The following is a 144179-nucleotide window of genomic DNA, read 5'->3' on the forward strand; positions in this document are numbered from 1 at the left end:
TGTTCTTCCAGGGTTGCCTATTCATCTTTTCCTGGCAGAGACCATGTGTCTCCCCATTCCTCTCCCCTATAAAAAAAGTACTTGTAGTGGCCAAATGCTTTGCACAGGCCTGTTTTCTTTATGACTGTTTTCCTCTGACTGAAACCCCATGGGGAAGGGGGGTGTGTGTGGAGGTGTGTGTGTGTGTTGACACCTTCTCCTTCCCTCCTCTAATTTACCTGCTTCATGTCAGAGGTTGTTTGCTATTATTCTTCCCTGGCTTTTTCTTCCTCCCTTTGAAGGGTTTTCCCCCTTTGAAGCGCTTTCCCAAGCAAGTTGCGTGTGTTCACCAAAGGGGAGAAACCGGAACAGCAAAAGGGGTGGATGGATAGAGAAGAGAATGGAAGGCAGAGCTTTCCACCTAGTTTACCCCCTTCCCCAGCTATGTGTCATTCTCCTGAGGGACTCTGACTCCTGCTCACACAGCTGGGTCCTGCCAAATCAATACAGAAAATGGAGAAAATACAGGGAAGGTATGTGGTACAAGGGGAAGGAAAGTACTTTGGAGGGAAGGTGAAGAAATGCCTCTCATAAGGGTTGAGGAGGAATAGGTGGTTGGGAGGTCCCTCTCCAAGAGGTATGGTGCTAATGGATGGAGGGGGAGAATGGGTCAAACTGGATATGCAAGGAGGAAAGGGGATGGGGTAGCAGGAGCAGGCTGGGAGGGGTTTTCTGCAGACACTGAAGTGGAGAGGAGATGGTGTGTGGGTAGTGACACACAGGCAGCTCATGTGCAGCTGGGTGCAGAGGGTTCAAAGGCTGAGCATTCAGAGTGACTGCCAGTGTTTGGCATCCTGCATCCCACCCAAGCTGGTGCTGGTTTTAAATAAGCAAAATGTAGGAGTTAAAAACTCCTCCATGACAGGTAGCAGGGGCTGCATGACTTGTTGCCAGCAGGGCCTTATGTGGAGGTGAGAAGGGACTGCCTTGGGCTGCACCAAGCCTGATGTGTTGGGAGTTGAAATGAATGGAACTCAAATGGAACCATTAGCTTCTGACATCTACGTCTGAAGCACCACCTCCAGAAACAAATGAAAATAGTATAAGTAAAATTATTGTCCCATATCAAGGCAGGAGATCAGTCTCCTGCTACCTGGACTTACCATCCGATGTCTTCCTTTTGTGTAAATGGACACTGAGTTAATTCCAGTAAAGTGTAGGGAGATTATTCACATTTCACACCTGTATAAGAAGAGTATGGATTCAGGCTTGCTATAAATTACTGAAACAACTTTTTTTTTCTAAAAATTAATAATATTAAAAACTGCTGATTCATGGAAACCTAAACTTCCTTGGAGCTTCCTTCTGACAAAAGTCATGACAAGTTGGGCACTAACCCACTTTGAAACTAGAAATTAACATTTGAAAATGAAAAAAAAAACCCCAAAACCTGTGAGTGTTGAGAGTTCTGAAACTTAGGCTCACATTGGTAGCCCAGAGGTACCAGTCCCTTTAATCTGTTGCGAAGATTTCCTGTTTGTAGGAGCAGCCTGTTAATACCACTTAATGCTTTGAGGTTAAATCAATGAGCTGGAAGCCTTCTCGATCCTCAGATGAAAGATGTCATTATGTATGCAGAATATCCACAAAAGGGATCACAGAGAATAGTGTAACTGTGGGGCAAATCTGCCTGCAGTACTGCTCAAGGACAGCATGGGTGGCTGGAGAGCACTAATACTTCTGTGATGTGTCTGCTTAAAAGTGATGTCAACACCTTCCTCTGTAATGGGCAGTGAAAGAGCTGCCAAAGGTCGAGCTGGTAAATTCTTGCTCGTTTTTTCACAAATATTTCTTAAGTCTCCTAGCTTGCTTTTGAGACTCAATGTGATTGAGAGTAACTCAGTCCTTCCTTACTTTCGTCTTGTTTTGGTTTTTTTCAAATCAAACCTTGTTAACTCTAATGTGTGTCTTAGCTGTCAAGTCCATTCCCTTGTGATTTGTGATGGCTTCCAGAGCTCCTGGTGGAAAAGAGTATACAAGTCTTGTTATTTCAACTGCGTGACCAAAGGTATGCCCTCTCTTAGCTGATGGCATGCATTTTCCTTTTGAACTCTCTTTCCTTCTCAGGCACATTACGGTGTGCCAGTTCTGCTAAACGGCACTCTTGCATAGCAGGTGAAGAGGGCGGTGTGTGTCTGGCTACGATGCCACACGAAATACAGAACAGCACAGTTTTGCAGATCTGAGAAATGGTATGCTGCTGCCTACTGTCAAAACCTCTTTCTCTTTTTAAATCCCCCAGAGATGCTGCTAATTAAAGGAGCTATTCCCTGCCCCTCCCTCCCCCCTTGATTCATATCAGAGCCCTGAGTATAATTTGGATCTCATAAGTTTTAGGAGTTCTCAAAATGCCCTATCTAAAGAGAGAATAAGCCTCATTTATCCACTTCGCTGTACTAGGGTTGAAGGTGCAGCATGAGACCGTGTTGATCTGTCACTCTTCTGCAGCCAAGCCATCACTGCCCTTCCTGTGGGCAATTCCTCCTCTGGAAAAGAGCAAGTTCAGCTGCTTCTGGTCCCCCAGAGAAGCAAATGAGCAGTGCCTCTGAGCACGGTGATGCAGCAGTCTCAAACCCAATAGCCACTCCTATGTGTGTAGAGTGGAGAAGTAGTTTTGTGCTCTAAGAGAAGCTATGTATTTACCACATTGGAATGGTGTAAGTAGGATTAATCCCCTCCCAAACTGCTTTTGTATGCACTACAAATTTTTGATGCTTTCTGACATGTGGCATGTTGTGGTCTGTACTGGAGTGCAAACTTGAAAATTATCTTCAGTTTTACATTATCCCTTTTGGACCAGGAGCTGATGTGTGACAGGACCTATATATATTTTTTTTTTCATGTTTTCGCAATGTTGTTGAAGGAAATATGGTTTGTATTTTAAGAACATGTAGTTTGTCAGTGAAAACTAAATTTGAAAAGGCTGGTACCTTCTCTCCCCCCCATCAAAACCTCCACGTGTAATTCAAAGCCAGATCTTGCCAGCTCTCAGCTTGCTGCTTTTAAGTTGACGGGGAGCTTCTCCATCGCGGGGGTTTGCCTGCAACTGCAGCAGCTAAACTCGACTCTTTAAATAGATGGATTCATTTAACTGAGCCAAAAAACGGCCGGATCCCTCCGGACACAGGTGGGGATCCCTGTGCTGGGCGGAGGTGGAGGGGGGCTTCCTACCGCGCCCGGGGAGCAGCCCTCGGTGGCCCAGGGAGGAAGGCAGGCGGGAGGGCTGCCTCCGCAAACCTGCCGGCATCCAGCTTTTGCCTCCCGCCCCGGCGTGCGCTTTTTATTTTTTTCCCTTTTTTTTTTTTTTTTTTTTTTTTCCCCCTTTCCTTTTTCCCTCCCTCTCTCCGGAGCAGCCTCGGCAGCCCTGATTTGCTGGGGAGCGGCGGAGGCTCGCTCTGGGCAGAGCCGGGCTGCGCTGCCTGTGCTGACGCGTGGCCGCCGCCGCGCCGGGAGCAGCCCCGCGCCCGCCACCGCCGCCCCCGCCGCTCCGCGCCGCCGCCGAGGAACCTCCGCGCCGCTCCGGCCCCGCTGCCTGCGGTGCCCTCCCGCAGCGGGGAGCTGAGGGTATGCCCGGGGGGGCGGGGGCAGATTGCATCTCCCCCCTTTTGTAATGTATACGTGTTTATTTATATATATGTGCGTGTATATATAGACACACATATATAAATATGTGTGTATATATATTTACATCATTCTTAGGAGCCATTTTTAAGTAGGGGGGGCGGCGTGTGCGTGCGGCCAGGCTGCCCGGGGGGGCCGGGGCAGGCAGCGAGCGGTGTCCCCCGCAGAGCGGGGAGGGCGGCGGGGGCTCTGCGGGGACACACACACATACACACAGGCTCGGCTGCTCCCGCCGCAGCTCTGCCGGGGGGCGGAGGCTGGGAGGGGGACTGCAATTTTAATTTTTTTAGGACGATACGCATTTCTGTGGGAAACTTCTGTAGGCGGCGGAGGGGGGCGGGGGAGGCGTGTGGCGTGGTAGGGCGCACCCCGAGCCCCCCTAGGGCCGTGCCACCCCCACTGCCCGGTGTCCCGCTCACCTGGGGGACACAACACCTGGGCGGTGCAGGGGCCCGGCCGGGGCTGCGCTACTCGCGATGGGGGGGGGGTTACCCCCTACCCCCCCGCCCCGGGCCGTGGCTTCTGCAATGCGGTGGGTGTGGTTATGCACGGAGCACATCGCAGCCCCGGACCGCTGCAGTGGCAGCACCGCGCCGGCCCCCTCCTGGCCGGCAGCGAGGGGCCCCACCGGGGCGGGCTGCCCCGCTCCGCTCCGCTCCGCCCCGCGCTGGAGGGATCGCGCGTCCCTGCCTGCCTGACCCGGCGCGGGCTCCCAGGTGCTCGGGAGCGCGGCCCGGACGCTGGAACCCCTCACTCTCCCCCATCCCCACTCCTGGCCCCGCGGAGCGCGGCGTGGAAGTGTCGGTGCTCGGCCAGGTCTGTGGGGAAAGGGGAACAGAGAAGCCGTGGGTGCGACCAGCGTGCGGGCTGAGCGGGTCCGTCGGTACGCCCGCATCCTGGGTGCGGTCCCTCGCCCTTGGGCTGCCAGAGAGGGACCGGGGCGGGTGGGTGGAATAGGATTTTGTCTTTTTCAGTTGCCCCATTTTTCATTCAAAGGCGAAACTTCATCACATATACCGAGAAGCTTAAAAACTCTCACTCCTATGGTGATCGCAATAGCAAAGCATCCCTGTCTGGCCTTGCGCTGTCTTGATTTAATTTCTCTTGGGGCTGTGCTGGAAGAGAAAGGTGCTGGGTCAAGGCAGTTGTTACTCTTACCACAGTTCTGCAGCGTGTGCTCCTGTTTGAGGCAGAGATGGAAAATATTTCCTCCACTGAACATGCACATTGCTTCGAAGTTGAAAGGAAACTACTTACAACGTTTGAGGTCTTTTCTGTCAACGTGATTGCAAGTCAGAGGCCCACTTGCCAAAAAAAAAAAAAAAAAAAGCTCTGGGTTAGGTGTGTCCCATGTGCATCCGTCCTTTTACAGCCTGGTGAGCTGAGGGATACCTTCTTTTTTTACTTTTAGCAGTTGTCAGCAATTGTCTCTGTCCATAGAAAGCTTTGTAAAAAGGTTTGTATAAAGAAAGCAACTATAACTAAATCTCATAAAAAATAAGAATTGTAAGCAAGCTTCATAAGGCTTTGACCAGTAAAGGTCAGATGTGACTAAATGTATGTTTTTTCTCTAAATCTATGGAGAAGAGTCCTTTCACAGAGTATTAAAAGGTCAAGATCATCATGCTGCATCACTGATGTTGTTAAATTCACTGGTCTTGCTGCACCTCTGAGTGTGTACATGCATAGTCGGGTATAGGCAAATACTGCTGTGCTGGTCTCCTTGGGTTGGAAAGTTTCAGCTCTAGTGTGAGGATGAGATCTGCATGGCAATCAGGGGAGGAGAAGAGAGCCTGAGAGCACCGCATTGGGGTAAGAGCTGCTGGAAGTTTATTCCTTACAGCACTGCATGAACAGGAAGGCTCCTTGAGCTGCTGGCATGCTGCAGACCTGCTTGCTGCAGCAGAGAACACGAAACACATCGGGAAACATTTAAAATACACTGGTTCTATTTAATCAGACCAGTACAGCCCCGGCATCTCCCCACACTAATTGCCTGCAGTCGCATCCCTCCGTTAATGGTGCAGCTGATGGCCTTTTCTCCCGAAAGGCTGCCCTGTATGACGAGGAGCTGGTCGGATGCGCATCAGGAGGTCATCCCATGGGAGCCCCGCTGCTGCGGTGGGCAGGTTTAGCCTTGGGGAGGAGCAGCGGGGGAGGGGGGGCACAGGGTGTGGCACCCATCCCCAGCCTCCCCCTGCGCCTCAGCCTTGGCGGCTCCTCACTGGGTAGGGCTGTGTCTGACTGCTGGAGAGCTGCACCAAAACTGGAGAGGGCTGGTTTGGGTTGGGGTTTTGTTCTCTCTTCTGGGAAGGAGCAAGTGAAGGTGAAGCTGCAACTTATGTAATTTTTCATTTAATCAGGGTGAAATCTGTTCTTGTCTGTAGTGGAAACCTGCTGAATATTTAGTCTTTGATGAGAAAGAATTGCTATTCAGAGATTTTTCTTTGAAATCCGGGGAGGGGTAGGTGATAGTAGATTTGTCCCACGGCAACGTGGTCGTACCTATGTTTGTTATATTTGTTGTTTGATGCATGGTTGTGAGTTCCATGGGGGTTATGCATAGTTGTTTTCTTAAAATATGTAAAATGTCACTTCTTTGTATTTCAGGCATGATCTTGAGTTAACAGAAAGTTCTTGAAATGTGTTAAATGTGTTATTCACGGTGGGTGACATTCAGACTTGTTTCATGGAAATCTCATGTACCAGTAAATGACTGCTTGTTGTCTGAGGGAAAACGTCAAACCATTTATAAGTGGTTATAAAAGACTTCTTGTCTCTCATGAGATGAAGCATCAGCTTTATTTCTTGTGCTACGGCATTTTCAACACAGAAGTGTGAAACTGTGTGACTTTGTCACATCAAAATACATCCTCGGGTGAGAATCTGTGTGTGTTCAGTGCATGTTCAATATATGTTGGGCTTTGGAAATGAAGGGTTGGTCCATGCAGGGAGGGCTGTTGTGGGTGTGTAGGACTGTGGTTTTTTTGATGTGTACAGCATGGCCCTAGGATTTGTGGTTTAGCATCCTATTTATCACATTTTTACTGGAAATATTTTATGACTGCAGTGTTTGAATGTTCAAAGTGTTTTGTTTGAATGAAATTTCTCTCTAATCAAGTGAGTATAAATGCATGCATATAACTGAAAAATATGATTGCTGTCAACTAAGTTGAAAATTAGGCTGAGAAAGTGTTTATTCTGGAGAATCGTGAGGGATTGTTTTTATTTGGTACAAAAGTTGTAGAGTATAAGAATGTTACCCAGAACTAGACTTAAATAAGTATCACTAAGCAGTTTGAGTCAGCAGCATAAAGGAAGTCTTCAAAAGAGGTGAACCACTGCGAGAATCATAGATTAGCTAGCTTTTATAGCGTGTTTCTCTACATTTTCAATCTCCAGTGTTAGCCATTTATAATGGCTGGAGAATGGTCCAAGTCTAAATGAGTATGTGGACACATAACGCTTACTCAATAGCTGGCTAGAAACACCCAAAGAGAAAGGCTTGTTTTCTTTGGGAAGAGCTCCATTTCTTAAAGTGCACAGCCCAGGTAGTGGAGAAGAGGAGCATAAGCACTTTTCTTGGCTTCGGTAAGAGAAAACCTACAGACCCTTTACTCCCTCCCCTGCCATTCTCAATTCTTGTCACCATCACCATCAGTGCAGACAAAGCTTGGGAGGATTGCTGAGGACTGAGGACCTCCGGAGAAGCAGAAATGGGTCAGTATTTGGGACAACTGAGTTAATCTGAGACAGTGTGCTGTATAGACAGCAAAATCAGTATGTCCTGCACCTTTCCTGAGTAATTTATATAATGCAATTTGAGTAATTGTCAGCTTTTTGTCTCTGGAGGAAAATGAAATCTTTAAATTTACTTGGCCTTTGTATCAGCGGAGATGGCTGTTCTTGAATAAAGTGGATAAAAGCAAAAAGGAAATTATAATCTATAAAATCGTGAATCTATTTGTATCCTATGGGATGCAGTATATGAAAGGGTATTACATAGTTGAAAATTTAAAAAGTACACAGAAATTAAAAAAAAAAAAAACTGGAGGGGGTGAGCTTTTGTACATAGACCTCTTCAATTTTTACCCTTTCCTTTTAGATCTTGGAAATACTTTGTGTGCCACAGACAGAGAATCCTTTTCAGTGGCTTCATTATCTTATCAAAACTGATCTGGTGGCAAGCTGAGAAACAAAAGAAGTACTGAAATCTGCATGAGGATCACCCACCAGGTGTTTGATCCCACTGAGAAAAGTCTTTCAGTTTAGAAGGTTAAAGAAGAATGTGGAAACTGGGGACTCGGAACATGTGTCGGGGATAAAGGGCTAGAATAAATGGAAAGCATATGTGAATATAAAAAAGTATTTTCAGGAAGGGGAAGGGAATGTGAAAAGAAAAAAGCAGGATACAGTTTTGGATACCTGCTCACGTGCATGTATTTGTATGAAACAGATGTTTATTGGCGAATGGGACAGGAGGAAGCAGTCACGGCATTGCTGTGTTAGGTGAGACTTGGGAGAAGAAAGCTCCTGTGTGCCATAGAGAATGGTTGATGATTTTAGTTTTGGGCTGTGTTAAAATTGCGACTACCATGTCGCATGTGCCCATTCCCTGGCTTTTACTGCAGCCTTTTTCTTAAAACAGGGGTTGGGTTTCCCAGATGGGCTGCAAGTAGCAAGTGAGGGAATAATTTGAAGTGGCAACAGCTGACCCTGGTGGGCTTTTGTTCGGAACCCTGTTGATGAACGGTGGGATGTTCATGGGAGAGAGGTAGGGAAAACACCTGTCCCTCACCCCTGTCAGACTAGGGCAAGCTGCACACTTATGCCTGTGGGTTTGTTCTGCTCTGTAATTGTGTCCTGTTCTTCCAGTCAGGCTCTTGCCTATCACTCCCCCTGTATGTCCCCTTTCCCTGGCTGCACTCACTGACTGGGTGCCCCTTCCTTTGGGCTCCTTGGTGGAATCCCTGCTGGAACCGGATCCTCTGGCACTGTCCATTCTTCCCATCGCCCAAGAAAGTGGCCAAGTACCTGCCCTGCTTCTCCTCCTCCTCATTTGGGATTATTCCTTCATATTCCTCACCCTCAGAGCTTCATCCCTTGCAGTGGCTCAGTCACAGTACTCTCAACCTCCCTGGAGGAGGTAAATCCTGGGAGACAACCATGATCTTGGGTGCTCCTGCTGCCCCTTTCCCTGGTGGCAGGAGGTGACACCGCTCATGGCAGCCAGGAAATCTGACACTGCTGGTAACAATGGAGCAGCAGGACTCCCTGGTGGTGGAGGTTAACTTGTTCAGTCCTTATGAATCTGAGGGCAATTATGTGTAACACCTCCAGTTTCCTAGGACATACTGGCTGCAAATAAAATTGTGTTTAATAAGCCAGCAAATGTAAACAAGCTGTGAAGAACAGAAGAAAGAAAAAAACAACCCACCTCTTCCAGACCTAGGAAACATATGTTTATACTAACTGAGAGACCTGTTCTTGCACCCTGACTCACATCGGGGAGTATCTTAATCTGCCTGTCTTCCCACAGAAATCGGTAAGCCTGGCTGTGAAGCAAGGCTCAGTTTGCTTTAGAGGGAGGTATCAAAATCTGACCCAACCAAATCATAGCTTAGGTCAGGAAGCTGTAATCTTTCTAAGGACCTTGGAAATGATTGCTTCACCAGGTGCACTGTATTTATCGCTGTTTTCTTTCAATTAAATTACTGATGTTGCAGAGCAACTCTTGGGGCAGACAGAGCTTAGCCCCTCTGCTCCCAGCACAGTGTGATAGCTGAAGGTGCCCCACAGATGCACTGGAGTCCATACATGGACATATGCATTATACAAACAGAAACATCACTACTTGCCTGTGAGAATTATTTGTAGCAAGAAATCTGGTACCTCTAGTTTGTTCCTAGTTTGCATATTAGTAAATTGGAGGCAAAGGTAAAGATAAAGGTAAAGACAGTGGGTGATGTATAAAACTGTGTGCTCAGGAAAGCAGGGTCTTTTAGTCTGGCCAGATGGTGTTGATAGTCCAGGGACTGGTGGCACAGAGCCCTTTGTATGGGGCATCTGGCATCGGCACTGCCATGGGAGGTTGGGGAATGATGGGCAGCTGCCTTTTTGGAGGTCAGCATGTCACTTTGTCTTGAAGCAGGCGTAAAACACAGGTCTCACTTGCACCTGCGGGGCTGGCCCAAGGCACAGTGGCTTCTTGTAAGCAGGTTTCTTAATTGATCATTTTGTAACAATCGCACAGTTTGCTGACACCACCAAGCGGTTCGGTGTGGCTGACATGCTGGAAGGAAGGGATGGCATTCAGGGGGACCTTGACAGGCTTGAGAGGTGGGCCCAAGTGAAGCTCAACAAGGTCAAGGTCCTGCACATAGGTCAGGACAATCCCAAGCTCAAATACAGACTGTGAGATGGATTGAGAGCAGCTCTGAGGAGAAAGACTTGGGGGTGTTTGTGGAAGAGAAGCTCAACATGACTCAGCAAGGCATGCTCACAGCCCAGAAAGCCAACAGCATCCTGGGCTCCATCAAAAGCAGTGTGGCCAGGAGGCTGAGGGATGTGGTTCTCATTACTCTGCTCTCATGAGACCTCGCCTGAAATATTGCTTCCAGATGTGGGTCCCCAGCACAGGAAAGGTTGTTGAAGCAGGTACAGAGGAGGGCCACAAATGTGATCAGAGGGCTGGAGCACCTGTGAAGACAGGCTGAGAGAGTTGGAATTGTTCAGCCTGGACAAGAGAAGGCTCTGGGGAGACCGCAGTGGGACATGTCAGTTAAAGGGGGCTTACAGAAGAGACGGAGAGACTTGATAGGACAAGGTGGGGAGAGGAGGGTGTCCAGAGAAGTTGTGGATGCCCCATTCCTGAAAGTCGTAGAATCGTAAAATACACTGAGTTGGAAGGGGCCCATCAAAGATCATAAAGTCCAGCTCCTGGCCCTGTGCAGAGCACATGTGCCTGAAAGCATTGTCAAAGGCCAGGTGTTCAAGGCCAGGTTGGATGGGGCTCTAAGCAGCCTGGTCTAGTGGAAGGTGTCCCTGTCCATGGCAGGGATTTTGGAACTAGATGAGTTTTAAGGTCCCTTCCAATCCAAACTCTTCTAGAATAATGGCAGTACGTGGCTACTTTAACCATCTCACCGTGTCTCACTAGGCAAGTGCTGTAAAAGCTCAAGAACAGCCCTGGAAGGAGGAGTACAGCTGTAGGGTTGAAAGGTGAAGTGAGAGGACAAGGGGTTTTTTTAACCTTGGAATTTGTCTTTTCCATTTCTTCTGTCTTTCCCATTTAGATCATTCCAGAAGACTAAGGTTTTGGTCAATTATATGTGCTTAAAGAGAAACACTGTAATGTAGTTTCCACTGTACTGAAGCATTATTCTTGTACAGCTGGAGCTGGCAGCCTTTCATTCCCTTACCACCTCCTTTTTTCTCCTAAAAATAGCAGCACACTACAGCAGTATTACAGGAGAGGCAGAAGAACGTTTCCTGAGCAACAATTTTTGCCGGATAGTGGTTGAGGTAGCATCAGGAGCAGATTTGGGGGGAGTTGGAGGAAGATATAAATAGAAACAGAACAAAATGGGACAGAGGCAAAATTGGTACGGAGAGGATGAGGCTGGTCAGTGAAAAGCCTGTGGGTGGTGACGTTCACTGAGCTGTGTACCAGCCTGCCTGGGGAACTGGGAGAAACCTCAGCACTTGAATCATTTAGGAGTTGTCGAGACAGAGCACTCAGCAGCGCTGTATGGGTAACAAACTCACGGTGCAGATAGGAGGCATGGGTGACATGACCTAATTTTCATCTCTGATTTCTATGATTTATTAAAGACTTTTGTAGACTTTCTCTTAGCAGACGTAGAGCCGGAATTTGAGGCATGGCAATTAGGAGGATCCTTTAATACTGTGCCAGCACACTGTTGGGGTTTCATCAGTTATTTGCAGGGGCAGTGTGCTAAGCGCAGCAAACAGAGGTTGGGGGCAGGCTCTGTTCCAGTTTAGATCTGGTATTGACACTAGTTTGCTTTCTGTGTTCAGTCCTGCCCTCAGTGCCACTACTCATATTTGTGGATTATAATAATCTATTTATGGGCTATAGTAGATATTTTGGAAAAAAATTTAAAAAATAACCACCACCCACAGCTGCTTCTCATGCCACCCTATTTAATGACACTCTCAAGAAACAGAGAATAGCTGATTTGTCTCACTTTATCCTGATCTTGGGAATCCCTTCATGCCTGGGTCGGAGAAGTAGAGCCAGCAGACAGTGCTTCTGCCCTCACTGGTTTTCCAAGACAGGGAGAAAAGACAGCACCCCACCTTGTTCATCAATATATTTAAATATATTCAGCCAGGCTTTCTGTCTGCATAAACAGTGTACCGACTTTTATTTGCACATAATTAAATATGCCACAAAATTATTGTGATGGTGAAATGCTGATGTAACTAAATTACTTGAAAGCTAAACTAAACTAAACTTACTTGAACAGCCGACTTTACTCTCTAAGTGTTGGTGTTAAGGTTGTTATTTCTGATCTGGTTCCCGTTCACCGCAGTTCTTGTGAAGCCCAACCACATGGAATTTCACACTTAAGGTTTGAAAGTGTTCTGTCCTCATCTGCTACTTCTGTGACTTAGATTTCTTGACTTATTCTTCATTGTGTGAACCCAAAACTGTTTTTCTTACACTTGCATCATATATAAACCATGAATATTTTTCTGTGTGGCTTCTCTGTCAACATGATAATGCAGGGCAGTAAAGCCAGTCATTTTCTCAGCCCTAGGGGACAGTGACTGAATTAAGGATGCAGACCTGAAGAATAAAAAAAGTAACTTCTTTTAAATTTTTTACCAACTTCCCATTGCTGTGCTGTAGGAACAGACATAAAATGTCTCTTGCCAGTGTAGGGCAAACTGCATGGTTGTGGGGCTACCCATGGAGGCAAGATGGTTACACTGACCAGGATTCCAGCAGCTTCTGTAACAGGAGTGTCTGTGTTGAAACAAACTCTTTACCTGGCTTTGGACTCCCTTGCTCTTCAGCTCCAATTTTGTTTTTATCTACCTGCTGTGCAGACATGATCACTGTATTTTCCCCATCCCTTGTTGTCCTGAATCACCTTGCCTCACCCCAGTAGGTTTGGTTATTGCAATTTATTTTCCTGTTTCGCTGTGTCCTGCATTTTCCATCATCTGAAGCACCCCTTTCTAAGTCTAGCCAGTGTTTCTTCTATATGAAAGCAAAATAGCTGGTATGAAAAAAAGATGCCCCCCATGACCTTCTGATCCTGTGATGTTGCTTTAAAGAACACCATCAGTGTAGTTATGCCTCCTTCTTTTAGCCAGTCTGTGGAAATCGATACAAGTGTTTGATACCTCCACAGGTTTGGAAGAAATCCTGCTGTGCTTTTTTTTTCCTGAGTAAAAAAGTGCTGGCATGCACCAGAAGATGCGGCAACAAAGCATCATGTTATAAATTTTCTGATTGCATAAGAAGATACCCGTCGCTCTCTGGCTTCCAAGCAGTTCTAAAGGGATAAAACAGATACGTTAATTACATACTGCATTAGGTACTTCACTGAACATGCTTTGCTACCTTTCTTTTAAGGCACACCAAAGTTATCATTGTTCCTAACCTACAGAACTGTGAGTGTGCTTCCTTGATAGTGTCCTCTGCTCCTGGAATGTTGTTGTAAGAAGAAAAAGCTTTGCAGGACTGGATTTGGCGAACAGATCAAGGTCTCAGCCAAGGAAATACATTGTCTGTTCATTCTCTAAACAAAACTAGCATAGCTGAAGGCATGTGTTTTGTATCTGGTTTCCACTGGCTTTATTTTGATTTTGTAAAGTAGATGTGATATGCAATTATTTCTGCAAACGTGACATTGTTTAAAAAACACTAGTTGTTAAATATTTCTTAATTAAATGTTGGCTGCTGAGCCTGAAAGAAACTGTCCACAAATTCAGAAGGGATAGCACAAACATTAACAAGAGTCTGAATAAGAGTTTGCATAATGAATGGAATTATTTCCTACTTAAAAACACACTGGAGATGTGGGCTGAGCAGAATTCACTCTTTGACTAAAGAGTGTGGACTAAAGAAAAGGAGAGCGCTGACTATACTATGGAAAAGTGTGGGACATTCAATGAGGGGATTAAAAGACCTTTTCCTCCTCCCATTTGGTTTTTCGAAATCTCATGTTTAAGCCCAACATCCTTACATTTCCAGGCAAGGCATCCTGCTTTCTGGTGGCATTTAGTCTTCATTTTAAGACCATGGATAACCCACTCTTAACCCGCTATTCTGAACTTGTGATGTATGGAAACCCCATTTTAATTAACTCTGTGGAAATTTTTAGGACTTTATTTCTTTCTCAACTCTGGTTAGCTACGCAGTGAGGAAACTATTGATCATTAATACTAGGGAGGTACAAAATTAGGACGTAAGGGTAATATATAACATTGCTTAAGATAACAGTTCTGCAAAATCCATGGTATCTTCCAGAACTGCAGTGACAAGGCACGATGACAAATGCATTCCATTAGAAGAAGGCTATTCCTTGAAAACTTAGTGTGAGCTTGGAGTATTTCACTGACTCACCGAATAAGCTGGACTGGAAGGGACTTTCAAGGATCATCAAGTCCAACTCCTGGCCCTGCACAGGACACCCCAATAATCACGCCATGTGCCTGAGAGTATTGTCCAAACACTCCTTGAACTCTGCCAGGCTTAGTGCTGTGGCCACTTCCCTGGTGAGCCTGTTCCAGCGCCCAACCACCCTCTGGGTGAGCCCTTTTCTAATATCAAACCTAAATTACCTCCCCTGACACAACTACAGGCCATTCCATCAGGTCCTACCACTGGCAAATGATGTAATGACTGGCAATAAGTAAAGTTTGCATTCAGTTTCAAGTAAGAAGCTTCTCAGACTCCTTAGTCCTCCCTTTCAGAGCTACAAGTAGAGAACACACAGCTCTTTCCAGGTGCAGATAAAGCCCTCAGCTTTGTTTCTGTCACCTTCCTTGCAGACTGTGGCATTTCTTATCAGTGGGCATGCCCAGGGTCCTCTGCTGCTTTGGAAAACAAAAGGTAGGAGGTAGCAGTGGGGACAAGGATGAGATCCTGGGCCCTCCTGGCTGCTGTGCCTGCAAGGAGCAGGACTTCACCCCATGGTGCTGCAAGACGTGGCTTCCACTTCTCAGGGATGTTCTGTAGTAGTTCCTGCAGCTGGTGACTGACTGACTGCTCTGCTTGGTCTTTTGTCACAGGCGCCGCCAAGATGAATAATTCAGTTTGTCAGGTGAAAATTTAAATTGCATCAGTCACACCTCTTCTAGAGTTATCCTGTGATTAAAAATGACAAATGGGTTTCAATGAAACACTGTTTTCATGTTCTCCTAACCTCTCAACACATACGTATTTGAAGCTTAAGAGTGTCACACGCACTCTTCAAAATCCATCTTTAAAATTATATGTTTAATGTAAGGAGGAAGAAAAGTTTCACCTATAGTTTAGATAGAATTGATAGTGTATTCATTTTCACTTAAAATATTGACCTTTCTTGCCTTCCTGCTAGGAGCAAGCCATAGCTGTTTGGGCTTTGAATTTTTGCACCTCTCTGGCATGATCTCTTGGCTGAGAAGTGATGCTTTTAGACTTGACAAAACCTGAATGATTAATCTAGTAGCCTACCAAAATAGTCTTAGTGTAGCTGATAAATCCTGTGCAGTTATTGAAATTCATTAAAACCTTAATGTTAAATTGTTAACCTCAACCAGTAGCATAATGTGGAAAACCAATGCATTCCTTTCCTGAAGGTGACCCCACTTTATTTAAATGGCAGGTAACTTCCAGCAAGGCTGCAGCCTCCATCCCCTATGGAACCAGCCTGCAGTTCCAGAAACATGAAGGCTGCATCTTAGCACTCAATTTTTCCCTGCCATGCGAGGCAAAAGGCAAAACCAAAAAAAAAAACAACCATGCTGTGACTCCTGAACATGTTGAGGGAGACACGGAGGTGGCTGATCCCGAACATTTCTGAGTCTTCCTCAGCAGGCTACCGGCTGTGGGCTGTCAGGATTGCCAGCTGGCACTTGCCAGTCGTACTATGAATGGAGCCTGCTTGCTGTTTTCAGTGATAGTGCTTCAGCAGTCAAGCAGATGTTGCTCTACTCTATAACAGTATTTGGAGATAAAGGCTCCTTGGTGCCTTTGGTGTAGAGCTGCAGAGCTCTAGGATTGAGGATGATGTACATGTCTCTCCAGCCTTCAGGTTTGGGTTGGGGGACCTTTGTAGGCTCAGCAGATGTCCCAGAGATTTGGGGCTCACAAAAATAACGGGATTTTGTGGCTGTTTGCTGGGGTCTTGTAATGGATCTGAAGGGCTTGTGGATGATGAATCTTCTGAACCTCAGACTGTGTCTCCACTGGGTGTTACACTGCCTCCACCTGCTTTGCTCAGCTTCTTCAGGGTCTTGTTATGTCATGTTACCAAAAAATACAGCATTTTCTTCAGACATCTTCTCCCTTTTTCAACTGTGTAGCCAGTAATTTTCGTATAAAATATCAAGTCCTCTTGAACACTGCAAGAATAGTACTAGATGGAAATGTTGTCAACCAGCTCTGCTGTTTAAGTAATCTTTTACATTAATGTGAAAAACTCATTTTCAAGATTGAAATGCTAACCCAAATTTACTGTTTCAATCTAAAGTAAGATATTAGGCCTTTCATTATTTTTATTCAGTCTCCTGTTCAAACTTTGGGCTTGAATCAAAGAGCTTTGTAAGTGCTGTTGGTTATACAGCTCATTCTAGTATATTTTCTGTACAAAATATGTAAACACATGCAGTGTTTATGCATCAGTTTTCAAGCTCTTTGCATTCCAGCTATTGGCACTGTAAAAATGCATTAGTTAAGATAATACTACTTGGCCATTTAATTTCCCTGGTAAAAGACAGTTTGTAAGTGAATGGAAGGTTTTTAGCCTAAAACCTGTAGGGGTAAGAGGCTTTGGTTCTAGTCCATGGTCTTGGAAATTGGAAGAAGAGCTTTTTAAGGACTACTTAGAAATAAATGATGGATATTGGTGCCATCTCTGAGTGTGGCAGCTGGAAAGTTTAATTATAGGCTGGGAAGTCAGTTAGGGATTAAGGAAAGTGTTTGCAGAAGGGGTGAATGTTAATGACAGCTGTTTGCTGTAGGATTCAGTGAGTCAAAGTACATACAGAACATAAGTGTAGGGACAAACACATGCTAGCTTTGAACATTCAAAAACTCCAGGCCTTTGTTCCTTGGCACGTGACCCCAGTTTGTGTGAATTCATTTTAACATCTCACACATGTGGAGGGGGGAAAAATTCCTTCTTTAGTTTCAGAGTCCTCAGCACAGGCGAGCTTGTGTTCGCTGTTGGAAAACAGCACCTAGGCCAGGGATAAATATAAACTGGGAGAGAAGCATGCACCCGTGTCCTCATTAGGAGACTGGCATTGGCCTGAGACAAGGAGATCCATACAATGAAATGTTTGGGCTGAGGCCCTGACATCCACATGCCTTGCACTGGCTTTGCTCTGGTCCCAAACAGCACACTGCTTGTGCCTGCAAAGACCTGTGAACTAAAACAAGTTAGAAAACCCATGACATGGAGTGTAGGGTGTGTAGGCATGTTGCACTTCATGTTACAGACCCACACCAGCAGTCTGAAAGAAACTCCAAATCCTTTTGCCTCTGAAAGGGATGCATTGGGAAATAGTTCTGCATCTGTTCAGGGTACCCATAAATCCTGTTGTACAGGTCAGGCACCACTGCTGCGGTTAGTAACAGTGCAAAGGGCAAGGATGGTTACAGCCACACAGTGTTAGGGCTGAATCAGTCTTCCCTTTCTGTCATTTTCCTAGGTGCTCAGTTTAGTTTTTTTCATTCAAGTACATTCAGTCTGTTCTCAAAATAGCAAAATAGCATTTTTTTCTTCTTCTATGGCACAGGTTCTTCACTGTATAATTTTGTTTGAATGAAGAGGAGTTTGAAGGGATGTGTGCCAGACTTAAGCTTGCTAGGTGCATACATGACTTAACAAGTCTGCTTTCTAACAAAAAACTGCTTTCTGCAGTAACCAGATTTCAGTCATCCTCTGAGAGGACAGAGAATGATAACATAAGCCGTCTATTGAAAAAACAAAACAAAAAAAAGAGACCAAAAAAAATCCCCCAAAACCCAAGAAACAAATCCCTAAATGCAACCAAAAAAACCCAACCAGCCCACAAAACCCAAACCAAAAATCCAGCCTTTTTGTTATGAAGAGTGTTTGAAACAGATGTGCAATCATGGCTTGTTGGTGTTTCTATTCTAAGAGAAGTTTGGATTTATCCCTCTTGTATGGGAGTTTTAAAATTGCCTTTTATTCAGCTGTAGTAGTAGACCTGCTGTACCTTACAGACATGTATGGTATGGCCAGAATATTAGAGGAATAAACTCAGAGAGTCATCTTCTCTATCAAAATTAAACTAATGTGAACATGTGCATTATTTATAATACATTTCGTAGATTGAGATCTGTACATGATCTTTGTTGACAATTAAAACTGTCATTGCCCAAAAATGTATTTAGTTTAATTAAGTTGCAAAACTGTCTCCTATGAGATTTCTGGGTGTTACAACACTGAGGTTGTTGCAAAAAGCTAATAATTCAGCCTTTCTGCACTTAATTCCATGTGACCAGCCATAATGAATGTATGGCTGTGGTGTATACAGTGGTACAGTCAACTGCTTGAAAAGTAACTCAATGATCTTCATAAAACATTGGTAGCTTTTGGGTGCTTGCCAGTTTTAGTTACAGCTGGACCCAGGTGGTCAAGTGAAGTGGCTTGTTATCTGCTGATGGTGTTTTCTGTCCTTGCTGGCTTGAGTGGGTGCTGGGTGGGTGCAGTGGCATGTAGGGGCTGTAGGCTCTCTCTCTGGCCCAGCTACTTCCCACTCACTGAGGAGGGAGAAAGGTATTTACACCTCTTGTTCTTGGAGAGCTTATAGTCCATGGGAAGCTGTCTGGCATTGGACAGAAAGCACTTTGTGTGCTATTTAAAATGCTGGACAAGAATTCACAGCAGGCATTTCCTGTCATCTGAAGCGTGAGCAGAGGAAGAGGAAAAAGAAAAAAACCCTAATAAAATGCATCTCGCTTTAGGGATGGGGAAGCTGCATACTTGAACCTGTGTCACCTAAGGTTGTGTCAGGGCAGGTCAAGCAATGTGCTGAACTGCAGATGAAATAATAAGAAATAAAAAGAATCCTCATCTCTTTGAAGGCAGCACACTTTTACAGGACTGTTAAAGATTATAAATGGGGTCAAACAGGGAAGAACATTGAATGTGTGTGTTTTGGAAGTTGTGCCCTTGATTGTGTGCTTGTGTGTGAGCAAGAGAAGAAATCTCTAACTTGCTCAGTCTGCAGGCTGCTGTGGCTTTCAGGGTGGTTTCAATTTTGCTTTTTTTTCTCCAGTTGATTCTTCTCCCCTCTTCCCCCTGCCCCTTCCTCCCCCCACTCGGAAAACCCATTAATTACAGCTGTAATTCTGAGGCTTAGATGCAGTTCTGGGCACACGTGACCCTGCCATGTTCCTGGTTTTATTTAGTCCTAATGGATTAGACAAAAAAGAAAATCTCAGAACCCCACCCTGAAATATTACAAGCTGCTTTTCTTCTTAAGAACTCCTAAATATCCAAGTCCACACTTGCATCCACTTAAGCCAGCTTGAACTAGCTTCTCTGCAAGTTTTCAGTTGTCTGAATGCCAGCCATTGTCTATCACTTGGTTGGAATGAAGCAGTATCCTACGTTGGCCTGTCGGCCCTCTCTTGGCTTCATGTCCCCATGGCACATTTACTGTCAGTACCAAGAAGAGAGGGTCTCCTTGGTGGTGTAATGTAGGCTGGGATTTTGTTCCCTCTTGAGAAACCCGTATCGAAATTGTTCTTAAAATACATGTTAAAGGAATCAGTCTCAATCTCTCTTTTGATTTTTCCATTTTTTCATTGGTGAGGCAGAGCATGTAGTTCATTTTGTGAGCATATTACAATGCCCAGATTATCCTGAAATTGGAGTCTTTCCTCACCATTTAACTTTTGGTTCAGGCAAACATTTGCCAGCATACTGAGAGGAACCTGACACTTCTGTTGCAAATAACTTTTCCCCAAAAGCACTGCTTGTGTTGGAACAGTTTGGGCTCTGGCTTGCAGCCATGGGTTCACCTAAGCATGTTACATGAAGTGACAGGTAGACAGAGGTAATACATATTTTAATGTGCTTGACTCAGCTAGAGACCATAAAATGAGGTAGACTAGACTTTCTTTTCCTAGCAGATGTGAGCTTACTCTCAATTTATTAATGTTACAACACTGCCAGCAATGCCACTCAGGTTGCCTAAATGGCCCTGTGGCTCTTGAAAGTGGACAAGAATGTTGAGTTCCTGCCTTCTTTGGAAGATATTCTAAGCTCCTGTGAAACCATTGCAGCAAACATGCTGGGGGTCAGCCTGGCCAAATTTCTAGTGGCCCTAAGACCTGACAAGGAACTGAAGTGTGTGTGTCAGCAGTGAATGGAAGCTATAGGTGAAGTTGGAAATGTTTCCAATTGAAACTCACTAATATTTTAATAAATAAGAATGTCATGGCATGAATGTACTTTGGATACAGGGAGCTGCAGTTGTTCTAACACAAATCATGTGCACTCTTGTCACTGAAACTAGATCTATAATGGTAATAAATGCTTGAATTTTTTGAATTATACCCAACAAAAGAGAAGGGACTTTGTAAGTATAAATTTAAGAAAAAAAATCAAATAATGTCTAGTTAGTAAGTGGGTTTTTTCCTCACTTTTTGTTGAACATCGTGTATCTAAAACAGTTTTTATCCACTAGGGAGATCCTTAGGCAGGAGTGTGGAGAAAACAATGTGGGATTATGAATGGATCAAAGGTTAAAACTAAATTGATAATTGTCATAATATGATGAAAATATTAAAATCTTTTCTAGCTGCAGGTATGAAGAGAGGTCTGGTTTTCAGACATAAAGCTGTCCTTGCAAGCTGTTCAGCATCAGTAAGCACAATTAATCTTCAGCTGAAAGTAGGGTTTGGATGCTCTTGCTCTGGAAAGAGGTGAACTGATGGCAAAGAGAACAGAGGAGAGGAAAAAGCCTGAGAGAGGACTAAAAATAGGACTTGCCAGAAGAGGCAGAGGAGAGAGTGGTCTGAGGGGCAAACAGGAGCCGTCTGCAGGCTGCAGAGCTGAGCTGTGCATCCACTGTCGTCAGGGTGAGGAGAACTCAGCACATTTCAAGTAGGAAGAATTAGGTCAGCAAGGCTAGGTAATCAATGCAATAAATGGCCTATGGGGAACATGTAAACATCAGCATTGTGGGATTTTAGTAACAGGTGACATAAATATATGTCAGGTAGAGTTTAGACCAGTGGGACTGAGAAGGGGACCATGGAGTGTTGAAGTCAGTATGCAAGATGAGCTCCCTAATTAAGATCCAACATGTATCTGATGTGCTTGTTTTGTGGTGGTGCTTTTGGCATGTTTGCATGTCTGTATCTCTCAAGAAAATGGGGTGGCTGCTGCTGTAGGGATAATTAATGCCATTGTGGAGCTGGGGGAAGGGTTAGTTGGTTTCTTGCTTCTTTGCAAACCTTTAAAGCAATGATTTCTTGAGGGTAAAATTTCTGTGGCCCCAGCTGTAGTAAAACACATGCATATGGTGAAGGTGACAGGGAGCAGAATGGGTTGGAGCCCAGCTGCAGGGTTACCACTTCCCTGGAGCATTCATGACATCAAGGGAGGGGGTGGATTACCTCATTCATTTTGTAGTCCAGACGTAATGGCCCTGTGAATATTGGCATGGAGTTTTGTGTACCCACAAAAATTAGACTGCAGAGTGAGCAGAAGAGGGGAAGGAGAGGTGAAGAGTGCCTCTGTTGTTAATCTAGCATCAGACATAGCTCTGGAAGAAGCTTGTGGTTGTTGAGTCACCATTTATGATGCTCTAGGGAGTAAATGTATTTCCTACACATTTTTTAGCTCCTGAGAAGGCTGAATTGTGCACTAAGGTATCAAACTTGTTTGACGTGTTAAACTTTGAAATCATAAATGCCTTCTTGAGCAAATCTTTCCAGTAAGGAGTGAGACAGTTACCCTGATGCCTTTTCCTGGTCTTAAAATCAAGAGTCAAACACGGTTAGAAGGGAAAAAGGGATTTTACTTCAGATTTATTTTAAGGATCCTTGGGTGCACCATGTCCAGGTGGAATGCACCCCAATGCACACCGCAATGCCCGCCCCCAAAAGATCAGGTATAACATTATAGGTGTTACTAATTAGCATATCTATCAAAGATTCCCCAATGAGAGGCTCAAGTGAGCCCCCCTCCCCAAGGAACCTTCCCCTGGATGGTTCTATCTTGGTTTACAGAATGTGTTCTGGAGAGGACCTTGGGGTCTGGGGCACACTGATCCCTAACTATGACGCTTCTAAAATGTTTAGTCTCCTAGCTTGACAAACAACTCCAAGAATGTAGGCTAAAAAATTCTAAGAATACAAAAGCTATGAAAAGGTATATAAAAGGGGTATAAAAGAAAAGGCAAAAAATCATCATGGCATCAACCCAATTACCTTTTTTTTCCCTACCCAAACTACCACATAATGTGGAATATAAATAAGTTGAATTTTACATGCTGTGACCTGAAGGGTACTGAAGAAAATGGATTGGCATAAAATAATCATTAGGTACAATGCACAGCAGTCCTTTTTCACTTGCCCAGAGAGTCTTGCATAGGGTCCTGCACAACATCAGGAAGAAAGATGGCAAAATCCACTGTTCATGGACTTGTTTCACTGATTTAGGCACTTACCTCTTTAGCACATGCTACAAGTTTGAAACTCAACACAATTAATAGGGTCCGGTATCAAAGTCTTTCACTTCGTTTCTGAATTGTAGCATTCTCCCTTAAATTAAGGTAGATTTTAGTGACAGAATTAGTGGTTTGTAGCCTTAAAAACACACCATCAAACATTTAGCAAAGGTATGTTTAAAGAAAAGTATGTAGGGAAGGAAATAATTCAGATTGTAAAGTTATTCATTCCAGAGTTTGGGAAATGCAGCATCTAGCTTAATTACCTTCACTTCTCCTTTCAAATTATCAACTTGATACAGAATACATTTTTTTATTACCATTTTAAATGCTCTGTTTCTGTTGAGTAACCTAGATTTATGTGACTTACTTTTTTGAAAGCCTAGTGATTTAAAAGCTGCAAAGAGCTTTTCTTCCTCTTTCTGCTGCAAGAATTTGTCCATTCCCTCTTACTCCTTTTTCTTTTTTTCTTTTGATTAAGCTGCATTACTGCAAATTTCTGCTTTCTTGTTTTCCCCTCCTCCCCCATTTTTTTTTTCTGACCACTGTCTTGTGGGGACACTTTAGGCCACCTGTCTGTCCCAATTGCCTCAACCCCTTCTGTCCTCTCTCTGAGCTGCTGTCGTTTCTATGTGTCTGAACTCCAAGAAGGTCATACACATTGCAGAGGAATTGCCAGATCTGGTAACATCCATCTTCAGAGACAGCATAATCCAGTATAACACTGGGTCAGGAGTATATAATGTAATTACTATGGAGCTGTATGTAGAGCATTTCAGGCTTTAATAGGTAAAAAGGGTTAGAGCCTTTTTAAAGATAGCTATTTTCTTTGTCAGGCTGTATTGGATGCTGGTCTGCAAATCCTTGTAGTTTAGTGTAGCTGCACAGATGGTGAAAAATTTTGGCTTTACTGGGATGTTACGTGAAGACACCAAAAGCTTGGTCTTAGTTCTTTATAGAGCTGATTATGCAAAGGACCCTCAGGACTTAACTAGTTTGCATTGGGAGGTGTGAATGAGCTTCCCGTGCTTTGGAAACATGTAACTAAAACAGTTCTAAAACATGTAATCAAAGTGTAACTGACTCTGGAAGAGAATCCCTCTTTCTGGCTGATTTTAAGTGAGATCACTCCACAGATGCCTGGATCCACCATAAATATTCTTGTTGTTTGTGTGTTTCCACTCTGACCAATTCGTTCCTAGAAGTCCCTACTCCCAGACCATCCTCAGATCTTGGTTTGCATCCAACACATGATTTTACAGCTGCTGTCTTTGAGGCGTTGGGGCTGACTGCTGGTATGTGCTTTTGAGTTTCAGCGGGGGAAATGTTGAACTGCGTTTTCAGAGGATGCTGGGAGAATGTTTTTGCAGTGACAGTGTAACCTGGAGCACACGTGTCATGGGCTAGCTGCCAACTGAACAGTATTTTTTTAATCCATAGCAGGTAATTAAGGCTCTGGGGAGCATGGGGATCCCAGAAGAGTTTAAGTATAAAAACCTCGCTGTCTGATGCCGTGGGTTGGGTTGTTTAGGCTCACAAGATTTTAATTTGTTTGAGGAGCCAGTGGTTTCCTGATGCAGTGCTCCAAACTGGAAAGTCTATTACTTGATATTGCAGGATGTGTTTTATGCTCAAAATTGACATGAATGCCCAGGACATTAAAATCTAAATATTAAATGAATAATTCATTTAAGAAAAACATAGCTATTATGACTAAAAACACTGTGATGCCTCACCATCAAGTAGTCTTACTGCATCAGACCCATTTAGCACCTTCAAAAGTTGAAAAATGGGATGTAAAATTAGTGTTAGTATAGGAAGGAACAAAAGGAAAGGAGGAGTATGAAGTAGGAGCACTTTTGTCCCCAGGCCTCAGTACGATGGCTGTCCTCACACAGAGCTGCCTTTATTTAACTAGGACCCAGCATGCATTCAGGGTGGTTCCTCTGGGTTCTTTTGCTGCCTGTGACTTCTTCTTTCCTTTTGCATCTGCTTGAATGTTTGAAGTTTTCTCAGTTTTTTTAATCCAGCGTTGAGGAACACCTGGAGCTCTCAGTGATGGAGAGCAAGCACTGCTTGAGGATGTGGTGGGGCAAGCCATTGCTCAAGCACCCTGCCTTACATGACCCATGTCGGACGTCTGCCTACAAGAAGAAATGATTCATGACCCCCTTAAAAATTGCTTTTAAAATGCTCAGTTCTGGGGAGGTTTATGGAAAACCTGCTGAAGCTGAGCATGCTGCAGGGCAGCAGTGCCTGGGAGCCTGTGCCAGGGTTGGGAGCAGGGTTTGCAGCCACACTGCGGATCTGTGTCTCGCTGGGAAGAAGCAGTGGTAGACACTGGAAATGGCTGTGGCCAGCTGAAAGAGGCATTAGACAACTGGCTGCAAAATGTCTGTCTTCCTTTCTTCCATCTCTGAACCACACTGGATTGGAAAAAAGGCCACAAAAACGTAAAAGTGAATTCCCTCCAAACCATAAAAATGGGGGGAAAATATCCAGTCACTGAAAAAAAAACCCCAAACCTAAACAAAAAAATTACACTGCTACACTGCTTTTGCAAGTAATAAGCTGGAGAGGGTTTAATTTATCAGTGAGCAGTCCTTTGTGACTTTTTCAAGCATTTTTCAGTAAAATAAAAAACAAGTGGTTTTTTTTCTGGATTCTAATTGATAAGAAAAATCGGAAAAGTTGAGTTGATATTTTAAATTGCAGTTCAAATTTTCTTTTATTTCATAGGCTCTTCCATCACCTGAGCTGGAATGATAAATGTGTGGTCAGAGGGAGTCAGAAGCCCTTGGAGATGCTCTGATTTGTACCTTGTCCATCTGGTTCTCTTGTTTCTGTGAGGTTAGGCAGGTCACCGGCTTAGGAGCACTGGAGCACAGTCTATTTAGGTACCGCATGAAACAAAGAATATTGTTCACAGGTGTTACAGTACTTTGGCCTGAGGGTAGTGTGATAATGTAGCACACCTGCCATGTGTCAGCAACCCATGCAACTCTTTTTTTTTTTTTTAAAGTTTGAATTGATTCTATTTTCTGCTCAATATAAGAGAATATGAACTTTAATGATGTGATGCCTGAAGCACACTCAGCTTCTGTGACATTAAATACAACTTTTAAATAGTGAATGGTGCACAGGGAGCCCCATGTGAACATTTGGCTCCAGAGCAATTTAGAAAGGTCAAAACCTCATGTAAATGTAACCCAAGTAATCAAAGCCACTTGTTTGCAGAAAATCAGCCTGTGCCATTGAGGGCTGTTTCTTGCCTTTTTAGTTTCTGAAAAAAATATTTATCAATTGGTTGTAATCACACTACAAGGAGTTTTGCTGTGGGTTTTGTTTTTTGCCAATATTTTTTCAATGAAAGAGGGGTGAAGTTGGGTGTGTTTCTATGCAATTCTCTCATGACCAACATCTGTGGGATGTTGCTGTATTCTCCATTATGGATTTCTTCATTTCCTTCTCCTCCTCCTCCTCACATCTGCCTCCTCCCTGTAATTCCCTGTTGTTTCTCACTATACAGATTTATGAAATTATTTGTGTATAATTTCTGCTTCCCCTTACCTTCCTGCAGTGCAGTATTTGTGTATTTGTGAGCAGACAGTTTGCTGAAATTTGTTATAAGCAGTAGTTTATTGTGTTTCTCAGGAGTTCTGCTTTGATCTTTTGGGTGTTCTTTGTGGTGGTGCTTGAGGTTTTTTTTAAAGAATGAAATAAGTGTTAGGTTTGGGTTAAATTGTGCATTTCTCTAGTTATACCCAGCACTCCCAGAAAGGTGTGTGCTTGCCAGGTTGTGTACGTGGGCTCTTCCAGATAGGAGCCGTCTGCAGGAACTGGTGTGAGTGGTGGGCAATGGCTGTAATCAATCTTCCTTTCGGAGCTGGTGGATGAATCCTGGCAGTGGGGGATGAGGGGGCAAAGCCAGCCCCCACTCTGGATGCAGGGAAGGGTGCAGCAGCAGCTGCACCCCATGCCTGGAGACCTGAACAGAGAGACTGGTAGAAAAATGCAGTTCCCTTCTTCCGCTGGTAAATCCATGTTTGCCCTGGGGAAAACTGCTTGGATCAGCAGGACAGGAAAAAATGAGCCAAAAGATGTTGTGGTGGCCTGATTTTTCTTCTGCTGTTGAGAAATTAGGGTAGCCTTGGGGTGCTCTAGGGGTTATAGCCTCCAAAAGATGATCTGGTGTTTTCAGGGAGCCCAGTCAGTCGGATTCTTCATAAACCTTGTGTGCAAGTAGGGCAGCAGAAATGGCAGTGATTCTTGGTTTTATTGCTGTGTGAAGCCTCCCATTCTGAGAGCAAAACAGGCCCAGGTGATTTCATTGACTCATAGAAATGAAAGGTAAACAGGAGACAAAAATGTCACCCTGTGCATCCAGGTGCTCTGAAACGGAAGCAAATATATGCATTTTGTGAATTTAGAGTTGCCAACCCAAGTGGAAGGGGTAGCAAAATAGACAAAATTTTAGTATCTTATGCTTTATAAAGTTGCAAACAGAGAATTTTGTTGCTGCTTTTTTAACAGTACGTGTCCCGTGATGACTCCACACAGCTATAGACAACCTCTTCTTGACTGTCATTATAGTTGATAAGCTGTCTACTCCAAATCCCACTTGATGCCAATCAAGTTCTTGCTTGACTGTTAGCAAATGCTTGATTACTTTCTGTCTGCAAGAAGCTTGAATGTAGTGCAAGGCTCTTACCAGTTCCTCTTTCTATTCCCTTTCCCAAAGTTAACAAATCCAGCTCCTTAAATGTTTTCCACTGGTCACATTTTCTAAAGCTGCTATTGTTCTTCCTACTCCCTTCTTGACACTCTTTAATGCATATTTTTCAAAAAAAAAAAGGATCCCAAACATAAATACAGCATGCTGTATACCTCTCCCTGGTGCTGCAGAAGGCAGAACAGCTCCAGGCTTATGTCCCACAGAAATTTGTCAGACCCTCATGCTGCTTCATTCCTGCTGCTTAACCCATATCTTCCTCATCACTTTTCACTTCTGAGGTCCCCACCCCTGCTGCCATTATCCTTACAGGAATGTAGTCAGATTCAGCACATATATGGTTTTCTTTCAGACTGCTTTGCTCTTCTTTAAGTCAGGTGAGGATTCCAGTGGGTGTGTTCCAACTTCATCAGTGTGATACTGAGCATGGATCAGGCACTCTCCTATCTTCCACTGTTCCTCAAATGGCTGTGATTCCCTAAATCAATAAGTTTTGACAGGTTCTCGTCATGGTGCTGATAACTTTGTTGGCTAGGTAGGCTAGAGTTTGGGGTTTTTTTATTACTTGTACACCTTACCCCCCTGCCCTTTATTTTTTTCTTGTGATAACATAAGCTATTTCTGTAGTTCACTCATGAAAATACGTCATGTGGGGCTGCTTTCAAAGCCTTTCTAAAGATAGGCTCTGTCATCTGTACTACTCTACTTCCTTTTTATCGGCTGGGACAAATGCCCTGTCAGAGAGAGTGAGAGAGACATTACTCTAGTCTGACATGACTTTGTGATACATTCATGTTGGCCATTTGTTGTGTTTTGTTCCTAATCTCATTATTTTTACAGGATTAAAAATCCTTTAGCAGTGTGCTCCAGTAACTTTGATATTAGAATTGCTCTGGCTTTCTGTTCCAGCTTTCCCTTGTAAGACTGGGTGCTGTGTTTGGTCTATTCTTTTCTTTTAGACCTTACCTGGCATCTCTGGCATCTGCATAGCAGTGGTTAATGGCTTAAAAATTATTGATGGTGGCTCCCCAAGCACTGTAGGGACATTTCCAGTGGCTCCTGACGACTTGAAACCACTTGACTGACTGATGCATTTTCTCTGTTCTTCCCTTACTCCATCCAACCTGCACTTGCATATCCTGTGTGTCAAGTGAAATATGCCCCCATTATCTAGTTCCAGCTAGCTGCTGGGAAATGAATTCAGCCTTTCTCATGTTTTGTAACAGGCCTGGTTTTCCTTCTAATGTATTTATAGACTCTCTGCTTATTATTTGCCACATCTCTTGGTTAATTCTAAGTCACTTTGCATCCTGGTGTTCATTTCTCCTTTTATGTTCATCCCTGAGTCATGTGTCTCTGGTTCTGCTTTGGTGTACAATTCCTTTTTGATATATTCCTCCCCTTCCCAGGCCCTTTCAAAGCTTCTGACAGTTTCTGTCCCCAGGCTTGCTAGGTGAAGTTTCTCCAGAAACACTCCAGCTGCATTTTCATTTTGTGGTGGTGCTGCCAAGGGATGCGTGTGTGCCTGGGATGAGGGAGCTTTGGGTCCTGACAGGTAACTCATGTCTGCAGTCCCCTTTTTGTCCCCTTTGAAAGGTGTGTCTGGTGGTTTTAAGGTGACTTCGCCATCTCCTCCAGAGTACATTATGTTGCCTCTGGTTTTCGTCTTCATCAAGAAACTTTAAAGAAATCTGTATCATCCACCTTCCTAGAAGGCCAAACAAATATTTTAACTTATGCTACGTCTTGCAACACCTCCAAGCAGCTTTTTTTATTGTTGCTGATTGACACCTCCCTGCCCCCCCTGCAGTCTCCCTCCTGCATCTGTGCTTGGGCCTGTGTCCTGTGCCACCACATCTGTTAAGTCATTTAACCTGGAGCACACTCTGCTGGCACGATGGCAGCTCATCTGGATGTTTAGCACCTTTCTCCACTGATTTTCCTCTTGTCCCTTCTTACTTTTTTGACCTTCTTTTCATGTTTTTTTTTTGTTTTTTAATGTGCTGACTCTAACGGCTTTGTGCTTATATGTGTACATTTAGGATGCCACTGTGAACTCTCAGAACATGCCAGTGTGTTTGTGCATTGAAGTATATGGGTTGCACTTGCTGGGCTGGAGCCTCGTGGCCCTGTCACCCATCAATGCCCAAAGGAGGGCTGCTGCTTCCCCCTCCCCATCCTGGGGAGGTCCAGCCCTCCCAGCTGAGCCACCAGGCCCCCAAAGTTCTGGCATGAGAAAGGTAACAGGAGCGTGAGGTTGGGAGAGGGCATCCAGTGGCCCATTTTGGGGTCATTCCCACCCATATCCATTCAGGACACATCTCTGCAGTCACTTTGGCTTGTCAATATCCACTGAAGTAACTGTAATGCCAGGGAGGTGCCTCCACTGTGAGGCTTCCAGCTGATGCTGGCCCTGGTGATGGGTCAAGAAAGAGCTGGTTTTAACTCTTGGGGACCCTGTGCCGGGCGTTTGTGGCTTGGGTGCCTCCTGCTTGTCAGGGTGAAACTCATCCACATTAAAGAGGATCAACAGAAAATAATCATTTTCCTAAAAAGGAACCCAACTGGAATGAAGTGAGCTGAGATTCAGGCAGTTTGATGAAAACAGTTTATATTTCAAGCTTAGAAGTCGGCGTTCTGGTGTGTATTCTTTTCTTGAAACATATATTGGCATTTCTGTCACTGCTCATTGCAGCAATATTGTTCTCCATATGCTCTTCTCATCAGCATCTCATCGTTATTGGATAAATATGTCTCTCATTATGCAGAACATTATTTTTGAAGTATGGAATCATTATTTTGTTACATAACTTCCAAATTTGGACCTTTGCAAAGATTTATAACAATCTTCAAGAATTACTGTAATTAAAGGAGAACTTTCCACAAAGAGAATTAATTAGATCAAAGAAGCATTTAAATGTAAATCATTAATCCATGCATTGCAGGAAATAGTTAGTGGATATGTATAGCTCATTTAATTATACTTGGTTCAATTTTGTTTTCTTATTACATCACAATTTATTCAGAATTAATTTGCGATTTCTTGTCTAATGTGACTTCTGTTTGCTTAATATAGCAGATATTTTCAGTAGCATGTATTTATATATAAATAAACATTTATTAATGACTGTGGCATTAATTAAACTGTGGGCTCTGCTGTTAATTAGCTGTGAATTTTGTTGCTCTGTGGATGCAACCCAGAAGGTTTGTGCTCTGAAAACGGGAGGTAGAGTGTCAAGTAAGTTTTTGAATGTATGAATTTATACAGTAGATTGGCACTGTCACTTGCTGCAGGGGACCAGGTGACACAGAGGACAACATGGTTTGGGTTCCCTTATGGAGAAAAGGGAATTATGTGCTCTAAGTCTATAACAACCAATTGATAATGGGAATGGGAGTCTCCCAATCTGCAACAGATTGGTAGCTGAAGGGAACAAGGTCTAGGTGTGCTGTAAGGTTTTAGGATGTAGGGGTTTTGTGAAAGTGGTTTGCAGGTTTTGTAATCCTTATGTAATGTCTTTGTGTAGTGTAAGGGTATGAAAAGATTTATTTTCTGTGATTTGGTCTAATAAAAATTATTATAAAATGCCATGTTGTTGGTTTTTTGAAGTTGTGTTTTAATACTTTGACAGTATATTAATATTTATATTCCATTACTTGTTCATCAGCATCACTAACACACTGATCTTTTAAAACGTACATACATTTTTAACTTAAGTTTTTTTAAGTTTTTAGTAGTAGATTAAAATAAGCTAGTTTGGGGCTTCCCCCCCCCCTGCCCCCCAACCCCACCCCTCCCTTTAATCCAAAGACTTAATTTTCATTCTGATTTTCAATCTGCAAGCAAATGTACTTTTGCCTCAGACTATCCAGTATTAGCAGCATCTGTGTCAAGTTTGGACTCTGCTAATCTTTTGGAATCTTTGAATACTGGCTTGTAAGCCAAAGTGTAGCTATCCAAGAGCACATCTGGCTTGCATAGTATTACCTCATTTGTGTAAGGTAGTGCTCCCAGTTTCTCTTCATTGGTTTGTTTTCTGTTTGTTGGAAAGGGGAATTTGATACAGAGGCTATGCTGGCAACAGAAAAAGTTTAAGGAACTTGAGTGATTTCTTTCTTCCTGTACTGAAATTCACATTAGAAGTCATGGTTTTGGTACGTAGCCAGTTGTAGTAAATAAACTAATCAAATAAGAATAAGAAATTCTCAGCCAGCTGCATGTTTAATAAATGTTTAGGCACTACTAGCTATTCTGTCAGATTGCTCCAAGAAAACAGAGGTAGAGTAATATTTATGTTGGTAAATTTCTTAAGATTACTGTTATTTCTTTCAATAAGTGAAATTTCCTCTTCCTAGGAGGATTGTTATGCTACTTGTAACAAGTGAAATGCTGTCAGAGTTCATGTGGATGAGCAGCTGTTTGCTGAGGAAGGCAAGACAACTTACTGGTTTGCACTGAGAGAGGAGTGTTGTTTTCTGCCTTGTAATTTAGGTCTTTTCAACCCGCACTAGATGGAAGGAGATAAATCTTAGCAACACTGTCATCTGAGGAGTTTGTAAGAAATTGGATTTGCAATGTGCTTGCTTTGCTTCTATTTACACCTGTAAGATAGCAGTGTGAGAAGACTAGTGTTTTGTTCTTGGTATTTGTTACTAAATATGTTGCATGCATGGGGAAATAAAGACATTTGGAAATGGGCAACCTTGTGTTAATTAAATCCATCTGCTATCTGACTAATGATGGTAATATTGTATCCAGGGAATCTCTTACACTGAAAGATTTGATAAAGCACACAAAGTTTTCTAATAAAGCACTCTTAAAGCCAGCAAGAACTCCTGGAACTGGAGAGAAAGCCAGTCCTAGAGAGTAACTTGGTACTGTAAGGCTACTCTTCATGCAGGAATGTCCCAGAAGAATACAAGAACCACATTTGTTGTTCCCTGAGATTCAAAATTATAGCTGACAGGAAAAGTTAAACTTGTTTACATCTCATGCTACATGAAGTTGTGGTTTATGGGGCTAATTTAAATGGCTGTTTCCATGCTTGCAAACAGCCAGGATACAAATGTTCATTAGAAAAGAAGCTACACAGGGTGAAAAAATGAACTTTCAGAGTCATGGTGATGGCAGCTGAAGGAAGACAGGCTTTTGCTTAGGTATGAGTGGCAATCTGATCCTACAGAGAATAATAATACCTCTTTCTAAACAGCAAGAATGACAGTCACTTTTTATTTACACTGCTCTAAGTAGTATCAAGAGGGGGAAAAAAAGTACTACAACTTAATACATGCATTACTCTTTGTATTGGTCATAGGTGCTCTTTGGTATTGTTTGAGCAATGATTTTTGTAGCTGTAAGTTAGGTTTTGGTAACTTCCTAATTCATAGTTTCTGGAAAAGAAAATTGATTACATAGTTTGAGTTTATTGAAATAATTATTTGATTAATTTGCATTTCATGTCTTCATACACTTGTACAAGACATGGTGGGGGGGAGGGGTAAACTTGAGACATTCATGGCTACTTGGGTGCTTTTAAAGCAAGGCAAATATAATGAGTGTCAGATGAAGAATAGTTTATTCCATGTTGATTTGACAGATGGGCAAAGCAAAACTGAGAGATTAACATTGTTGTGCAATTTAATGTTTAAAGCATGCAAAAAAGAATGGCTTAGGAGAATTGAACATGGAGGATGGGTCTGTGTGATCTACATTGAAGGAACTTGTTTAGGCTTCCTTCATAGCAAGTTGAAGTCACTCTAGTATGTGATTTATCTCAGCTTAAAGCAGGAATTTAAAATAGGTCAGATGAATCCCTCTCTGTTTTTCAGAAAAACGTCTGTTTTTCTGCTCCACATATAAAGTGACCATCTCAGATACGGACAGTTGAAGTTTGATTAAATGAACACCTTTCTTACTGTCACATTTTTAGACCCAAGTTAATTATTACTTTTTGTAGATGCTAAAGACAATTTGTTAAAAAACACATTTCAAAAGATATTTTTATACAGTTGTGCCAGTTTGAGTGTAGAAATTTATGATGTGTTTCTAAACAAGTGTGTCACATGTTAGTACCTTGAAAATGTGGCCTGAAGCATAATTCTGCCATGTATGCTTTCTAGTTCTGCTTCTCTCTCGTGCTATTTTGGCTGGCAGGAGGTGGGAACATGCACCCCCATCCTCACATGCAGTGCAGGAGCTGAGCACAGGCTGAGTGCTGTGACTGGCTTTGCTCTGCAGTATTCACTGGAGAGCTTAGCCTTGAAAGCGCAGAATACACGAGTGAGTTTGAAAATAGTAATTGGCCTCGTTTAAAACATTTTATGTCAAGCAATTTAGCTTATCAAACATTTAAGTGGAAAAAAAAAGGAAAGAAAGGTTTGTACTTATGTTCTATAATAAACTTGCTTCTACTAGTAAACAGTGTAGTGTACGCTAGGAGTTCATAGTGACTTCTTAGCAGATGAATTAGCAGATGTATGTTTTGTGGAATCACCTATAATTACACAGTAGCCATGGTTACCAGGTTAAAGAAGTCGTGTCCTGATGACTAACAGAAATAGATTGCAGCAGACTGGTTTGCCTTCAAGTTGCTTAGTAGCAAAATATTCAAGAATAAGTTTGTGAGGCCTGAGAACATATGAGTAACAAACATAAAAAGCATGCTCCCTTTGCTGAACTGACGTAGAGTCTGCTTTTTCAAATCCTTGTTTTGATACAAAATCACAGTATTATTTTTAAAGTTGGGGTTTGCTTGTATTTAGTTTGAGAATTGGGTGCCAGCCACATATTTGCAACAAAACTATTTAATTGAACTAGTTAAAACTTTGAATTAATATTGCTAATATTTTCATTTTGATTTAGTACTGGACAAAGTACAAACAGACTTTTCACATTTAAGGAAAGTTGTATTCCCTTCATTTTAAATCTAACACTTAGAATGACTTAATGGAAGTCTTTATGTTTTCTTTTGGATGCTCTAGCACTTAGAAAGAAATGACAGAAGTGCAGATGAATTCAAGTGGGAAGGACAGAACTCGGTTTAAGGGCAATTGTATGTTTGCACTGTTTTTGGTGGAGCTATTTCAGAGTTTCTTGTATGTATAGAATCATATAATCATTTTGGTTGGAAAAGACCTCTAACATTTTCTAGTTCAACCATTAATATATTGCTTAAAAGCATCAAAAGTACTTGAGTACATTTCCAAAAGGGAGTGCAGGTGCTGAGGAGCTCAAGCCCTGTTGACTTCAAAGTAAAGAACAAAAGATTTAGTGTTTCAAGTTTCCACATGGTTTAGAAACCCAAACTCCACTGGGTTTTGTTAGATTTAAGGCCCAATGTGTTACTCTCCTTTTAGGAATTATGAACTATGTAATCTGTATTTAACTTGAACATAAGTCCTATGACTGTGTATTACTATGTAGAAAAAGATTTTTTGGCAATGTGTTTTTTGAGAGTATGGATGCATTTAGACCTGGTCTTTTGCATGAGGGAAGCTTTCCTAGGGATCCTGGTTGGGACAGTGTGATAGATACGTAAGTTTTAAAGTCTGAGGATATTAAGACTAAAACTTTCTGATCTTTCTTCATTTTGTATGCCTACCTTACAAATTCCCAGCTATGAGATTGTACTCAGTAGGTCTGCTCACCCTCTTTTACAGAATAATCAACCATGACTACAGAATCGGGATCAGACTCTGAGTCCAAGGATAAAGAGCAGGATCAGGAGGAGAGCCCTGCTCAGGAAGGGGCGGCGGAGACCCAGCCACAGGACCAGCAGCAGCCGCAGCAGCCGCAGCAGCAGCCGAGTGAAGAACATCAAACCGCGCTCGAGCAGTTCTCGGCTGTGGCAGCGCACAGCACGCCAGTGAGGAAGGAGCAGGTAAGGGAGCCCAAGCACACACGCTCACTGCACGCCACTGGCTGCGTACCCACCTACTGCTCCTGGGAAATAACGAGCCTGGCACCTTAGGAGTGGAGATTCATATTTGGATATGCATGGAAGGGTGTTCAGTGGGATGCTGTAGATCTGGGCTGGTTGGTCTTTGGTGTTTAAAGAAAAACAGTTCTTGCGCAGAATGTTTTTAAATTCATGGCAGGTATTTCTGCCCCCAGTGCTTAAACAGGAGGGCAGTCTCATTAACTAAGCAGGAAACATCTTCGACCTTGCGTTTGCATTAGACAGCAAACAGTGTCAATTTTTATGAAGCTGAAAATGTTTTCAGAGTTCATTTCTTTTGACACCTGCTGAACACTGATTTCATGCTTGCTTGTCTGATGTGTGAGCCGTGAAGAATCTGTGGTCCCTTAAGTTTCTCGTGGTTCTGAAATGACTGCATTATAATTACTTGAGCTATTCATGTAATAGGTTTCAGAAGAGCTATTGCATGCTTTTCCATTTAGTTCATTGTTGCACTTATTAAATTTGCGGAAGCTGCTTTCTTCTTTCCATTAATAATTTCCAGTCAATAGGATTAACAGGAATTGTTCTTCATGGGTAAGTGACACACAATTAATGAGGTACCTGCAAATCACTTCCCTTAGCTCTGTGAGGTTATGACCCTCATCTGATCACATTTACCTTTGGAGAGTGGAATAAGCCAGTCTAGCTCCTCCTCTCCTCCATCATTTAATAAATTCTGGCTGTTTGAAGCGGGCTCCTGTTGTTTTACCTGGTTGGAGTAGGAAGTACTGGTGAAACAATTCTGATCTCTCAAATAGATCAGAAATTTCCTGTAATTAGTTTGGGGAAAAGAAGCAAGGCTGCTTGTCCAAAAGAGAAAAGGTGTTGAATAAACTGGTCATTAATTAAAAGGGTAATTACATCAGTTTTAGGCATAAGTATTAGTTTTTATAGAGATTTTCCAGACATCTTCAGTAATCTTTCCACTTCAAGTTTCTTTTCATGTGAAAAAATAAAACAAATAAACAGCAACAAAAAAAAACCCCAAACCACAAAAGAAACCCAACCCCAAAATAACCACACACACACAAAAACCCCCAGTTTAGACACCAAGCCTGTCCACATGTGTTTAGAGGTGTGAGGTGCTCTCATGTGCTGCGTGATCCTTTTCTTTCCCAGAGATCACCGGTGAGCTGGTTTCTGTGGAAGGCAGGATAGAAGAACTGGGTTAGTGAAAGGGATCCGTGACACCTTCCTGCCGAGATTACCAGGCTGAATCCAAACGTCCGTGCTGTAAGCAGACTGCCAAATCCAGCTGCACGGATAGGCCCAGCGTATTTCAGAGTGGCTTAAGTGTCTGTAGCTCAGGAAAGGAACATTAAATGCGGCACTAAGAGACAAAGCTGTTTGCAACGGTGTCATTAAAAAGCCAAAAACTGAAGGAGCTCATTCTCTCTCTTGCTGCCTGTAATTGCAGTGAGGAAGTTGATTTTTGCTCTTGCTCATATGAGAGAACCTTGGGAAGGAAGATTTAAGTTACCAATCCATGACAGTGACTTTTCTTTGTCATCCTATACACATAAAACCCCCCAACATTCTAATGTAGGTGAAGAACTTGTTCACATTGAGATTAACAGGTATTGTAGAAATGAGTCCTTCCTTTCAGGTGTAATAAGGCAGCCTTGCTTTCTGCCTGCCTTCCTGTCTCTTTGAAAAAGAGAAGGAGGCATCACACAAGGTTGGGCACCAATGTTTCTGAGAAACTACCATAAGTAGATGGGATTAATGTGTTTTACAAATGTGGCTATATCACTTTGTATCACTTCAGTGAGAAGCTGAAAAGTATCCAAGATCATTATTGCTGAATCCTATTACTCCAGAGGCTTCCTTTGAGAGGGGGCCCAGCTTCAGAAAGGCTTGAATGTACTCTGTCATACATGAGAGAGATTATGCTCAAAAAACGCAAACCCTGAAGCAACTTCTGCTGCATTAGAATTTAGTTCACGGCACTTAGAAAATAGAGCAAAAAGAGAGTACAGAAACTACAAAAAATACAGTGCAGAAATATCTTGGAGAAGAATTTAGGAGAAAATGAAGCTATGCTAGCAGAGAACAAAATAATTCACTCTGTACATGGGTCTTTCACTGGCCATTTGTTTTTACCTAGATTCCAGGATGTCAAGTTTCTTTAGGAAGGAGAGACTTAATACAGTCTGAAAGTACCTCAATGCCTGAACGTATCAGCATAGTTTGGAGGAATCTTCTCTAATGGTTCTTGGCAGGCTTTGTTTGCCAGACAAATGAGAGGAAAACCTTTTGTATGATTTTAACCTAGACACATTCCCCTGATCTTAATATAGATGGGAACCTTAACAAACAAAATAACCTCAGTAATATTTTTTAATGTTTATAAATAAGCAAACCTCTGCTGTAGTCTTAAGATACTGAGTGTCTTTATGAAGGAAAATAATGACTAGTCCATTGAGATTCACAGAAATTGCTTGTAGGCTGAGTATGGTTCTAAGGTTTAAATGGATGATGGGTGTCTTTGTGGATTTTTTTCTCAAGCAGCTTTTCTGTTTTCTTGAAAGAGATTAGTTCCATGCTGGGGTATTTTGTTGGTTGTTTTTTGTTGAAGCACAGTGCTCACTCTCACATGAGAAATGTAATGAGCCGCTGGGTAAGGCAGTGCATTTTTTCCCCGTTTTTTTACCCACGTATGTGCACATGCACCTTTCCTGGCAGATTTCTTTTGACAAAACATATAGAAATCATCAGAGCCCCTCTGCCCACCAGCAGCAGTGCAGCTCTGCACAGAGGCCCAGGCAGGAGGCATCTTCAGTTTTGTTTATTTCTCATTGCACGAGGCTGGACCACTTGCCAGCTGGCTGCAGGTGTGGTAGAAGGGTAGCTGGCCTCCAGCCTTGCTGTGAGCCCAGGGGGGCTGTCCCTCCTCATCACAGCTGCTGTGAGTGTTAAATGCTCAGCGAACAGCTGATCCACTTACATACACTGTGCCTTCATCTCCTGTCAGTTTTCAAGGTATGCAAGGACCTTGACATTCAGGCACAGAGCTGGTGTCCAGCTGCTGGAAGGAGAAATTCTTTTTGTGCTGGAGCTAGGTAGGGGAAGAGACGGCTGGCGCTGGGCTGCTCCTGAGGAAGAGCACTCATGGCCTGGAAGATGCAATAGATTTTGAAAACAGCCCTTGTTTTTTTACCTTTTAAGCCCCACTTTCTTCCAGTTTCCCCATCCAGGGAAGCCCAGGAGGCCATTGCTGTGCCCTCCTTGCAGGGAAAGGAGGACTGTGGGGTCTTGCCTCACCTCTTAGTAATTTGCTGGGGCCTTGGTGGAAGCTGACACTGTAGGTATCACAGCCAACTCCAAATTGTCCTTCCCCCCATTCACTGGAAGGCAGAGGGGAAACTTAAAGCTTGTTTTTATGAAATCACTCAGGGACAGTACCCCGTGATTTAGTACACTGTTGTTTCAGGTTACATGATGCAACATTGTTCTGGTCTCAAAGCAGCTTAAAGCCTTTGGATGGATTTGCTTCATTTTCACAAAGGTTTATTATATACAATAAATGGAAACAGACTTGAAGGATTAATTTACAATATTTTTCCACTAATGCTTGTTGCTTATTACACTGAAATAATTCAGAGCCAGAGCAGGTTGGGTTTTTTTTGCCTTGTAGTGAGATAACAGAAAGATGTTTTTATTTCATTTAAGCTTTAGCTGAGGTATTACTGCACTCCTGTTGAGGTTTTGTTTGGAGTCTGTCAGGGATCTAACTGATGAGAAGGGTAATGACTGCAGCACAGTGCTGTTGCTAGGAAGGGTGAAATGCTGTAGAACTGTTCTGGCTTTCATCTAGTGCTGTGGAGAGGACTGTGGGCTGTGCTGCATCACAGTAACTTCAAATGGCCTGACCCTCAGATAAACCCAAGTAAAAGCAGCCATGGTTGTTACTTCTTGCCCCTCTTCCCTGCCATACCTGCCTACTTCTCTCCATCTTGAGGGGCTTACTGGGCATCAGCAGAGAGCAAAATTCATCCTCTCAACCTGTACTTACTGTCCATTTAGGCAGCCAGCTGCACATTGAAGTTGTTTGGCCCCTCACTTCTGTCCTGTTTTCTTAACCCTTTGTTTGGGTTGTTGGGGAGTCTTCCTCTCCCAGGCACGTCAGCATCCCCTTATGAATTCACACTGTTCACGGGGGATCCGTGACCTCATTCAGGGGCTGTTGCCTCACTGACAGCAAAATTAGTGCAAACCTGATGGTGTTTTTCTATTCCGTATGACACCATGGTAACATTGTATGATTTAACAGGTACGGGATTTCAAAGTAATCTCAAGAAATCATAGGAGTATCTGTTCATCAACAATGTTTACTGATTACTCAGAATTTCCAAAACACAAAAAAAAAAAAAAAAAAATCAGGAAGTCCAAGTGGGATTTCGTACCTATGGAAAAAGTAAAGGTCTTAAAATATTTTCATGAATGCCCCTCCTTCTTGGGTATTCTGTACATTTTGGAGGGAGAGGGAGAAGGCAGGGCTGGGAGAAATATGGGAAATCTTTTCAGTAAAGACTCTGTCCTGCATCAGGGATTTTCTTGTCCAAGCCGCAAAAAAGGCTCACTTAAATGCTTGGGTGCTGCAAGCACAGTGAACTGCAGGGCATGATTGGTTTATCTTACTTCAAAAAGTATCTTTCTTTCTCTTTATAGGCCACAGAGAAAGAAGAGGAGTTTGCTGCTGCTAGTGCAAAACAGCTGGAATATCAGCAGCTAGAGGACGACAAGCTCTCTCAAAAATCTTCATCTAGCAAACTTTCCAAGTCTCCTTTAAAGATCGCCAAGAAACCAAAAAATATGCAATGCAAAGTGACGCTCCTGGATGGATCGGAATATGCGTGTGAAGTAGAGGTAAAAGGCTTTTTTTCATCCTTTTTTTCATCCTTTCAGGAGGTAAATGGTGAAAATTGTATTTCTAATGTAAGGAAAAGGATGAATGGCCTGATATTTCACCACTGCCAAGCACAGAGATAGTTTCATTGTTTTCTCTGGAGGCTTTCGAAGATGGTGCACAGATTTTAGCTAGGTGAGGGATTCTGAGCACTCCCTGAAACAACCAGAGACTCTGGATTAATTTTCTGTTGACATATGCCACATCAGAAAACAAAGTATAGACAACAAAGCCCATAAACAAAGAAGGATTTTGATCCCACTGGGTTTTTCATTTCCTTGGTATTTTACTGAGTTGAGACTTCCATTGAGTCATTGTCCATACAGTAATTCTGACTTGTGAGATTAGTGCGGGCATGAGAGACACCCTGGGTAAGCGGGGGAAATGTCAGGCACAAATAGCAGTGAGAATGGAGAGTTTTGTGTGCTTTTCCATGATGTCTGTGAATCATAACTGTGTCTGAATGTTACTGGTAGAAAGATGCTGTGATTTTTCTGTAAGAAAAGGTCAGAAAGTCACGCACACAAGACAAGGCTGAGCCTGGCCAAGCAGTGGCTGCAGAGGAAGGATGTGTGTTGGAGGGCCTGACTAGGCCAGCCATCCTTTGGGTGACTGTGGGTTGCCATGGAGAAGAAAAGCCACCTGGGGAGAACAGGGGAGTATAAATGCAGAGCTTAAATAGTCTTCAGGCTTGAAAGGGAAATCTGCAGGAGCATGGAGAAGGAGAGAGGATGGAGAAAAGGAGTACCTGACTGGGAGCCAAATCATGGCATCTTTACAATCACATAGCATTCAGCCCATTTGTCCTTCAGCTGCTCTCATTTTAAGTGCTTTGGAGAGTGGCAGGTGAGCAAAAGCCATATTGATTTTTATTCAACCCTGGCATTACAGTTTGGGTCAAATTTTGCCATGCCAGGAGTGAACTGGGAACAGAAGCTGGTATTTTACTACTCTTACAGCAACTTAGCAGTCCATGTTGTTGAGTATCTTATAATTTCACTGGTTAAGTCCCATGTTGTTTCCTTCAGTCTAGCACTGTCTCTCTGGACACATCCTTTGTGACTATTAAATGGTCATTTCTTGACCTGTAGTCTCAGTTTGGTCACTCAGGGATAGTGTGGGAGCCATTAAAGCTGGAGGAATGACTCATACTGGCTGTGATGGAAAGAGTCAACTCATTTCAGCTTTTGACGCTTGCTTGTAAAACGTGAGTCACTTTTTGGAATATAATCAAGTGAATCTTACCAAATAAGATTTCTATGGAAATCTTGTCTAGCAGGCTGAGCTTTATCAGAATCTAAGATGGAGCAGAAAGGGAGAATTGTTATGTTAGATGTCCACTTATGCAAATAAATGCTGTGAATAATACTTTTTATAGGAAGTTTCACTCTTTCACTAAACTTGAGTTCTTCTGAAGTGTCAAAATGCTGGCATATGGAAGCCATCATGTTTTATTGCTTGTCAGATTTCTATGCTTTGCAAGTTCTGAATAGCTCTTGAATAATGTCCAATATAAGTTTTGTGTGCATTTTTTCTATTTACATTGCTGAAATATTTTCAAGTTGTATTGACTGTCATCAGTAATCATTTTATCTGCTTCTAAGATGATCAGGCTTCCCAGGCAGAATGTAATATTGATGAGAATAGAGCTCCTAAAAGAGTGAATTTTCAAATGAAAAAGCTGTAAGGCTATGATGATGAGCAGACCGTGGGGTGCATTGAAACAAAGTTGGTTAGGAGGAACAAATATTTCAGGGAAGAAGTGCAGCTGGAGTGATGCATAAATTTACATACTTTAAACGGTGTGATTCAGACTTTGCATCCTTCCTAGGTGGTTGTATCAGTGTTTTTGTATGTATTGATGATACAGCTGCAGGTACCTCTCTGGCACAGCCCACTCCAGCCCATGGGAACTCTTGGTAGATCCCAAGGGAGTCCACTTCCTTGTGTGTAAAGTTTAGCTACAGCAAAAGGGTGCTGAGTCCAGCCAAGAGAAATGATGCGACTTTCACTGTGCTTTTTCTCCCAAGGAGTAAAAAGTATGCACAAAGGGAGTTACAAGGGCAGGGAAAATGAGGGTCTGTGTCAGGAGACATCTCAGGAAATCATGTAGGGGGCTGAAGGTGAAGTTCTACAGAAATTTTTGGGGAATAACAAAGTTCTGTGTTGGTTTCACAGAAACCGAGTGCTGCAGCATGAGAAACAATCTATCACATTTCAGAAGAATGCTATCATATTTTAAGGATCACATTCAAGTGAACTCACTATATCAATTTAAATGGGGGAAAATATAGATACATACATACATATATATGTACACAAATATATATATTCATTCTTCTCTGTCAGCAGCACACAAAGTCATTCAGAACATTTTCACAGAAAATTTCATTTTCACAGAATCACAGAATATTCTGAGTTGGAAGGGACCCACAACGACCATTAAGTCCAACTCTTAAGTGAATGGCCAATACAGGGATTGAACCCACTACCTTGGCCTTGTTAACACTATGCTGTAAACAAGTGAGCTAATCTCAGTTCTTTTATATATATATATGTAATAGAAAGTATACTGAGGCACCTAGCATATTATGGAGGCCAGTAAATTCCCCAGTATTAATTCTTTAAAAGAAAAGGGAGAGGGACAGACAACATGGCAATCAAATATTTAATATTTCCATTCCTTGTGTTCAACCCACATAACTGCATCTTTCAGAGTGGACAGTGACCCAGCGTGGGATGTGACAGTTGTTACATGTGAGTCAGAAATGTCATCCTGTGTTGTCAGCTCCTGTCTTTCAGGTCCATGTGTATCATGCTTCTACCTACTGAAGGCTACAAAGCAATGTAATCTAGAAGGACCAGAAACTTAGAAACCTAATTTGAGCTAGAGCAATAGCTCTGTCCGTTAATCTTGATTTGGATGCAGGCCAGGTATTTATCTCTCCAGAATTTCATTCCCTAGTCTGGGAGTTGGGGATCATTATAGAATCCATCAGTTACTCTATAAAGTGCTTTGCAAATGACAAATGCTTTTAATATATGTTAAATATTAATGTAATTTAAAGGAGCTTATTGCTCTCCAGTAGAGCACAACCTGCAGCTTATCAATTATGTGTTCATCCCGTTAATGACCTGGCAGGCGACGTGGCACATACTCACAGATTGAGACACTTCTGAGGCAAGTTTGGTTAATCCATTTATGCCCTTGCTATCCTTTGTTTCAGAAGCCACTCTTTCGTACTCCATATTTAATGCTGAGCATCTTCACTGTCTTCTGCTATATCTTTCAGTCTCATGTTCAGTGCTTTGCATTTGTGACACTGGGACTTTTTCATGTTGTACGAGATGTATGAGGGAAAATGTAGTGGAGCTAACTTCAAAGCTGAGGTTAACAGTGGGTCATCTAATGTAGTCTCCATTCAGTGAAAGGATCTTAAGCAAATTCCAGGTAAAAGCTTTCCCTGGAGGCCCTGCAGTGTTACTGCCTGTGTGCTCTATCTGTCTGACCCAGAAAGTCTTTCATGCAGTAAGACATTACAAGCCAAAGCCAGGCTAAGTAGGTAACCCAACCTGTTCATTCATCCTCCTCCAAAACCATAAACCACCAGTGTTACCATCTGTACCCCCAATGCTGCTCTTGACCAGAAGCCTGCAGATGGTAGTGGCAGCCTTATTTCAGAGGGGGAGTTTCCTTTCCTAATGGATCTTCCCGTCTCCAGGGAAAGCTGTTGGCTTTTGGAGAAGAGGTATTTGTACACTGACATTGTCCCCAGTATTCTGCCAAGAAAAACAGCCTCAGGGCAGCTGCATGTTTCTCCCAGGTCATGAAGAATCTGGAGGCTTCTGAGGGATCACCGGAGTGGATGCAGTCTGTTCAGAGGGATGCAAGGAAGTGGTTTCCACCTAGATGTCTGCCCCTGCTGGCAGTGGCTCTCCTTGGGTTGTCCATTGTGCTTTCCCAGTCAGCATTAGGCTCAGAGATGTTGATTGTCAAAGTGTCCAAGGCCAGGGCTGTGGCCAAAACTGCACTCCAAAGCGGTAGCTGAAGATTTCTCTTTTAAGTAAGCTAGACCTATGCTTTGCATTTGTTGGTTTGGAGAACCAAAGAGAAAGCAAGATGCAAGACTGAAAATTAATTTCAGATAACATTAAAAAAGACAATGAGCACATTAGTTCAAGTTTTTCCTAAGATTCGAGAAAACAAGCAAAAATAACTTATTTCTGGGTTTCTTCAGCTTTAAGTAGGAGTTTTCAAATGCTATAGTACAATTATGTTTTTTCTAGGATTTATTTCCCCTCTTGTCCATCTCTACTCCATCTCAATTTTCTGTTATCTAGAGCTCTGCATTTTAATTAAAAGATGCAAGTGGAGCAAGCTGTCATGCTGTCCATTACACATAGCCTAATTTAAACTGTCTTCCTAAAACAAGTTGGAATTTGTCTTTGTTTCTGCTCTCTAAACATATACATGCTGTTACTCACAACATGAGGTCAGAAAGCTATAACATAATCTGTCTAAATAAATGGTAAAATAATTAGATTTCACTTTGAAAGGCTCGGCTGTCTGAGCCCATTGGTAATTTATACTCTTTTATCATTCCTGTACCACTCAGACTTTCTTATCATACAGGCCACTAGTTAATGAAAACAAATGTTTCCATGGCAGCCTGTCTGTGGCATCTCTGCAGCCCTACATCAAACAGAGCAAGTTGAGGTAGGACCCAGATAAGCTGCGCAGCACATGGAGAAACAACATCTCACAAAGTATTACTGTTAACCCCACTTCTGGGTGAGTGGGGGTCAGCTGAGGTGGAAAGGGACTGGTTAAAACACACTGTGTAAGGATGTTTTGTAACCCCAGTTTTCTCAGTCGTGCTGCCACTGGGACCTGGGCAGTGGTTGGGCGTCCTGTGCTGTAGTCACTGCTTCACCTTTGGAAATGAACCTCATTACAAATGACTTCCTCCCAAAGGAAGGAAGGAAGGGAGAAAGGAAGGAAAGTGGGGAGACCCACTTTCTCAATGGGTTTCCCTGCATCCTCGGGTGACATCAGAGTAGCATGCTTGAGTTGAAATAGCAAGAAGTTTTCTTTTCATACGTTTGAAACCAGAATTTGTAACATGGATGGAAGCAGGCTGGAGTGAACTGGTCCCTTTCTGCCCTAAACAAGTATGGGCTAATACTCCTTTTTGAAGACAAAATGGACATGAAATAAACGGGTTCTCTAATAGTTGAAGTATTGCATTTTGCATGAATTTCTCATTTTTCTGTTAAAGCATGAGAATATGAGGATGCTTCCTTAAAAAATAAGTCATTGAAGATTGTCTTAGGACAGGCTTGAAGAAGAAATGAGAACAAGCGGAATTATTTCTGCACTGCCACCTCTGCTAGAAATGAAAGAGAGTGGTAGCTGCCTGTGCTGCTTTTCCTGACCTGCAAGACTCCATCTGGAGGAAAGATCCTCCTGTGTTTCTGTATGATGGTGGGGGAATGCATGGCCCCGTGGTCCCCCTCCCCACACTGCGTCCAAGCTGACTCTTCCCTGGGAGTTTCCATGTGTGGACCTGCAAGCTGTTTTTGCACAGGGAGTTTAATAACATAAAATTTCTCATCCGTTTTGAGATAGATCTTAAGGTCAGGAAGGAAACCTCTGTAATAAGATGCATTCTGCATTCTGGAGGATAGAGTTTCTGTTACCCCCTGCACATTTTAATTGTTTAATGAATTCCACACAGTCTCTTGCAAATGGCTTTACATGTGAAACTGATTACTGAATGCAAGAGGGACTTTTTTTAATAAGTCTTTTCCTTTTGACCTATTCACTGCTTACATTTCACTTAATTTAATATGAAGACCTTTGTTTTGGGTTTTGTTCCTTCCCCAGGATATGTTTCAGTAAAAGTGACTCGGTTGAGAGGCATCATTGCTGTTACACAGCATGTTTTCTGTCCCAGACCCTCTAATTAGGGCTGACTTGGATTAGCCAGGGGATTCACTTAAGATCTATGTTACCTGACACATGTCAGTAGGAGTCTGAGTATTGTCTGAATATGTTTCAGCTGAATAAAGTTAATATACAGTTCTTCTGACTTGCTTTTTTCTAATACCATAGGCCTCTTTCTATGAGTTAAAATACTTGCCAATTCAAGCAGCACAATGATCTGGAAATCAGCACCAATGTTAATCCAGCACATAATAATCAACTGTGAGGCTGAGCAGAGAAAGAGGTTTTTTTCTTCAGTTTGGTAATTGAAACAAAAATAAAAATGTTTGGGCTCCCTTTTAGTGATGATGATTATTATTCTTATTTCACTGAAGCTAAAGAAATCTAAATTGAAACAAGTCAGGTTGAGCTAAGCCTTTTGGAAATGCCACAAGGCTGAGGGAGCAGGGCTGGAGCATTTCTGCCTTACCAGGGGAGGCTCAGGTCCCCCACAGCTTCTTGTGGCTGGGAGCTTCTGGGCTGTGTGGTATTCAGGGAGAAGGTCTCTTACAACCTCGGTAGGGAGACACCTAAATGATTAGACAGATATTTTCTCCAGTTAATATGCAAGTATTTTAGAGACTGAACAAGGAACCAAGAATTAAAACGAAGTCACTCCTTTAGATGTTGTACCGAGTGAACAGCAGGTTGGGCCTTCAATTACACCTGGCACAGCACAGGACATGGTCACAATCAAATGACAGAAACTTAAAACACACACACACACACACACACACACAAAAGGAAACTAAAAATAAAAATTTGTAGACTTTCTCTCCATATCTATATTTTCTACATCTAGTCCTCTTTATCTGTTGCCTTTTGTTAATAGTTTCTGAAAATGGTCTGTGCAGTGAAATGTTGAGTTTATCAGACAAAAATAATAATTTTGTTACCTTGGGGGTGCCAGCCATAACATTGAAAACTATTGTGAGGAGTCCACCTACATTGAAAAATACTTTCAGCTGTTCTGAAACTACATAATTTTGGGAATAAATGGTTAGCTGAAAACTTCCTACTGAAATATTGCCTCCAGTTCCCTCCCCTTGGAGCACCAGTTGGACACAAGCCAGGCAACAGGAGCTTGTTCTCCATCTGGCAAAGTTTTTAAAAAACTGGGTTTGGTCATGCACACTCAAACTGAGGTACTGCATGGTTCATTGGTGGTTAATCTGTTTGCAAGAGCCCAGGAGAGGATGATCTTCTACCTGCCTTTTGCCCCAGACAGATAGAGGTCTTTTGGCTCCAGGAGTCCTGTCCTTGTCACCATTCTTGCTGATGGCTTCACCAGGATGAGACTGTGTCAGACCCTTCATGTTTGTCTTCTCCAGGCTCATTGCTTGTGGTGGTCTTTGCCCCAGAGAGCTTCCAGCTTCTTACTGGAGTGCCTAGTGCAGGCAGCACCCAACCTCTGCATGTATTTTTTAAGGACTGCTGGTATATAAATCACAAAGAGTAGATGAAAGGCTTTGCCTTTTCCCTTTTCCAAATGGAAACTCAGATTTTAAAGCCTTCTGCTGTTTCTGGACAAGCTGTACATTTCCCCCCTCTACCCCATGCCCAGCCAACACAGAAGTTGCTGATTTTCATGTCACTGCCCAGTCACACTCCTGCCAAGCCTCCTTGTATTTTGTCATGTCTCCTGCTCTGTTTCTGTAGTGCCTGCTACTTGTTCCACACCCAACCAAGCTGTCTTAAATTCATCATCAACTCTGTTGCTAGTTGCTCCAATTTATAGGTGCTGTCCCTATGTTAACACTGACTTGCCATTTCCAGACCCAAACTAAGTAAATCTTCACTTTATTATCATCCTCTAAATATGTTAGCTTGCCATATAAAACCTTAGGTGCCTCATATGGGTGATTTTTTTTTTTTTTTCCAGCTGAGCCCCATGCAGCGCTGGGCTGCTTTTATGTTTTCTTATCCTTGTCTGTTGATACAGTGAACAAAATATCATAGAAAGGACTGGGTGGTGAAATATCTGCTTGCAAAGCAAAGTGTTGATAGGCAGCAAGGTCTGTCTCTCATGATTTATCTCACTCTGGCAGAAATGCTTTTGATCTGAAGTGGATAAAGCTTGGACGTAGCTTGAGAACAGGCTACGTTAGTTTTCTTGAAAACCCCAGTATTGATGGTGTAATACCATCTAAGGTACCCCAAATCTAAAAGCCTGATCATCCTGCTCCCTCTCCTGCCTCAAGAGCATCTCTCTGTGCAGTGTATGTTATTTTTTTTCACTCCAGGCTGGCAATGTAGGTCAGAGAGAGCTCTGTGGCTTTTAAATTCATATGGCAAGATTACTCTGTAAATCGGACTATGTTGACAGTAGAGCTTTTTTCAGCTGAAAATAAACAAAATGTTTATGGTTGTTTTTTGTTGATGTGTGCCAGGGACTATTTATATTACAGGTAGTGATTGGTTCCCCTTGCTGTGTTGGTACTAGGCTTGTGCACAGTTAGTTAGCATGTGAGATGAGGAGAGATGAATGTTTGCTGAGTTTGTCCAAGTATAGGTAGAATAAAGAAAATATTTATAGCCGCCACTGGAAAGCTTCAGCTGCTGTGCTGAATCCCAGGAGACCTGCCTGAGTTACTGCAGAGTGTCTTGCAGGAGGTGGTAGGGCAATCAGGAGGCATTAAGCCAATGGATCAGCTGCACATCTAGCTAAAATCCAAGCCCAAACAATCTGTGCTCTCAAGGAAGCCGAGTGAGGGGGGGTTACTTTCTCTGTTGAAAAGCCTTCAGAAATGGAATACGGTTTATTATTTTATGTCACGATTTAGCAAACGTGTGAAGCTAATGAATGTGCTGGGAACAGAACTTCCAATTGAGAAATTGTGTCCACTGGTTTTGGATTCATTTATTGGACAGTAGTTAGCAGACCTCAGTTTATACAGCATGCATTCTGCTGATGCACTTGGGATGCATTTGATAATCATCACATTTGACAGGTATTTCTGTAGCCATTGTGCACGTGCAGACATGGCTCTCACACTTCCACATATAAAAACATGCTCCAGAGTGTTTATTTTTTCTCAAGTGCCCTCAGCACGGTTGCATTCCCGTGAGCAGAGCGCTCACTATTTTCCCAAGGAAGCAAACTGTGCAGAGCACCCATCAGTACACTTAGAGCTTGTGTGGTGCCAGTGCTGGTGTGATCTCTGCTGCTGTTGTAGAAGGCACAAACCCTAATTTGGTTTGATGCCAGAATCGGGACTAGGTCACCAATCTTCTTACTGGATTTAGCAGTCCTCTGGGTTCTTTAGATTAGTGCTGGCTGTTAAGGATTGAAAGGTCAAATAGCTTTAAAGAAGGTTGCCCCTGATAAAATCTATGTCATATTATACAATGTTATTGACATTTTCTGCAGGTGTGTAGCACGGGAGTGTTGCGTATTTATCTGTTTATCTAAATGCTTGGTTAGTGCTTGACAGAAAAGGTTATTTTCAGAAATGGTAATACATTTCAATATGGTATATTACAATAAATATCAATAAGAGAATGAATTATAGTACTACTGTAATGGGGGAAAAAAAGAAAGCTATCAGTCATCATCATCATCACTGTGTGTTAAAATACCTTCTCATCTACTCTAAGTTTCCTTATGTGGCATCCATTTATATGTGCAGAGCAGTATAAGATAGTGTTCTAAGTTAAAAAGCAGAGATAGATATGCAAAATATTACTGCAGGTTTTATTTCAAACTATTAGTCTGTATTAGTCACCTACTGGGACATTCTGTGAAGGTTCATACATTAAAAAGTTAATAAAGGAATAGAACAGTTGGAGAGTTTATATTGATATGCAGCTTTCAGGAAAAGCATTTCTGTAGCTTCATAATGGAAAAAAAAGTCTTTTTAATATAGCTTTTATACAGCAAAATCTTTCTGAAATTGCCTAATTCTTAGTTCTCCCCACTTCTGGATAAATATTTTATTCAGTAGATAGTATCTAGAATTTTGACTTGGGACATTTCCAAATACGGTTTACCACTGAAGTATGGAAAACTTTTGAGAACCAAAAAATGAATGTATTTTGCTTTGAAAGTTTTCTTTTGTTTGAGTGTGTCTTTTTTCCTTTTGCATCCTGAAAGGCTGGCAGAAATGTCTTGTTCAATATCTCCTACGCATGCTGGCGAACTGCTTACACACTGGATGAGAGCATTCTGTCCATCCTAGGGATACATTTATGAACATTTATTATTAATGATTCTATTTTGAACATTTATGTCTCCTCCTCATCCAGGGGAGGGCGACAAAGATTCTCAGAGGGCTGGAGCACCTCTTCTGTAAAGATAGGACTGAGAGAGTTGGGGTTGTTCAGCCTGGAAAAGTTTCCAGAGAAACTTCACTGTGGCCTTCCAATAGTTAAAAGGGGCTTACAGAAAAGAAGGAAAGAGACTTTTTACACAGGCAGATAGTGATAGGACAAAGGGAAACTGTTTAAACTAAAAGAGGAACTGTTTAGATTGGGTGTTAGGAGGAAATTCTTTACTATGAGGATGCTGAAGACACTGATTTCCCTGAGTAGTTGTGGATGCCTCATCCCTGGAATTGTTCAAGGCCAGGTTGGAAGGGACCTTGAGCAACTTGGTCTAGTGGAAGGTGTCCCTGCACATGGCCGTGGGGTTGGCAGTAGAAGATCCTTAAGGTCCCTTCCAACCCGAACCATTGGTTTATAATACTTTGCATATGCAGATTTTTTCTGTAAGAAACTAAATTTTTGGAATAAAAGGACAATATGAGTGAATTTCTTTTATTTTTAAGCTTTTCTGTGTTGGCCTGTGTGAGAGAAGGGAGTAGGGCGTTTGTTGTTTGCTTTGTCACTGTGTAACTTACCTCTGGTGTTCAGTGTTGCACTGTTAACTTCAGCAAAGGTTTTGTTCCCTAGCAGAAATGACTTGAAAATGTTTTGTGGAATGCCTAGAACATCACTCTCAACACACTGAACTTGCAGATGCATTAACTGTTGTTGATGCTTCTGGAACTGCCAGTGCCATTTTCAGGAAGCAGGGTCAGGGGATTTGGAGGCCTCAATTCTAGTGGTTGTCATGTTATGCTCACAGATGTTTTTATCTTACACATTACGCATGTGAGGTTTACTTCAGTAAACCAGAGGAACACTTGATGATTTTCTGCCAGTTAAGACTCCAGGAGACATTCTCTATCCTGTTTTTCTTTCTGGATTCTCCTCACTTAGCTTCCTGATGGGGACTTCGGTTGAGAAATTAGAGATTTGAAGAAATTCAGGGGGTTTTCCCTCTTCTCTCACCTTTCTGCTTCATCTTCTTTTCCCTGTGGAGAGAAACTCTGGAGAAGTATAAACAGTGAAAAAGTAAATCCTTTGAAAATGCAAATTACCAATGTGTAGAAGTGAAATGAAGTTAAACTTCTTCAGAATTACTTTTTCTATTTAACTTCCTTGGAAAAAAACCATTGCTGTTTCTTTCTTTTGGCTTCGATCAAGACTTGTTCAAAAAACATGCTCTCTGTGTTTGGAAATTTTCTGGCCTAAAGTGCAATGATCAGCTTCTAGAATTTCTCAGTTCAGCTCTTTGTATCTTGAACAGCTACAACTCTTTTTGGGAAAAACATGGGAAATGTCACAGTATGTTGATTATTATTTCATTCACAGATAAAAATGTGCCCCTTACCAGAATGACTGTGAGTTTAGAATCTCTGGTGGACTTTCTATAGATGGAGAAGCAACATGATGTGGCCACAAGCTTCTCTATAATTTGGAACCACAATGAGCATCCACTTAGAAATTCACATATGTTTGTATGCACATATTGTGTGCATTAAATTATATATATATACTTGCCTATGCATATTGATCTATGACATATATGTGATGTTAATATCCACCCCCCCTGGAAATGGGGTTCTCGGTACAAAAAGGATCTTGGAGGCTTGGTCACTTTAGCTTGCAAGTAGTGAGCATTTGCAGAAGTATTGGGGTTTTTTCTGGGATTTGGCATATTTTTTGTGTAAATGGGGTAGTTCATGAGGAAAGAATGAGAAATTGTGTTGTCAGAAGGCTGGAATTCAGCGACTCAGAGACTCAGCTGGGGAATTTTGTGAAGAGAGTGCTCTCTGCGGTGAGTACAAAGTGTTCCTGACAACCAGTTAATCATTTTTACTTGTTGCAAGAATAATTGCAGAAGCTGCAATGTGGGGCTGGAGAAACTTCCCTTGTATATGCTACTTATTTGTTGCCATATACATTTTAACTTTTGCAGGTGTTTTATTTGTGTTTGTACAGAGGAGAGTACCATGCAGCCTATGCGGAGTAGAAAATGAAAGTATCATCCAAATTAAATTGCAAAAAGTAATTTAAATTGAAACAGTCAATGAAATAAAATCAGTGGTCTGGACACAATTGGAATATTTTTCGTCAAAAAAAACATTGAAACATTGGAAATGAAAAAAAAAAAAAAAGTTAGCTAATTCTTCCCCATCAGAAAGAGGAGGGGAAAAGGAAGAGGTTAGTACAGCCACATGCCAAAATACATTACAGCATGCAAGGCTAGAGCCAGCCCACACATTTACACAGTGCATTGTTGAGATCCATTGGAAAGTGCAAATGCTAATTAGGAATGTGAAGCAGATAACCTCAACATCAGTTTGAGTCCAATTATTCATACCAGCATTTCATGATAGTGATCTGTTTGTCCTTATTCCAGCGATCCTGCCTAATTAGAGTTATTACAGTAATTGTGTGGAGTTGGATGCCAGACTAGCGCTAGTGTGACATTGCTCACTGGCAGCTTGGCAGCTTTTCCCAGGAAAGCAGCAAGGTTGTTTGCATATGTATTTGTGCAGAAAGTTACATGCAAACTCCTCCCATTTAAAATCCAGGTCCACAGCTGTGATACTTTTTCGTCTTGCGGTGCTCCTTGACTGATGCGAGAGAGAAGTGAAGTTTCAGTTCATCAGGCTATCCTGACCTTGCGGTTACTGTGCGATGGAGTCAATGGTTATTGGTGGCAAAAATGAATCCTGTTAAAGCTGTTTGGCTGTGGAACTCTGTTCTCACTTTGTGTTTTCCCTAGCACTGCAAGATTTGGTCTGAATGTGATCTCTTGTAATTGATTCCATGCTGCAGGCAGCCCTTGCTCAGCGTTCTGCACCCACATGAGACTGCAGCATCGAATGCCAAAGTAGAACTGCCCCAAAGTGCATCACTTTGGAGGCTGCAATAGTTTTCATTTCTAGGAAGCAGAGAAGGCTGTTTTCTGCTCTTCAGCTCCTTGTCCTCTTTCCCTGTCAGTGAGAGGAATGTAATCTGCTAGTGAGCAAAACTAGAGCCTTAAGAATAGACTAACACTCTACCCTGTAATCAGACACTTAACCCCTTAGCACCTGGGGAGGCGCACAGGGATTTCATTATCATGGCTGTGCTTGTTCAAAGGGACTGGAGAGGCCCCTGATGTGAGCAGGGTGCAGTGAACAGGTGTGACCAGGCCAGATGTGGCATTGCCTGGCCAATGTCTTGAAACCCTCTGAGAACAGAGGCTCCTCAGCTATGTTGAGCTACGAGTCCCAGAGTGGCATTGCCTCTCCAGGGAGAAATCTGTCAGACAGCGAGTTGGATTCTGTCTGAAAGAAGCCTGAGTACTGACAGGTCCTCATCATGGATGGCTGTAGCTGGCATAGAGCTAGGAAAGATGGCTGGTCCTGTAGGTTGGAGGTTACCCAACAAGCAAAAGTGGGTCATTCAGGGTGAGGTGCATCAAAAGACATTCAGGCTGCGTTATCAGGTTGGGTGCCAAAATGACCTGCAGGAAGACTGCAAATTATTGTGTTTCAGGGACAGGCCAGGTTTGCCAAACCAGGAGCCACAGCAGCTTGAAGACCTTTTGGAGAGGTGGTGCCTCCTGGCATGGGGCAGCCAAGCCTACAGCCTTGCACAGAAATAAAATGTGTCCCTTGGAGGTGGCAGATCTGAATCCTGATAAATTTTCCTCTGGCACAACTGGCTTCCAGCCTGGGAAGCACCATCCAGCACATAACATTTGAAATCTTCCTGATCTCTTCCTTGTATTTTACTGACTCCCAAAGGAGTTTTCTGGAGTCTTACTAACACCTGTATGACAAGGAGGTTGGTGTCACATCTTTGTATTAAGTTGTTGGTTGCTCATTTTCTATGTAATTTCCCTCATTGCTTATCACAGTACAATAACATGTGTTTGGTGGCTTGGTTGCTGCGATACAGGGGTTTTATTGCTCAAGGGTCCCGATGGGCAAAAAGGTGAACAAAAGTCAGTGATGTTCCCTGGCAGCACAGAAGGCCAGTGCCATCCTGGGCAATGTTACCAGCAGGTTGAGGGAGGTGATCCTTCCCCTTTACTCAGTCTTGAAGTACTGAGTCTGATCCTGGGGTCCCCAGTACAAGGGAAACATGAACATACTGGACAGGGTCCAGCAAAGGGCCACAGATATGATGAAGGCCCTGGAGCATATCTTTTTTGAGGAAAGGCTTGGAGCTGGAACTGTCCAGCCTGGAGAAGAGAAGGCTCAGGGGGATCTTAGCAGTGTGTACCTGATGGGAGGAGTAAAGAAGACCGAGCCAGAATGTGCTCAGTGGTACACATTTGGCAGAACAAGAGACAAGGGGCAAAAAGTGAAAGACAAGAATTTCCATTTAAACAAAACAAAAAAAAATTACTATGAGGGTGGCCTACACAGGCTGTGGAGTGGAGATATCCAAAACCCAAATGAGCGTGATCCTGACCAATCCACTTTAGGTGGTATGTCTGGAGAAGGGATGATGGACTAGGCAATCTCCAAAGGTACCCTCCAGCCTCAGCCAATCAGTGGTTCTATGATTACCATACAGTACATATTTTGTGGCTGAAGTGATAACAAAGGCTTGCATTTTTTTCACTTTAATAATGTTTGCTTATTGTAAGTACTTTACAGCTTATGGGTTTAATCATAATAAAGGAAAACTTTCTTATTATTGTTCCTCATTAATACCAAACATTGTACTCAAATGTTTGCCAATGAGAATAATTGACTTGATAATAATCTTGTTATCCAGGCAAAACTAAGGTGGAAATACTTTAAGTTTTGAGCTCCTCACTCTGTGTTCACACAATCTTGGTCTGGTGATCTTGTAAGGCGATGGGGATGTGATGGAGGGATATGGGCTGAAGAAGATGTGGAAAGGTTTGAGCATGGTGGAGAAGCCAATTAGGGGACAAGAGAGCCTTTTGTGACCTTCAGCCTCACAAGGAGGGAGAAACTCAGCTTCAAAACTGAGGAGAAGCTGGTGAGAAGAGAGGCTGCTTATCCCTTCCCTTGTGTGTGAGAATTGCTGGCAGGCACAGGCTTGCCAAGTTTGCTGCTGCAGGCTCCTTTCACCGGGAACTTCACCAGGAGGCTGTTTATTCCCATTCCAGCTTCAAGAGAGAGCCCTGGCCTTTATAGAGCTGCAGGGATGAGGCTGTGAAAAAATGTGATGTTTTTGCTCCCGGACCTTTGTGTTCATTTATACTGTTTAATCTGTGTGTTGTATTCCTTCTGTTTACTTGATTTCCCAGAGCTTAAGCAAAGCGTCTTTTTCACATCTGCGCATTTTATTTCATCCCATTCGTGCCTGAAAAATGTCTAAGAATATTTCTAGTGGATAATCTTGCCATATTTACCTTTCAGATTATTTTTTTTTTAATCCACATTTTTTGGACTGCTGAGAATTGACTGTCATTTTTGCCATTAACTTGTGATCCCCAGTAACCAACAGACTGTCAATCTTTCATCATCTTAGACTTGTCACTCCAAAATAATGGAAAGCAAAGGTTTAGGATGGATTGGGGGATGTATGAATTTGTAAGTTGACCTTTCTCTCCTCCTCCCATTCTCTCCCTGCCAAAGCAATGATATCCTTGCCTTTCATGGCATGGTTATTTGGGCATGCAGTAAAATAAAAACAATTAACAAGGGCAAAAGAGGTCTGTTCAATTGCATTAATTATATATTTCTAGCTGAACCTCTTAATTTTCCATGAATTTATGCAGTAGCTTCCCTTCACTGTGCTTCTGTGCAATGATGCTCTAGAAACAGTGTGCCTGCTCCCACCACATGGGTACAAAGTGGCACTGCTGCCTATATGCAGGTGCACGAGGATTTCTCTTGGCCTTGCATTAGGAAAACAGCAGGGGTAGCGCCATTGCCAGGCAGCTGCAGCTCCCCAGATGACCAGAGTCCTCTAAATCCTTCTCCAGGTCATCTCTGACCTGGCAACAGGCATTCAGGGGCAGTGGTGAGGCTGCAACGTGAGACTCGTCTGTTTGGACACTAATGGGTGTTTCTGTGAGAAGTGGTCCTGGTAAGGCTTCCCCTCAACCATCACCAGTTCTTACCTTGTGATGATGAAGAGAAGACCCTGGCCAGGAAGGGCTGTCAGTTACATGTCGTATTTCTCATGTCTTCTTGCACCACCAGCAAGGGTTTTCCTATATCCTGATGCAGCAGGAATTTTGTGGAAAATGACTAAGTACAACTTGGGAATCTTCATAGAGAAGGAAGAGGAGGCTACATTGCCATGAAAGTTGTTCCAGATTGCCATAGATACTCTCACTTGCCTGCAGTGTGTAGCCAAACATGAAAGACTGAGAATTGGGAGTTTTCTGGGCATTTGGTTTTTATTACAGCACAGTCCTGCACAACTGTTTCCTGTAATTCCCTGTTAAAACAGCATACCTTGCAGCTGCTAGCTGCTATTTCTCAAAACAGACATCTGTGTAGCTACATGGATTGGCCACATAAAACAGCTCCTGTGTTGGCCTTAAGTGACTCTTAAAATTAAGAGAGCCCTGAAGTGCCACAAATGCATGCAAATGGTGCACTGGTGCAGACATAGAGTTTTTCAAAGCTGGTGTCCTCTATGCTTGTTTTTCTCCATTCAGTAGAACTACTTAGTTTGTTAACAAGTAGAAGAGCAAGAAATTTGGCAAAATGCAGCATTGCTTGCTTATAGCAGAAATGCGACTATTTTGGCTTGTAGTTTCTGAGTTGGTTCCTCTCCATACACTAGTATTAAGATCTTTTTTATCTGCCTCTTCCTCTACAGGGAACACCAAGCATAAAACCACCAACCTCTTGTTACCTACTTTAAAGTTTGGAGCGTGAAGAATTGACTAAACACTTGTTTGACATTATAAAGGAGCTGGGGCATATTTATGCTTCCTACTTACAGGGTGGAAAGCATGTGACACGCCAAACAAGGCCCTAGAGCTGTTTGCTCAAATAATGCTGGAAGGCACAGTGAATGAAGTTACAGGAATACACTTGTAATGCACTTCTGGGCCTGGGTTTTTTTCCTCGGCTGGAGAACATTTTTTAGGCCACACTTCAGCTTCTCCATTGATAAAAATGTAAAGGATGTTTTCCAGTGTCCTTTCCAATAAACCATTCGAATGCCAGTAAAAAAACCAAATTTAACATAAATTAGATTATGCTGCACAACTCCTTCCATGATCTCTTGTGATGTTTCCACTGGGTGTTAGGGAGCAACCCTCAGTTTTTTCTTTTTTTTTCTCTTGGCTTGCTTATGACTTCTAAAATAGTTTGAGGCCAGTGTTGGGCTCCATGGGTTTGTTGGCATAGCTGTGTCAGCTTGGATTGTGAACTGCCCTCTCCCAGCCAAAGCTGCTGGGCTGGCAGCACAGTCCGGGCACAGCTCGGTCAGCAGAGGCATGTAAATTTGGAGGCAGCATTCTCTCCTCTTGTGTCAACTGCCTGCATTGCCATTGAAGCAAGTAGTGTATTTCCAGTCTGCTTCTAGTCATGTGTATGCTAAAGATAAAGAAAATGCTGTGCTGACATCAGCTAAAATATTTATGTATGCGTGTGGTCAGAATAAAGCAGGGAGATGTTTTCCTTTAGCTGAGCTGCACTTAGGGAAGCAGGCAGTGAAGAAACACAGTGATGAATATGGCCCAAATAATTTTGAACGGTTTATTATAGTTAAGGCATATCAAAGTAGGCATGTGTAGGTTATAAAGGGAATGTTTCTGTCTGTTTGTTTTTTTGGAGATTTTTTTCTCAATTTCACATACAATGCTGAGAACCAGGATGACCTGAATTTTTACTGTCCAGTATGATACGTACTACGAAGCTTCTGCTAAGGGCTCTGGCTGTTGACAGTGAGACGTCTTCTCATCTGACAGTAAAGAAGATGGAACACTGGAAAGCTGTTTTTCTACCCAGCTGCATTCCCAGTCAGATACTAGGCTCTTTCTGTGATTTCCGTAGATGGCGTAATCACATTTTTCTGTGTATTAGACAAAAATGGGTCCTGGAATCAGTCCACACTTTTACAGAAGCAAAAAGTATGTCTATGTGTGGTTTTTCCTCCAGTGGATTGCCCCTCCCAGTCACAACTCTGATAATCCAAGACCAGGAATATTTTGTATTGCTGTTTGTTGCTACTTGCACACAAAGAATTGCTGTGGTTTGCAGAGGTATGACCTCATCATGCTCTTGAAGTTGTAGTTTCTGAAAAACAAGAGATTTTCTTATTGGAAGTTGTAACATGACATGTATGACTTATTTTTAACTCTGCAAGAAGATGAGGTTTTAGGTAAAGAGGATTTGCCCCATTCAGCAGATTCTTATGAAGCTGCAGGTCAATAGGTTGGAAAGATGGATGCATTGAATTGAATCATTCTGAGGTTTCTGGTTTGACAGAAAAGGTGTTATTTTAATGCTTATATTACTTTATTTTGAAAACTTAAGGATCTTTTTGTTTGTTTTCTGTTCATTTCCCACAGAAACGTTCCAGAGGTCAAGTGCTATTCGACAAAGTGTGTGAGCATCTGAACCTTTTGGAAAAAGACTACTTTGGGCTAACATACAGAGACGCAGAAAACCAAAAGGTAATCCACAAAACTGCAGGTGGCCTTTGGCATGTGAACATCAGAACTCCCTGAGACACTCCCCAGACAGCTGCAAACAATCCAGAAGTTGGTTTTCTCTTCCTTGCCAAATTCCATAGACATAGTTTGAGCTATTGTTTTTTGTGACTCTACTTCTCAAGAGCATCTTGTGTGTTTCCCTGGGTTCACTCTCTTTTGGCTATTTATGACATGAAGGATATCAGTCATAGAGCTGGTGCTCTTTCTAGTATGATTTATTCCTTTACTGTCATAGAGGAAAGTCAGATTTACACTCATAGATACACTGCAAAATATATAATACTAAAATATGGCTTAATAATAGTAGTTGGAACATAGATAGGCAGGAGATGATTGACTGCTCCTGCTAACTGCTAAGATAAGGGAAGGCTCTAAGCCTTGACTTTATCATAGCATTATTGTTGATTTGACTAAAGACATTAGTCTTCAGAAGCAGTTGGTAGCAATAGTGAATCATATTCTGCTGTCCTGTGTCCCAGCTTCAGTATGAAATAAGCTGTGTATTACAAGTGTCAAAGGTGATCTAAGGTGCAGGTGATATGTACATATATTGTTTGGGACATGGTATGGTGAAAGAGAGGCTATCAAAGGATAATTTAAAATATGTTGTGTTATTTTTGGCATTTTAAGATAAATATTTTGACAGAAACCAGTACAAAACTTCTTAGCAATATGCGCAATAGCTCAGCAGAGCTCACCAGGTGAAGGTATTTTGTGCTTTGCATGGCCTGAAAGGTCTTCCCTGATGGAGCTGGAGCTATTACTACTTTTTTTAGCTATTTATGTCTTGTGGGAACCACAGTTGTGTTTTCTAGTCTTCCTTTTTTTTCAAATATATATGATATGAAAAAATCAGTCTTTTTGTTTCTTTTTTCCCTTTTCTTTACAGACTTCTTTGTTTCTGATTCAGAAAATCCCTTAAGCAGATACTTGGTCCATGCCAGTGCAAAATAATGCTTTAGCATATGCTTAGTTTTGAATTTTGATAAAAGCTAGGCAGAAATCTAAGTGCATTTCCAGATAGGTATGCTTTCCTACGGGAAAGAGAAGCATGGATTCATTATTAACATGTGGTTTAGAAGCACTAAACATTTATAGGTCACCAGTTACTTTACAGAGCCAAATAGTTAAAAGAAAAACTGCCTGCCACTGCTTTTATTGATCAATAATATGCATATTTTTAATGTCAAAGTACTTAGCAATTCACCTCCATCCTCTGATGCATAACTTCCAGCCAGACAACATATGTGCATACATCCCATGCCATCTTTGTAAACAGAAATCCTAATGCATCTTTAATTTCTTGGTGCATAGTGTGCTTTTGTGCTCAGCAATAGCTGGAGTTCTTCTGGCTCTTGTTTTGCACCATAGAGCAGGTTTGGACAGCTGCAAACTGGTTGTTTTTGTTGGGGAGGGATTGTTGTGTTCTGCTTGTTTGATATTTCTGTAGTGTTTTATTGTCTCTCTGATACATTTGTTTTTATCTTCCTTTGGAGAAAATGGAACTTTCCTGGGGAAAGTGAACTTTTTGTTCTGGGCTGTGACGCATTTTAAATATTAATTTGATTCTCTTAGAGGTCAAGACAGCAGAGGCACTGAGGCCCCAAGCTGCTGTGTGCCTCCTCCAGAGGAATTTCGTCTGCTCCTTGGCATCCATGGAGTACTAACACATCACTGGGATAATTGTCCACCTCCTCAGCAGGGGTTTTGTCTTGCATAGTCACTGGGCTCTGCATGGTGTGGATGAGGGCAGAGGTGCTGTGGTTCTGCCTCTGGTTTTCCCCGGAGAGCCCCTTGTGCCCATGCTGCATTGCAAACAGGGTAGTGCCCTACTCTGCACTTGCTTATCCTCTAGCAAGTCTTCTCAGGCTTTCCAGGATTAGAAAAAAAAAAATCAATCTAAAAAACCTCTTTGTAGCAAGCTTGTAGAAATTTAGTTTCCCCAGGAGATACCCTGGAAAAAGATTTCTGTGGGTTCATTTTACCAATTCCTGTTTTTCATTCTTTTACTTTAAATCATTCAGGCCCTCAAAGTCTGTGAGGGCTATTAAAAATCCTGCTTCTACCCAGGGCCACGTCTTGAAAATTAGTGTCAGCCCTGCCTACTGCTGCTCCAAGGAGAAAGGGGTGGCAGAGCTTCACATGTTCTAACTTTGACTCATAGCACTGTTTTAAAAATAATGTTTATTGTGTTTTCTAATTCAAATTGAAAAAAGGAAACATTTTCTTTGCAGAATTGGTTGGACCCTGCCAAGGAAATCAAGAAGCAGATCCGAAGTAAGTTTGTTATTGTTGCCCCCTTCTACATGTCTCCCCATGGGGACAAAGCCAATTTCACAGATATCTTTTGTATCCTGTCCCAAGTCTTTAGCAAAGGATTTATCTACATCTTTTAAGTATTTTATGCCTTGATGATGGTGAGGCATTACTGATGCTGGTAACACAGGAACTTGCATTGCTGAAAACAACTTGACATTTGCAGAGATGTGAAATCCTGAAGTTTGACATTAAGCAATGTAACCTTAGGGACTAGGCCACATATATGAATTATTTCTTGCATTACTGATATTTTTATCATATCCAGAAACACTGCTCATGCCCCATACTGAAATAATTAACTGGTACAAAGATAGTACTCTATCTAAAATATCTTTCCTTTCTGTGTTTCAGAAGCTTGATGTTTGCTCCTAATATGACCATTCAGTCAATTTTCTGATTCACATGAATCTTTTAAAAAGCTCAATTGTTATAACTAGGCATCTGCTGCATTAAAAATTCAAAAACCCCTCAAAGGAAAGCCTTGTTGAGACTGCTGGGCTCAAAATTTGACTTGCTTTTTTTTACTTCCCCTCACTTTTAAAAATTTGCAAAATTTTTATGTGTATGACTTCTGTGGGCAGAAAAGCCCCAGTAACTTTTTCTTTGCACATTTTTTAAATGACCCCTTCTAGCACTTGGGCTTTCAAAAACAAAAGTATCTGGTAACTCACATTTGTTGGGTCAGGCCTGGCAAATAAATCCCTTCCCCCTCCAAAATTCAAAGGGCTAATTTACCCTGGCAGAAAGAGTTCCCCACTTACTGTGAGCAATCTCCCCTCTCCTCCAGTATTATTTTCATTAGAAGTAAGTGATCTGCAATACAAAGTAATGAACATTTGCCTTTTTTAAATCTCATGAAGGGATGGATCTGAAGAGAAAGGTGCTTTAGACCATGTTGAGTCAGGTTACACAGATGATCAATGCAAGTAAAGCAGCTCAGCTCCCCACCACGTATTTGAAATGCATTTAATATGTAACCAAGTCATGAAATAGACAATGAAAAGTTGTGACAGCGGGATATTAACCAGGGCAGAAGAGTCTCATCCTGGACTTGAGGCAGTGGACAGTTGTATTTGCAGAAAATGACAGTAATAATTTGCTTTCTCTGTACAGTTCATCCCTGAAGTTTGGAACAGCCCAACAGTGGAAAAGTAGTGCTGTTACCCATAATGCTTTCCAAAACATACATATAGTCCTGCTGAACGCTGCTGGGATTTCATCCCAGTGGTTGAGAAAGGCCTTTGGTTCACACCCTGTTAGTTGTAACCCACTAACTTGCACAGTGTTAGATTTTATTCCAACCCCTGTAAATATTAAGTGAAGACTGCTTACTCCTCTACCTTAACCGTTTGTTCTATTATGATGGGTTTTATAATAGGTTTGGTTTATTTTTTTATGCGCCAAGGAATAGGTTTATAGGCAATGGCCCCTGTCCATCTGTTAAGGGACCAGGTGTCACCCCCTGGCTGCTTTCCCACCTTGGGGCTGGTCTACTCCCTGGTGGGTTCATGCCCCATCCTCACTGCCAGCCAAAACTTCCTTTCACCATCTTTTATGGCCCAGGAAAATGGAAAATATTGTAAAATCAGGGACTCCCAAAGTCTTTCCAAGGGCTGAAGTCCTGATGGTGAACGTCAAAACTCTTCTTGCACATTCAGAGAATCATTAAACTGTTTGGATTGTATGGGACCTTAAAGATCACCTAGTTTCAGCCCCTGCCATAGGCAGGGACACTTCCCACTAAACCAGGTTGCTCAAAGCCCCATCCAACATGGCCTTGAACATTTGAGCCTGTTTTCTCAGATATGTGGATGGCCAAAGTGGATGGTGCTTTGCATGGGATGGAATTTCCTTGTTGCTTGTAAGAACAGTGTGGTTTGGGGTTTTGTTATTGCTTTTCATTTGCATTCAAGTCATGTGCTAGTGTAACCAACCTTTTTTTTTTCAAAATAGCTTCTATATTTACATACCACGTTCAACTCTTTTTTTAAATCTTGATATTATTTCTTTACAACATTTAGAGCCAACACTCCAGAAATAATTTTGCCAACTCTGGTGATACAAACCAGTATCCATCCTGTGGGTCAACTAAATTTAGTGAAATAATTAAATAAGAGTTCCCCAGTGCTATGTATTTTTTCAGTCATACTCTCTGTGTTTGTCCTTGCAGTTTTGTCTGCACAGTAATTTATGTCTGCTGAAGAAAGGACCTATGTGCTGAGGCAGCACTCTGAGAGGATTCTGTGAGCTGATTTAGGCAGCTAGGCCTCGGCACATCACCCTGCTCCAGAGCCCATTTGTATTCTGGCTTGTGGTGTTTCCAGCACCTCTGTGTTTTGGGTTATTGGTTTTTAAAGCTTGTACAGACTGTGTGGTGCTTTCTTTCAATAAACCTTGTTCTCAGACGGAGGGGGTTTTTTTAGTATTAGTAATAAATTACTGCTCACTCAGTGTCCTCACTTCAGTGGAAATCCTACTAAATAAGAAAGAAGCTGTAAAATCTGATCTAATACAGTATCTTCAGTATGACATGTGGGAAAAATATTTAAAAACCTGTTCTTATTAATTGCTTGTCTGGGATATTTTTAAGTCTGCTGGTGATTGAATAACATGAGCATCTCTGTTTGCACTTGCAGTGTACTTTCAGTCAATCTGTGTTCTTTTCCAGGTGGTGCTTGGCAGTTTGCATTTAATGTGAAATTCTACCCTCCAGATCCTGCCCAGCTATCTGAAGACATTACCAGGTGTTTTAAACATTAAATACCTTTTTATAAGTGGCTTAAAAGCTGCTCCTGGTAGCACTTACACTCTAATTATCCAAGAAAAGAAACATGTTATATTCTCATTGTCTTTCTTTTTCATATGAGCTTATGGAAAATATGCAAAGCTTTGACAGAAAAGACAGTGTGAACAGTGTCTATCCTCTGTGTTTTGAAGTATTTTGTATAGTTTAACCCTAAACCTCTAAGCTTTTTCAATATGCATATTCCTTAGAGTTGATTTTAATTTTCCCAAAAATGCACGATGCCCATTTTTGCCAGTGGTAACAAGTTATTACTGTAAGTAAAATCGTAACTATGAGAGGAAAGAAGTGAGATAATGTGGTGAGATAATCATGACCATACTGAATCCAAAACAGAGCAAGCAATGAACCAGCTACTTAGGAAAAAATGAACTCTTTCCCAGCTGAAACCAGGACAGATGAGAATAAGCATGCAGGCAAATTTTGTATATCATTTAACAAAGTAGCCAATGTGCATGGAATAGACAATATGGTGGTAATGAATAGCTGCTCCCTGCTCTCAAAGTCACTTAGCTCTCCACTCTACACCTCTGCTCTCTGGTTTTGTATTCAGATTGCAACCACAACAAAAAAAAAGCAAAACCTCACCTGATGTCCTCCTTGGAAGGAGGCACAAAATCTTTGAGCCGTGATGAGTTTTTGTGCCATCAGCAAACTGTTCCCCAGCTTGTTGCAACATTTTGCAACCTTTGAATATTTTTAACCTTCAGTGCTTTATGGACTACTTGTTGCTTTTAAGGTAGCACGAAGCCTTTGGCCTAGATCAGGGTCCCTGTGGTAGGTACTGTGCAGAAAGACAGTGTGCCAAAAGTTCACACTTGAGCAGAGGACTTCCAAAGGAAAGGATTGCTTTATTCCTCTTCTGACTCTTAAATTTCACCTGGGAACTCTGCCTTTTCCACCAAACCAATGCTCTTCACTTTTTTTTCTGTTTTCATTTATCTGGTGAAACCTTTCACTGCATATCTCTGTGGTTTTAACGGCATTTACTGTTTAAATGTATTTTTGAGAAAGCGCAACAGGTTGCTAAAGAGACAGCTGACGTTTCTTAAATGACTTGGAGTTCAGCTATTCTTAAATGAACAGTATATGAGGTTTTAAATTATTTTTTTTGTCCTTAAAGAATTATCCAGTAGTTTTATATCTTAGTGATTTATGATAGAAATCTAGTATGCTTAATGGGTATTTCTTCATCTAGGTCATTAAACAAAGTAATAACCTGTTTTATTAAGAGATCTCCATGCTGCTGTGTAAAGATAAATTAGGTGTTCCTACTGATAAATTAGGCAAGAGCTTGGTGTTTTGGGGTTTTTTGGGTTGTTTTTTACAAAATTATTATTGTCCTTGTAAATGGCTGAAAAGCTCTGGGCTTGGCTGTCTGCAAATTCCTAATGGAACCGAGGCCTCTCTCCAGTGCTCGGGTGGCACATCTTTGGGGGCAGCAGTGGAGGAGCCCTGTCTGAGCTGCTTTGGTGCTCCCTTGCAGGTACTACCTCTGCTTGCAGCTGAGAGATGACATTGTTTCGGGCCGGCTGCCCTGCTCGTTTGTCACGCTGGCCCTGCTGGGCTCTTACACCGTGCAGTCAGAGCTCGGCGATTACGACCCGGATGAGTACGGCAGCGACTACATCAGCGAATTCCGCTTTGCGCCAAACCACACTAAAGAGCTGGAGGACAAAGTGATCGAGCTGCACAAGAGCCACAGGTAAGCAGAGGGAATCGGTGTGAGCTCTAGCCTGCTTCAGGTACTGTCCTGGTGCATCAGGAGAAGTTAAATTCTGCAGTGGTGTACTTAATATTCTTCTGGCAAGACTCTTCTGTGTGTGTCTTTGGATAGGGAAGAGCTTTGTAGCATGAGAGGTAACAGGGTCTGCACTAGAGCTGTGGCTCTGGTAGGTACCCAGCTTCTCAAGGGGTATGGCTGTAGTTCTGACAGGCTGAAAATGTTTTCCAGCTGCTGGATTTTCTTTTTCTTAATTCTGTTTTCTTAATATTTATGCTAGAACTGGTTGCTTTTCCACAGGGGAATGACACCTGCAGAAGCTGAGATGCATTTCCTGGAGAATGCCAAAAAACTATCAATGTATGGAGTAGATCTCCATCATGCCAAGGTATGTACTTTGGTTTTTTCACTGGCCATATTTCCCCTGTGGCATAGTACTTGAATCTGCATGAACTCCCTGATTTATTTTTTCTTGTGCTTTTGATACAGGAATTTTGTGGGATGAATCATGTGTCATTATAAGGAAAGGTGACTCACGGGATAAGTGTAAATATATCTTTTAACCATAACATAATTTAGCCTATAGATTCAAAGATGTTGCACATAAACTTTCGTGTTGATTAAACAATGCTATCTGGAAGGAAAATATTGAATGGATGGAGAGATGAGGAAGGATTTCAGAAACTGTCCAGAGCCTGGTCAATTGTCATTTAATTCAGCTACATTTTCTGGTTTAATAAGGCCAACTATGCTATCTTAACTGGATAGGAGATCATTTCTATGCTGCAAAGGACTTTCAAGCAATTATTTAGGTGTGCTGGAAACCTAATCAGATTGATGGTAATGGGGAGACAGCAGCTTGTCTCTTTCCTGAAGTGTGGTTGTTGCGGTTGACAGGGAGTGCAGTAATTCTCCTGGAAACATTCTCGATGATCAAGTAGTTTCTCTAATCATCAGCAGCCTAAGTTATGAATAAAACATGGTCATTCTTACTGTGGCTTGGGAGAGCCACCTATTAGCCTTGTGTTGGGTGTCTGATTTTTTGTTTTAGGGATTTTTTTCCAAATAAATAATTACTATTGTTTTCTTCACTCTGCAGAGTAAGACTAATGGATTTTAACATTTTTGAGGTTAGCAAGCATCCTTGGGAAATGAATATTGAACCAAGGAATTCTGCCCTGTGGAGAGAACTGTGTTTTCTGTAAAGGTCAAATTATTGTGAGCCTGTTTTTGTGCTGCAGCTTTCAAGCTACATCCTTTCAAGAACTGAGATAAATTTGCAGCTCGGATCTTGAAAGAGCCTGCAACCGTATCCCTGGGGCATTTCATAGGAGCTGTGCATGTGTGTTACAGAATTCAAGGCAGTCTTTTGTGTTCTGTTAATTGCCTTCACTGAAAATGAAGAATCTGTGTACAGCTCAATGGGCAACATCTACTAGGAGGGATGCCACTGCCTTCCCTGTATCCTGGAGATACATAAAAAGTCTTGAGGCACATTTGGAGCAGAGAGAAATGGATTGGCAAATGTCACTCAATAGCTTTTTTTCTGATGCAAAGAAATCCACAAACCAGCAACCAAGTGGATTACTGTTTTAAATAAGTTACAGGCTTTGTTACTGAAGATTTTACATAACATAGCATTAAGGGCTAAGAATTTTTTCAGAACATTGGGGAAAAGCTGTGAGGTTTAAGATGGGATATTATAAGATAACCATTTTATTTATTCTTTCCTAAAAAAGTATTAGTTATCCCGGTTTGCTCTACTTTTTTTCATATGGAAAGACTCAGAGCAAGAGAACTTGGTAGAAAAGTTAATCTCTCTCCAAACTGATGCTCTTAATTTTAAAAGGCTGTGGTGGTGACCATGTTGTGTTTGTTTGTGGGTTAAGAAACCCGACAGTCATCTTGAAAGCTGAGCTGAAGATGGGAAAAGTAGACTCTGCATGAGGAGTCATGTTTAGTTTTAATTAGGTCTGCCAGTGAGATTTGATGGTGTCAGACTAGGGAACAAGTGTCTCTGTGCATCCCTTTTGGAAGTCGTGCCTTGGCAAATGTCTCTATGTAAATGTCAATTCATTAAGGCTGTGCCAATATCTTGGGTGTTGGACACGTTTGACTCACCAGCTCCCATTAAAAGTAGTTCTCAGTTATCCAATGCAAGACTGTGATGAAAAATGTGTTCAAATAGACAGATTTGTCCTCTGGGCTGTCACCATTCTGAGGAAGCCCCCCCATCCATATGCAGAGCTAAAGGGATGTGCCTTGGACATTACAGCTAACAGGTTTCTGTCCCATATAACCACATGGCTCCTGAAAAAAGCCAAATTCTTTTACTCAGATTTCGTTTTACACTAGTAGTATCACATTGGAAAACAGTCTCTGACACTAACAAGTAACAGAAGTCTTGAATAAACCTAGATCTGCGACAATGGTGGAGATGAGGGAAGAAGGCATTTCGCAACAAGTTTTTGAGAAAGTGTATCAAAAAAAGGATGGCACCTGCAGAAATGTGCCATGTATGAGCAAACTTGCATTTCAGGCATTCCCCAGGCAGCGTGATTACTGCAATGAGACTTTGTTTTTCAGAATGTATTCACTGTATTTAGACATTGCTCTTTGCTTAGGAAAGTGAAACTGAAGTACACTGAAAAAAATTAGCTTTGTCTTTTCTGTAGTGCCTGATGGTGATACCACACAAGAGCTGTATTTAGAAAAAGTATCTTTAAGTGATGGTACCATCATTGTTGGAACATATGTCCTCTGTTGGTGTGTTTTCTAACACCGGAGTGACTTTGTGGCACTGTTTCTATGTTGTGATTTTAAAACTTTTTTTCATTTCAAGCTGTGCTGTAGCTGTTTCATCGTGACTGACCATGCATACCATTGCGTTGGTCTTGAAATGTAACCAGTTTTTCAACAAGAGCCTAAAAGATGGCCGGCTGAGAAAACCAGAGGAAAATGATGGATTAATTTCATAATCATCATAGGGTGACATCTTCATAGCTTCTGCTATCATGTTTTTGTGACCTTAGGTTATTTAAAAATGATTTGTGAAGAACTCAGTACTTTAAAGGGGACTCTTTTTTCTCTATCAGTACTAGTACTTAGCTAAATGAACACAACAGTGGTGGAAGATAATGAAGATTGGTTTTAGACTATGTGAAGACTTCTATAGGAAAGACAAATCTATATTTCTTACTTAAAAAAATACATATTTATGTGTATGTTCTGATAAGATTGCGGACAAATGTTTTGTTGTGCTAATGTGTCTGAGCTACATCCTCCTGTCAAACGTAGGTTATAGCACAGGCACAGTCGCACACTTTGAAAAAGAATCTTTTCTGGTCCAAATGCCCAACTTTATGCCCACTGGGCATTTCAAAGTGAAAATACTGAGCAAAGACACAAGAGCATGAAAGAAGCTAGCAAACATACTACAGCCAAGATGAGCAAACTACAGAAGAAAAATCTGTCTAAGGATTCACAAGGCTTAGTCATGGAGATGAGTGATACCAAGAGAAATAAATTTGTATGCTGTCATACTTACTTTCAATCTGGTATTTATGCTAATAAACCTTTTTTATTATGCTAATAAAACTTTGCCGTATGATTGATACAATTCTTTTAACGACGTCTAAAATTTCCCTTCTCCTTTTGGAGTCTTTGTAAAACATAAGGAAACATTGGAAACCCTCAGTTTCCTTCACCCTGCCCAACCTTACTATTATTTGCATGAATGCATTCAGTGAGTAGGGTAGCGCTCAGAAATCAGGTCACTACAGCTGATGCATTAAAAAGATGTAGCTCAGATGGAAACACAGGATACAGGAATCTGTAGTACTGTAGGATGCAAGGATAGAAATACTCAACAAAATGCACTGCTTGCCATTCCAGGATTCTGAAGGAGTGGAAATCATGCTAGGAGTCTGTGCAAGTGGACTCTTGATATATCGAGACAGACTCAGAATAAATAGATTTGCCTGGCCAAAGGTTTTGAAAATTTCCTACAAGAGGAACAACTTCTACATCAAAATCCGACCAGGGGAGGTAAGGGCATCCTGATTCTCTTAAGTGGATGAACCTCTTGAAGAAACATGAGTTTTCACTGATTTGTTGACTTGTTTTGTCTTATAAGCTTTTAACATTCCATTTATATTTCCTAATTTATGCTGATTTTCATATGAAAGGTTAGGTATCTACTTTCTTTAAAATACAGGTAAAAAACTTCTTTGGTATTTTTCTGTTTATATCCATGAACTACTATAAGGAATAAGTATGGTCATCTGCACATAAAAAGCTCATCCATGTTATGAATATTTTGGGCATTTAAGAACAGTATTGCTTATTCATGGAGAGCTTGTTATCCTCCCTCATGTTGCATATTAAATTGGCATTTAGCTCACCCACTGAGAGATGTAGACCGGTCATACCAAACTTTATAAACATACCAGACCAGTATATTTACAGCATTTTGAGTAGCTGCACACATTAGCCCTCCCAAGCCCACAGGAGCTCCTGTTCTGGCTCTAGAGAAGGGGGATGTGAAACCTCGTACAGTGAGTGCCCTCTCGTGGCTCAGCCGGATGTGAAGCAAATACCGACCTCATGGGCTGAGCATGCGCTCACGCTGAAATCATGGATATCATGGCATGGTTTGGGTTGGAAGGGACCTTAATGATCATCTAGATCCAACCCCTCTGCCATGGGCAGGGATGGCATCCACTAAACCAGGTTGTTAAAAGCTCCATCCAACCTGGCCTATAAGGTGATAACTCTTAAGAAAAACTCAGGAGGAATTCAGGATCATCACAGGCAAAGGAGGATTTCCATTTTAAATGATGGTACAATAATTGGTCTGTGATAGATGAGAACCCCATATCCATTTAGAGTGTGTAGCAGGACAGAAATCACTTAGATGAGGACTGGCATTTGTCCCCTGATGCAGCCAGTGTCTCTGGGACTGACTTCATAAATGACCTGGGAAACATGCTGGGGTCCCCCACCACCGAGCCTGAGCCTTTTTTAGAGTCCTAAACTAAAGTCCACAAACCTACATGTCCTGCCTCTCAGCAGACACAGTTTTAATAACCAAATTTCCAGTCTTGAGTTTGATTTTAAAAACCCAAACAAATAGTCACTGGCATTCCCAATGCCTGCACTGAAGCCCTCCACCACTGCTACCCTGTTGAGCTCTGCTGGTCTTGGCACACAGCATCCTGTGACCAGGCCATAATTCTGTGTGTAAAATAATCAATGCAGCCTCTGTCCAAATTACGTTTGATGATAATGTGATTCACTATCCCAAATGTCATCTTTATTTTGTTGTTTCCTGCCTTATTTCCCTGCCAGCTTCCATAGGGATCCAGACTTCCTTACAAGTGCCCTTCTGCCTGCCTTTCCCCCATTACAGCAACTCTATTTTATCTACTCAGCTATCTGCATGTAGCCATCAACATGTTACAGCAGATACAGCTGGCACAGCTTCTGCATCAGAAATGGGTGAATTTGCAGCACTATCTAAAAAGGTCTCTTTGTATCTCCAGACAACTCTTTTCAATTACCTGTCTTGCCTCATCCTCCTCAGATGAATTAGCTCTAACCACTGTGATTTACTAACAGTAGCACTTTCACTGTAAATCTCCTTAATCTAAGGCTGTGTGAGACCAAATCAGTCCCTGAGGACTATTGTTCACCTCCAGCTATTACCAGGCTTCCCACTGTAGTTTAAACTGGTGAAATTTATTCAACAGAGTTAAAACGCTTGAATGATGTTTTCTCAGAAGTCTCCCAAGACTTAACTGGTCTCTTTGTTACTGTAGGGTATAAGACATCACTGTCACCGTAAGAAATCTCTTGCTCATAAACAGTGTTTCCCCCCAGAAATGATCCTCAAAGGTTGCTGTAGATTATCACTCACAGCCTCCTTCCCAGAATTCTTTCTGTAGAATATGTATACATGTGGTTATATACGTGAGCATATACATGCACCCTTGCAATGAGATGATACAGATGGAGGAAATGAAGATGAACCTGTGTACACTGTCTAAAAATAGATGCACAGCATCAAAAACATACTTATTCTTTTTTCCTACCTAGTTTGAGCAGTTTGAAAGCACTATTGGGTTTAAGTTGCCAAATCATCGTGCTGCAAAGCGCTTATGGAAGGTGTGTGTTGAACACCATACATTTTTCAGGTATGTGGATTTCTTTTCCTAAAGGTGTGATGTAAAAAGATCAATTCTGTCAGCAGAGACAAAACCCTTCAAATCAAATTGTCTTTTTAATCATGAGGTACCTCTGAGCAGATAAGATATTGCTTCTTCAAAATTTGAGATGTTGCACCCAAATTATTCATACTATTTCATATAGATACTGCTTAAAATCAGCATATGGTCCTAATTAATCATTTTGCTTTATCTGTGCCATGATATTATCAGCTGCTATAATTAAAGAGATGAAGGACTCTGCTGCACCTACTGCATATAAGCTTGCATAGGGAGAACAACTTATATGGAAGATTGCTGGGGGATGTGAAAAAGAGTTTTAAAAAAAAGGATATTTTATTTAATTATGTATGAAAGTACAGACAGTAGTAGGTGGTGTATTTTTTGCTCACCCAGAATACCCAACCCATAGCTGTAATTTTTGGATTACTAAGGAGTTTTGCAGCTTTTTTTTTTTTTATATTTTGACTTCTAAGAAGAATTGAGAAAACTTTGGGATAGTGAAATAAATGCTGTAATTAGTTTGTGCTAAGATAGCAATTAAAAAGATATGTGACAAGGGAAACCCAAAAGGGTGAGATTTTCAACAGTTTTTAAGGGTGTCCAGTGCTTAAAAACTCCCTTTGGGGTATGTTTGGGAGTACTGAAGAATTTCTCTCCTTTCTTAACTGCTGGTTCAGGCTGTCTGCACATTCATATGAAGTGCAGTCTTCCCAGCAAAAGATCTAAAGAGAAACAGAGTGTGCATTTTTGGGGTATTTTCTGATTTTTAATGACAAATCAATATCTGAGGCATAGACTCCATAGCAGGAGAATGGCTTTTTCAGCCAGCTACCATGTCCAAAACACAGAGGGTGGGAGAGCTCTAACCTGAAAAATGTCTACACCCCTGTGAATGAATGCTGTCTGGCATTCACTGGCAACCAGTTCTGGCCCTGTCTTCAGCATAACATCACCATGTTAAATTTGAAGAGATACATCTGCATTTCAGCCCAGTCGGGGCCTCTGATACAGGGAACACTTATTTTTAGTTTTGGTGATCAGAAAATAGTAAATATGATTTTCAAGCATGAAGGAGCTGAGTGATTCTTGCCCGTTTGGAAGAACTCAGATCTACAAATGCTTTAGCTAAGTGGTTTTGTCATGCTGTATGAGGGGCATCCTTTGACTCCCTTTTAGCCACAGACCGGTGAGGCACAGGTGACCATGGAGAGTGATACCCAGCAGTCGTCTTCTCTCCTCTGCAGAAACAGTAGACTGATTTTGGAGGAGGGGGAATAACAGGTGCACTGCTTGGTGTGTTTTAGGCTCCTGCTGCCAGAAGCACCTCCAAAGAAGTTCCTCACGCTGGGCTCCAAGTTTCGCTACAGCGGCCGGACGCAGGCCCAGACGAGAAGAGCCAGTGCCCTCATAGACCGTCCTGCACCTTACTTTGAGCGCTCTTCCAGTAAACGTTACACCATGTCTCGCAGCCTAGATGGGGGTAAGGTCCTCTCAATTGACTTTGTCCAAAGTTACCATCACTGCTTTAGATTAGGTATAAACCTCATCATCTCATCTCCTTGAGATTCGGCTGAGTGGAGGCTGTGAGTACCTGCATGTTCACTGCAGGGGTAGAGGAGGATGTGGAGAAATTCCATGCTAAATGTACTGATGTGGTCCTTACAAAGTGTTTGCCTGGAGGATGTCCTTTGGAGACCACTCTTCACAGAGCCTCTGTCTTGGCCCTGTATCTGCTTTCCTGCTTTGGGGAAGGATGGGATGGACCTGCCTGCCAAGGAAGTCAGGTTTCAACACTTTTTTGGGGTTTGCATGAGTGACTGTTTGGGTTTTGGTTGAATCTGGGTTTTTTCTCCTGTGTAGGTTTTTCACTTGAGTTTATTACGATCCAGAAATTAATTATTTCCCTTGAGTAATAGCACTTGATACCAATTACCTCACATCCTGGTCTGATGAGAACTAAGAGACTTTTCCATATGTTACTTTTGAAGGTATGAAATGGAGAGTAACATACATAGGTTAATAGTACATCCTTACTCTCTTTATCCTTGGTTCATGGAGGTCATGGTTCTGCTGCTGGCTTTGGTTAAATCAGTGTGTAATTCAGAGTATCAGCTACTTCCCTCAGCTATTACTGATGTCAGCTGTTAAGTAAAAAGAGGTTATAGTTTTGTAGTTTATTTTTGTAGAAAAAAAAGGACTGAAACTAAACTCAGGTTCATTAGAGATTAAACAAAAAGGTGAATTCTCTTGCAGAATATCACAAATTGCAATGAGTATAGTTGGTGGTGGGGACAGGGAGAAGCTTTGATTTAAAAGTACAAGTGACAAGCCTTTTTCTCTCCCTCTAAAGGTGCTGCTTGTCATTAATTATTTTGGAATCTTCTAATTCTGATGTGCTTCTTGCTCGTTACCAAGCAACTGGTGACCTGATTGCTGTGCATGTGTTTCAAAGCAGAAATTATCCTTCTGCATTATTTTTTTTGTAACATCTAAACAAGACGTCTCCCTCCACTCCCTTTGCTTTCTCCTGCTTCCTAAATTTAGTCCCAAGAGACAAGAGACCTGAAACGCTTTACCCAGCATTTGTTAGACCCTGCAAGGTTTATATGATGTTAATTTGCCTAAGTGTAAATGGGGGAAAGAGGTTTTTTTAGGCAATGCTTATGATCTCCTCACTAGTGTTACTATAATGCAGATGTGTCTGTAACATTCTGCATTGTGCTTACATTGTGACCCAGGCTCTGTCATTTGTTACAGATGCGAGTGAGTTTATAAATTTGAATAATCCTATTGGTTTAGAAATTAGTTACCCAATAGTCAAGAGTAGGATCTGGGCATATGTTAAAGTTTTTATTACATTCTATCTGTAAAGGCACTATTTCTTTCAAAATAATTTTTATATATTTAAATTTGGTGAATTATTGAGCACTTGCATCCTAAAATATTCTGGTTGGGTCCACTGAACTGAGTGTCATCACTTTGCAGAATTTTTTAGCATAATGAGCTCACCTAACTGGCAGACTTTAGTACTCAATAATACAAGGATTACATTTCTTTTTTCTCAGGTATTATGCCTGTGTTATATCAATATTGTCATTTTCTGTAATGCAGCACATTACTAAATCTGCATTTGATCTGCATTTTTATATTCTGACAGATTTTAAAAAAAACATCTCTTCCACCCCCATGGCTGATGTCATAGCTGGTTCTCCTTATGTTTCCTGCCTGATAACTGTGGCAACGCGTTGCTTTTTTTTGCCTGGTGTTTTACTACAGTAGTAATTTTAATGGCTTGCTAGCATTTAACAACTGTGTAATGCACACATTAACTACAGTAATGTGTGTATACACATCCAGAATGTATGTGTATGCATATAAAAGCTATGAGCTTCATTTCAAGTAAACAGTTTATTTAATGTATGCACATGCTTCTGGTTTCCTGAAACATGACATAGTTGTGTTTTCAGCATTATCTCAAATGTTTTTCTAAACCAGCTTTTTTAATTTTATGCAGCTTCTCAGCAAAAGCTCTTTCAGATTTTCCCTCTTTAAATATTTGCTTTTAGCATCAGTGAATGAAAACCATGAAATGTACATGAAGGATTCTGTGTCTGCTGCAGAGGTTGGTACTGGCCAGTACGCCACAACAAAGGGCATCTCTCAGACCAACTTGATAACCACTGTGACTCCAGAGAAAAAGACAGAAGAGGAGAAAGATGATGAAGAGGGCAAAAAGAAGAAAGCAGAGGAAGTCACCCCGATTTCAGCAATACGCCATGACACCAAGGTAGAATTTTCAGGTTTTTGTATGAAACAGAGGTGCCTGGAGAGTGCTTGGAGAAACACAGAATTTTTAGGGAGGGAGGGGAAAGAGGAAATAAAACTAGTTCTGTGAAAGAAATATAGTATGTATATATATGTGTCTTGAATCAGTGTTTTTGTAGTCCTTTCAGTTTTTGTATGATGTTGTAAAAGTTAGTTCCTGCCTTGGACTGTTTTTTGAAATATGTTTAAGAGTCAGAATGGTGTTTTTCACACAGCATTCAACAGCTCTTTAGGAAATGCCCAGAAGTAGCCTGGCGGTGCGTGTTTGTTCTTCAGGTTTTCGGTCATGTTTTGACTTTAGAATGGCCATCCTGGTTTTTTATTTTCACAAGGCAACAAAATCGTTCTGTATTCTTGGATGTAGCTCTGTGCTTTAAACTACTGTATTTTCCTCTTATACTTCTCATAACACCAGTTCCTTGCATGAATTTCAGTGGACATTTTTTCTCTATTAACTTCTGGATATTAATCTGCTGTTGTAAGCAATTTTTTTTTCCGGCTTACAAAAGCATTTGCTTCACCTGTGTGAAGTTTGTGTTGAAGAAAGCAGTTTTTATTGATGGCTCCCTTCTCAGTTATTAAATTTGAGTCATCCCTTGTCATCTTCAATCCCACCACTGCCACACACACATGGTGGTGCATAATATCTACTGAGATATTAATACAGGGTAAACCAAACAGGGGGACGGAGAAAATAGTGAATAGAGATTGACAATGAAGAGAAATATGACAGAATAACATTCAAAAAGTGTACTGTGGAATGCACTTGCTAAACAAGTAAGGTTTACCCTCATCTTTTAGAAGGAAAACTTTTACACCCTCAGAACTCTCAAGTATGCTAGTGTTAGAACCTGAACTTCTGGCTTTATCACACAAGGCCACAATGAGCTACATAGCAAAAGGATCAAGTCCTCGAAAAGAGTTGCAGTTAAGGTGCTGAAAACCAGAAACAAATTTAGTTACCAAAGGTTTTCTTTTGAAAGTGTGTGCTGTAATTGTAGCATTTAACAAAATTTAACTGGGGTCTTCTTGAAACTTCATTAGTTTCTGCATGGAGAAAGACTGATGAAAATCAAATATGTAGAAAACACCCAATAGAAGCTAGTTCTGTTCCAAGTGTTTGTTAATTTAAGTCAATGGAGGGATCAGTTGCATTTTGAGGATCATCTATCTATTCCTTATATATGGCTAAAAATACTCAAAGATATTTTAGGACACTGTTTTGATGGAACTCAAAAATGCACAAAAGATTGATTTTTACGCCCACTCAAGAGATGAGTTCTGTTTTAACCAATCATAAGTAGAGCTTCAGTTCTGTAATCCTGTACATATCTCAGTCCTGCTTCCACATGGACCTGCTAACAGATTTGTCTTTCATCATAAAGAGAATAGGCTCTCAAGAAATGCAAGACAAGCTTGAAATCAAATCCCTTTTTAAGGGCATATAAATGTTTTAGGTATGTTTTCAGCTTTTCCATTAAGACATTTTGCCTTTTTTTTATCCATGTGTATTTAAGTACCAGAAGTTATTCTAAATATTAACACTGTAAATATGTCAGTAAGTGAATAGTCTGTATTAGAAAAGAACACATTTACTTTGGACTTTTTCTCTTTACAATATAAAGAGAAGTTGTGTGTATTTAGCTCACATAAAAACCTGTGAGTCCATCAGCATTAAATTTTGACTTGAGCTTACTGCATTAAACCCATAAACATGTTTGTAAGCAGTTTGAGCTAGGCTTGGTTTTGATTGCTCAATTTGGGAATACAGATTCCTTGAACTGATACATTGTTAGAGAAGAGAGAAAAGGAAATATTAAGCGAAAGGAAATGTAATTACTTGGCTTACGCCCCATTCCTACCATTAATATACCTGGTAAAGTTCGGGCTTAGTAGCAATATGTGTCTGAAACTTGGATCTGCTTTTTGCCTCCAGTTCAACACCAGTTTGAACTGGAGGCAAATGCTGTTTTGGCTTTAAAGTCATTTTGCTTTTGGGAGCCTGGAGTGAAAGTGAAATGCCTATTATAGTTCCTTGCGGAGATGCACTGTGGGTGGAGCAGCTCAGGCACTTAGGATTTGGTCATGGATCCAGTGGGCCACGTCAGCTAACTGTGCCTGGTGGACTTTGGCCAAAACATCTCTGATGCATCAGCAATGTGGCAGATATGCATTTTGGTGATGACAGTGGGTTTTGTCCTTCTAAAGAACAGTGGTGGCTGCTTGCAGGGAGCGTGTGAAATGTGAATGATTCTGCTGAATCACCTCCCTCCTCCTACCAATTTTTTGTCCTCAAATGACCTGAAAGGCCAGTTGAATACCGTACAAGTGGCATATCAAAGCAAATCCTGCTTGTTGGTAGCCAGTATTCCTGGCATTGTGGTAAAACTTGTAGCAAAAGCATCGAGGGCATTTTTTCCTCTTCACTATGGGTAAAGGGTCACATTTTCATTATGAGGAGATGTTGCTTTGTGGGGCATGGACCTCTCTCTGGCCAGCCCCCTTCAGATCCCCAGTGAGAGATAATGGGGCCTGCTGAGCCACAAGACTCAGCTCCCTTCTTTCAGTGTACGGCCGAAGAGGTGGGAGCGTGGAGGGGCTGGCAGGGTGCATGGGTGGGAGGGGTGAGCCCCCAGCACTGCCTGCTCGGGCTCACGGCAGGCAGAGGTGAGGGCAAGGCTGTGGGGATGCCCAGCAGAGGCCTGTGGTGGGAGCCATGCTGAGGAACTGGCTGCTGGGGTAGCTGTCGAGCTGTTTTTTTCCATCAGTAGCAGCTGATGAATGGATTTATGGTCCCCCCACCAAACCAGAATGTGTTTTAGTTTGGTTTAGGACCTAGATTTTGTTTTAATACTGCAATGGAGGAATTTAAAGTCCTTAGAGTTGTAATTATTGCTGCTTGGATTGTCCAAGGCATAAATGTGAAGCATCTGGTCCCCACTGGGTCTCCTCCTGACTGCAAGAATGCTGTCCCAAGTAGTGCTGGTATTGGAAATACGTTCCCTTCTTTCGTTTTTGCTCTCCATGTACTTCATGTTTGAAAACTCTTTATGCTCGGAAGCCAGTCTTGCAGTAAGTGGAAATTGGCAGAACCTGAAACTCCCCATGTGGCCATGGAGGCTTTTATGTAAATCTGTGCTGCAGAGGACTAGACAAATGCTGAATCAAGAAGTTGCCTTTTGGAAGCTGGAAGTGTGATTCACTGATACCTATGGTGTGCGGCATGGGAACATGCACTGTTTAATTCAGTGGAAAGCTGTGGTGTTAAAATACTGTTTATAATTTGATATATATAATATATATTATTTATCATCGCGGAAGAAAATTAACTAATTACAGTTTTCTTTTTGTCCTTTTGCTTTTGCGCCTTGTTTGCTGCTCTTTCTCTGTCACCAGCCATCTTTGCTTGGCACTGACTCCCACCACTCCTCACCATCCTCTCAGCCTGGCCCCCATGTATCTTCAGCCAAGCTTCGCAGGAGATGCAAGGAGAGCACTCGGACAAAGTCCTTAGGCTGTGAGGCCCCCAAAGAGAGCACTCCAAAGCACAGCGAGTCGGAGCCAGACTCTGACAGAAAGGGGCGAGTTTGCTCCGCCGAGCAAGACATGGCTTTTGGCTACAAGCAAAAAGCTGGAAAGGGCGGAACACTGTTTTCCTTCTCCTTGCAACTTCCAGAGTCATTTCCTTCCCTCCTGGATGACGATGGCTACCTGTCGCTCCCTAACCTCTCCGAAACCAACCTCCTGCCTGCCAGTGTGCAGCACTACCTCCCCATCCGCTCCCCTTCCCTCGTGCCTTGCTTCCTCTTCATTTTTTTCTTTCTGCTCTCTGCCTCTTTCTCAGTGCCATACGCCCTCACTCTCTCCTTTCCTCTGGCTATGTGCCTCTGCTACCTGGAGCCCAAGGCGGCCTCCTTGAGTGCCTCACTTGCCAATGACCTGAGTGACAGTTCAGAGGAAGAGGTGTGTACCTCGGCATCGAACACACTCTTTTTCGTGTTCAGTGCTTCAGTCCTAACCAGTGTTAGATTGCTGCAATAGTGGTCCTACTTTCAGAGCCTCATTTCTGTCTGTGCTGATTTGTTAGAAGGTTTTTTTTTTGGTTTGGGGGTTGTTGTTTTTTGGTTGTTTTTTTTTTCTCTTCTTTTTTATTTTTTCCTCATGCCGGGAGTATAGCTTGGAGCCCAGGGTTAGGCACAACACTGTGTGGAAGTGGCTTGACTTGAACTGTGTCAGCTGGTGCAAAGTGACTTGCACTGAATAATAAGACCTCTTTGTTCTCTCTATCAGTTTCTACTAGGGTCAGAATAGTTATCTAAACAGTGGGTATTAAGTATCATTTTCTGCATAATTACTGAAGCATGGGAATACATGCATATGTATCTACATTTATTTATCTAACTAGCTACCCAACAATAAAGAGCAGCCTCACCAACTTCAGTATGCTCAAAGTCCAGATGTACTCAGCTTTTTGCAAAAGGCTATCAGCTGTAGCTGAACCCCAGAAAAGGCTTTCTGGTCCAGCGAAACCTGGATCTCGATTTTCAGCCTTGATCCCATCTCTGCTGCAGATTAAATTGTTTTTCCATGGTTAAATCCAGTGTATCAGTGAGGGGTCAGGTTGGGACCGCTGTTCTGCAGCTGTTGCGGGAGCACGCCATGTGGGCTGTCTTGACATTTGCAGTGTTAGATTAGCACAGCCAAAACTGATGCCTCAAGCCACGAGGGTCATCACGAGCAGATGAACCAGCTGCAGTAGGAGTCTGCAATGGTTCTGGGTAATGTGGATGTGATGGTATATCCAGAAGTAGGAGAGGAATCTGCTTAAGTAACAGAGTAACTGGCGTCTCAGTTACTTATGGAGCTGGAGCCTGATTATTCTTTGTTGACAGAATAAAATTAGGAGTTCAGGTTTTCCTTGATTTTCTATTTTTCTCTTCAAATACAAAAGTACCGTTTTGCTTTGCATGTAAAGAAAAAAACCCAGTCAGATAACTGTAGACCAGCTGGCCATGTAAAAAGCCACCTTGGCCACTTGTCGATACCACTGCAGTAGTTCTCTTCAATAAACCAGCTTGAACATCTAAACATTTGTGTCATCTGCTGCTGTTGGTTTTGTAAGACTTGGTGCAGGATTTCATTTCTTTTTTGTGGAAAGCCAAAAGTCACATCAATTTGTCTTGTAAAAACATTGTCTTTAGATGCTTTTGGCTCTGTGATGCCTAACAACTAAAAAATAATGTGCAGTTTCTGATAAAAGGCATCCAAAATGTTGCTGTCTCATTTCTTGTCCTCGTTTTGAGACTGCATTTAGGTCTCAATTTGCATTAGCTCTACACTTGGATTAATCTAATAGCAGTAACAGCATTAATATAGTGCCAGCTCCAGAGGAAATAATGAGGCAGTGTTTATGTAATACATTAGTCTGTTCCTCTTTTAGAAATGAGCACTTCTTTTTGTTAGTGAAGTTAGGAAGTATTGAGCATAAAAACATCTAAAATAGGCATTTTAGTATCGGTTTTTTATGAGGGTGATTACTCTGGCAGTGCTTCCTGGCAGACAACAGACTTGTGCCTAATCCACGGGGTATTTCTTGTTCAGAATATTGCATGAAAGTGAATATGTTTTAAACTCGGGCATGTCTGCATTACATTGGCAAAACAAATCACAGCAATTACGATTGCAAGGTAGGGGAGGTGCAGCTGCAGCACATCAGAAGAAGCTGCCTTCTGTCCTGCTCCAGCCCTCACCCACCTGCCAGCCCCACCTCAGCTGCACCACAGCCTGTCTTGGAGCTGAGCCTGGCCTTTCTTACTCTTCACTCCACAGGAGACCTGCCTTGCTCAGCCTTAATTCACCATTCCCTGTTCTGTGATAACTCCAGATCTTTATTGCAAGTAACTCCGTAATGCTGATTTTGACTCCATGGCTGTTGATTGGCTTATTAGCAGATATGTATGTTGCAATAAAGCAAGTTTTAGGCTTTATTTAGGATTTCATTCCACTTACGGCAAAAGAAATAGGAACGCTTTTTTCCCCTCCCCAATTTACAAAAGACTGCACACAGAGATGCAGAAGACCACGGCCAGGAACCTGAACCAATGTCATACATTGCTGACCTTGTTCTCCCTTGAGCTATGCATCTGGAGACAGTCCGTGCAGTCAAAGACAGAGTCTCACCCCTTAGAATGCATTGGCTTCTGTGTTTGTACTTTAGGAGCTAATTTTCTATTGACTTCAATGAATGACTTAAATGAACCCTATGTGCCAGACTTGTGTTACAGTGCCTTGACACAATTTTTAAATTCATTTTAAATGCCTAGATTCATTAATTTCTCTTTGTTGCTTTTTTTTGTAACTAGGAGTGACAGTGCATACATTTTTTTTCTATTGCCATACCTTTACAATTGCCTATAGTGCTATAAAAATATGGGATCCTTTGCTAATAAAGAAACAATTTTCTAGCACTTTAGTGAAAGCCATTGGACCAGCCTAGTAGACTGCTTTGACATTACACTTTCATTTAAAATCAATTTAGTCTGTCCCATGAGTGGTCATTGCTTGAAAAATTTCATGTAGCTCGCATTCCTTAGCAAGTAGTGCAAAATGCTTGTTTATTCTTCTGCCTGTCATACAAACAGTACAAACCCTTCAAAGGAAGGGATGAATAGAAAACAAAGCAATGAAAAAAAATCAAAACATTCTAGTTGTCAGAAAATGACAGAAGATTGGAGGAAATTCAAAGCTAGGACTGATACTCCATCTACCAGTAGATTGGTTTTTTGTTCATGTTCGTACTGATGTGATTGGAGGATGAGATGTGTTGTCCTGGCTTTAAATTGCCTGCCTGGGTTACTTTAGATTATCTAAGGAGCACAGAAAACCAGTAATGAAAACCAGAGCTTTCACTGCTATGGAAACAACTTGGATGTGCCAGTCTGGGGCAGTAGGGTGCACTTTACTTACTAGTTTTCCATATGCTTGCCTGATATCAGAGTAGTCTGTTGATCTCTCATCTCAGCCTGTACTCCACTCCACTCTCTATTAATCTTGACACTTGCGTTGTCCACTAAAATGTTCTTCATGGTGTCAAGCAAAGCAGGGATAGATCAGTCTGTGCAATGCTGTGCTTTGTTTCATTTTTATCACCCATACCTAGTAAGTGTTCTGGGGGGTGGGGGAGTTACTTTTGTTTTTCTCCTGCTTTCATCCATATTCTTAAATGGAATGAGAAGTATTTTTTTCTTCTTTTAATGGCAGTTTTCTTTCTTTTTACTATAATTAACAATTTTCAGCTGCTCTTTATTGGAACCGAGTGGGATCTGAGCCTTACCATTACTCCACAGACAGACAGTAGATGGGCTGGGGGTACAGTCATTTGAACTCCTTGGTAATGCAGACAGCCTCATGGTGTATAAATGTGGAGACAAGAACAACTTCTGTACAAATGAGGGGCTGAAAGTCAGATGACTGTTAAAGTAGCTTTTTTTGTTGTTATTGGGTTTTTTTAATTATCTTTTTCCCCTCTGGATAAAAAATTTCACCACCACTTGATATTGGCTAGAACAAAAATTTGTTTAATAATTTTCTGTAAAAAATCATTATGGGAGGAGAAGTTTGTTTAGAAAATATTGGCCACTTTTTTCCCCCCCTTTTTTTTTTTAAGCTACCTGGCTTTCTTAAAAAAAAAATCTGATATTCAAATAACACTTTTCCAGTAATGTTTTGTTTGGCTTATAAATTTGTTCCAGTAAAGCCATATAACTGTGTACAGTACGCCTCGAGTCTTCCTCTGAGTCTGTTCTGTTTACTAATATAGCATTTTTATTTTGCTTCTTTGACATGTGCGTTGTTTGAAAAGCAATGCTAATGCAGTTCACAGGGATGTTGACTTTAACAGTTCCCCGTGTGAGCCGCGTGTACTGATGAGCTGGGTTTATTCTTTATTCCTGCCTTCCTCTCGGGACCCGGGTACTTGTCTAACCCAATAGACTGACAGTGAGCAGACGGATACTGCGGCTGATGGTGAGACCACTGCCACCGAGGTTTGTACAGTCGCCGGCACCCAGCTATGGCAGGGGAGAGCGTTTTGCCTCGTCTCTTCCCGAGCCTGGGCCTCGGGGCTAAACCGCATGTCTGCTACGGCAGTTCAGGATCCCTCCCTGCGCGCGTGTGCATGTGCGTGCCTGCAAGTGGGAGAGCTTTGCTAGGAGAGTTGAGTTTCCAGTGCTCCCTAGGGGTTCCTCTTGTTTCTGAGTTTGGTTTGGAAGCTGCAAGGCCTCTGCGGTGTGCGGTTAGTGGGGCAGTGGCGGTGTCTGCCCGCCAGGAGGGTCGTGCTGGCCAGATGGTACCCTGGGGTTTTTTGCTTGCTTGTTTGCTCTTATACTCTTGCAGCCTCAGTGGGAGAGTGGGGAAAAGACAATAAAAAGCAGTTTTTGAATTTACTGAATATCGGTATTCTCACATTTTAAATGTCTAAGGTTTTTCTTTAATGTAATTTCACACGGCATCTTCACATGTTGCCATCAGTAGTCCAGGTATTCTTTAAAGAGGAGAAATGTAAAATGTTTATATTTTCCTTGCACTGAGAAGCCTCATATCCACAACCTGGTACATAGACTGTGCAGGCAAATTCAACCCTATGTGACTTCACTGAAGTGCATATAATGCTTTCATAATTAATATAGTTGCAGCCAAAAACATGAGCTGAATTTCATCTGACATCTGCTAGAAGACAGAGTCTTACCACAAACACTACTCTAGGTTTTCAGAAGGATCTCATTAATGTTTGAGACTGTTAAAATTATCATCAAGGAAAAAATTTCTGTATGACACGTCAGGACAGTTCAGCCTCGGCTGTAAATAGAATAAATTTGAACTGAGTTGTAATCAACAGATTTTCCCATGAGTCATTTGTCTAATTAGGACTATATGAAAAATTAACAATAAAATAGCAGCATGGGCATTAAAAGAATTCAAATGGTGCAACAACATAAAGTCTGTTGAGATGAGTCAGGAGTACAAAATGCTTTGGAGTGCTTCTTCCACTCCATAGCTTCAGGCCTTGAGCCCTCCAGAAAGTAAAATATAATCATAAAATTGTGACATTTCAAATGTTCAGTTTATTACTCAAAAATGCATGTTAATATCCCTAGCTGCCCTCTTTATTTAGAGGAGAAGATACAGCGCATCTCAGTTTTCCTTACAGATACCTGATTTTACAAATGTGTGGTGTATTTGCCACCTGAAAATCACACCCTGGGAAACAGGGCTGCCAGGGCAGTCCTTATGGCATTGCTTTTGAAAATGTGCATTGAAGTGGATGGGATGTGTGTTCCATTCCAGCTGATAGGTCCTGAAAGGATAATATAGGCTATATATGAAATAAAATTGCAGAAATACAGAAAGGGACTAAGGTTAGGGAAATAGCATTTTAAGCAAATAAAATGTGCTTCCTTCTGTAGAAATTGTTGCAGGTTGTTCGCCCATAGTGAGTTTATGCAAAGCTTTGCTTGTGGCCCAGATTATGTCATATGTGTAAACTCTGGGATTACAGAATTCCGTAGAATTTTCTGTTGCTGTTTGGTCCTAGACTAGCCGTGACCTTGGTGAGAAGGTGCAACTGCTGCTCCATAAATAGAGATCTATGAATGTGGACCATAGCAATATTTATAAAAGGAAGATGTTTAATACCCCTTTGTTAACAAAAAACAAATTTGAGAAGAGGAGGTTTGTTCTGCATTAGGAAAACCGTGCAAAGCCAGTGTGTCTACTCCTTCTCCTTAAACCCTTAATGAAGAGAAAATGGGATTTCTACCTAGTGTGTGTACCTCTCACCAATGTTCATAAAGCCTTCATTCATTCAAGTGGGTAAGGTTTTGTTTTCCAATCTTTCTCATGCTGGCAGTCGGATCAAGAGGAGGACGGAGATCTAAAGGCACAGGTACAGAAACAAAAGGTCTAGATGTTGCTCAGGTATCAATGTTGGAGGTGTTCGCCTCTTCCAGCATGTTACTGTCAGTTCTCTGTGAAGAAATGTGTAGAAACAGCATTTTGTATCCTTTCAATACTGTGTCCCTTACCTTTCCCTTTCTTTTTCACTTCTTTCAGAATAGTCTGATTAAGCGAATACAGGGTGAAAATGTGTATGTCAAACATAGTAATCTTATGTTAGAGGTTGGTATTGGTATATACCAGTGCATGTACGTACATGTGTGTTAGTTTTAGTGGTAAACTGTGGATCTGCACTATGATGCATGAACTGTGTACTCCCACCTGCTAATAGATTATTTTTTCTCTCAGATTATGATGACTCCTCTAACTCGTACTATAAATATCGATATATGCGTGTGCGTATATGTGTGTGCCTCCACGCGCATATGTATGTTTGTTTGGAGCCTCTTTATCAGGTGCAAATTAGAGCCATATGGATAAGCTCTTTAAGAGTGTACTTAGACTCACTTGTACAAGATATGCTATGCTGTTCTCTTTCAAAATGCCACATTTTCACAGAGTGTTGTGTTAGTGCTGTGCTCCCTGGCTCCCTGAGCTGTTACTTCCCTCTATACTAACCAAGTTGTGTGTTTTGGCTCTGAAGTTTGGTTGGCTTAGGATGTATCACAAACTGCTCTATTCTTTTAAAACTGTCCAGGATCTAGATAAAACCCAGGAAGATCTGATGAAACATCAGACCAATATAAGCGAGTTGAAACGCACCTTCTTGGAAACCTCCACAGAAACGACTGTGTCTAATGAGTGGGAGAAGAGGCTTTCCACATCTCCCGTTCGGCTTGCAGCAAGGCAGGAGGATGCTCCTATGATTGAACCACTAGTGCCTGAAGAGGTCAGCGTGAGCTGAAAGGCTTCATTATGTATTTGTCTCTTCATTTTTACTTATAGCAGCTCTCACTAGATTAGAGGCCGTAGTTAGAGGCCATTCCCTGCTTGCAGGCACTCCCTTTTCTCAGGACTCAGGCTCTAGCAGCAAAGTTGGGAGGAAGAGCAGATAGCATTAATATATACATATACAAGTATATATGTGTTTAGCGAATGAAATTCACTGGAAGCCGTGTGGCAGAACTGGGTCTCTTTGAGGGTGCAAAATACAGGCGTTGTTACAGGTTCGGTGAGCTTGAGGAAGTCCAGCCATGCATGAAAGAAACCATGAAAGTGATGGAGAGAAAATTTAAGCAATGGTGACTGGTTGGGAGCAGCGGTGTAGTGAGATGGGTGGGGGCTGTGTTGCCAAGCTTGAAAAGAAAATAAAGAATAAAGGGCAGAACTCAGTCTCTGAAGACAGGGAAGAAATAATGATGATAATTAAACCTTCTTGGCCAGTTCCATAAGGGAACTGATGGTTGCTTCAGTCTGCCGGATACCATCATTGAAGACCCAATGCCAATTGCTAAGTGTCTGTGTTTTCATGCAGTGTGCATGTGTGAAAAAATCTTGCTCACTCTGCAGTCTTGAAGTGCTTGTAAGAAACTTGCTGATTTAAAAGCTGGTGTTTACTTGATTTGTAGATAGATAAGGACATGTAGGGGTAGCAAGGCAACATTTGTGTTGCAATAAAATACATAGTGCAGTGTCTTGGCTTAAGTCCAGTGGAGCAAAAAGAAATAAGCTTGTATGGTCTGCCTGAAAGTTAATTTTTTTTATTCTATTATGAATGGTTTCTGTCTCACAGGAATTATCTTTATGGGTACCTCTTGCTTTTAGCATTAAAGACCAATAAATGGTCATGAGACTTGTTTCTCTGCCCACAGCACTGATGTAATGTTGTAAGGAACTCAGTGAAAATTGTCTGGAAAGTGTAAATTGAAAGAATGTTCTGCTTTCTCACCATAGAGACTGGTGTTGCAGACCCACAACTCTGGGGAAGAGAATCCCTGGAGGTGTGCAGGTAGCAAGTGTCAGCTTCTCCTCATAGGGAAAGGGATATTGCCAAGGAAAAAATTGACCTCCTCCTCTCCCACATTATACCCAATGGCTGATGCGGGCACCAGACGTGTGTTAGTGTGGCATTCAAGCTGGATTAAAATACCTAAAAAAGCAGACTCAGTGCTCAAAGCTTCCCTTTTGAGGGGAGCACAGAGGAGTTTTAGTGTTGCTCCTACTGCCTTGTTCAGGAATCATAACAGACCCTACAAACAGGTTAGTTTGGTTGTAGTTGAAAACAGAGGTTTATCCTTCTAAAAAGTAAAATTGTCAGTACAATGAACAGGATACATTTATCATAATAAAGATGTAAGGAACAGTTGGAAAGGGTGGCTAGCTGAGCCTGAATCAGAGGATTGCAGGGAAAGCAAATTTAACACCACCCTGTTTAATATTTTTATTACTTTAAGAGTTTAATAAAAAGTTTAAGCACACGAAGTAGTGTAGCAAAGTATTACACAGTTATGTAGGCTTCACCCTGAGGAAACACATCTGAATTTAACCATTCATTTGGAAAGGAAAAGGGCAAGAATTATTCTTATCTGGTATCTCTCCTCTTGCTAGCAGAAGATGACTTGCTCCAAAGCGATGTCCAGTTACTTAAATGCATGTATATCTTACAGGCATCTAAGTAATCTACATCTGTTTCACAGAACCTCATCTAAGTGAAGGTATTTCTGTGGAAAATTGAGAGCAGACTTGAGCTATCAGAGCCTAACTCTGAGGTGACTTCAGCTGTAGATAACACCTGGTCATCCTTTTGATCGCAATAAGTGGGATGGTTTCAGTTCCCATGTCCTGATGAGAGGGGATTTTTTCAGGAAAAAATTGAAGCCATTCATAGGTCAAAATCAGTACCTTGATGTCTACTAAGAAATGCAGAGGCAGTCAGGATAGTGTAGTGCCTTCTGCTAGTCAAAGAAGTTCTACATTTCGCTTTAAAAACATGTTCAGTGCTGTTACCTGTAGCTCCTTCTTATAATAAAACAAGAACAGAAGAGAAAATATGTCTTTTCAAAATGTGCTCTTCAAGTATGTGGCACCTGAGTGTGTTTGGTCAGTGTGACTTTAAGCCTGTCTAGTCACCACTTGGTTTCTTAGAACAAATGGGGAAATACGTTGGTTTTCCTTAGTGATGAAAAACATGCTTTTAAATATCTTCCATGATGGTGGCCAGATAGCTGCAGAACATGAAAGCCATCATATTGACAAACTCCTTGATAGTGTTTAATCTCACCTGGATTGGATCAAACCAACACTTTAGGAATAAAGGAGTTATGCTTCTCATCACAGTCAGGGAGCTGAGCCATTTATCCTTTTCTCTTTCTAGTATCCTATCTTTCTTTGAACTTCTACCTTTCCTCTTGAGTACATGAACCCTTTTATCATGCTAGTCAGAGGACTTCCATTGGCATGTCTATTGAGTACAGTAGCTACTGAAGTCACTAGAAAGGGTTTGGCAGGAAACCCATTTTGCTCCGCAGGGGCTTACTTTCTTTGGCCAAATGACAACAGTGGCCAGCCCAGAAGGTGGGCTCAAAAGGCCTGGGAAATTGAGTCTTACCAACATTTAAAATTTTCCCAGTTGTCCAAGTTAGAGAGATACTATTCTCACACCACTGGGAAAGCACTGACGGGATAAAAGTGAGGCGATTTTGGTGTCACACTACAGGACAATAGGAAAAGTGCTCCTAAGACTTCTAATACCAGTAGGGAAAAAGGGAGAGCTGAAGTCTTAGCTGGGCACACCTTCTTCCTGCTTCAGCAGAGAGGGCTGCAGACTCAGGAGAGAGCCTTGTCCAGAGTGAAGGTGGAGGGGCGTGTTCTGGGCTATTGGTGGAAGCTGTGTAAGCTGGCATCAGTCCCAGTTAAATGAATAATATGAAACAAAACAAACACAGTGCATCCACACCTGGGTGATACTCAGTTTAGTGGGTTTTGTGCTACACTTGTGCATAGCATTTGTATACTCATGTCTGCTTTGCGTTCACCATAGAGAGACACTGATTTCACTTCTAACTGGAAACCTCTATGCTGTAAAATGTTTCTCTTTAGTTCTGTTTCCTAATTTTCCATGCGATTAATAATTTGTAGAGTAGAGAAATATGATGAGCTACTGTAAAGTATAGTAGACTTTATACCCTCCTTTTACTAAAAATCATTTATTCCCCTGACATTAGACCAAAGAAGAAACAGAAAAATCAGAAAAAATCATATTTTTGCAGAAGGGAGGTACTACATTCCTTGAAATGCAGGTAAAAACAAACAATGCTTCATTGAAATGCAGTCAGAAAGTATGGCAATGATTTATTATTTTATTATCTTTTTCCTTTCCAAGCCTCCCTTTTTATATTTTTTTAATTATTATTATTTCATAAGTTTCAGACAGAGATATAATCTGAGGACCAAATTCTGAGGAATGGGTCCTCTCCAGAGCTTATGGCTTCCTAATGGAGACTGATTTCTCGGCTAGTTAGAAATCTTTTTGCACGGTGCTGTTTGGATGTTGTTTGCAGTTTGCATGCATTTCCAGCATAAACCTCACTGAGAACGGTTACGGTGAATGGGGCACTTCTGTCACGAGAATGAGTTTCCTTTATATTGTCAAGTGAATTTAGATTATGCTGAGTGATGGTGAACTTTATATTTTTATTGGTTTTTCTATTAGCCAAGTGTGATAGAGAAGAAGCTGCAGGAAGGAGAATCTGCTGGCACTTTGGTTACTTCTCATCAAATCATTATCCAGAAAAGTATCCCATCATCCCTAGAGGTTATTTTTAATTCATTTGATTTTAAACTACATCATTTGCTTAGTTAAATACAGAAGTTATGGTCCTAAAGTCAAATAACTAGATGCTGATTGCATATCGAAGCAAATCACATAGCACATTTTGCATGAGGGGGAAAAAAGATGCTACAATTAAGTTCCACTCAGAGTTTTTAGTAGTATGCTTAGTTTATACAGTTTGCTGTGTTGTGCTTCTCCATTTAAACAATCCCCAAAGGGGTTGATGTTATTCTAACAAAAACAAGAAAATTCAGTGCAGGCTACAGCTACATACAAATGCATACTATCCTAAAATATCATTAACAGCATGTTTGTAACAACTGGGGTACAGTTGAATGGGCTTATTTGCCCTATTTTTGTAATTTGTTTTTGATTGTAGCTTTGTGAACCACTGCAGTATGTGATTTTTAACGGCAGGTTGATTCCAATCATCATTTTAAATTATGTGCTGACATGCTATCTCGCTTCAAACAAATACAGAAATAGTTTGGCAAAAGTAATATTTTTGGGTCCACATTAGATGGACCGCTGAAGAAAGAGAATATGCAAAGAAATCATATTTTGCCTAAGGTGATTCTGTTTATTTGCTTGATAACTGCTGTAAGAAGTGCAATGCCAAAAATTATTATATGCTTTCAGAAGCAGCAGCATGATTTCTTAAAAGTCTTCATACTTTGGTGCTCCTGAAGTACAGATAAACCTTAGATATTCTAATTTAGCTTTTATATCTCAAATATAGGGCACTGAGGATTGGGTTATTATAGACAAAATACCCTCTGAGGTAGTTGATGGTGAATCGGAAAAAAATCTGGCATACAAAGTAGTGACTGTGAGCAGTAAAACTGCATTTCCACCTGAGATATTAAAATCCAGTACCATTCTAATGCAGAGCTTTGAGGACTTGGAAAGTGAAATACAATCCAATGAGGAGAATAAGCAGAAAATGTTCACCCTAGGAAAGTCTTATGATACCGTATCTGGGAAAATTGTAACCATGACAAGTAAAGCTAAAGAGGGCGAGAAAGCAGTACAGCCTTCAGTAGAAACTTTGCAAAAAATGGAAAGGGAAGTGCAAGAATCTGTGAAAATCGTTCCAATAGTGGCCAAGTATGAAATCCTCAAGCCTGTCACTGATGACAAAGCCAGGCGGGGATCCGACGTGCAGAGCCCGAGAAGAAAGCTGTCTGACTCTCTGACACCCATAAAGGAAGCAGAATCTCAGTTGCAAAGCCCTGAAGAGAAGATTTTGAAAAAGACACTAAGGATGGACCAGGATTTGCAGTTACTCAGTACACTGGAAAGCTTACAGCTTGGCAAAGCAGAAAAGCATCTTGGCGGAGAAGCTGTAAAAGCAGGGGCGTTTGCCCGGACAGATAAGAGCCTGTCTGAGTGGAGATATTCCAGAGAACAGCCATTTACCATTGCTACTGCTCACTATGTTACTGAGTCGTCTGCATCAAAAGTGGTGGTAACAAGTGGCTTTGACTTCATGCCACAATTTAAAGATAAAAGCATGACTTTTTCTAGGCAATCCCCTCACACCACCCTACCTTTTGGTTCTCTTGCTGCCTGGCTTTATGTTGACAGCAGCCAACCCAGCTTGTTTTTTTTCTCTCATACTTTGAATCCGTCTCACAGTCTGAAGCAGACATTATATAAGGCTTTCAACCTTTCTGGTTTATGTACTGAAATTTAGTATTGCTGCTGTGGCTTGTTAATAAAAGGGAAAAAAATTAAAAAAAGGTTTGCTTGAACCAGCAAAATGCCAATGCTAACAACTATGCTTTTTAACTATTGCTTACTACAGCCATTATGAATTCGCTCTGATTTATTTTCCCATTCTTTTCCTGTTTCCAACCTCTCCGTGCCCCTGCAACCTTCTCTCCTTTTCCGCCGTCTCTGCCTCTGATTTTGGCAATTAATATGTCTGTGCATATGGGTGTGCCTTTCTTCTGTGTATGACTCTACATTTCTTTGTCTGTTTAGACTAAACAGTCCACCAGTGAAAAAACCTTGGATGGTTCAGATATCTTCACTTTAATAGAGTCCGCCAGAAAACCGACTGAGTTCATAGGAGGGGTTACTTCTACTTCCCATAGCTGGGCTCAGGTGGCTGCTTGATTCCCTCCATCGATGTCATAACCACACACCAATTACTTTTGCTTTTCTATTGTTTCGTGGTTTTTTGCACAATTTGGAACTGTATAACTAATGCATGTATTCATGTGTGTTTTCCTTTGTTACAATGGACCACAACAGAAACTTCCCCAAAAAGAAAAAAAAACAAAACAAAACAAAAACCAACAAGCAGGTTTCCTCTCATTTCATTTTATTTTGGTCATTTTGCAGGGTGCTGTATTTTGCCTTTGTAAAACTCACACAAAAATACCGAAGAAGAACACTGACATTGAAATTTCTCTTCACTTTTAAAAATTTTGATTCTTGCTTTGTTTTCCATTTTACTGTACTGCTAACATCGTGAGAACAAAAATCCATGCAATGTGGGAGAAATAACTTGGCAAAATACAATGCCCATTTTTTTTAAATTTATGTTCACAGTACATTAAGCTGGGGAGCTACTGCAAATAGTGTTGTCTGCTTCTGATGCTGAGAGTTTTTTCCTCCTTCCCTGCAGAGAATAGACACAACGACATCTCAGGAGATAACTTCCAGTGACATGAAGCAAGCAGTTCAGCCGGAACAGGATACAGTGCAGAAGGTTGTACAGGAGACTGTAGTTGTCAAGGAGAGACATGGGATGGAGGTGCATGCAGGCGGGGATCCTGCTAAAGTGGCCGGACTTGCACTGGATGCCCAGGCTGAGGCAGCGTCGGCGGTGGCTGCCGGCATGAAAGGGAAGGAGGGCTCTGCTGGGACTGAGGGGGCGAAGGAGGAAAAAAGGGAGGAGGCTGGGAAAGCCCATACCAAACAGGAAGGAGTCGCTGCCGCTGCTTCGTGTGAGCAGGCGGAGGAGCACAGAACAACAGTCCAACTTTCAGAATCTTTGGAAAGAAAACCTCATTTTGAGGTAACTTGTTGTTAAATTGGTCATGTCTGTGCTGAATTGTGAATGTAGGCAATAGTGGGCTAATTCCTGTCATCAAAAGTAAAGTGTGCCCAACTTGTATGATTGCATTTTTACAGCAGGCAGTTTTTGTCTCCTCTTATTTCCTCCTTGTATGTCATCTGCAAGGCTTGCTGCTGGTTTCCATCATTAGCAAAATGCCATGCATTTTTACTTGAAACTGCTTTTCATGCTACAGAGAAATACCAAATTTCATGGCATTTTATGCAACAGATAACAGGATCAGCTGGCATTCTGTTTGGGAAAGTCCATCGAAGTTGGCAAAGTTCACATGTCCTCAAAGACAGGAAACTGTCTTTTCCATGCTTCATGTGATTATAAATAAGTGTACTATGTCTTAAACAGATCAGGTTCCTTATCTTAGCCCCATTAGAAAAATTTCAAGAGCTGTTTTGTGAGGGTTTTTTCCCTCAGAAAGAGCTGAACAGACAACTAAGCCTGGGCAGAATTCATTCTCTTGGCATTTTAAGAAAATGTAGAATCACAGATTCTTAGAACATATGAGGCTGGAAGGGCCCTCTGGAGTTCATCTGCTTCAATCCACTGATCAGGCAAGAACATCCAGAGTGAGTTGCTGCCCAGGACCATGTCCAGAGAGCTTCTTCTGAATATCTTCAAGGAAGGATACTCCACAATCTCTCTGGGCAAACTATGCCAGTGTTCAGTCACTTTCACAGTGAAAAAGTGTTTCCTGACGCTCAGAGGAAACCTCCTGTTTTTTAAGTTGTGACCATTGCCCTTGTAGTGTTTAGAGCATTTTGGACTTTGTTTTCGTAAAATCCAGGGAAGTGCTAAATGTTGCCAGCATTACGTACATGAATGTACCACTGTAATGAAGAGAATTTTCTCCTTTTTTTTTCTTAAATGCAGAGCACTTTTTAGTTGTTCTTTCTTTTCCTCAGGAAAAAAAAATGTTCTGAGAAATCCATAAGCTTTGCTAAACGTTCCAATTCCTTCTCTTTTGTTCACGCAGTCGCCAGTTGTGAAGACTGAGACTATCAGTTTCAGCAGTGTTCCTGCTGGTGGGGAAACCCTTGAAATTTCAACAAAGGAAGTGCCAGTAGTCCATACAGAAACAAAAACCATTACATATGAGTCTTCTCAGGTAAGAAATTCTGCAAAAGACATGGTCTAATTTAATGTGCTCTTAAGGAACCCATTTCTTCACCCATCTTTAAGTGTATGCTTTAGTGTAAGCTTTTCTAAGTTGTTCAAGTATTAAATATTAGCATGAGGAGGATGTATATAAGAATAACTTACCTGAGGATGACTCTCATGTCCTGGTGTAGGGCCTTTTGAGTACACTGATGAAACTGCAGATTTAGAAGCACCGGCTTCTCATCTGTGCTTCCAGAGGCAAAGGAGAGCCTCCAGATGCACAGAGAAATACTGACTCATGGTAACCTAACAGCAGTTACCCCCTACCATAAGATACTCAATTCATAAAGAACTGTAGAAATAGGGATGTTTAACAGTCCAGTTCTTGCCTCCCTGTGCTCAGGAACATTTTTTTCAGTGACTGGTTTTCTCTTCTCGTTTCTAGGTGGATGGCAGTGCTGACTCTGAACCAGGTGTATTGATGAGTGCACAAACGATCACATCTGAAACCACCAGCACTACAACTACTACACATATCACCAAAGTGAGTCCTCAGAAAACAGGGAGCTCTTTTTTTCACCAGGGTGTATGCTATCTTAACTTCAGTTCTATGATATATTTCAAAATGGGGACACATTCTGATACTCTCTTGACAAAATCTTTTGAATTTACCATAAATACGTGTCCTTATTCACCTGTCCTTGGCTATGCTGAGTTGATTAACGCATCATCCAGCGACTTGACAAGATTGTCCTGAACCTTTAGGGTATGTCTAGGCAAGCATAAAACCTTGCTGTTTGATTTAGCTGCAAATACTACGTGGAACAGGAAAGAGTATAACCACATTAGCATCATATGGTAGCCTGGAAGGAATAATTTGTCTGAATGTGAGGCTCCATGGACATGACTGTGCCTTTCAGCCCTGAGATATTAGCCCTGCACGGTGTTGAAAGCACATAGTAAATCTATATCATGTCGCCATAACAGGACATTCAGTCAGCTCAGACACCTTGGCTGTGTTTCTGGGTGGTACCCTGAGGAACCTGCCCACAGCCAGACCAAAATCTCATATCTGCACAGACAAATGGTGTCGTGTGTTCCAGGTTTCAAGGTAGCATTTAAATAAGTTCTTCCCTAAGCAGAAACTCTCTTAGTGCTGTGACAGCTCTCCTACCAATATTCACTGAGAACAGGATTTCATCTTTCTGCAGTGAAGTTCACCCATTAGTAGATGAGCTATACAAAGGCCACACCAACCTGTATGCCATTCTGAAGCAAGCAGTTGGACTTAACTATGTCTGAATATGGGCTGTCTGTATTCCCATTCTGTTCTTCATGGGACAAATTCGCCATTTTTGGCATACAAACATCTCTCTTGATCATGTGCAGATTAACTAGAGTCATAAAATTACCTGTGTTGGAAGGACCTCTTGAGGTCATTAGTCCATTCAGAGCACTCAGGCGAACTCCAGACCTGCTCACTTGCCATCCAGGGTTGTCCTCTCTGCGTGAGCTGTTTGAGCTGTTTTGGTCCAGTCATGAGAGGGTTCCTGCACTGATCATTCTGGGGATGAGTAGCAGCACTCTAAGTTACTGACATGCTGTTGTCCCTCCCATCTAGACTGTGAAAGGAGGCATCTCAGAGACAAGAATTGAAAAACGAATAGTCATCACAGGAGATGCAGATATTGATCATGATCAGGTAAAATCTACAAACTATTAAAAAGGCTACCCTGAAGACTGCCAAAGAGAACACTTCTAAACATTGCTTTGAGATATTATTCATACTGGCATGCCTTAAATTAAGCTGGAATAGTAGTTAAATCAGTGATGGTATATTTCATATTTTAATCATTTTCGTCATTTGTAAATTGTGTAATATGTCATGAATCTCTCCACCTTGCTACTGATCATGCATGTTCCACCTCCTTTTTGTTTTTGCCCTTCTGTGGTTTCCTTGGGATAGGCGCTGGCTCAGGCAATTAAAGAAGCCAAAGAGCAGCACCCTGACATGTCAGTGACCAAAGTAGTGGTACATAAAGAGACAGAAATCACACCAGAAGATGGGGAGGATTGACCACAGGTAAGAGGACCAGATGATTTTCACAGGCATTTACTGGGCTGGCATGTTGCAGATGTTGTTTTCCTACCATATTTCACCTTTAACTCTTCACTTTCTCTCACTGGCATTTTCAAGTTGCTGGTTATCAGTTCCGATATTTGAAAGTAAACTGTATTTGGCTCTAGACATCTGTCTTCGTTAAACAGTGCCAGCTGGAGAAAGATAAACTGCTCATTTGCTTTCCTTGGCTCTCTGAAAAGTCCTCATTGTCCATGCTTTGTTATAGTCTGATTTTCTACTTCTGAAGTCATAAAAAATCTGTTGTCTGCGTTTGTGTCATTTAAGAACAAAAATAATTTGTTCTTAAAGGTGTGCATTTTGGCTTAAAAATGTCAAGGGAAAAACCTACAGCTGCTTTTTAAATGTCCTGTGCAGATATGTTACAAGTTCTGCTTTAATTCCCAACTTGTAAAGGTATGGTCCAACCTGCTTTTAAACGCAGTGAATTAGTTTGTCGGTATTTGGGTGTCTTGGCTTTCCTGTATTCAAAAGAACATTTTATGTTTTAAAGCAGCATTGTTTATCAGGATGAGATGATAATGCAGCTTTTCTTGCGTCAAGCTTTTTCTCAGTTAAGGCATGCTCTCCACTAGTGGCTGGCTTAACAGACGTCTTAATATTTCTATATTTATTCTGTGTGCAGAAACATGTCATGCATACTAACCTGCTATGCAAAAGTTCTTAATGCCAGCACCATTGCACAAATTGCTTTGAATGCTGTATTCAGAAGGGGAAGAAAAAGCTGCTTGTCGGATTTGTTGAATCGATAGCAGCATTTTATTCTTAAAACAATATGTATTCCCTAGCACTTGGTGTAAGTAACAGAGTATAATGCACAGCACCTTTTGAAGCTCTTTTGCTCTCCTGCTTTTGGATATACAGACCCTAAAGAAAACTGAATTTCAGTGTCAGTTATTTATTTGGAAGATGGAACCAGTCACTAAGGAGTGAGTAGCTGTGATTCCTGTGGTATTCTGCTAATTGTTTCAGAGACAGCTCAATGTGCCTTGCTTAAAAGTCTGTTGATGTCACTAATTTGTTCCGTTGGCGTCAGTGGACTTTGGATTTGGTCCAAGTTGCTTATACTGGGATGATGCCATTTTCAAATAGCTTTTCTTATATGAACAAAGTGACAAAAACTCTTTTGCAAGAGAGTAGTTGCTTTGAATAATTAACTCAGTTCTCTTTTCTGCAGGAATAACCTATAATGCATATGAATCCAGACATGCATACGAGTAGGAATACGAGAGCCTATACGGAGTCTCAGTTCCAACCTGACTGACTTGTATCTGTCTATGGAAAATTTCACTACAGAAGAATTGATCTTGACCGTTAATAAAGAAACTGGCAGAGATACCTTCCCATAGAAAGCAATCTGAATCAGCAGCAGTTAAACAATATTGCATGAAGCAACAATAAAATTACAGAAAAGCAGCATTTTTAATTTTCTTAAAATGTCTAAGTTTTCAGCTTTACCTGCACGTTCATAAACAATATAAACAGTGATCTCATGTAACACATAAACAGTTCATGCCTTTCACAGTTTCTGAAAGTATAAACAAATTAAAATTTGTTAGGTGGCCAGCCTTTTGTTTACGGATATTGTAAATGAAGATTACCCCCAAAATGCTAGAAGCTGTATAGGTACTGTGTATAATGTTTTACCACACATTAGATGTGCCAATAACACAGTTTATTCAGTAAACAACTTGAATCTTATATTTGTTTCATCTGGTTTTATTACTGCCCGATAAACGATGATGAATCTTTACTCTTATCAAAACATTTAAATGCTTACAAAGTGTGCTTTGTATACCTGACTGAATACCTTATGAGGTAGTAATGATTTTAGTATATTAACTTTAATGATTTTTGTCAGCATTGTTCAGAGTCAGCTTCCAGTCACCCTTCACAGATCCTAACCTTGTAAATTATATGTAGTTATTTTGAAGGAAAAGAAAAAATCTGTATTTTACTTAGTTTGCAGCTTTAGAAAATTATTAATCTGAAATAACCGTGATGGTTTTCTATTGATTTCCCTTTTGTTCTCAGAGGAAAACAAAAAAAAATCTGTTTTGAGAATCTGGTCAGCATTTACTATCTAGTTCTGAGTCAAGCCTTAACCTGTACAGAACGTCCACTGAAAACTCGTTAGTGTCCAGCTCTAACACCCACGGAAGGGATAGCGTCCATTACACTGTCAGCTGCATCACAACACATGGTGAATGTATGTTTCTGCATAGTGAAATAAAAGTGGTAAATGCATCCAAAATTGTATTGTTCTGTGTCTAAAAGCACCTAGTGGTTTTTAATATTCAAAACATCAAAATGTTATGTTTGTAAGACGCCACAGGTTTTACTTATGTGCACAGTAGATGTGTTTTGTCTTCAGCGGCTGACACTGCACTGTGCAGACAGTGGGAGTTAGCAGAGAATCCAAAGGGATGATGATGTTCACCTTTGGGCATATGGTGTTTGCAAAGGAAAAGGACTGTTTGGTTCCTTCTGTTTTCTCTGGTTGTGTAACATTTCACCGAAGCTGAATGAAGAATTTTGTCGTTGCTTAGAAAGTAAAGGCCAGTAGCACTTGATCCAGATCCACTCTCTTTTTGTATTTTTGCTCTGAAACATGGATAAAATGCTCTTTAAAACAGTTCCTTTTCTTTTTTTTTTTTTTTTTTTTCTCCTTTGCCACATCTCACTGACACTCCCCTGGTAGTTTAAGAAAAATTTGTAACAATTAGTTCACCCTTCAATCTGTGTTTCCTTGCAGGATTGAAAGACAATGGGTACAAGCAGACTTTTCAGGACATAAAGGGCCAAATTTGCCCTTCGTTGTTTACACGGGGCTCCCTCCCACTGAAGTGAATGGATTTGACTTCAGTGGAGAGCAGGATTTGACCCAGTGACTTGTTAATAAATGTTTATTTTCATAATTTAGAAAGAAAAATAGTATATATAGAGAGAATAACCTGTAGATAATAATTAAAAGTAATATCCCAAGGCTTTTAAAGCTTTGCCCTTAGTCTCCAAAACGTCTTCCTTCCACCAGCCATTCTTCATGCCTTTAAATCCAGAGTGCTAACAATGTAACCCCTCCCCGCACCGCCCTCATTGTTACCTCTCGCCTAATGACCGACGCAAAGCTGACGGTCTGTTGTGATCTTTGATGGCCCTCTCCTCCACCTGCTAGTCCAAGACCATCTCTGTTCTCATCCCCCTGAGTGACAGTGGGCTCAGCTCTCTGGTGCTGCTGGTGCCCAGCGGCAGCCGGGAGTGGAGGAGGTGCTCACCCTGTCTTGGCCGATGGCACACCAGGTCCTCGCTACTGCATCAGGAGTTTAAAAACAGACTCCGAAGCCATATTGATCCTCCCTCAGGTGCCCCTCATGTTGTCAGCTAAGAAACAGCATTGTATTACCTCAGAGAGACATGAGGCGATCGCACAGCCTTCTCTCCAGAGTTAGCATTATATTTTAGCATGGCTTGAGGAGATTGTACTCTGGTGATCCTGCACAGTATGTACGCTGTCTAAAGATACTGTATTGTAAGAAGTTAGTCTCCTTGGAAAGGACACTCACCACTAAGATACAGCCTAAGCGCATATAACCTATGAGGAGATGAGAGTGGACAGGCAAGGACATCTCAGTGCCGCTGTTGGTAGTAGACCCTTGTTCGGGGAACGGTTCCTGGAAGTGATAGCTTTGGTTTTTGTTAGAAACTGTTTCTTGGGTTGTCTGCCTAATGCTGTGCCACATGAAATAAAGAGCACCTGCCTGTTTCTACCAACCATCTTTTGTCTCTGTCTCTTCTCATTTATTGTTGGTCTTTGTCTGGATTCTTGACATAAACCAGCCCAGAAAACAAACCATTAGGTAGTGTATTACTTGTGGGCAGCACTGCCAACACAGACACCAGCATGGAGAAAGCCTTACTTGCTACAGCTGCAATCCCAGCTTCAATCCTGAGAGAACTGCCTGCTCTGCACCACTGTGGGAAGGGCTTTGCACACCAGGCAAGAATGGGCATAGGAAGTGATCACACCAATCGTGACCATTACACATACAGAAAGAGTGAATACATCATGCTGACATTTTTTAAGACTGTTTGGAATCCCTTAACATTTATCTCCCCTTAAGTTTTTTAAGGCTGTCTCATCACAAATGGCAAGTAATGCTGTTTCTGTGCTCAAGCAATTATAAAAAAAATTAATGAGCTGCTAAATCCATATACTAGATCAAAGCAAGGGTTTAAGAGCTTAGCCTTATTTCTTCCCAGAGCAGATTTAGGCAGCTGGTAAGATGATGTGCTTCATCTGTACAACAAATTGTATCTGCTAATATGATAGTTCCTCATAAATAGTTCTTTATGGCATATAAATTGGACATTGAGTCCAGGCTTCAGTTTGGCAATCACACTGACGAGTCTTGCTGCAGGTTTCTTGCCTTACACCAAAATAATTCTGTCAGTTAAGATCAGAAAGCCCATTTACAAGCTTCACCTTTACATCCTCCCTCTTCACAGATAATAAGGATGAGATAAAGAAATGCACTCCCCTTTTTTATATTGGAACAATAATGGTTGAGATTCTGCAGAACTAGGAATCAAATCATTATTTTTAATAATGTTTCCTAGTTATTAAAAGTTTGTGACATGCCTGAGGCAATGCTGAGATCTCCTGCAGTCCTATATAGATCCCAAGTGGTGGTTTGAGGTACTACGGATGGACTATGTGTGGACAAGTGGATGGCTATGAGAAACACTAACTCCATTGTTTATGTTATTTTTAAAGAAATAAAATTAAGCACTTTTTTTAAATCTATAGATTCCAAAGGCTGTGTCAGTCCTACACTGCAAATAGTGGGTTGCTGTGTCTTTTGTCACTAATTTTATGCAACATCAGCAAAGAGTCTGTCCGTGGTTGCTCCAATCCCTCAGAGCAACACAAAATACCAGCCTTCCTAATAAAAACTCGGTCATACTTAAAAAGACTTATTACTTATGCATCTTTTATTTCCATCTCGAGGATTTACATATCAATAAACAGTGGGGCATATTGTTGTTAGTTTTTATATAAAAATATTTTCCACAAGTTCCTCTATTCAGTAACTGTAACCAGACTATTCCATTACCTTGGACTACTGTTAGCCCCTGTTCAAACTGTACATTACTCTGGTTTATGCCATTTGTTTCTAACTCCACCCTTTTTTCTGACTCCTGTTCAACATCAGTCCTGCTCCTCAGCTAGAACTAATGCTTCCTGTAAAGACTCCTGGAGCAGAATTTCAAAAATCCTTGTTTAAAGGGAAACATATATGAATCCTTGTTTAATGGGAAACAAATATGCTCAAATTACACGAAAAAGTCAGTCAACTTTCTCCCATCATCTCATGTTCCCAAATTCAGCTATAACCTCCATAAATCAGTGACTTCACCCTTGCAGCTGAAATGACCATCACTCACTGTAAGTAGTATTAATGGCCTGTCTTTGAGCATGACTACAGTGACATAAAGGGGAAAAGAAAAATGAGAGTTCTGACACTAGAAATTGTTTTCATTTTTAAATACACTAGATTTCTGTCTCTACAGTCTACCAACTCTACTTTCTTCAGTACAAAACTTAAATTAAGGACCTTTTTTTCTTGGGTGGGGTGCGTTTTTTTTTGTCCAGAGTTTACTAGTGTAGCGGGTTGAGTTCGAAACCAGGCAGAAACACCAATTAAATGTAGTGGTTTTGGTTCAAAATATTCATCACTTACTTATTTTCCTTCTGTGAGATAAGAATTAGGAGAAAAGCAAAGCAGGCACAAACCTTAAACAGTTGCAGTACAATGAAAGAGTTTTATTACTAATAGAATTAAAAGTAAAGAGACAATAACAAAACAAAATTAAAGCAAATCCCCCCCCCCCCCCCCCCCCCAGCACTTCCCTCCTTTTACCTAGCTCACACAAGGGATAACAAAACATGGGATGTTAGTCAGTGTTCCAGTTCTTGAAAAGTCTCTCTCTTATGCTTAAGGGAAAAAAGGGTTTTTCCTTCAGTTGCACGTGGTTCCCAAACTGCCACCAACAGCAGATCCGCCCGGAAACAAACAATCTGCTGTGTGTAGAACATCTCTCCCATGAAAAATCTCACAGTTCCTTCACACTGCAAAACATGGGCCATCACATGGGGTTATTCATCTTTTTAAGGATAAGTTCTTTTGGCCTGCACACAAAAGCTTTTTTCTTCGCCACAAGTCTCTAGCAGCTTCTTACTACTATATAGCCTGGTATAGGCATTCTTCACAATCTTCACAGGCACACGAAGATACTCCATCCCCCCATGTTCTTCAAATGGATTAAAGAGACAAACAGTTTGTGGTATTACAGTTTCTTACCACGGCATGCAAGAAGGTTTCTTTTAAGCTGCGCGCCAGAATCGCGGCACCGCCCTCTTTTCTCCCGTCGCCATTTCCAGCTCCATCCCATGTGACTCACTTCTCTTTCTCTCTGACTGACACCGCCATGCTGAAGGGTGTTCTTGTTCGGGCTTTACGGTGGGGAAAGCCTCGCTCCCTTTGTGCTGCTGGCTGCGTGGTGTCTTCTTCAGTTCAGCACGAAGTGTGCTGGCTGCAGACAGGAGGCTCTGCCGGCTCCCGTTGACTCCGCCGGCTCCGCATGGAGAGGAGAGGGACCCGCCGGTCCCCAGAAGCCGCGCTGGATGGGTTTAGCTGTGAGCAGTCCATGGCTGGTTTGAGCTGTGAGCAGTCCATGGCTGGTTTGAGCTGCCTGTGGCTCTGAGGCAGTCCCCCCCAGCCACCCAGGGTCCGTGCCGCAGCGTTGGGAAAGGGGGAAAGGGGCAGTGGCCCCGGCCCGGCCTGGCAGGTCCGGGAGGCTCGGAGCCCCCCCCACCTCCCAGCAAGTGAGCTCCGACCAAAAAAGGGGAAGTCCCGCCTTTCTGTGCAGTTTAAATATGTAAATTGTGAGAAGCGTAATTGGTCTTAAAGATTGTCCATCAACTCAGGGTCAACCCAATACAACTAGGAATTTCTTTTTTATTTTTTAGAAGTATCTTTGCTGTCTGCTGTGGTGAGGTGTACCATGACTCTTGGCTTCTGTGCACAATCAAAGCTTGGGCAATGTCAACTAATAGGAACTGCAAAAAAGCAGATCCCAGAACATGAGCAGCTTTTGAGCTGCCTGAATTACTACCCAGAGGGTGTGTTTCCACACAAGCCTTGCCTTACAGTGCACGTGTAAAGTACTGGGCATGTGTTATTCGGTGGATAATCGTGGGTGGCTGTAGTGTAAAAGACACAAGATTAGAAGAAGCACATTAAAGGGCTCAGGGAAGGGTGTATCACAAATTGTACAACAATGCAAAGAAAAAAAAAAGCAATATATCTGAGTATACAAAGCAAATAATTAAGAACTTTCAAAGCCTTTTCCAGTAGGAACAGACCAGCTAATATGATATTTCCTTAAATCAAGAGTGTTACTAGCCCAGATGTCCTTTCTCAGTGGATTTAGAAGGCTGTTTCTTAGACATGTTGGTTTTCTGGCCAAACAGTTGATAGATTTGGCATATGAAGGCTTCTAAAGGCATTTATATTCCTGAAGTCCAATGTCCAATCAATACACATCTTAGATGTGAATCATGTTGTACAGTCACAGAGGTGGTGACAGTTTAACCACTCATCTTTAGACCTCCTAAATCCTAAGTTACCAGACTAACACACACATTTCCAAAGAACATTATTTGTTCTAAAAGTATTTTGATGAAATCATCCTTGAATATACATTAAACAATGGATTTTTATTTTGGTTTGTTTCTTTCCATTCAAAATGCCATGTGGTGATTGACATGCAACAAGATTTTTTTTCCTGCAATCAGATGAGATGTCAGTACAGGTACTTTTTGTAGTATCATTCTATAAAAGGGAACACCATGAAAATACTGCAGTATGTGGCCCGATATCACAGAAATAAAGGACTGTCTTGAATACCTGTGTGATGTGCTTCTTGTGATGAGGAGACTTCTGCAGACTTGGGGAAAACAGTCTGTAATAGTTAGTTATCCCACCACTTCCCAGTTATTTTAAATTCTTTTTGTCCCTTCTGGCTTGCTTTCGTATTTTCCAACTTAACCCATCTGTGTTTGATCTGTCAGGCTTCTCTCTGCATCTTCTCCCCTTCCAACTTTTCTCCCAGCTTTTGGGCAGACTGCATCTGCTGTTTCTCTTTCTATTCATTTTGCTGTTACATCTTATCATACCTATCAACCTTCTTTAAAGTCTTGCTAATTTTCTGTCCTGCAGTCTTCCCCACTCATCCATAACCACTTCAGCTTCCACAATGATGGTACCTCCAACCCTTAAGTGCGTATTTCTTTGCTTTCATATCTCTCTACAAATTTCAGCCTTGGTTCATTTTTCTCTTCACTGGTGTCTTTCCCATGAGTGATTTTATCAAGCAGTACTCTCTTTGATATTTTTTCATAGCCACTTTGTCCCTCTTCAGCCTTCATCTGATCTCTTTCAGCATTTGCCCATTTTCTCTCGCATTGACACTTGGACCTTTCATGTTTTCTGGTCCATTAGCTTTGATGAGTTGTCATCTGCTTTCAGACCTTTGAAACCCCATCCCTACTTTCTCTGCTCCTCTTTCTGACCCATCACTGAAAAGCATGCATGATGGAAATGCTGTAGATAGTTTGCCTTCAGAACAATAAATATTCTTTCCTCTAACAATATTAAACTACTCTCTACTATTTAAATAAATACCCCCAGGCAGATAATCTATCTGCTGCCTGTTGCTTCTACTTCTTTCTGCATGGGGTCCTGCCCATACCTTCCAAGGAGAGCATAAATAAGATGCAGAATTAAAAAGCAGAATGACTATTACCAGCCTCTCTACTTCCTCTTTGTTCTCAACTTGCCCTTTTCACAGACGAAGAGGTATTTTTTCTACTTCAACTCCTGACACCCTAAACACATCTTCACAATTGCATCCCAAGGGATCTTTCTTTTCACAATAGCTTCATTTCCTAAATTTTTAGTTCCTCTCATGGTAAAAATGTCTCTTCTGGTCCCCATCATGTCTCAATTTCACATCTAGGATCATGTTGCCGGCGTTATCTAGAGCTGCTCTGTCCCACTCTGGAGGCCAGCCTGTTTTCCCCCACAAGAGATAGCACAGCAGCTCTTCTCCAGGCTCAGTCTCAGGACCAGTACTTTTTTGTTATCCTCAATAGCTTGCCCTCTCTGTAGACACATACCCCACTTTTCTATGTCAACCCTGTCCTCCTCTCTGTCCTCACTTAAGTCCTTCTGACTCTCTATCCCCTCTTTTAGTAAAGGCCCTACTTCTTTCACTCCACTTTTCTGTGGAAATCTTTGGAGCTCATGCTGTGCATCCAATATTCCTTTCCACTACCTTGCTGTGATCCTCCCCAGGAATGTAGATTCAGCCAGCTCATATTTCTGTCCAACTTATTGAAAGTAATGTTAGCATTGCTTCAAGCAATTTGTGTGTATTTACAGCTGCAGCACTGTTTAGTAGAAACAGCTCTGTCATTTGTGTTACCACATTAGGACTTCTGTGTGAAGGCAAAATGGAGACACTCCCAGGAAATGTGATATTTGTTAGTGCATGAGAATAAAGAGGTAACATCATTGCTGTGTTGACACCTAAACTGTTCTGGAATAAACAGCCAGTTTTATTTCCACTGATAAAAATACCCATGACCAAATGGGCATCTTCACTGTGGCCCAACATTTTAGTCTCTGAACTGGAGCTGGTTTCCACCTGATCTGCTCAGAGCAAGGGCTGAGGAATGGGACTGTCTCCTCCCATTCTAGTACACATGACCCTTACATAAACCTTAGGAATACAGTGAAATGTTCTGATCCATGTGAGGCAGGCTGCTGTGACAAAGGCTGAGCAAGTCAGGCATCAGCTCACTGATTACGCACGTTGGCGCATTTGTACTGAAATGGTGCATTGACAATATTTATTCACTCATGCTACTAAGCTCTCCTTCAGTGCATTTAATGCTGCAGGAGGACGATGACATAGCAGAAGAGAGGCAGGCAAAGCACAGGCTCTGCCATAGCCTTGTGGGTGACAGAAACCTTGGCTGGCACCCTGCATTTTCCATCTGTGTTGTCAAGTACATCAATCACCCCAGCAATTAAAGCTAATGGATGTTGCGACAACAGTAGGTCCAGTTGGCTCCCTACCCAAATTTTATCATTATATGTCCTTGTTTTTCCAGAAATATATGTACAATGTGGGAAGCTGATTCCAGTTTCTCCAGTGAAGTATGTTAATCTCTTATTGACAATTAACCCTGTAGTGTCAAGAAAGACACCTGGTGCTGTGGCAGGCCAAACCCCATTGCTCTAGTGATTTGGAACAAGTTTTTCTTTTTTTTGTCAAAGGAAAACTAATTTGGCCAAAACTAAAAATCTGCCTTTCACAGTGATGTGAAAAGATCCAACCAACAGCCTTAACAAAATTCCACCAAAAGCATCAGTATTATTGATGTGTTACGGTGGCAAAATCAATTCCGTCACTATGTATGATGGAACTTATTTTTGAGCCTTGGGAAGATGATGTGACTGAAAGACAAGGTAGTTGATAATAGTTCAGGATCAAGAAAGCTGCATCTTATGCCTAAGCCTCAGCAAAAAAATCTTTGCTGTCATATCAAACTCTGTGCTTTGTCTGCAGCACTCATTTTGTACTTTAAGGCAAAAACAACGGTGGCAGAGGGGAAGAAAAATCTTGCGGCTTCTCATAAGACAACTACCATGTGGAAAAAAGAAAACCTCCTGGTATGTGTAAGTAAAATAAGGGAGTATTATTGCAGCATATGGTGATACAGAACAACCAATAGCTATGTGGGTTTTGTGAAAATCTTGGGGTTTTTTTATTCAGGAAAATGAGGTAGGGCAGAGAGTGCTAATGCAGGACTTCTGTAGAGGGAACACAGCCTATTTGTCTAAGCAACGCTTGCTAAAAAAATAAATCAGACAAAACGTGCCGCAGGTGTAACAAGAAGTTCAGATATGCAAGGCAACATATCTCTTCTGTTAGCACGTATCCTGTAAAATGTACTCTTAGTGTTCATTGCTGTCATAAATTACTAGCATTGCTGTCTCCAAAAATAGTGTTAAAATAGGAGTAAAAAATAGTGATGGACTAATATCCATCCACCTTCTGAAACAGGCATGTTTCACCTTTACATGCTGTTATTTTAAGATCTTGATGAACAGAGATAAGAATAGAAAAGTCCATCCCCATAATATTGCTAACTTCCACAGCATGTCTTCAGTGTATATAATACTAAACCATATCTCTAATCATGGCTTTAGATACCAACAGCTGTCTTGTTATTTGATGGTAATTTTAATGCACACCAGGGAGAAACTAGGGATAAAAGTCAATATCCAATGCCTGCACAGCTCCAGTTGCTGGTGAAGATACTGCTGATGGCTCATTCATGAGCAAAAATTTCAAGGGATTTCATTATGCAGTAATATTTGCATTTGTATTTTCCCCTTTATAAACAGGCATGAAACTAAAAATTGTGTGAACAAGCTTGAAGTATTTCAACACTAAACCAGTAATATCTCTGTACCTACATGAAATTATGCAAAGCAGCTATTGCTTAGATTCCCAAGTGATCTGATTTCAGCTGTACATAATTTGATAATGATGTTCACCTTAAATTATCTGCTTGGTCAAAGAAGACTTGCATGCTCAGCTACTCTGGCAAATAGATTTGTTATTAGTCAATTGGTAAAGCTTTTGTTGAAGTTGATACACGCTGTGTTGGCACCAGCAATTAAAACTCACCCACCTCTGGCATTTTTTTGCTGCTGGAGAGAGAAATAATGATATTTTGAGACAACAATAATATCTAAGACCTGCTAATATAGATGTCTCTGCATCCATTTCTCTCCCAGAGGAAGAAAAAATAAACAAAGGCAGCAGAATTTCTCTCTTGATTCTCTTGGGAGTATACTGATGGATAGAAGTGATAACCCCATGCAGGCTTTGCTTCTGACAGGGCAAGCCTTTGTCCTCAGATGTGGTACTTGAGAGCATTGAATCTGATGGTGTCTTTTGGACCTGATGTTGTCTCTTCCAGCTGGTTTTCAGCAGTCTCCTCACCAGCCTTTCCTGCCCAGCTACACTTTAACTAATGTAGAACTGCAATGGGAAGAAACCTGCCTCTCCTGGTTCTGCTTCTGCTTTCTGTATCCCTCCCAGGTGTTCTGCAGTGTTTCTCACTGTTATGCACTATGGGCCCCTTGGTTCTCATCACCCACCATCATCCTTCTAAAAAAGCTTTCAGCTTCATCTAGGTTATTTCTCTCTGGGATGAAATCACAGCCACACTTCATGTTGAGCTTTACTCTCATCTTCCTGGTAAAGGAAGACAGTGACACAAGTCACAAGACCCAAAGAGCTGATCTTTCCTGTCTTTTGGATTCGACCTACAAATACAATATCCCTACTGCCTTGATGACAGAAATTTTCACAGGTATCCATATCCATGCAAGGTGGCAGGGAAACTTCCCTCTTGCCTACTTGCTTGTCAGCCAATCCCTGTGGCCTGCTCAGAGCCTGCTATGATGGCAGTCAGGGCTAGGATCTCTCCACATTATAAACACCCATGTATTGGGTCCCAGTCCTTTTTGTGGATATGACTGAGCATTAATACTTCTGTTAGCAGAATAGAAGTGCATAAAATAGCTGCCTGAAGAGAAGTTGAAAGCTATAAAATGTAACGTCCTCCTCTACAATTTTCTACTTTTATTTTTATCAAATGATAGGTTCAATATGTCTATACCCATTTATCAACAACTATTCCTTACAAATTCCTTACAATTTCCTAGTTCTCTATACCCTGCTGCTATGGCTGATGAGCAGAAGTTTGCAAATGCAGTTTGTGTTAGTATTATTGCCATCAGAAAACAATTGTCAGTCTGTATTCAATATATCCCATTGCAAATATTAAGGTATAATTAATCTCATGGCTGATGAAGAATAAGTTGAATATTTCCTTCAATATCCTTAATAGGAACTTCTTTATGGAGCTCAGTCATTTGGTGTGCAGAAACAGACACCCCTCTCAAATTCCCGTGAAGGTGACTTCAACACTGAGAAACATGTGCCCAGCTCCAGCACAGCAAAGGTGAAAAGAAGGTCAATGTCTTTCCTCAGACAGTTTTTATTTTTGCTTCACTGGGAAAGATGCCCATCCACTTCACAAAAGCGATCTGCTGTCGTTCAGAGATAGATTCCTCCACATGTACATTTTGTATGTTATGCTGGTCATCAGCATGGCTTGTCAAGATCTTGCTTTTGCAGATGATAGGACAACCTAAACATTAACAGCAATTCCTTGACTTCTTCTTGCTCTTTACGTTTGAAATAAAATTATCAGGTAGTTCTCAGACCAGCCTTAGCAAATGACAGGAAAACCTATCATTTTGATTTGATATTATTTTCTGTATCATTGTTCCAATACAAGTACAAATGAATTAGGCATGGCAGTGGGAAGGTACAGCTTCAAACATATGAGAGGATATCTCACTTGAGATGCTGTCTCTCCCAAGACATGGAAATGTGTAATGTGGGTATTAAAGAATTTATATTCCTTTCTAGAGCACGTATTCCTTTCTACGGTGCCAGACAGGGAAAGAGTTGTGACAGACCTAGAAGGAAATAAAGCATCTGCCTGTATCAGACAGGTAAACTAAATATTTGTCTCTAAAAAGAGATTTAATGTGGAAAAGAAGGTCTGTACACCCCGAGGTCTAGGAGTTGAAATAACCCAAACAGATGGGTTTGAAGGATGTAACCCTAAAAGAAAGCTATAGCAAACAACAGATGTATAGCAGATTTACCAGGTTGTACTAAAAGCAGGAGAAGTAATTTGGAACTGAAAATTTGCTATTTGTTTGCACTCTGAGAACCAAACTTGTGAACAGTACTTGTTAGATATGTTACTTTTGTTATTAGAAGAGTTGGAGTCTGACTTGAAGCCAGATGAGAAAACAGAAAGGAATCCTGCTGGGGCAAGTTTTGTTCGGGTGGCAAACAGAATTCTGCAAGGTCTTCCCATTTCTAGATACAACCTTTTGAGGTTTTAATGAACTTTATACAGAATGTATACCTTCCACTGTTAGCAGGAGCTGCAACTATCTCTTGAAGCCCGCTTGCTCTTTAAAACCTTATATCTCCAAATGTTTCAGGAAACTGTTTGCATAGTATTTCTTTGAAGTGTGATCTTGCCTCAGAATTTTACTTCAGAAGACCAATGTCCCTTTAAATAGGATTTTTCCACCCAATATCTGGCAGTAACCCAAAGCAAATCACTAGAAATATAATATCAGAGCAGCCTCATAATTACAGCAATGAAAACCAAGGCTTATGAACACCACAGATCTTTGCGGGCCTGAACTGGTGAGGTTTATTTCACCATGTGAAGGTAATTCATGAGGCAAAAATGCTTTAACTTTGTTAATATTTTTTTCTTCCCTGTGAAACTGTAAATACACAATCTAGAAGCTCCTGACCACACCTCTATGTTTAAGCCAGTGTATTGAATACAAATGGTATATCTGGCATGATGTTTGCTGACTTATTTCACGCTGGCACACTGCAAAAAGAGAGGAAGGAATAACAATTAATCTCATCATCAGTATAGTATATGGTTTGTTTTACTATACTTCTTGAACACCCAGTCATGGTTCAGGACTTCATTTTGCAAGATACACATGCAGAACAAGAATGTGGATTCTTCCACCAAACAGCTTACAGGCAATGCAAGAGAGGTCTGGGTGAAGACACCTAGGTGAATAGAAAGGGATGTGAGGGATAAAGGATCCCATCGCACATCGCTTGTCTACTATGAAGAGTTTTGAAAGGGGAAGTTTTAGGCAGGACAACAGAAATACTTTATTTGTGTTTATAGAGAATTTCCAGAAAAAACCCAATATAGTCCCACAATGACTGAGAGAAAACCTAAGGTAAACTAAGAGAAATTATGATGCAGATTTTGATGGCTGGACTAGTGACAGGACATGATTGTGGGGGCCAATGTGGCAAGAAACTGAACTGTACCAAGGTGGATTGGAGACAGAGGTCACAGAGAGTTTTATTCAGGGAAGACACAAACTCGATAATCATCATTGTGGGGCATTTTTACATAAGCTTATAAGGATGAGGAAATGGGCAGTTATAGTCAGCCATCAACGAGGTCACTGATATCTGAGCATGAGGGGCCTTGAGAAGAGGAGAAAGATATTCAATAGAGAGCAGTAAGTCAAAATTAAGGACAGTGTTCTAAAGGGTCCACATACCAGGTATCCAGGAGATAATAAGAGAAGGGTCAGGTGAGATCAAGTGCTGTGAAAGTCAGAGAGGGTGAGAGTATTTGAAAATAAGAAGACTGCAAAGTAAAAGCTGTCGCATCCTCTCTCTGGTCTTTCTGAACTAGTGATCTTATGAGAGGGAAAAGGCACCCAAGTTTTACTTGAGTTACTGCTTACGTGAAACTCCTGTGAGCAACATATTGTATGTTCAGGAAAAGAAAATTAATTAGCTGAGCTAATTCATAACCATGAATTAATTCATGGTTAAATTGCTCCTGCAAAACAAGCAAGCACAAAAGTTTTTAAAAGTGTGCTAGAGGACTGCAACAGAATATTGCTGAATCAAAGCAGCCTGCAATGCCTAAGGCTGTTATGACATATTTAGCCTCTGTATTGATAATACATAATCCTGTGGATCTTTAACTGTCACAGCAAAACATGCAAACATATATAGTACTGTTAGCACTTAGTGTAGTAGGCTAATAGACAACATACCGATCCAAAGCTCTAACAGATGCTCTGACTTGTGTGGTGCATGAAATACTTAAATATTTTGATCATTAGCAGCCTCTTCTTGGGTATCACACACAGTCTTGGGCACCACGATATGGAAAAGACATAAAGCTGTCAGGGAGCATCCAAAGGAGGGGCATGAAACCGTTGAAGGATCTGGAGGAGAAGCCTTATGAGGAGCAGCTGAAGTCATTTGGTTTGGCCAGTCTGGAGAAGAGGAGACTGACAGGAGACCTCAGTCTACAACATCTCACAAGGGGAAGTAGAGGCACAGCTTCTTCTCTGAGAGGGTGTTTGATCACTGGAATAGCTCAGGGAAGTGGTCAAAGCACCAAGCCTGACAGAGTTCAAGAAGCATTTGGACAATGCTCTCAGGCACATGGTGTGATTTTTGGGGTGTCCTGTGCAGGGCCAGGTGTTGGACTCAATGATGTCTGTGTGTCCCTTTCAAGTCAAGATATTCTGCGATTCTAATATTCTGTGATTAATTTACCAAGCTGTATGGTCTTAATCTAATAAATTTACTTTTTCTTTTCTTTTTAATATACAGCCACACCTGACCTTTTCAAGCTAGAGGGCTAACAAAGGCTATCTCAGGTTATTGTGAAACAAGATGTCAATTATATTAGCAGATGAGAAACCCTGAGAATTGTATAGCACTTATATTTGGTGCTTAAAACAAACAAAATATTCCCACTATTTTTCTCTAAATTTGGCTTTGGACAGTTACAACACAGCTAAGTGCAGATTATATGTGGTACAATATCTCCTGAGAAGCATTGGCCATCCCAAGTGCCAAAGGCACCACATGGATTAAAAGTGAAATGATGGTTTCTGGAATCTTTTGTGGATGTCATATACCTAAATAGAGGGGCTTCTGCTGCTGAAGTGAATGACATCTACAGAACCTATGTCAACATAAGAGGTGAAGTTTACAGCTGCTGTCATTTCACTCTCACTCCTGCTGTGTTTCAGTCTGTCTGAAAGACATTTCTGAAATCGGGGCTTGTACTGTTAAGGTACCAATTGTATGGCCTAAGAAACTTCAAGCACATGCTGGGATTGGTCTCACAGGTACTGAGGGGAGAAATTTGCAGAATGGTGTCGTGATTTAAGGCAGAAGAAACAGCTACATTTTCTCATATGGGTGTATTTGAAGCAAGAGTTATTCTAGCACTTTGATTTGCTTAAATGTGTATGGAAAGCTACTTGTTGTCATTTTAACAGCTGTGAAAGCATGGTATTGCATACACCTAAGGCTGACAAAAAGAACTTGGCTTTACTTCTATTAATAACAATATACCTTATTAACACAAGTGAAAGTCTGGAAAATGCTGCAGTTAAAAAGTATCTCTAGCTTAAAATGTGCACAAATAACCCCAATTATCATTTCAGTGAGTGGCACCATGATGGACAGCACTGACCAGCATGTGGAAAATTATGTTTTGACTATGATAAGCTCAGAGAATGAGAATCAATATGCAATAGCAGTGTACCACACACCTGCTTTATTTGCACATATGTCCCCCCAACAGGTAGGAACATCCACAATGGCTAATTGCATTTGATTTAAGGAGTGATGGTAATTGGGATGGAAAAGTCTATGAATGGACAGAATCTATTTTAAAGCACTCCCTAGGCTTTCCATTGACTTCACCTGCACAGCACCCACTATTAAAGGGTGATCCAGACTGGCAATATTACTTTCTGTTAATTGGCCTACTTGGCAAAGAGTAGGCAGAGCCATTACATTAATACGAGGAAAATTGTTCTCCTCTATCCTCTCCATCCCTTCCTCGTTCGGTTTATGTTACACACAGATACTGGGACCAAGAAGGGGCTGTAAGAGTTGCTCCTGAACTGTACACATCTATTATGGTATCTATGCAAGGTTTTTGAGAAATTGCTGTATCTTCATTGGTATCAAAGTTGGGTGATTGGTGACTTAGTTGTGAAATTCCTCCAGGGTTTTTCAAGAAGTTATTTTAGCATGTGTTTCTCTTCCACATTTATGAGACCACCTGGCTGCTTTCATGTCAAAATAAAACATGAAGGGAGACTGCAAAAGATAGAAAGCAGAAAGCAATGCTTAAACCATCCACCTTGAATTCTATTAATAAATTCAGATTGAATGGTAAATGCAGATTAGTTAAGTTGACAATGCATAAAATAATCAGAGTGTAATTTTTCAAATTCTGCTGCAAATGTACTCGAAGTGATTAATGTAGCTCTACCTTATTTTAAAGTCATAGCACATTTCAAGCCAAAAGGCTTCTTGTACATCACAGGCTGTAGCTGTATCATTCACAGCTTTGGCTGAGATGTCAGTGGGCATTTAAGTCCAAAGTATGCATGAGGTAAAGCCGAATGAGTAATGTTTGGGATGAGCATAAGGCATGATTGTTATTAATCTCTTCATACTGAGACTGAGCAATGTTCACTTGCTCCAAGTAATTTGGCAGTCACAGCTGCTGTGGAAATATTTATATGTGCTCTGTGAGAAAGACTCTAGCAGTCCGTATTTATAAAACATAAATTGTTCAAACCAGGCAAATGCAACTTCTACTTATTTCCATGGGACTAATAATTCACACAAGCCTGTAATTTATTGCAAGCTATGTCTCCTGTATTTCCTGCAACTTGTACAGTACTGAAGCACAGCCCCTGCTGTGGCTGCAAAGTCCATGTGCTGTTGAATTCATGTATCAGTTTGAAAAACACACACACACATACTGGGCACTCAAGCAGATGAACAATTCTTGATCAAACAAGCCGGTACAAATAGCCCATTTTGGCAGAAATTTTGACAATCCTGTGGCTGAACAATGAACGCTGTTCTCAGACCAGATCCAACTGTACATCATTGCACTAGGAGCAATGGCACACCACAGCCAGTTATCACTCCAGCATGCAGCAGCTACATCCCATGGATTTTTTCTGATTTTCCAACCCCTTTTATATAAACTCTTCAGACTGGAAAATCCATAGGTTTCCTGCCTCAGCCAGAAGGACTTATCAGTGCCATAACTTCTTGCTGCAGCAGATGAACTGCAAATTAAATTGTTTGCCATACCTGTTGCACAATACTTTTTTATGCAGTAGTCATTACACTTCTTATTTTGTTAACTGTGTTTACCTGTGTTCCCAAGGACATACATTATCCCTGGGGATCCTGTACATTAGTTGAATGCATCTAAGCCATTATCTCAAAAGTCAAAGGCAGATTATTTTGCCATAGGTTAAGCATTACAAGCTACAGTGTATTGGGTTATTTTCACGCTTCTGCAATGGTAGCAAAGCCAACATACAGCTATTAGGGTGCCCTGAAACACCACTGAAGAGTGCTGTGTTTAAAGTCAATATAGAAACACAGGCAGATCTGAGCTTCAGAGAGCCATATCACTATGTTTTTTGACACTAGACTTCACAGGAAACGAGCTGGAAATAAAAGGAATTGGTGGAGTATGCTGTGGTAATACCAGACTTTTAAAGAAAACAAAACAAAGCCAATGGCCACAACAAAAAAAAACCCAAACCACACCAGAAAACAACCAACCAAACACAACGACAACAACAAATCTCCAAACCCTAGTCTCTTTGCTTGGAATATTCTATTCTGGCAATTCCTTATCTCAATTGACACAAAGGATGCAGTCCTATAAAGGCAAAATGAATAAGTCTCCACAAAGAGGGGAGAACTTAAACTATTGTATATGTCATTGCTTGTGGGCACCTGTTGTATCTGTTGCTATGGTCCACACTGACAGTGGAGGAAAGTGTTTTGTTGGCCACTAAATACTATTTGCTCATAGCTGCATATGTTTTTTTTGCAGTCCAGCAAATACTGAGGGCTCATCCAAGCCTCTGGAAGATGCTGAGTAGCCAAGGAACAATAGAAGGAGGACAAAAGGAAGAGCTGCTTAAGTTATGTTAAGTTAGTATTTCCTGCACATCATTGCTTTGATATACTTATCTTTAGATCTCTTAGCAATTTAAAAACTGTGGCAAGGCAACTTGTTGAAGATTGCACAACAGAAGATGCATCGATCATAGTTGAAATCTTATCATCCTTAACAGATACCCCTTTTCCTTCTGGATATGTTTTTGACTTCAAAGTCAGAACCTTTAATTTGTATATATTCAGGAGATTATTTAAAGGGAAATGGCTGGTACATACAAAGTGACTGGAAACTATTGTCCCTTAGCTGTCCTACCTACAGTTTTCATTTCATTTGACACTCATTTCTGATCTTATGTAAAGCTTTTTCAGTTGTTTCTGAGATGATGAAAATCATTCTTATCTTCAGCTTATATACTTGCATATCAGTAAAGGTTTCTCTGTAGCCACCAAATCCTATAACCAACAGTTAACGTCTCTTCATGCTGAAGAATCGTGAGGTCCAAAAATAATAAGAGGATATTTTTTCTTTTGGGCAAACAATTAGCCACGTGATATAAAGATGAAGCTTACACTAAAAAGGAACAACATGGAAGGAGATCCAGACTAGCTGACAGGGGATTGCTTTTGTTTTAAACAGTACAACTAGTAGGATTTGGTATAATCATTGTCTTTATTCCACATTGTTCACACTGTGTAGCACATGATGATACAAGTAGCCTCAATGCATTAAATAGAAGTAATAAATTAAACACTGCTTTTGCAAAATGCAGTCCTAAGAAAGCAGACAAGGCAGTAATAATACTTATACTGATTCTAATGCAGGATTTTCATTTTTCCAAACTCTCATTAAACAAAATGGAGAGCCGGGGTTTTTTTCATCTCCCAAGAAATGAGACTGATGATTTACAGTAATAGCTTTGGATTTATCAGAATAAAACTCCACTACATCTGAAGAGACCTGGGATGTGTTCAGTGCTATCTTTAATACAGCTTGACAGTGTCTCCCATGGAAATCAATGGGAGCCATTCTAGGTACTTTAGTGGATATTGGATGTGATCTCTGAACACCATGGCATTTGAAAACAGCCTGAAAAATAGAGGAACACACTAAAAAAACAACCAAACAAAAAAAAAAATGCAGGCTTACATTTTTCTTTCATACTCTAACATCAAACTTTTTAATGTTCTTGAGACTCCTATGAGACAAAGGCAGGCAACATGATAAATTAAAACTCCCTTTCCCCTCTCCCCTAAAAATGCACTTCTACTACTACTTTAATTTGGTAAATTTATGTCCTAGATTCTTTGTAAAGTACAGACCCTTAGAGAAGGATATTTTTCAATGGGTTTAAAAGACTATTTCATAGCTTTATGCATTTTTCCCAATCCAAATTTTATATTTTTTTCCGTATATGAAGTGATGTGTTCAAAACTCAATGTTAGTCAGTAAGCCAGTTTTATCTATGCATTGCATTATAAATTATGGGTTCACATCTACTTCCCTAATGAGGGGCAATATTCCTACTGACTGTGAGGAGAATGAGCTCAAGCAAATTGCTGGGCAGCAATTTTTCCCAGATTCATTCCTTTTCCTAACAGGCTTGTGGTAGTCTCAACATGTTTGTATGCATCTCAGGTAACACACATAAATACCAGAAAGAAAATCGTCCTTGCAAAAATCCATTGTATTCTGCAACTGGGCAGTGACCAATGTCCTGTATCTGCATTTATGAACAGAATATTGGTTCTTAATATGCAGGATCATGCCCTCTCCATAACTGGCTGCCTTTCAGAATAGGCATTTTGGTGGCCTAATGGGGTATCCTCTCTCCTTGAAGACCATGTACTTTCATTAACTTGACATTGATTCAAAGTGCTTTTTATTCTGCCAGCTCTTTATACAATTATTTGTTCATTGCACCCCTCGCTAAGGGCTGACCCACATAAAACAGGTAGGAAAAGAATAGCCTGATTTCTAGAAATTTAGGATTAGAGCTTTGGTAATCTGAGCGACTGAGCAGTTAAGACTGCATCCTAATGTAAATTCACAGAGGATCATAGTGAAGATTACTAAAGTAACCTAAATTCTTCCTTCTTTATCCTTGGAGTGCTTAACTTCAAAGCATTACTTTTCTTTTAATGCAGGCGTATGGCTGTTGCAGTATTTCACAGACTGGCAAGCCAAAAAGAACTGCTATAGCCTAATTTGACCTCCTATATAAAACAGGACACAATGTGACTTGCTGCTGTTACTTTGAGCCAATTAACTAGCATGTGACTAAGCGTAACTTTGAAAGGCATTCATTTTTTCACTTGAGGATTTTGAGAGATGAAGAATCCATTCGTTTTCTTGCTGGTTTATTCCAACAGTTAATCATTCCCTCTGTTCAAAAAAAAGTATGATTCATTGCTTATCTGAATGGTTTCCTGGTCACAGTTTCCAGCTACAGGCAATTCAAGTCTTTGGACTAAAGATCCCTTTACTCACTCAGTATTTTCTCTCCATTAAGTGTCTTAGTCTCTGTAATCAAGTCATCCTAATGCATACTCATTGAGGAAGCTAAATAACTTGTAGTTCTGAAGTCTCTCACTCTAAAACACTCCCTGCAGCCCACCAAATGGGAACCAGAACATGGGAACCAGAAATGTGCTGTATTTAAGCAGGAAATGAGAGACTGATATCTGTCATGAGTCGAAATCAAAACCATGCACACCTGCCTCAGCTTACCTATATATCTAGATATCTAGATATATATCTATTCATTTTCTTAGGCAAAAATTATGCAGCCTTCTTGGGACAGGTACAGACCTATTAGATATATGAGACTAATTCTATATTATGATATCTGCTACATTCTGCAAAACATTAAATACAGAAGAGAACACTGCACAACAACAAGGCCTGCTGCCACTGGTAGTAGAAGTAAAGCAGATGGCAAGGAGAACACTTTACCACCTGCCACTGTTCTAAACTCAGGATCCATTGTAGAAACACTGGTCCTTCACCCAGGGATGTTCAGGCCATCCTAAGCCAGGAGGACCCTGCTAGTGCTGTTGCCTTTACTAGATCTGTCAGTCCAACCTTAGATTTCATCTTCCTACTGCTGCTTTATTTTCTGCATTTGAGGCTGCTAGACAAGATTCTACCTTCTGCAGCATTCCTGCAACCATGTGGTAAAAAACATCAGTAAAAAGTGATATTTAAAACAGTCTTATTGCTACTACAAATGAATCACATCTCAGAGTTGCCTGAAGGCAATGTGTAAGGCTTGTTCTTTGAAAGGAAAAGGTTATAAGCAAGAGTAAGCACCAGAAGAACTTCAATTTCTCTTTCTGTTTGCTATTACTGTATGTATGCCTGCCATTAGAAGGAAACTAGTTTAAATAACTGACATTACAGACAAAATTATTCTTTTTCCTGGACAGCTATTGCCACCTTTAATATAACAAAGAGACTGTCAGTTCAGAGAAGAGAAATGGATACCAAAGTTACTCTTTCTTTTTCTGCGCTTTTAATGACTGGTAATGAAGGCTGTGTGTTTGTCCATGGAACTGAAAAGCCAGACCTTAGTTCCTTAATGTTGTACGACATCAGGATAACTATTTTAGCTTTCTAGGCTGATTTATTCCCCTAAAATTAATCAAACACTTCTCCCATTATCTAAATATTTCTTACTCTTGAACAGGTTACAATTAGTTATATTTAACTGTTTCAACAGTGCACAGAGGGGTTTTTTTTGCTTCTAGCCAGAGTACAGTTCAGCTCAAATGATTTTCTGTGGTTATGGTGGGATTGGGGTTTTGTTGGTGATATGTTATTCCAGTGATCTTTAATGACTTAGCTGTTAGATGAGATCATTTCTGAATTCTACTTTCATTATCATAAAATTATTTCCATGCTTTCCGTAAATATTCAGATTCAATAGTGAGATTGAAAATGCAGGTGTTAACAGTCTAAAATCTTTCTGATCTCCTTGGAAGAAGGGGCTGATGAAGGCTTCAAATGTACAAACTGAAATAGTCAGTAGAAGTTCTTTCCATTCTAAAATTCACACTTTTAAAATGTAAAAGTCTGTGGTCATTAGCAAAAGTGCAGAAAACTCAATAAGCTTCACATAAGATGTCACACATAAAGCCGCACAGCCTGTCCATTGTAATGAAACTTTCCACCTCTCCTTAAGGATATGAATGCCAAAATATGCTCAACTGCTTGGGAAAATATCAGCAGATAAGTGACTGTAATGAACTAGTGAAGCAAGCAGCTCTACCACCTAGAAGCAGGCAAGCTGTCTTCTAAGGGGAGCCTGATTCCTCTCTACTGATTACTCTCTACAGTTTGTGTGAGGTTTATGAAGGCAGGAATACTGGTCATCCAGTGATGTGAAACTATCAGATATTGCTTTTATTTTTTTTACAGACCATTGACTAACAAATACAGCAATGGGGAATTAAATGGGTTGCTCTTGCTGGAAACAATAAACATCTAACTGTTTTAAAAAACAATGAGGTTGACAAAGAATAAGGTTGGAGGGGACTGAGGGCTGTAGCTGTGAGACGACTGATTTTTCAATTATAGTCTATCCATAATTATGAGGAACAGTTTCCAATATTCAAACACAAGATAAAGGCTTGGCTTTTTTACAAAATAAATACATCACAGTAAACAGTACTTGTTTGCATTTGGCAAGCTTGGCTCCTTTCAGAAAATGCAGACTATGCCATGTCCAAATGATTCCATCATTAGGAAAAATGTCTTCAGTAAAAGGGCCATCAAGTATTGGAACAAGCTGCCCAGGGAAGTGGTTGAATCACCATCCTGGAGGGATTTAAAAGACATGTAGGTGTGGCAGCTAGAGGGTTTAGTGGTGGACTTGGCTGTGATGGCTTAGGAATTGGACTCAGCAATCTTAGAGGTCTCTTCCACCCTAAACAATTCTATGATAAAAATTCACGTGTGAATAAAAATAATTTTCACATAACCATGATAAGATCCATGATATCTTGGTAACTACAACTCCAGCTCAAAAAAGAGTTAAATTGTTCTGCTCTGCCCATTCTCGTGCCAGTGAATAACTCATCCAAAAAAATTTTTCTGCCCTACTTACACAAACAAACTGGACAGCACGTAAATAATTCACAGAATGGCAGTCTCTCCTATTAAATGCATACTGACAGACTCTGCCAGGAACATGAAACATGGCTGAAACTAAAACCACTGTATAGGGCCAGGTCATATATGTAGTCTGTAAATCAAAAATGCACCTGACCTGTGAATGAGAAATTTGTTCTTTTTTGATAGATGAAGAAGCTGTTATACACTTGTGGACATACTGTTTCTTAGCAGTATGTTATACTCTTAGCAGGTCTGCAGTACAAGCAGGAATCAAGCACAGATACAGCTCTCACCTAGTGAGCATTAACTAATTCACCTAAAAGCCTTCTATTCCTCGTATATATTACACCCTTAACGTTCAAGAAATAGCTAGGTTAAGAATGAATGTGTAATTTTGGACTTTCGTCCATTTGATACCATCTTTACCTAGAATGAAGGATCAAGATATATATACTCCTTCTTCTTTCTCCTCTGGGACCTCTCACATCTGTTCAGTGCTTTCTTTCCATTGGATGCTGTAAATGACAGTAGACATTGCTACTCCCTAAAGTCTCTACCTGCAGGATTTCTTAGCTTCAGCACCAGAATACAGGATCACAGCTGAATCAGGTAGGAAGACAATGACATAAAAGTAAGGAAACACAGAGAGAACCATGGGGAAGGAAGAGAAAGTTAAGTTTCATGATATTCTTTTGGCACTGGGCATTGGAAAGTGAAAGTGGCATTCATCCTTCTTCACTCACTGCCTATATGGTTCCAATAAAATAAGGGTGTCAACAAAGTAAAGAATTGGGCCTAGAATAAGGTAAATGACAATGAAAGATAAAGAGAAAAAAAAAGGAAAAATAGGAGGATGAGTGAAATATAGGGGAGAAATAGATAAAAATAGTAAAGAAATAAAGTCCAAACCCCAAAGCATGAAAAAATATATACCCCATAAAAGGGGTAGGAGTGATAGGGATGGGACATGGAAACAGAGAGGATATTAACAGGGATAGTAGTAGGGGGTGTGTAATTAGGCAAGTTACAGCTAGACCTGACTAGAGTATGGGATGCCTTGTGCATGCAGAGAGTATGAACTGCCACGTTCATATGGCCACGTCTTTTTACTGACCACAATTCTTGACACTTCCGTGTCTCCATGCATTACTATACCTGACTGTAGACAAACACAACACAATGTGTAGCAGAATTAATTGGTAAGAAAAGTATAGAATTAGAATTAAAATTAAAATTCTACTTAGAATAAAACAGTATTAAGTAAGATTTTACACATCAGGTTCTCCAAAGAGGACTCGTGTCCCTTCAGGCATAGGTGCAAACTGCAAACTCCAAGTGTTGTTCAGTTATTCGGAGGGTGGCATGGCCTCTCGCCATCCCTGTTTGTACAGCTTAGCCAGGGGCTGTGCCACCAACCTCCATCATCCATGCTCCACTCCTCCCCAGTTGTCTCTACTATTTCCTCTTTTGTGGGGATACTTGAAAATACAGGCGTGAGTAAGCGATGCGAAAACATGACTAACTCACACGCAAATTTCTACCGGGAAATTTGCCAGGTTGCTATGGGAAACACACACTGCAAGGAGCATCTGCTCCCTGACTTTCCTCCTCTGTCCTAGCACATTCACTTACACTCTCAGGAGGACTCACTGTCCTCATTGACACATGGGAATATGCTAACAGGGTCCAGGATTCCCTTTCACAAATACTGGATTGTTTGTATCTTCACCTTGTTTTGTGCACTCGGCCTGACAAGAAAGCTGACCCATGGAAAGTAAACATGGAAAATCCATGTCCTTGTATGATGACCAATTCTGCCAGGCTGAGATACAATTTCAACGCATGAAAACTGGCCATAATAATATCACATTGCTTTTATCATCATTTGGAACTCAGACAGACTTTATAAACCTAACCATTTCAAACATGCAGGAATCCACTGACACTTAATACACATTTTACACCAGTCACCACTTAGAAAGCGTTAGATGCAAAGCTTCAGTCTTCCCTGCATGCCATCTCCCATGCCTCATGCCACAAAGTGGCACTTGTCATTTTTCATTCCTGTTACACAATTTTCTAAACAAAACAAGCACGTCCTACAAAAGACTCTTTTTCCTTACAGATATCCCTGTTGGTTCAACATATCCACAGCATCTATACAGTCTAGTTCATCAGAAAGGAAAACAGCAAAACTTCTTCAAAGCCTAAATGTTAATCTGTGCTAGCTGGGTACAGGCTACTTTAATAAGAAGAGTGTTTCAGTCAGATACATGATTCAAACACTTTTTCTGCAGAAGGGTATTTTCTAATAAATTGAAAAAATACTTGGTTTTGGCAACAGACATGACAACATATATTAGCCCACAGACATGCTAGTAGAGATGCAAGGGTTTTTATTCTTATGCTTCACCTTCAATAATACATATTTTCAATCCCAGGCCTTTTCATCCAGAATTTCTGTGACATTCGCCTTTTGTCTCTTATTTCCAAAACCTAGTGCAACATTCATATGTAATGAAAAATATGACATACTGTATTGGGTTTGTGTGGCAACATTTTGGTAGTGAGGGGGAAAACAGAAGTGGCTTCTGTGACTAGAAGGCTTCCCGTGCCTGAAAGAGCCAATACCAGAAAAATCCGAGACAGCCCCACTGCTGGCCGATGCTGAGCCCATCACTGATGGTGCAAGTGCCTCTGGAATAACATGGTTAAGAACGGGGGGCAAAAACTGCAACAGAGAGAGAGGAGGGAGAATACATGAAAGAAGCATCTGTGCATACACAAGGTACGTGAAGAAGGAGGGGAACGAGGTGCTCGGCACTGGAGCGGAGATTCCCCTGTAGCTCTTGGAGAAGACCACGGTGAGGCAGTCAGTTGCTCTGCAGCTCATGGAGATCCATGGTGCAGCAGATATTCACCTGCAGCCCACGGAGAATCCCCAACTGGAGAAGGTAGAAGCCCAAATGAAGCTGTGACCCTGTGGGAAACCTACACTGGAGCAGGCTTTTGACAGCTGTGGAGCCATGGAGAGAGGAGTCCACACTGGAGCAGGTTTGCTGACAGAACTTGTGACCCTGGACTGGAGCTGTCTGTACTTGAAGGACTGCGTCCCATGGGAAGGGTCCCATGCTGTAGCAGTTTGTGAAGAACTGCAGCCCATGGGAAGCACTCATGTTGAAGAAGTTTATGGAGGGCTGTCACCTGTGGAAGGGATCCCATGTTGGTGAACAGGAAAAGAGTTTTGAGGAGTGCTCTCCCTGAGAAGGAAAGAGCAGCAGAAACAATGTACAATGAACTGACCCCAGCCCCCATTCCCCTGTGCTACTGGCAGGGAGAAGAAGGGAGAGAGAATTTGGGAACAAAGTTAAGCCTGGGAAGACGGGAGAGGTGGAGGAAAGGTGCTTTAAGATTCAGCTTTTATTTCTCATTACCCTACTCTGATTTGACTGATAATAAATTAAAATAATTTCCTCAACTTAAGACTGCTTTGCCCATAACAGTAATTGGTGAGTGATCTCTCCCTGCCCTTATATGTCAACACATGTGCCTTTCAATATACTTTCTCTCCCCTACCCAGCTGACCCTGACTTTGGTGGGCACCAGGCATCCAGTCAGGGTCAACTCACCACACACAGTTAGACAGTAACAATGATTTTTTTTTAGTTCTTCCAAATTCATAGTTACCTAGTCAAGATATTGAACATATGCTTCCCCTAAATTAGTATCTCAGTGGGAGCTACTAACGATAAAATTTGAAACACTCAGAAACCCACATTCAGCAGTAGCCTAAGATACAGAAAAGCAGAGAGAAAATGGATAGGCATACCTTTTGTAATACCATACTTTTTTTCCCACTACTAGTTTAATTCTGATAACTGACATTACAGCAGAACTTGGCCCTAAAAGTTAGGCATATCCATGCTCTGTCAGGTACTGTACAGATAGAGCAGGAAGAGAGAGTGTTAATGAAATGAAGAGGTGTCATTTGCTGGTCAGTGTGGTAAAGCAGCAGCTGCATGTTTCTCAGGAGCAATAAGGTTATTGCACGAGTGTTTGGGACACTGTTAAAGAGAGAAATAGCACGTTGTGAAATTGTAAAAGGGAAGCTCCTTCCACACTGGAGAGAGTTCTTGTACAGGATTCAGAAATACTTCAAAGACCTCATACAATCAATAGAATGGTTTGGGTTGGAAGGGACCTTAAAGATCTTCTACTTCCAACCCCCCTGCCGTGGGCAGGGACACCTTCCACTCGACCAGGTTGCTCAGAGCCCTATCCAACCTGGCCTTGAACACTTCCAGGGATGGGGCATCCACAACTTCTCTTGGCAAGCTGTTCCAGTACCTCACCACCCTCACAATGAAGAATGTCTTCTGTGTATGCAACCCAAATTTCCCCTTTCAGGTTGAACGCAACACTCATTGTCCTATTTATTTAATTCTGCCTTCTGAATGCAAATCACTGATGTTACTACAAAAACAAACCTGGAAGTTTTGACTGCCCAGGCAAAATAGGCACTTAATTTCATTATATCTAATGGGGGCAGGGTGGGTGTGGAAAAAATTAATTAAAAAAACAGCAACACGAAGTGATACAGCTGGACCAAAATTCACTACATATGTCAGTGCATTGCACAGAAACCTCTCAGAAAATGCTCAGGAAGGGGAAGGAGTTATCAACCCCATTGAAAAAGTCAATCAAATCAGGAGATGACTCCACTAGTCCAGTGACTTCTTTAATTCGCTGTACTTTCCAACACGAGTACTTACCAGGATTATTTTTTCCCAAGCAGACCTCCTGCATTTTACACTAGCAGAAACACTGTAAAGTTTTATTTATGTACAAATTATTGCAGTGAAAGCTGTGCCATCAGGGTAGCATCTCATGAGATGCTTTTTGGAAAGAAAACCGGAGGTGGGAGATAAACAGCGCAATAAAAGCTTTTATTCCTTCCTAGCGATCATTTTAAAATTCAGCCTCCCGAGTGTTTGCAAAGGGAGGGCAGGCGGGTTTGGGTGGGCAGAGCTGTTCCGCTCTCGCCGGCAGGCAGGGCTCACAGAGCGGAGCAGCAGGATCGCTCCCGCACCGCCACCGCCGCCCCTCCGCGGAGACGCGCGGGCGCGCCCCCGAGCGCCGCCCAACGGCCGCGCCGCTCCCGCCGCGCCCGGCTCGGGGCCGAGCCCGCGCCGCGCTCGCCGCCGTGCGCCGCCTGGCGGGGGGAGGCCGTGCCCGCGCCCGGGGCTCGCACACGCGGCGGGCGCAGGCGCGGCCGGGCGGGGCGGGTGCCCGCGGCGCGGCGGGAACGGCTGCGGCCCGCGCGCCCCCGCGGCCTGAGCCGCCCGAGAGGGGGACGCGCGGAGGAAGGGCAATGGGGGCCGGCGCGCCGCGGGCCCCGCTCCCCCCTCACCGCCTCCCCAGCCTCCTCCTCCTCCGCGCTCCCCGGGCACAGGCGCGCCCTCTGCTCGCACCGCGCATGCACGCACCCCCCGCCCCCCCGAGTGCGCGCGCGCGCGCACTGGAGTGCTCGTGCAGGAGGCGGCGGTGACGGCCGGAGAGACGCGCGCAGGGCCCCCCCCCCCCAAAACCCCCTCCCCAAATTCCCCCCCATTCCCTCCCTCCCTCCGTCCCTTCCCCCCGTCCCCCTCCCGCGCGGCGGCAGTGGCAGCGGCAGCCCCCCCGCGCTCCCCCGGGAAGCGCGGCTCCGCGCGCGCGGGCGGGCGGCAGGTAAGCGCGAGCCCTTTCCCCCTTCCTCCCCCCACCCCTCCCGCGCCGCGGCCCGGCCGCCGTTGCGCTGCGCGCGCGCGCGCTCTCCCTCGCACGCCCCCTCCCTCCTCCCTCTCCTCCCTCTCCTCCCTCTCCTCCCTCTCCCTCTGCCATCCCTCCCCCGCTCGCCGCCGCCGTTACAGCCCCGGCAGCGCGCGCTGGGTGAGATGGCGCTGCCGCGGGCGCGCCCGCCGCCAGCAGCCCCGGCGCCGCCGCGCGCCTGCCTCCCGCGGGCGAGGGGAGGGCCAGCGGGAGGGGGAGGAGGAGGAGGAGGAGGAAGAGGATGTCCAGTGGCGGATGCGCACGCTGGGGCGCGCGGGTCCCGCGCGGCGGCTGTGGCCGCCGCAACAAAGGGGCGCGCGGCCGCGTCCAGGCGGCGGGAGCCGCGCGAGAACCGTTGGAGCGGGGGAGGGAGAGAGGGAGGCACGGACGGACGGACGGACGGACGGAAGGAGGGAGCGGGCCGCCGTCCCCGCGCAGCCCCGTGAGGCGGCGGGGCGGGAGCGCCGGGCTCGCTCCGGAGAGGAGAGCGGCCGCCTGGCGCTCGCGGGCGCCCCCGACGTCGGGCCGGGAGCGCGGGCGGCGCGGCAGGGGCCGGGCTGGTCCCCGCCGGGAACCCGCCTGTGCCGCGCCCGCGGGTGCGTGGAGCGGGCGTGCGCCTCCGCGGCCACGGGCACGGCCGCCGCGAGAGCCGGCGTGGGGAGGCACCGAACGCGTCCCGAGCAGTCACAGCCCCGCGCACACCTCCCCGCCGCCCTGCGGGGATAGCGGCCGTGTGAAAAGTGCGTGGAGGAATGAATCAGAATTGCCCAGTGGAATAAGTAACCAGAGCTCTCTTAAATCAGAGCTGGAAGTGCTGTGGGCAAGTGCCCGCTCTGCCCCATTCGCAAAGGACTAACGTTGTTCTTTGGCAGTCACACACCCCTGTGTACTCTGCAGCCCTGTTTTCAGCCAATTACTTCTATAATTATTTCTCAGTGTCGACAGAATTGCAGCAGAATTGCATACTGTTTAACAGGACGGTGCAGTTGCTGCTAGATTATTAGCAGTGACATCTTGCTGCTTGCTTAAAAAGAAAGCATTTTTCCCATCTTGGAAAAGATTCTAAAAAGATCCCGTTGAAATAGCTGTGTGACCTACCATCTTCAATGCTCGACTGATACATTTTCCTGGGCCAGCAGACCAGAAATAGATAAGATATTGCTTTCTCGGTTTTTTCCTTTTGTATATTTCAAATATTTACAGACCTACTATGGATATCTTAAAATTCGATTATTTAGAACTAAGAAAATAATTTTGGCAGTCCTTTTTTTACCTTTTTAAAAATTTTTTTTTAAAATTTTCTGTGTAGCCAGGGTCACTTTAGTGGAGATGCCAAACCTGCAGAGGTATTTGTAGGGAGCCAGGTGTTCCCATACCGTGTGAAACACACAGCACCAAGAGTGGTAGTTGCAAACCTGTCATCATACCTGTCATCTGCTTCTGTTTCATATATGGTTACAGATAAACTGGAATTTAGGGAAGGAATTCCCAGCAGATCTGTGCCAGGTGGCACAGGATTTGTTCCAAACCACATATTTAAATTTCCCTCCTCTCCGCTGTGTTTCCCTCTTCTGCACAATGAGACGTCTGTTGGGACTGAATAACTGGAATTGTGTGTGTTGCATTATCCTGTTTTCTGGTATCTCCATAGTTTGGAAATCTGGTACACTTCTTGTCTCTTTCCCTGGTCCTGGATGAGCACCCACCCCTGTCCCTGGTCTGCTGTCCTTTGAGATGCTAGGTCTGCTTGCCAGACCCTCTGCTAGGCTTGCTCAGCTCTCTGGTTCAGCAGAAGACTGATCACCTTGATAGGTTGGTTACTGCGTTAACTATGATGGTTCCTGGGGAGGCTTTTCAGATCTTTAGATTTAGTGCAAAGTTAAGTAGCAGAAAAGTGGAACCAGCGAAGTGCAGTAGCCAGAGAAAAGCAAACACACATGGTTTATGCAGTTGTCTGTAGTATCACTGAAAAAATAACTGGGTATTTTAAGAGTGTATTTTATCTTACTTCAAATAATTGAAAATGCTGTGTTTTAACACCCAAATTTAGAAGAATTTTTGGAATAGATCTTAAAATTTCTTAAAATGTTATTATCTTCCTGTCTTTCAGGCTGAAGGTGGCCAGTTCTGAGGATTAATTTAATAATTATTTGCTCAGAAAACTTCCTGCATTGTTCATGGTAAGGCTTATATTTGATAGTTCAAATTTAATTTGTTGTACTGACACGTTTACAGTATTTCTTACAAATTTTTTAGTGTTAACATTTCCTTCAGCTATAATAATGACTTAAGAGTTGGATCATACATTTACTGAGAATTGCAGTTTCACAGAGAAACTTTTCAATTTTGTATAACTGAATCAATAAAGATTTGAATAATTGTAAAGTGTATAACCTAGGGAAAGACCTTTATGCATTCGCAATTTTAAAATCAGCTTGACAGGAATGCTTTTAGAGTCTAAAAGGCTTTTTATGGTCATTTTATGCAAAAAAAAATTTGTTTGTTTGTTTTAATTATGTAAATGACTTAATCTGTTGGGATTTTGTGATTTAGACTGCTTTATAATTACAGAACTTTTCTGTTAATTTACAGGAGTTTTTCATCAGTATGTCTGAAACCATTAAATATAATGACGACGATCACAAAACTGTGTTCCTGAAAACATTGAATGAACAACGTTTGGAAGGAGAATTTTGTGACATCGCTATTGTGGTTGAAGATGTTAAGTTCAGAGCCCATAGGTGCGTGCTTGCTGCCTGCAGTACCTACTTCAAAAAACTTTTCAAAAAACTTGAAGTTGATAGTTCATCAGTAATAGAAATAGATTTTCTTCGTTCTGATATTTTTGAGGAAGTTCTCAATTACATGTATACTGCAAAGATTTCTGTTAAAAAAGAGGATGTCAACCTGATGATGTCTTCGGGCCAGATCCTCGGTATTCGGTTTCTTGATAAACTCTGCTCTCAAAAACGTGATGTATCTAGTCCTGAAGAAAACACACAGTCCAAGAGCAAGTACTGTCTAAAAATGAACCGTTCTATGGGGGAACCCAATGACACCCAAGATGATGAGGTGGAAGAGATTGGAGATCATGATGACAGTCCATCAGATGTGACAGTGGAAGGCACTCCCCCAAGTCAGGAAGATGGTAAGTCACCAACCACTACCCTGAGAGTGCAAGAGGCAATTCTGAAAGAGTTGGGAAGTGAAGAAGTTCGAAAAGTAAACTGCTATGGCCAAGAAGTAGAGCCTATGGAAACAACGGAATCTAAAGACTTAGGATCTCAGACTCCTCAGGCACTCACATTTAATGATGGCATAAGTGAAGTGAAAGATGAACAGACACCAGGCTGGACCACAGCAGCTGGGGATATGAAGTTTGAGTACTTGCTTTATGGTCACAGGGAACACATTGTATGTCAGGCTTGTGGCAAGACCTTTTCTGATGAAGCGCGTTTGAGAAAACATGAAAAACTACACACTGCAGACAGACCATTTGTTTGTGAAATGTGTACAAAGGGCTTTACCACGCAAGCTCATTTGAAAGAACACTTGAAAATACACACAGGTTACAAGCCTTACAGTTGCGAGGTGTGTGGGAAGTCTTTTATTCGTGCACCAGATCTAAAAAAGCATGAAAGAGTTCACAGTAATGAGAGGCCATTTGCATGCCACATGTGTGATAAAGCTTTCAAGCACAAGTCCCACCTCAAAGACCATGAAAGAAGGCACCGAGGAGAGAAACCTTTTGTCTGCAGTTCCTGCACTAAAGCATTTGCTAAGGCATCTGACCTAAAAAGGCATGAGAACAATATGCACAGTGAAAGAAAGCAAGTTACAGCAGCCAATTCCATCCAGAGTGAAACAGAACAGTTGCAGGCAGCAGCCATGGCTGCTGAAGCAGAGCAGCAGTTAGAAACTATAGCCTGTAGTTAAAAACTAAAGCAGGAACTTTATCAGAAATAATATAAGAAGTGAAATGGAACAAAATCTATTGTTGGTATACATTTAGACTGAGAATCTTTTCAAGAAAGCATATTTTTAGAGGATTTGAATGTTACATAGGAATACATAGCATTGCTTGGTTAGGTATTTTGGAACATTTCAGAGATGGGTATTCTTAGAATGTGAAACAGTTTTTGTTGTCATTAGCAGTATAATGCACTAATAACTGCTTTAATTCGAGAATGTGATCAAGTTCTCTACAAAACAGGGATCATCACTGGCTGATACTTTGCTTCATCCAGTATGGAATACTGAATACAATGTAAAAATTGCAATCAGTGAGAATCAGTGAGTTATGTTTGAAAACGCTGAGATCTCAAAAATCACAAACATGGAAAGAAAGGATTTGGTTTTCATAATTCTGAGGTGTTCTACCTACAATTTTCTGAGAAGCAGACATTGATTTCCTAAGCTTTTTAATTCCTCCTTTTTTCACCTAATGTAGGTTGGTGCAACAGAGTGTAAAGGAGGATGGTGATCAAAATGAAATTGCTTCTTATTCCATTACCTCAGATATCCTCTTATTTTTATAAAGGTGGCAAGTTTTAACTAAATACTTATGTTCTTGAAAAAACTGCATTATTCACAGTGATTCTGGTTGGCAAAGTAGAAGTGTCATGGCATTCACCAATCCCTTCTGTGGGCAAAAAAGTCTGCCTCATTTGTTTTTTTGTTCACTTTTATTCAGGGCCCCAGAGATGGGACCGGGCCACAAAGGAAAAAGGGTGCTGCATGGAGGAGACGTGCTCCTTACTCAAACCCAGTAGAAATCAGTAAAACCTAATACAGCCTGAGACTGTTTTTTTATTATGCAGCTTTCGGGTCACCTAACCTAGCACAATGAAGGCAGAGGAGTAGCTGCATCAGCAGGTGACCAGGTGTCACTGCCAGACTCCCAAAGCTGCAGCCACGGGTGTCACATACCTGCGTGCAGGGCTCAGCTGGGGTTTGTGTCATGGTCATACCAGCTCATAGACCCTGTTCAGGTTTAAAAGCTTCCACCTTCTGACACACCACCTCTTGTAAAGAGGCAGGCTTCAGTGAGTGAGTTCTGTCATAATCGATCCTGAGTGAGTGTTCACTATTAGTCGGTTGCTTAGTGTATTTTTTTTAAGATCAGCTGGGGTACATGCTGATAACTTAATAGTTAACTCACAGAGTCAACAAAATAAGTGGTTTTTGGATTGCAGTCTGCCACAAGTAGTCATCAAGAGAAGACACAATAATAGTGGCAATGTAACCCAAAACTATATTGAGCCTTTATTTTGAATTTGTAAATACTACAACTGTTGTGAAAACTTCATTTGAAGTTGTAATGGGCAAAAAACCACACTCTTGGGCACATGGTTGGTAACATTGGTCACTTGCGATACCTATAGCATATCAAAGTGTTAGACCAGTTTCTGGTAAGTTACTGTGTGGTATATCACATCTTGCTTTTCTAAATAGGAATTTAAAATAGTGTTTTTGGAACTGTTACATGGAACTTCGATTATTGAGGGGTTTTTTATTTGGTTAGGGTTTTTTTAAGCTTCACTTTATTCATGTATTCATCAGGTTAAGCAGTTATCTTAAAATGCCAGTAATTGTTCGAACGCTGGTCTGTAAATAAAACATGACCTTAATATTTTAGAAAATGTAAACTTTGGACCTTTACCAATATATTTTTTTAAAATGTTGCTTCATTTTACATTCAGTAATATTAGTTTGTAAACAAACTATACATTTTGTACCTGTGTAACATCAGAGGATGTGTATTCATTGCATTTTATTGGTTCTCTTGAGGAACATGAAAAATGACCATTGTTAAAATGTTTTACTGTATATGATCATAGATATAAAGATAGTAGGTCCAAAATAGGATCTACTGTTTTTTTTTTTTCTAAATATATTAGTGTTGCTATGTTTTCTTATCCGAAATTGTGTGCACTTCTTCCTAGGTAAATCGGGGTTGGTAAGACTGTACAAAACAGATCTGTTGTGAAAAGGGTTCAGAAGTGTAAAACGTGAAGAAAGTAAATTTTCTCAAGGTCTGCTATGAAGAGTGCAAGAAGCCACGAGCTTAAATTAGAGCAGTAAACAATTATGTTAGGAAAAAAAACCCCAAATGTTTAAAGGACTTAATAACGGGTTACTAAAACAGAATGCCTGGGGTGGTACTGCAATCTCCACTAGTGGTGACATTCAAGAATGGGTTAGACAAACATCTATTAGGATTGGTTTAAATATGGTTAATTCTGCTTTGAAGTTGAGGGATAAGCTAAATAACCTCTCAAGAAGAGCCTCATTGGGATTTTTTATTTTTAAAGTAATAAATTAAGATGGAGCTCACTGGGACCGTGGACGCTTGAGTGGAAAGACAGAACTCAGGTATTACAGTTAAAGAAAATTGTCCCTGACTTTTTAGCACAAGTAGTCAGGCTGTGAATCTGAAATTGTTATAGAAAGGCAGGCTTGCATTAGAAGACTCACAGCTGAAAGGGTGATAACGTTCTGTGTTACATCAGAGTAAACTCTGCTATTGTTACAGCTTATAGCTGTAAAAGTTACAAGTGCAGAGGCATGGAGGTGTCCTTAACTGTATACATGTTCTTGTTAATGTGTTCTAAACAAATCTATGTATTCTGAAGGAATGTTAGCCTGTATATTGTGGGGGTGTGTCTGTGAAGTTCAGGTAAATCTGTCTGCATCTTACAACACTACTGCTCCCATCTCTCTCCTGTCTGTGCCAAAAGACACCATGTACAAAAGCAGGTGTGAGTCAGCTCCAAGCCAATGAGGTTTTCCAGGATGATAAACTGTAAGCTGTGAGCTCTGTTGATTGAGGAACGGGGAAGTTTTTAGTTTTGCTTTGACAAGGATGGCAACTTCTTTTAGAGTTTGAGACAGTGGGTGAGATTCTGTCCAATTAATGGAAATTTTGCTGTTGGCTCTATTGGGGCCAGACTAATCTAACGTTCCTTAGCAGGTTTTTTTGTTTGGATTTTTTTAAGAGAAAAAGGAGCAAAAATAACACATATTAAACTGTGCTTAATTTCTCATCCTAATTGTGTTAGCCATGGGTATGCTGTTGATTATTTGGCACAACTCAGTTTGGAAACTAAAAGTTCGGCAAAGAATACCTTTCAGCCATTCTCCACTCCCCAACCCTTCTTTTACACACTATTCTTACCAATATTTTAAAAAATATTAGAAAATTAAGCAACTCACAATTGAGTCAGTACTTGTGGTTTTATTTTTCTGCTTTGATTTTTTAGAAAGGTTTAGACCTGGTGATTAGAGTTTTAAAGGTTGTTTTGTGAAAAGGAATTCCTCATGCTTGCTTCAGTAGCAAAAGTTGGAGGTCAGCTTCTATTTGTTCCTGTAAGCTACAGAATACTAAAGACTCCTCAAAATCTTGCCGTTTAGGTAGCCAAACTGGAGTTCTTTTGAAGATCTGGCCTCAGCTTTCTAATACAGAGATTACTTTCATAATCCCATTAAGTAAGGATACTTTAATAGAGTTGTGTGAAATACAGAATAAAATATCAGATAGTACCAGAAAGTCTACCCTAAGGCTGGAGTATATTTTTAGGGGCATATTATCTTTTATTAAGACAGACATTTCTAGTGTTATAGAGGATACAAAGCATTTATAAAAGAGACTACTATAAAAGAGACTACATCTACTTCTTGGAACAGATGCCTTTTCTGAATGTAAACATTTACAGATAGGTACAGAACAGGATAATTCTGCCTGGAAGGTACAGACAGATCTAAGGAATTGTCATCTTTTTCAGTTAGTCCTTAGATCACAGTAGTGTGCCCAGTCAGCCAGAAATGTGCACATTTCATTAAAAATTCCATTACAGCAGTTGGTCTGTCATTTGTCTTCATATAGATCTAAAACAATTATAGTAACATTCTTACTCATTTCAGAACAGATGGAGGATTTCCATTAATAGATTTGTTAAATATGTGTCATAAGAGTTGAGACACCTATTCTCAGGAAATATTTTTAAATGTAGTGAAAGAAATCTGAAATAACAGAATAGCTAAAAATAGTGATTTATGCAGTAGTGATATGTTCTGCAGTGTTTTTCTCTCCACTATCCTTCCATATTATTTTTATTTACATGCCCTGCTCATTTAGATATTTACCGAACTCTGAAATTTGGTGAACTTCAGTGGTTCCAATATGAACAGCAATGCAACTCTTTAAAATAGAAACATTTTTGAATCTGGTTAATACATATTTTTGAATTTACTGGTATTTTTACTATTCAGTAGCTAAGCATCTAATTTTTTATAGGTAAACCTGAAAAACTTGTGGACCATATGAATAAAGATGTACTACATCTGACTTGTTTGGTATATGGGTATCAAAAACCATGGCCAAAGCAGAACTTCTGGATACCTGTATCTCAGATTCCTTCCATGATTTTGTGGGGTTTTTTTGGTGAGTCTATAGTTTGAGAGCACGAGTTTGTAAAATGAGTGGTACTAACAAGAAATTCCAATTCTTACTTAATCGAAATTCCAAATGTATTTTCTTTTTGATAATACTGAGCCATTTTAAAGAAGTATAAAAGACAGTAACAACATGCTATATATTAGGCAATGAATATATTTAAAGTTGTATTTTCATTCAGAAGTAGAATAAATTAATAGATATGGTGCATTGAATATAGATCATCTTTATGAAATCATTAAAACATGAGAGCTCTTTTTGGCTTTTTCCACCAAAGCATGGACGTTTTTCTTATGTTGAGAAAAACATGTTTTCTGATGTAAACCCATTCTGTTAAAAACAATCACCAAAACCACCCAAACCTTACAGTGCTTACACTTGCAGTTTTCTGACCTCCTCCCAATGGCCTATTTATACATTTAAGTAATCTGTATATGCAAGCAACTTAGACTATTTTTGTCTTTTAAAATATTCTAAAGACCAAGCTTCCCTGCATCTAAGTTTTCATTCTTGACTAATAAAAATCCTTTTTCTTTCAGGGCAGAGGGTACCACAAGCAATGCTTACAGGAACAAAGCACTGTAATGGCATTGCAAATTGCTCAGACATGAGAATGGAGTATAGTGGAGCTCCACTAACTCCACTGGTGGAGCTTCCACTAGGGTCAGTGGAAGAGCAGCCTCAATATAGAGCAGCTTAAGGCATTGTGGAGCTGCCTCCTGAGACAGCAGCTTTGCGCTGTGACTGCCATAGTGAAATGGCAAATTGTTGCTAAAAGAGGTAATCTCATTTTCTCCTTTCCTTTCTTGCTGTTACCTTTTGCACCTGTTTCCTCCATCTTGTTTGCCTCAGATTTAGTGGGTTTTTGTGGCTTTAGAATAAGCCCGTGCAGTGATCTTACGTAAGAAAGCAATTCAGCGCTTAAGTGAGTTGGTTTTAAATTGACCTACCTTGTCAAACCAATTCATTAAGTTTGATCCAAAGTAAGTGGCAAGAGCACATTGCTGGAGTTAGGAGAAGGAATGGAGCAGAACTTGCCCAACGTTGGCACTGCATTAAATACAAGGGGATGAAGCACAGCACAGGTTGCACAGTGTTTGTGAGAAGCAGCCAGGCAACAGAAGGGATCAGACATCATCAGACATCATTTTTGCAACATCCACTGCTGGTAAACTTGTGGGATTATGAAGAGAGTGATCTGTGTGTGTCATTTCTGCTTTTTCAGGAGAATGGAAATCTGATGGTTGAAGTGGTGGGGGCTTTCTTATCCTCTTTTTTTTATTGTTTAAATTAATCTGATCCTGTTTGCCTCTTATCCAACAGTTCTATACAGCCTTGAATGGTGGCAAATTGCTCAAGTTAAGGAGAAAAGAGTTCTTAATAAAAGACAGTAGGTGTTTAATTCATTGAAGGACAAAACTGGAATCCCAAAGGGATAAAAAAATAAATTTTTTCAACAAGTTAATTTTTACTAGTATTAGAAGTAAACAATATTCACTTCATAGTTATTTGCATCTATTTTAGATCTGTTTTAGATTGTTTCCTGGGTGAAAAAAAAATCACTCTTTTTAGTCAATGCAAATAATTTAACTCCAAAGTTTAGGGATAGATTCTGTATTTCATTAGGTGATGTCAGCTAGACTGGTTTTATCATAATTTATTTTTCTGCCTTTTAAGTTTAGGGTTCTGTGGAAAACCTAAAGTTTTCAAATGAATGATTATGACTTATTTCCATGTATAAATATGAATCCCTATAAAGACCTGAATATAAAAATTGTAGGTTTTCTTACATTTCCACTTGATACTTGACATTAATGAGTTTTAAATGTAATTCTTGAGTTGTGTAGCTGAGGCTTCAGAAGGCATTCCTTGTTAAGAGTTGCCTTCTTTCAGTGTAAAGTTCTTCCCTAGAAATGAGGTTTGTTCTCTGATATTTCTCATGGTTTTCTATGTTTTTAACAAGAATTTTTTTCCCATTTGAAGTAACAGCATTTGAATGTTTTCTTTTTACATGGTGTGTGATTTTATATTACAGCTGTTACTGATTTTGAAATGTTACTAATTCATCCAAATTCTCCAGTAAGAGTTATAACAACCACGGTCACTATATTCTTGCTTTTAAATTATAAAATAGAACTTAAGCCAGGATTTGGAAACATAAACTTTTTAATGGTGGTGTAAGGTTTCAATCTTTAACTTCTCAGCACTGTACAAGAAAACTTATACCCCTGAAAAGCAGTAAGATCTCTTTGACTGCTTGTATTGGAAAGAGTTGATTTTTAAAAACGTGTATATGTGTATTCTTTTTGTGTTTCTGGATTTCTTTATCTTAGATCAAATAAGGGAAAAAATTCAACTGTCCATTTGGAAAGTAGGAAGGAGCAGCTCTACCCTTTTGTATTTCAGAGGAGTTAAAAGTCAGAACATAACTGGGCTTGGTTAGTAGACCAACAGTTATCTACAACTCTACATATAGTAACAATTAAAACTTACAGTTTATAAAGAGCCTGACAGGTTTGCTTATGCTATAGTTTTGCAATTCAGGCTGCACAAAATACCTAACCCTGAAATACATGAGAAATTCTTGCTTTAAAATGTGATTGCTACCATCATAAACAGAGGTATATTAGACACAAACTTTTTTAATTGAAGTGAACAATTACCCATTTTAAGAATGTTAGTCAATGTTTTTAATATGAAGTGTAGGTTTCATTTTCCACTTCAATAATTTTTATCCAGTTATGTGACTTTCTTGTAGATCTCCCATTGTTTCAAGGACAGATTAAAAGGAGTCAGACAGGAGTTCTGATTTGAAGTAATAAATTCTACTGGTGTAGGATTGTCCTATTCTAGATACTTTCCAGATGGACATGATTATGATCTGAGAATCTTGCTAACCTAATTTAAAGTTTTTAAACGCTACTGTTTTAAATCCTTTCTTTTGTATCAAAATTGATGTTTTCAAACTTAATTTAAAATTCATATCTCTATCTTATTTCTCCATGTTTCATTTTTAGCCATGCATGATGAAATCCCCATTCTTTTTACTTTATAGGACAAGTTAGAAAGCTGCATGGTGTATTTACCATTTGTATTTCATATTGCTGTAATTCAGTATAATTTCCCATTCTCAGTTCTTGAACAATCTAAGCTATTTAGTAGCACAATCAAATTATGACTTTGGTATTTACATTTTATGAGCCTTTTTTCTTTTCTTTGAGTGTTAAATTAAGCATGTGGTTTAATATTTAGGTTTACTTCTATAAAAATGTATAACTGATTGATTGAGGACTCGAATAGTATTTTTTTGCAAATTTGAAAATATCTTCATTCATTCTAAAGCTGACTTTTCTTCTCCTTAGCTCATTGGCTAGCTGTTCTGCCATGGGTCATAAATGCTTCTTTCCTTTTAAGATCCTTGAAAACTTGAGCAAATGCCTGATTTTATGATTTGTGTGTCAAGTTACACACACCAATAAGCTGTGGCATGATCAGAGTCTTAAAACAGTTTTTATAGAAAAGAGAAAGACACATTAAAAAATATTCAGTTTTAGTGTAACGAATGTTGTGCTGATAGGAACAGAAAAGGTTTGAAGATGAGAATTTCACTTGAAGGAGACTCCCAACCCATCCTATGCATTTTCAGTATGGTGCAGAATGATATGGCCTGGTCCTTGTTAGGAGACAGTGGTCATGTGTGAGGTTCTTTAAAACCTCTGCCTGTGTTCCACAGTGTCTTGGCTAGATCCAGAGTCATTAGCCAAGGACTTGACTGGACTGAATTCCTTGCTGTATAAAAGAATTCCTGTGTGATGGAAAGATTCTAAGTTTTGGACGGTGACTCATTCATCTGTCTTGGTGAAGGGACTGACAACCGGCAGAGGTGTGGCAGGTAGGAGCAGTGATTACTTTGGCTCCACTGCACAGTTGTATATGTAGTAATGTTTTAGGTGAGTCATTGGATCTTTTATTTAAACCTCCTGAATTTATCTAGGTCTTGTTGATTGGCTTTTGTTTTGGGTTCAGCTTCTCTAATTTTGACTCCTATCTATAACAGAAAGATAGCAATTTACTTTTTATGAGACCGTTGGGAGATAATCAGTAGTGGGTGCAAGGCATTCAGATGTTGTGAGGGTGGTGATATAATCAGCTAGAAATATTTCTTAGATGGAAGTAGCTCTTTTGGGCTATCTTTACAGGCTGTGAGAAGTCCTGGGGTGGAGGCATCTTTGTGATAAGGAACCCCAACAAACAAAAAAACACCCCAAAACGGTACAGCTATTTCTCCTAGACTCTGTTTAAAATTTATTCATATTTGTAAATCTCTCCCCTGGACTACTATGTAGTTTATCAGATTAATTAAGAAAAAATGAGTAGACCCATGAATTAAAATACTAGTGGCCACAATTATCTTTAATGGCATTCGCTTTTTCCTGTCTTGGGAAATATTGCATGTTCTTGCTTCTCGCTTTCAAAGTGTCTTGTCTTTGGCTTCCAGAAATCTGTACACTACTATTCTTTTGAAGCACTCATGGAAAGGTAACTGGCTTTTCATTTAATTTTTTTTTTTCCAGGAGAATGGCACTTGTGTCCATTTTTATTTTTCTTTTCTACCCTCTCTGTTTTTTCTCTCCATCTGTCTGTTAGAGATGTATTAATCAGAGAGGTATTAAATGTTAGATTTCTAAATCTAGGATCCTGACTATTATGATCCCTTCTGTACAGATTGCAATTTGACATTTCAAATATTCATCTAATGTTTAGGTATTTCTTGCTGACACTCAGTCATAATTTCCTCTAAACAGCTTCCCTGCAGTTTCAGATGTAATATATTGCATCTTGGCTAGTAAGGACTTCTAAAGTTAAGCTTAACCATAAAATTACAGTGACTGTAATCACTTTTTGAGACCATTATGATCATAGCCAATTTAGCAAAAGACATCAAATAGTTCAAGCAGTTTCCTAATCATATTACTTTTCCCTCCCAAAAAGCTAGATTAGATTATTAATGTGTAAGTGTGGGAAGAAATAAAGAAAAAAGGGTCAGAGATAATTAGTTCTCAAAGTTGGGAAAAAAACCCCACCATTTTACAAAATATAATACTAGCATTTGATGTAAAATGTATGAAATCTTGATTATATCTTTATATTAATTTTATTATAAAATGTGTTCATTTATATTTAGGTGATTAGTTCTGAATGATTCTTTCAGAAGAGAGTTTAAAATGTTACCTGTAAAATGTTAACTGTATGTTCTTGTTAACAAAACATTGAAACTTTGCACATCATCAGGTGGAAGGGACTCCTTCCTGAATACATATTTACAAGGCTTCTGAACCTATGTGACCAAATAATTGTTCTCAGCTCCATTAGAATAAAGGGCTTACTTCAGATCTAAACCCAGAGAATTATGAATAGCATGGATGATTTAAAGTGACATCAGTCAACATGATTTTTGTAAGTGTCTAAAAATGTTAGCTATCTGTTAAAAATGTGTTAAAGTTTTTAACAAAGTACTTTATTACTAAGTCAAGACTTCTTCTAAAAGGTCTTTGAAGATACAAACCAAAGAATTTTTACGTCCCCTGATGTCATCTGGAAGTCAGTAATTCCTCACTTAAGCATTAAGAATTTAAATGATACACAAGGCAGAGATTGTATCATTACTGATAAAAATATATATATACAGATGTTTTTGTAAATGTTTTCGTGCTTCCTATTTCATACAAGTTGATAGAATATCTTTATAACATTTTTTCTTCTAGCAGAAAACATTACTTCCTGTTAGCTTTTAATTTGAGCAAGAAAACTGAAAGCTCTAGAATAAAATGTGACTGGTTTGAGTTATTTATCAGATTAAATACAGATAGCAGTTAAAGAAAGATGTTCATTAACATTATTGTTAATGAACTGTATTCTTTCACCAAAATGGTGTAGGTTCTGTTACCAAGTTGCTTATACCCACCTAGAATTTTACAGGTTACTTACAGACTTTCATATCACTGAATCATATTTATTGTTTTGAAAATCTTTTAACAAGCTGCTCCACCATCTCAAAACACAATCCGTTAGAAACATCTATATAATTTTTTTGAGGATGTATGTAATAGAAATACATCCAATAGATTTTTTTTTGTTGTTGTTATTTGAGAAGTGCTTTAATACCTGTTTTCATGGTGGATAACTCTCCATCAAGCATACCAATCAAGCACTAAGGGCCACATAACACATATATCATAAAAATACCAATGTAGGTTTTCTTACAGTCTTTCCAAATTATGGATCAGTCCTGATTTTCTAAAGATTATGGGGTATCTTCCACGTTTCTTGTAAGAATGCTCAGTGTTGCTGACTGCATTCTTTTCTGCATTTTATGTGGGATACTTTTACTAGAAATGCTTCTAATTGAGTTCTTAGGTACCCTGTTAGTTCCCATACTTAAGGTGAAGGAGAATAATGATAGGTGAGGAAAGGTTAGAATGGAGATTTTTGAAGTCACATTCTTAGAAGGAACACCATTCCTGAGCAACCAGAGTTATGTTGGTTAATTCAGTTGCCATGTGAGAGAAATGAAACTGAATCCCTGAAATGTGAGATAGAAGAGGGAAACAAATGGCGATAAAGAAGCTGAAATTGCTAAAGGGAATAAAAGGAATATCCAGAAACTGGATAGTAGAAATGGTAAGTGAAGAGAAACCTAGAAGGCATTCCCAAGGAGAAATGATGTTGCACACTATTAAAAAAAAGAAAAAAACTGCCACCAGATGATTAGTTTGACTTTGACAGTGATGCCCCTCTTGAGTTCTTGCTGAAGTATATAAGCAATATTATTTAAGGAGGTCAGTGCTTTTCTGTACCTGTATTTTAAGAATAAGGCCTTATTTTGAGAATTCAAGCATCCCAGGTTAATTGGAGAATTCTCTGTTTGGGAAATGCTTGATTATGAAAAAATGAAATAAGCTTGTGAGAATATCCTAGGTTATGAAAATGTGCCTGGAAAATGTATTGCATATTGCAAACATTTATGCAATTTTTAAAAAAATGTATTTTCTATAATTTGCACTGATAATGTTTTTCAAAATCCCTCTTGCAAGTTCGGCTTAAAGAGGAGAGTTAGTTTTTGTAAATCTTGTCCCATCTGGCTGTGTGTTTCTCACTTCTGCTGTAGAAGTTCAGTGCCCAGAGGAAATCTGAGTATGGGTTCTACAAACAAAAGTAAATTAAATCTGAAACGTAAAAGATGGTAGGAAATTTTAAGTAGTCTTCCACTGTTGGCCTTCACTGTCTTTATTTTATTAGTATTCATTATTTTCTTTACTGTTTTGCCTTGATGTCATCTTTTGTGTGCCGAAACATTCATGTTGCCTCTTAAAGTGCTGGGTACACCTGGGTTAATGGGCCTGTGAAATCAGAGTATGAATTCCTCAGCATTTGAGCTTTTGGAAGTGAAAATACTGTGACAAAGTACGGTGTCACTGGACCCTATTGCCAGGGCTGTCAGCTTGCGGTGAAACCAGTGCACCCCAAAATGTCAGGCAGCGGGACTGTTGTCTAGAGATAATTAGGAGCAATTAGCCAGTCTCCCTGCTGGGCAGATCGCTGTTGCCTTTCTCCTTTTTGCCCTTCCCCCTGCTGCCACTGCAGGGCAAGGAGTTATGGCATTGGTGGTTCCCTGGTAGAGAGAGAGAGAGAGAGAGATAGAGAGAGAGAGACTGTGTGTGTGTGTGTGTGTGTGTGTGTGTGTGTGTGTGTGTGTGTGTGTGTCCGTGCGGGCGCCCCGGCCCCCTCCCCGCCCCGCCGCATTGTGGAGGGAGGGACCGCGGCCGCCTCCGCCGCCGTGCGGGGCCGGGCGCTGTCCGTGGTGCTGAGCCCGGCGGGACGGGCGCTGTCCGAGGTGCTGATCCCCGCGGGGCTGGGAGCTGTCCGAGGTGCTGATCCCCGCGGGGCTGGGAGCTGTCCGAGGTGCTGATCCCCGCGGGGCTGGGAGCTGTCCGAGGTGCTGATCCCCGCGGGGCTGGGAG

General features: G+C 41.3%; 2 protein-coding genes across 2 annotated transcripts; both read left to right on the forward strand.

Annotated features, from left to right (window-relative positions):
* Positions 1–40050: 40050 nt before the first annotated feature.
* EPB41L3 (erythrocyte membrane protein band 4.1 like 3) lies at positions 40051–96949 on the forward strand (the record flags this gene model as incomplete). Its single annotated transcript, XM_082281248.1, has 24 exons — positions 40051–40119; positions 58924–59028; positions 61302–61344; positions 64055–64130; positions 65676–65894; positions 66213–66300; positions 69807–69959; positions 72009–72106; positions 73444–73619; positions 75706–75926; positions 79361–79927; positions 83956–84009; positions 85872–85907; positions 86075–86140; positions 86616–86807; positions 90082–90156; positions 90570–90671; positions 91429–92157; positions 92676–92798; positions 93325–93717; positions 94748–94879; positions 95318–95416; positions 96494–96574; positions 96839–96949. Exons 1-24 carry the CDS (start codon positions 40066–40068, stop codon positions 96947–96949), a joined length of 3993 nt encoding a protein of 1330 aa, XP_082137374.1. The 5' UTR covers positions 40051–40065.
* A 30546-nt stretch (positions 96950–127495) lies between these two features.
* ZBTB14 (zinc finger and BTB domain containing 14) lies at positions 127496–133500 on the forward strand. The gene is made up of 3 exons (XM_082283285.1): positions 127496–127622; positions 129814–129883; positions 130296–133500. Exons 2-3 carry the CDS (start codon positions 129881–129883, stop codon positions 131637–131639), a joined length of 1347 nt encoding a protein of 448 aa, XP_082139411.1. The 5' UTR covers positions 127496–127622; positions 129814–129880; the 3' UTR covers positions 131640–133500.
* Positions 133501–144179: the final 10679 nt, after the last annotated feature.

The sequence above is a fragment of the Coloeus monedula genome (assembly GCF_965178545.1).
Source record: "Coloeus monedula genome assembly, chromosome: 1".
Classification (NCBI taxonomy): domain Eukaryota; kingdom Metazoa; phylum Chordata; class Aves; order Passeriformes; family Corvidae; genus Coloeus; species Coloeus monedula.